The sequence below is a fragment of the Cucurbita pepo genome, chromosome LG04 (assembly GCF_002806865.2).
Source record: "Cucurbita pepo subsp. pepo cultivar mu-cu-16 chromosome LG04, ASM280686v2, whole genome shotgun sequence".
NCBI lineage: Eukaryota > Viridiplantae > Streptophyta > Magnoliopsida > Cucurbitales > Cucurbitaceae > Cucurbita > Cucurbita pepo.
The window spans coordinates 4,170,416-4,310,049 of NC_036641.1; the positions used below are offsets into that span (position 1 = coordinate 4,170,416).

General features: G+C 36.2%; 15 protein-coding genes, 1 long non-coding RNA gene and 5 other non-coding genes across 31 annotated transcripts in view; 12 read left to right on the forward strand and 9 right to left on the reverse strand.

Annotated features, from left to right (window-relative positions):
• Positions 1 to 11,497, reverse strand: part of LOC111793134 (probable sphingolipid transporter spinster homolog 2) — a 15,003-nt gene extending 3,506 nt beyond the window's left edge. For 2 of the 3 annotated variants that reach the window (XM_023674875.1, XM_023674874.1), the window contains exons 1-14: positions 11,104 to 11,497; positions 9,022 to 9,153; positions 8,344 to 8,445; positions 6,816 to 6,920; positions 6,612 to 6,687; positions 6,297 to 6,371; positions 5,996 to 6,098; positions 5,859 to 5,924; positions 5,087 to 5,156; positions 4,109 to 4,191; positions 3,903 to 3,979; positions 3,449 to 3,562; positions 2,094 to 2,213; positions 1,261 to 1,389 (exon numbers count right to left, since the gene is read on the reverse strand). In XM_023674875.1, the coding sequence (XP_023530643.1) occupies positions 1,261 to 1,389; positions 2,094 to 2,213; positions 3,449 to 3,562; positions 3,903 to 3,979; positions 4,109 to 4,191; positions 5,087 to 5,156; positions 5,859 to 5,924; positions 5,996 to 6,098; positions 6,297 to 6,371; positions 6,612 to 6,687; positions 6,816 to 6,920; positions 8,344 to 8,445; positions 9,022 to 9,153; positions 11,104 to 11,219 (1,368 nt within the window). In that variant the 5' untranslated portion in view covers positions 11,220 to 11,497. Of the gene's footprint in view, positions 1 to 1,260; positions 1,390 to 2,093; positions 2,214 to 3,448; positions 3,563 to 3,902; positions 3,980 to 4,108; positions 4,192 to 5,086; positions 5,157 to 5,858; positions 5,925 to 5,995; positions 6,099 to 6,296; positions 6,372 to 6,611; positions 6,688 to 6,815; positions 6,921 to 8,343; positions 8,446 to 9,021; positions 9,154 to 11,103 lie in introns of those variants that run through there. The other variant, XM_023674876.1, reaches the window with a different exon arrangement.
• Positions 11,498 to 37,360: 25,863 nt separating this feature from the next.
• LOC111794077 (K(+) efflux antiporter 3, chloroplastic-like) lies at positions 37,361 to 46,811 on the reverse strand. Its single transcript, XM_023676206.1, has 20 exons — positions 46,659 to 46,811; positions 46,448 to 46,545; positions 44,802 to 45,191; positions 44,611 to 44,712; positions 44,407 to 44,487; positions 43,169 to 43,270; positions 42,732 to 42,809; positions 42,325 to 42,393; positions 42,151 to 42,201; positions 41,149 to 41,262; positions 40,969 to 41,070; positions 40,747 to 40,881; positions 40,294 to 40,475; positions 40,081 to 40,216; positions 39,914 to 39,985; positions 39,741 to 39,842; positions 39,473 to 39,634; positions 39,213 to 39,302; positions 38,958 to 39,119; positions 37,361 to 37,681 (listed from the first exon to the last, which is right to left on the reverse strand). Exons 1-20 carry the CDS (start codon positions 46,663 to 46,665, stop codon positions 37,475 to 37,477), a joined length of 2,442 nt encoding a protein of 813 aa, XP_023531974.1. The 5' UTR covers positions 46,666 to 46,811; the 3' UTR covers positions 37,361 to 37,474.
• Positions 46,812 to 47,905: 1,094 nt separating this feature from the next.
• On the reverse strand, positions 47,906 to 51,591 carry LOC111793336 (peptide methionine sulfoxide reductase B5-like). Its single transcript, XM_023675174.1, has 3 exons — positions 51,224 to 51,591; positions 49,762 to 49,918; positions 47,906 to 48,250 (listed from the first exon to the last, which is right to left on the reverse strand). The coding sequence occupies exons 1-3, from the start codon at positions 51,535 to 51,537 to the stop codon at positions 48,101 to 48,103; spliced, it is 621 nt and encodes a 206-aa protein (XP_023530942.1). The 5' UTR covers positions 51,538 to 51,591; the 3' UTR covers positions 47,906 to 48,100.
• Positions 51,592 to 52,671: 1,080 nt separating this feature from the next.
• On the forward strand, positions 52,672 to 54,166 carry LOC111793335. Its single transcript, XM_023675173.1, has one exon. The coding sequence runs from the start codon at positions 52,809 to 52,811 to the stop codon at positions 54,162 to 54,164; it is 1,356 nt and encodes a 451-aa protein (XP_023530941.1). The 5' UTR covers positions 52,672 to 52,808; the 3' UTR covers positions 54,165 to 54,166.
• Positions 54,167 to 57,621: 3,455 nt separating this feature from the next.
• Positions 57,622 to 60,884, forward strand: LOC111793334 (transcription factor GTE7-like). Of its 4 annotated transcripts, none has more exons than XR_002814925.1 (4): positions 57,622 to 59,131; positions 59,229 to 59,448; positions 59,531 to 59,659; positions 60,250 to 60,884. XR_002814925.1 is itself a non-coding variant. In XM_023675171.1 (3 exons), the coding sequence occupies exons 1-3, from the start codon at positions 57,908 to 57,910 to the stop codon at positions 59,593 to 59,595; spliced, it is 1,509 nt and encodes a 502-aa protein (XP_023530939.1). In that variant the 5' UTR covers positions 57,622 to 57,907; the 3' UTR covers positions 59,596 to 60,111. The 4 variants fall into 4 exon arrangements, 1 of the variants encoding a protein (XP_023530939.1); XR_002814926.1 differs by having other exon boundaries at positions 60,259 to 60,884; XR_002814927.1 differs by lacking the exon at positions 60,250 to 60,884 and adding an exon at positions 59,760 to 60,111.
• A 406-nt stretch (positions 60,885 to 61,290) lies between these two features.
• Positions 61,291 to 63,525, forward strand: LOC111792210 (L-type lectin-domain containing receptor kinase IX.1-like). Its single transcript, XM_023673554.1, has one exon. The coding sequence runs from the start codon at positions 61,362 to 61,364 to the stop codon at positions 63,402 to 63,404; it is 2,043 nt and encodes a 680-aa protein (XP_023529322.1). The 5' UTR covers positions 61,291 to 61,361; the 3' UTR covers positions 63,405 to 63,525.
• Positions 63,526 to 64,475: 950 nt separating this feature from the next.
• Positions 64,476 to 75,801, forward strand: LOC111793240 (methylmalonate-semialdehyde dehydrogenase [acylating], mitochondrial). The gene is made up of 19 exons (XM_023675027.1): positions 64,476 to 64,608; positions 64,700 to 64,794; positions 66,065 to 66,136; positions 66,238 to 66,399; positions 66,489 to 66,567; positions 66,694 to 66,848; positions 67,088 to 67,151; positions 67,788 to 67,867; positions 68,180 to 68,245; positions 68,922 to 68,972; positions 69,075 to 69,226; positions 69,622 to 69,712; positions 69,844 to 69,924; positions 72,322 to 72,399; positions 72,492 to 72,527; positions 72,614 to 72,657; positions 72,751 to 72,829; positions 75,314 to 75,404; positions 75,588 to 75,801. Exons 1-19 carry the CDS (start codon positions 64,584 to 64,586, stop codon positions 75,698 to 75,700), a joined length of 1,614 nt encoding a protein of 537 aa, XP_023530795.1. The 5' UTR covers positions 64,476 to 64,583; the 3' UTR covers positions 75,701 to 75,801.
• Positions 72,928 to 74,378, forward strand: LOC111793241. The gene is made up of 3 exons (XR_002814904.1): positions 72,928 to 73,291; positions 73,423 to 73,503; positions 74,300 to 74,378. It is a non-coding gene; the product is annotated as an uncharacterized LOC111793241 (long non-coding RNA).
• Positions 75,802 to 76,881: 1,080 nt separating the features above from the next.
• On the forward strand, positions 76,882 to 88,063 carry LOC111793803 (dynamin-related protein 3A-like). The gene is made up of 19 exons (XM_023675852.1): positions 76,882 to 77,483; positions 79,733 to 80,015; positions 80,093 to 80,121; positions 80,198 to 80,299; positions 80,587 to 80,655; positions 80,738 to 80,797; positions 81,085 to 81,198; positions 81,540 to 81,588; positions 81,712 to 81,821; positions 82,266 to 82,358; positions 82,799 to 82,891; positions 82,974 to 83,111; positions 83,811 to 83,924; positions 84,746 to 84,785; positions 85,180 to 85,334; positions 85,425 to 85,571; positions 86,433 to 86,485; positions 86,584 to 86,683; positions 87,289 to 88,063. Exons 1-19 carry the CDS (start codon positions 77,124 to 77,126, stop codon positions 87,529 to 87,531), a joined length of 2,352 nt encoding a protein of 783 aa, XP_023531620.1. The 5' UTR covers positions 76,882 to 77,123; the 3' UTR covers positions 87,532 to 88,063.
• A 1,827-nt stretch (positions 88,064 to 89,890) lies between these two features.
• TRNAG-GCC lies at positions 89,891 to 89,961 on the forward strand. The gene has a single exon. It is a non-coding gene; the product is annotated as a tRNA-Gly (tRNA).
• Positions 89,962 to 90,869: 908 nt separating this feature from the next.
• Positions 90,870 to 90,940, forward strand: TRNAG-GCC. The gene has a single exon. It is a non-coding gene; the product is annotated as a tRNA-Gly (tRNA).
• A 1,386-nt stretch (positions 90,941 to 92,326) lies between these two features.
• On the reverse strand, positions 92,327 to 93,306 carry LOC111794049 (dehydrodolichyl diphosphate synthase 6-like). The gene has a single exon (XM_023676164.1). The coding sequence runs from the start codon at positions 93,276 to 93,278 to the stop codon at positions 92,406 to 92,408; it is 873 nt and encodes a 290-aa protein (XP_023531932.1). The 5' UTR covers positions 93,279 to 93,306; the 3' UTR covers positions 92,327 to 92,405.
• An 8,146-nt stretch (positions 93,307 to 101,452) lies between these two features.
• On the reverse strand, positions 101,453 to 107,075 carry LOC111794051 (GATA transcription factor 24-like). The gene is made up of 7 exons (XM_023676166.1): positions 106,274 to 107,075; positions 105,728 to 105,811; positions 105,492 to 105,625; positions 103,800 to 103,919; positions 103,496 to 103,601; positions 102,869 to 102,940; positions 101,453 to 101,951 (listed from the first exon to the last, which is right to left on the reverse strand). The coding sequence occupies exons 1-7, from the start codon at positions 106,604 to 106,606 to the stop codon at positions 101,880 to 101,882; spliced, it is 921 nt and encodes a 306-aa protein (XP_023531934.1). The 5' UTR covers positions 106,607 to 107,075; the 3' UTR covers positions 101,453 to 101,879.
• Positions 107,076 to 108,075: 1,000 nt separating this feature from the next.
• Positions 108,076 to 114,090, reverse strand: LOC111793968 (KH domain-containing protein HEN4-like). Its single transcript, XM_023676061.1, has 7 exons — positions 113,243 to 114,090; positions 110,768 to 111,211; positions 110,374 to 110,649; positions 109,578 to 109,874; positions 109,394 to 109,482; positions 108,694 to 108,805; positions 108,076 to 108,359 (listed from the first exon to the last, which is right to left on the reverse strand). Exons 1-7 carry the CDS (start codon positions 113,885 to 113,887, stop codon positions 108,222 to 108,224), a joined length of 2,001 nt encoding a protein of 666 aa, XP_023531829.1. The 5' UTR covers positions 113,888 to 114,090; the 3' UTR covers positions 108,076 to 108,221.
• Positions 114,091 to 115,294: 1,204 nt separating this feature from the next.
• On the forward strand, positions 115,295 to 115,365 carry TRNAG-GCC. Its single transcript has one exon. It is a non-coding gene; the product is annotated as a tRNA-Gly (tRNA).
• Positions 115,366 to 115,759: 394 nt separating this feature from the next.
• On the forward strand, positions 115,760 to 115,830 carry TRNAG-GCC. Its single transcript has one exon. It is a non-coding gene; the product is annotated as a tRNA-Gly (tRNA).
• Positions 115,831 to 116,173: 343 nt separating this feature from the next.
• Positions 116,174 to 121,017, forward strand: LOC111792330 (nicotinamidase 1-like). Of its 3 annotated transcripts, XR_002814778.1 has the most exons (6): positions 116,174 to 116,257; positions 116,462 to 116,572; positions 118,294 to 118,477; positions 119,392 to 119,561; positions 120,114 to 120,441; positions 120,728 to 121,017. XR_002814778.1 is itself a non-coding variant. In XM_023673720.1 (5 exons), the coding sequence occupies exons 1-5, from the start codon at positions 116,183 to 116,185 to the stop codon at positions 119,932 to 119,934; spliced, it is 618 nt and encodes a 205-aa protein (XP_023529488.1). In that variant the 5' UTR covers positions 116,174 to 116,182; the 3' UTR covers positions 119,935 to 120,043. The 3 variants fall into 3 exon arrangements, 2 of the variants coding, with proteins under 2 accessions (XP_023529488.1, XP_023529487.1); XM_023673720.1 differs by lacking the exons at positions 120,114 to 120,441; positions 120,728 to 121,017 and adding an exon at positions 119,821 to 120,043 and having other exon boundaries at positions 119,392 to 119,525; XM_023673719.1 differs by lacking the exons at positions 120,114 to 120,441; positions 120,728 to 121,017 and adding an exon at positions 119,704 to 119,997 and having other exon boundaries at positions 119,392 to 119,525.
• On the forward strand, positions 119,206 to 119,276 carry TRNAG-GCC. The gene has a single exon. It is a non-coding gene; the product is annotated as a tRNA-Gly (tRNA).
• Positions 121,018 to 121,624: 607 nt separating the features above from the next.
• On the reverse strand, positions 121,625 to 131,004 carry LOC111793003 (protein EXECUTER 1, chloroplastic-like). 3 transcript variants are annotated; one of them, XM_023674664.1, is made up of 13 exons: positions 130,523 to 131,004; positions 130,143 to 130,259; positions 129,714 to 129,779; positions 129,151 to 129,257; positions 128,757 to 128,838; positions 127,407 to 128,174; positions 127,203 to 127,326; positions 126,950 to 127,122; positions 126,787 to 126,861; positions 126,580 to 126,672; positions 126,303 to 126,462; positions 122,567 to 122,677; positions 121,625 to 122,052 (listed from the first exon to the last, which is right to left on the reverse strand). In XM_023674664.1, the coding sequence occupies exons 1-11, from the start codon at positions 130,937 to 130,939 to the stop codon at positions 126,370 to 126,372; spliced, it is 2,115 nt and encodes a 704-aa protein (XP_023530432.1). In that variant the 5' UTR covers positions 130,940 to 131,004; the 3' UTR covers positions 121,625 to 122,052; positions 122,567 to 122,677; positions 126,303 to 126,369. The 3 variants fall into 3 exon arrangements, with proteins under 3 accessions (XP_023530432.1, XP_023530431.1, XP_023530430.1); XM_023674663.1 differs by having other exon boundaries at positions 122,567 to 125,114; XM_023674662.1 differs by lacking the exon at positions 122,567 to 122,677.
• A 1,149-nt stretch (positions 131,005 to 132,153) lies between these two features.
• Positions 132,154 to 136,853, reverse strand: LOC111793004 (beta-ureidopropionase-like). 2 transcript variants are annotated; one of them, XM_023674666.1, is made up of 6 exons: positions 136,277 to 136,853; positions 135,085 to 135,192; positions 133,655 to 133,843; positions 133,445 to 133,570; positions 133,038 to 133,262; positions 132,154 to 132,698 (listed from the first exon to the last, which is right to left on the reverse strand). In XM_023674666.1, the coding sequence occupies exons 1-6, from the start codon at positions 136,412 to 136,414 to the stop codon at positions 132,333 to 132,335; spliced, it is 1,152 nt and encodes a 383-aa protein (XP_023530434.1). In that variant the 5' UTR covers positions 136,415 to 136,853; the 3' UTR covers positions 132,154 to 132,332. The 2 variants fall into 2 exon arrangements, with proteins under 2 accessions (XP_023530434.1, XP_023530433.1); XM_023674665.1 differs by having other exon boundaries at positions 133,343 to 133,570; positions 136,277 to 136,852.
• A 1,002-nt stretch (positions 136,854 to 137,855) lies between these two features.
• Positions 137,856 to 139,634, reverse strand: part of LOC111793005 (magnesium-dependent phosphatase 1) — a 2,924-nt gene continuing 1,145 nt past the window's right edge. The window contains exons 2-4 of the mRNA XM_023674667.1: positions 138,872 to 139,043; positions 138,470 to 138,586; positions 137,856 to 138,321 (exon numbers count right to left, since the gene is read on the reverse strand). Of these exons, the coding sequence (XP_023530435.1) occupies positions 138,154 to 138,321; positions 138,470 to 138,586; positions 138,872 to 139,043 (457 nt within the window). The 3' untranslated portion in view covers positions 137,856 to 138,153. The remainder of the gene's footprint in view (positions 138,322 to 138,469; positions 138,587 to 138,871; positions 139,044 to 139,634) is intronic.

The following is a 139,634-nucleotide window of genomic DNA, read 5'->3' on the forward strand; positions in this document are numbered from 1 at the left end:
CTCATGTGTCGAACAAAGGGTGTGCTTTGTTCGAGGGCTCCAGAGAAAGGAGTCGAGCCTTGATTAAGGGGAGGCTGTTCGAGGGCTAAATAGACTTCAGGGGAGGCTCTATGGTGTACTTTTTTTCGATGGGAGGATTGTTGAGAATTGTTGGGAGAGAGTTCAACGTTGGCTAATTTAGGGAATGATTATGGGTTTATAAGTAAGGAATACATCTCCATTGGTACGAGGCCTTCTGGGGAAACCCAAAGTAAAGTCATGAGCACTTATGCTCAAGGTGGATAATATCATACCATTGTGGAGAGTCGTGATTCCTAACCTAACCCAACGATGATTGTAATAGGGACAAACGTAGAGGATGAAGAAGATGCTTTAAATGAGTTTTGACACTATTGAAATTTACCACATTGCACTACAAAATTAACAAATGGCTTTTCAGATGAACCATGGATGGATTGAGTTCAGGTTGAACCACATTAGATGAACAAATAGGTTGGGAGTAGCATGAAACAACAAGCCACAAAATCATAGAGGCTTCCAACCAATCACGCGTCGGTGCGTGGGGCTAAATCTTTGACAGTGCACGTGGCCCTCACATGCTAGTCGTTTTCAAGTCGAATTTCAGAATCTTGCTGATCGAAAAATAGCCTATCTTTTGGGCTAGGTGGGATAAAGACTAGTCAAGTAACTGACCTATGAAGCAACGACAGCGGATTCAGAGAGTGACCACAAGAGCGAGAGATTCTGACAGCATTGTTGATACATATACCTAAGACAAGGTGCTCCAAACCTCAAACCCTAAGGGTTTATAAATCCCTAATGACTTAAAATCATAATTCCCAACGGAAAGACCTAGTGGCTCTGATACCATGTTATTGTAAGACCAAATATAGGAGAATTCAATATTATTCTACACAGTAGAGCCAAATATTTACGCATTCATGGAAGCCCTAAACTAATAATAGTAAAATAAAATAAAAGACAACGGTCTAATAAGCTCTAAATATGCATATGTACAATAATAGAGAAATGAGCTACAAATTTGTGTAGAAAAGTCAAGTAGACCAACATCTAAGGTACCCATTTACACTATATTTACGTGCTAATGCGTATTGTTAACCTAAAACTAGTTCGAAGTGGTTTAGACATTTACACTAGACCAACAGATCAGATCAGGTTAAAGGTTTCAATATTCACCTCCACATATTGTTGGACTAAGAAAAAGTGTCAATGTTATAAACAGTAAAACCAAGTACAAACCTGGAGAACTCCAACAAGAGGTGCGGATGGCACATCTCCAAAAATATGGATTGAGACGGTGGAAATAGCCATAGAAAGCGGTCTTAGACTAGGCTTCACACAATGAAGGCATATGAAGTTTACCGGTCCCTGCAATAAAGAAAACATTATATATGAGGATTATTTGGATCCTTGCTACCTTTTCAAGACAAAGTTGTACAACTTAGAGAACAGATGCTATTCAAGCAAGGTTGTCTTTATCTTTACTACCCTTCAAAGGTGGAATTTCGCTTTTACCCTTACATCATTGCTACACATTTACAATTTCATGAGTCTGACCATTTCATTGGGCCTTTCGCAGTAAGAGTTAGACCCGAACCAGTCCCATGAGTGGCCACTTTTACGAGTTCAATATTATTGTATTTAAGTTTTGAAACTTGAGAATTGTCAGTCATATTCCAAGTTCGTCTTGGTGTGGAGTTCAAAGTTTTTCTTGTCACTCACTTACTTTTATAGCTTGTGATTGACTATCAACGTCATTTTAAATTTCTAAATGAATTTTGAACAATTTACTAGTTTTTTAGGGTATGCCTTGAACTTCCTTTTGTTTAAAAAATACCCATATTCTTTCAAACGTTGTAATACTACCATTTACCTTTCATAAATGTTTCACAATTACTATAGAAATTTGATAGAAGGTTTTGTGGCACGCTAGTTTATTTGCAACATTGCGGAGGGTTTGGCTCAAGAGAAATAATAGATTCTTTAGGAATGGTGAGAGATCTTGTGACGAGGTTGTGGAGTTGGTTACTTTAAAAATAGGCTGAAAAACTTAATGGAAAAGAAGAATATACCTGTATGGCAAATACTAGTAGTTCACCAATAGCGAAAAGAACCACGAAGCCATATAAGCTTTTGAAGCAAAAGGCACCGAAGCAAAAGGCCGCTCCAATAAATGTTGTCATAGAAAGAAGCTACAATTGAAATGTACGCAATAATGAGCATTACAGTACAAGCCTTTCATTCATGATATCAGCACATGAACTATACATATAATATGACAGATAAATGGGGAAAGAAAAAAAAGTAACATTTTTATTATTGTATTGGCTAAAAAACATAATTTAGCCTCCAATGCTTGTGCTCATTTTGAATTTTATCTCTAAATCTTCTATATATTTCAATTTTATCCTTCCTATGTATCAAATTTTTATTAATGTTGGAACTTCTAATATTTATAAATATTTGTGTAAATATTAGTTGTTGTCCTTATTTTTTCCTTATGCTGCAGTAGGTCTTTCTCCAATATATGTAGACATGGGTTGCCATAAATCTAGTGTATCAAAATATTATCATAATTTCAAATTTAATATGTAATATAGTGTCAAAGTAGCAAAAGTGAGCACAGGATCGATAATTGGCAAGTACTCCATCCCTCGAGGTTGGAGGTTTAAATCTCCATACCCCACATTTGTTATACTAAAAAAACATATAGAACCGAAGTAGGAAGTCCTATGTCTGACCCCTATAAAGTCATTTTCTACCCAAATAACATCGATAATCACTTGTTGAGCCTCTCGTAAAATCTGTGAAACCCACGAGTGAATGGATACATGATTATGTTTATGTAACTCGTTAGTTTTTGGGCTTTAGAGCCAGCTTATGAGTCTTTCTCTAGTGAATCGATCTCAATTGACTAGTTTTGAAATTCCTAATAGAATCTCGAGATATTTAAAAGAAATTCTTGGAAAGGGTATCTTATTCATAAAGAGAAATTACTTCCAAGTAGAAGTTTATTATGATGTAGACAGGACAAGAAGAAATATGGATGGAAGATCTACCCCAGATTACTATTCCTTTGTTGGAAGGAATCTAGTTACATGGTGAAGCAGAAAACAAAAATGTGGCACGGAGTAATGCTAAGCAGAGTTTAGAACCATAACCCATGGAATTTGTAGGGAATATGAATCAAAAAGATACTAAAGAATTGAAATTTCCTCATACTACACCTACCTGGATCTATTGTGACAGCAAGCTATTTTAGGTCAGGTAAATTAATGAGTGAAAGTTATATTAATATCGTGGACGAACACGTTTATTTCATCAAATTAAAACATATGGTATTTATAATTCAATTAATAAAATGTAGTCGGACGTCACAAGGATAATTCAAGAAATAAAATCCCTTTGAAGTATAAAGAAAATCTACCTTAAAAGCATTGGAGATGGTGTTGTTCATTCGATCCAAAATATAACCTCCTGCTAGTGTTCCAACGATTCCAGACACGACGGTAATCCCTCCAAAAATTATATCTGCACTTTTCTATCAAAATATTCCAAAATATAAAAATTCCAAAAATATCTCCAACTTTATATCAACTTGATCAACTTAGTTTTTCTTTTTATTTTTCAAGGGAGTTTTGAATTCTGAGCATTTGTTTCTCTTCATTAATTCAATAAAAGCATTGTTTCTTGTTAAAAAAATAATGATTAATGGTTAATTCCAAATGACTTTTGCCGATGTAATTGAACGCCTACAAAAAAGATTTTAATTCAATAAAAACAATTTTTACTATTTTAAAAATCATTTTAAACTCACCCCAAGTGGAAGAGAGTAAATGGTTGAAATGCAAGATTATAGCTATAAGATAAAGTGACCTCACCATTTGATAAATACTGTAACCAGCCTTGGGTCCCCAATACGAGTATGCGCCTATGACAAAATTATATGCCACATAACCTACAAACAAATTGCAGAGTTTAAAGTAAATTCAAAGAGTGTCCTAATTGAAAGTACTTGGATCCAAAATTTTAACATATTATGATCAATACTTGAGAAAAGGTATGGTAGTTCAAGTGAAGGAAATACCTAGAACATTGACGACAAAAACCTTATCGACTAGAAGCGCTTTCATATCTTTCAAAAATCGCAATACTTCTTTAAGGACAGAACTGCCATAGATTAAGGACAAAACAAGATCAGATGGCATACTGGCATTTAATTTCTAATTCTAGATCTCTTACACATTATACCTACAATGTAAAGAGAATAGGCCTTCTATTAGTTTTATTTAGACTAAAATTCTTTACTTCAAGTTTGTCTGTACGAGGCAGCACATGTCGTCTATCTAGGAGTGCTCAGTGGGGCCTATGATGTTTAGAGACAACCTCGAAGTTCTGAGTTCAAGCTCTTAAGTTGAAACTTATGACTTTAAAACCCTTGCTATCTCTCGAATCTAGCCTTGACATTCCAGTTATTTAAAAAAATGCAATGCAAGTGATATCACATTCAGAGCTTCAAAAGAAAGCATCAACATAGATACATAGTTGAAAATAGAGAGATACACGCAACGTTCATGCAATCTAATTTGAAATGACGTTGATAATTCCAACATATAAAAGGAAATCTTAAACATTTACAGCTTGCTTTTTTCACGTTTTTATTATAAGTGTCCATGCTATGTCTTATAATTTCTCTCCAACATTCTTTAAACATTAAAAATGAATGAAGCCTTCAAAACTTTCAGAACTACATGATTAAATCATTTAAAATATGCTTTCTCATATTCAACAAGCCTCGATGTCCTGTACCGTTTACCATTGAAATCTTGGTTAATATCAGAATGCTATAAAATGTGGTAAAAGTGTCACGAGAAAATGAACCTACGGTTATATTAGACCAGAGAAAGACGAGGATTTTAACAGGTTTTGTGTGCCAGTTGCACATACATTTATGAGTTAAACCGTTCTTTTTCCTATCAATGATAGTGTGAAATTTTTTAATAATTAAACTATCAAATCCAACTAAAAAGTTGTGCTCGATTCTAGCTTACAACGAGTCACTTACTTGGAAGAACTTCCTGCCCTTTCCTCTTGGATATCTTGAGGAGATACTCCATCTTTCGTTTTTACATCATCTAATTCCATATACAAAGTCAAAATAGATTATTATGGCTCATAAAAAGGGCACACATACAAAAGAAAAATAAAGAGAATGGAGCAGATGACTATAATGAACCCAAATATGAAGCAAATTATGCGGGAAAGATTAATATTACTGGAATACAATTTTTCGGAGAACAGTATTAAACCAAAACATAGATGAATGTAGTAGGAAGGGCTAGGCATCAGTCTGCCAGGCCACAAGAGGTTGCAAAAAAGCATCTCAAGTAGACAAGTACTTGATCAGAATCTCTTTTTTTTTTCTGTTTTTACTAAGAAACTTAATACGTTTAGGAATTAAAAGAACTGATTTCGTTTAATCAGCCAAAGAGATTCGTGTCCATTGACTATTTGAATAGTCACAAACTAAAGAATCTAATCAAAAGTCGAGTTGATACATATGACGACCAGATATATCTTGATAAACCATTCATTAACTGATCCTACATAATACTTTTTTTTTAAGAAATAAATTATCATAATACTTTAGCACTGAAAAATATTGATTTAACCGAGATATGAGAAAAAATAACTGAACTGTAGTTGAATTATGCATGTCTATGGGTGATTTTTATATGCGATCCCATCTAAGGAAGAAAAATGAATTATAAAAAGCATCTTCTTCAGAATTTCATCAAGGAAAGTCTTGTTTCTAATAAAAAAATTACGAAAGGCACCTTTAACTGATGAGGCAGCTGTATCTACAGGTATCGGTGCATTAATTATCTCTCGAGGAGCAAAACCTGCATCCACATATCGTTTAGTTAGAGCACAACAAAAACTGGTTATTGTATGATCTAAACTTGATCCTTACCCTTCAATTGCAAGGGCTTTAAAACAAAGCCAAGAACTACAAAAGGAACCATCAATATTGCCTCTCCCCAAAATGCATATCGCCAACCTAAATGTTGACCAACCTATGAATTAAAAAGAGTTATTTGGCTACACAAATACTTAATTGGGAGTATGCTATAAACAAAACATAAAATGAGAAATAAGAAATAAGAAAATCAATCATAAAATGGAAGAAACATTAATGAAATTTTAGATTATGAATTATTCTTTGTTTGTAGATTAAGAGACTATACTGACGCATTCAAATAGTAAAAACTTACCGATCCACCGTAAAGATAGCCAATAGCATAACCAGTTGGTATACACATGTAAAATACTCCAAGCCAGCTTGTTTTCTGTGGCATATGAGCAAATGTTTTCAATTAGATAGATAATATAATAAGAAGATGCCCAATTGCAAACTTTTGAGGTGACAATGAGAAAGAAAGAAACTAGATTTAGAAACTTCATGTTTATATTTATCTAAATTAGGCAGTATTTTGCAATGAAAATATCACGCTTGAAAACTTTGAAGGAACACATTGGTAAATATATTGTAGCGACTTCAAGCAAATTCTAGAAGGAAAAAAATGAACCTTATCAGCTGGTGCATTGTCATCAATGAATGGCGCAGCAAGACTTATAAATGAAGCCTCACCGACACCAACAACCCTACAGATCAGAGAAAAATCGTTACATTCATGAGGATAATCCCCACATAATTAAAACAGAACAAGGAAAATGAGAAGGATAGAAAATAACAAAGAAAAGGAGGAAAAAGATAAGATGTTTTTGCTTACATCCGACATACAGCAATAGACCAAAAATTAAATGAAAGACCACACCCAACTACTGCCAAAGTCCAAACAGAGAGTCCAACACCAATAAGTCTAAACGGATTTACCCTGCAAAAATTAGAAGAGATAGCTTAATAAGACTTAAATTTAATGAAATCACTACTGCTGGTTAATAAATATTATTTTAGGTAAAAAGGAAGGGCTTTCTTATTTTGCTTTGTTCTTCTAGATAAGTTCTTTGTGCGGTTATGATGCTAAGATAAAGAAAGTTGCATCACATAATCTTCTTTTCATTCTTGGAAACTAGTAGTTCCTAGCCAAGCATCCTCCCAGAACAGTGTCGTGTTTCTCCGGCCCACCATGGATCTCAATGATGAAGTGGGCAACACATTTATCCTACGTTATTGATTTGGTAAGCAACAAGTGGGAATGACAATTTTCCGTTCCCATTCTCTTGTTTCCACATTGTTAAGTAAACAGGTATTGTTCGGGCATTCGAGAAGGCAAAAGAGTAAAATCTTATGCAAAATGGCTTCTCTTTAGAAGGTCTGGCTAAACAGAAACTCAATGATATCTAAGGCCAGTCGAATCCTTAGATATCATTAAGTTCTTATTTGTTCTAATCCTACTTTCTGAGAGTTTTTACAGCTAAAAACCTCTCAATGCTAAATGGAGTATATCTTTTTGAAATCATCATGGGATTTAAGTTTGAAGATTAGCTTAAGGCCCATTTGGTATGCAATTCAATTTCTATTTTTTGTTTTAAGATTCATTATCCATTTGGCATTGCTTTTCAAACTGTTATTTGGATCGATCGTTTTTGTATTTTTAGTATATCTAGATTATAAATTGGAAAGTTTAAAGCGAAAAATTACACTAATAAACATACTACACTCATATTTTTGTTAAAATTAAAACATATATAGTACAATATACTAAAAATTACATAATATTGTAAAATAAAAATTATGTAAAGTTTAGTTGAGATTCAAATAAATATATATAGGTGGTAACTGCACTGTAAATATATTATAAACACAATTTGAACTACTTTTTAAATTGAGACCTGGAGAATTACAAGCCTCATGGTGGCCTAGTAGGCATGGGACTAACAAAATTAAAAGGGTTTTTAGAGAATAGTTCAAGCCTCATGGTGCACCAACAAAGAATATTAACATATTACGCGTTTCTTAACAATCAAATGTTGTAGGGCTAGGTGGTTGCTTCGTGGGATTAGTCGGGATGTCAAAAAACAGAATTGTATCATATTTCATTTATTTAGTTTCAAATGCTACCATGGAATGCAACATATTCACAGCTAGAGGTACAGCATCAAATCAAAAGGTTTCACATCATCACATAGCAAATGTTACGAAAAGATTCAGTTCTAGAAAGTTATTGTTATAAACAAGAAAGAAACGTCCTAAATGTTCAATAAGGATGATTATTCATATTATATAATTGTTCATTTCAATTTTCAGTGTCAAAAGCCTTACAACAAGTTATAGCTCGAGTCAGTTATTTTGATTACCTCTTTGCCAAGGATGCAAATATTGGACAAGCTAAAAGAAGTCCAACCATAAAAGCAGAGGATAGAACTCCATCTTCAAAATTGTTCAAGTTAAACTGGCCCCTAAACAGAATAATCCAAAAAGCCAGCTTTAGAAGACGGGAGATGAAACAGTATTAGACTGTTACTAATACATGTTAAATGATTTACAGTTCAAAGCCAAAGAGGATATTGAAACAAATATTAAATAGCCAACCATGGTGAATTCTCTTTTACATTGTAGCCTATCAATTGTGTTTCAAATATCAAAATGGTAAATCTATGACCACTGTACTAGTTATGACATCGATCGAAAGACAGATGTTGCCGTTCACAAAAAAGTGCAATATTTTGTAACTCAGTATAATAAATGAGGGTAGATTATTAGCATATAGCACTAGAATGACATATCTAACAATGAATAATTACCAAAAAAACTTAGCCAATTTCAGGCATCACAACTTAAAAGACAAAACGAGATGCTTTTATCCATCCCAAAATGTCTTCTATCAAAAAGGAGAATAAATATTAATAGCGACGAATATCGACCCTAGTGACCCCTCACTTCACTTGCATACCTAAGAAAAGAAAGATGAACTAACAATATGGCTCAACAAATGACAAAAAAGTTTCTCATGATGTCCTTTAGATAAATCTTACTGTATTCCGGAACCAGATGTACATGTACCATCAGTTGTGCAAGTAGTCTGATGCCCATTCACACCATTGCTTGCCATGGCTCCTCTATCCACATAATTTATCATGTTGATGACACAAAATATAACAAGCAGTCTGCAGATTCAGAAATTTTAAAAAATAGGTATTAGAGACTGAGCTTTTTTCTAAAAAAAATTATACAAAACAAACTTCAATTAAAAATGAGAAATTGTTCGATACATTAGGAAGATAACCCAAGGGAGGTTACATAAACACTCTCCAATTGGCACTAATCATATAATGAGAATACAACACACACACACACACACACAAAAAAAAAAATTAAAAAAATTAAAAAAAATAAAAGATTGATCCAATTAGAGATACATGTTGAGGATTATTGAGTCTCACATTGGCTAATTAAGCAAATGATCATGGGTTTATAAGTAAGGAATACATCTTCTTTGGTATGAGCCTTTTTAGGGAAACCAAAAGCAAAACCATGAGAGCTTATGCTCAAAGTAGACAATATCATACCATTGTGGTGGTTTGTGATTCCTAACATGGTATCAGAGTCATGCCCTTAACTTAGTCATGCCAATAGAATCCTCAAGTGTCGTTAAACAAAGAATTTGCGAGTCTCGAAGGTGTAATCAAAGGTGACTCAAGTGTCCGGTGTACTTTGTTCGAGAGCTCCAGAAAAGGAGTCAACCTCGATTAAGGGGAGGCTGTTCAAGAGCTCCAGAGAAGAAGGCCTCAGGGGAGGCTCTATGGTGTACTTTGTTCGAGGAGAGGATTGTTGAGAATTATTGAATCCCACATTAGCTAATTAAGAGGATGATCATGGGTTTATAAGTAAGGAATACATCTCCCTTGATACGAGGCCTTTTGGGGAAACCAAAAGCAAAACCATGAGAGCTTATGCTCAAAGTGGACAATATCATACCATTGTGGAGGTTCGTGATTCCTAACAATACATAGCCCCAAAATATCCTAAGGTTCTAACTAAGTCCTATATGTTGAAGTCAAACCTCTCCAAATTAGAAAAAAAACAAAAAACAGCATTGTCAAAAATCACTTAGCATTCAAATTCCTCTAGCATCTTAAGGAAAACAGACATCCTTGACACTTCATGTTCAACAGCCTTCTTTTAAATCCTCCTTGCTTGGTTTGAAGTGAGGTGACACAGGTGGGAGGTGAGAGGGCTATAGATTAATGAAGTGACTAAAGTCTACCAAGCTAAGAATTAGAATTTCATGGTTTTTGGTGAATTAAGAGATTATCAATAAGATCGACCTTAGATGAGTTCAAGTCTACAGTCCTGAGCAAACCTTAGATGAGTTCAAGTCTATGGTCCTGAGCAAACCTTAGCTGAGTTCAAGTCCATGGTCCTGAGCAAACCTTAGATGAGTTCAAGTCTATGGTCCTGAGCAAACCTTAGATGAGTTCAAGTCTATGGTCCTGAGCAAACCTTAGATGAGTTCATGTCTATGGTCCTGAGCAAACCTTAGATTTACAGTAAGGTGGTTTAAAGGAGATTTGGACGAAAATTCACAAGATTCTTCCAAGTTCCATATTCGAGAAACATGACCAAGACAAATCCAGTTCACCTTAAAAAGCACAGTTCACTCATAGAGTTGTCGATCCTTTAAAGTTCATTTTAAAGTCTGGATGTCTGTCCATTCGAACCCCGCAAAGCCTCCTTGGATGGCTCTGCTCAAGAGCAAACAGTAACCCCTAATTTCTTCCCCACCAGAATTCCGAAAAGAAAAGCAAAAACAGAACTCATCCGAAAACTAATTTCCTTGTAAAGAACATCACAGTAATCTCACTAAAACAAAGCCATATGGCTAAAATATAATCACTAAGACATGGTAATCAAAAAGGTTCCCTTCAGTTACTGTAAAGCATCATATAATCACTAAGACAGCGAAATTATGCACTATTTTCCCTCATCTTCACCAAACAAAGAGGGGAAAACCACCACGAACCTATACAATTGCTACCCAAATGATAAAACGATCAGTACCTTTATTCCCAAGAACTAAACTGCAGTGAAAACCAAAATCACACTAAAAACAGTACCTCAACGGCGTGAACCAAGAAGGGTTAGAAGCATCAACAACAGAGCTCTCCATCTCAGCCACTACTGGCGGACCACGCTCCTCTGCTCGTCCCACTAGCTCTTCCTTTCCAGGCATCACGTCGAAAGAAACCCAAAACCAAAACGAAGAAGACAATAAGAAAAAACTATGATATGGTGAGAAGATGATGTAGTCACGGACATTCAGAAGAACAGTTAGAAGCAACAGAGAGCAGCGAAGAAGACGGTGAGACAGCTCGAGTTTCGCAGTGTAATGGAGATTTGAAAACGGAAAAAATGGGATAAAATTTGGAAGTGAAATAAAGATTCTAAGAATAGGAGACTACAAATCTGGAGAGCCGATGAGGAAGATAACCCACAATCATCTGTATTCAATTAATTATTATACCTTCACTGTTTCTGTTAAGATTCTCATCTCAACTGATATATACATATTTTTTTCTTGCAAAACTATTTTTATAATTTTAATTTTTTTCTTCTCTATCCTAAAAATGATGGGTCGAAAGACCGATTATAAACTCATGATCGTCCCTCTAAATTAGGAGAAGTGTTCATTTTATAAACTCATGATCATTCCCTAAATTAGGGGACTGGGACTTTCATCATCCAACACATCCAACACCTCCCCTGTAACAAAAAACTCGTGGGACTTTTATTATCCAACACCTCCCCGTTGAACAAAATGATCATTCCCTAAATTAGCTGACGTGGGACTTTCATCATCCAACATCTTCCCCTCGAACAAAATACGCCTCCCCTTAATCGAGGCTCGACTCCTTTTCTTTTGAAACCATTTGTTCAACATTCGAAGATTTACCAATCTATTGTCATAACTAAGTTTAGGGCATGGCTCTGACACCATAATAGATGAACACGACTCTCACAATGACATAATATTATACACTTCTGAATAGAATGAGTAATAATTGATCCAAATGTTTTTTTTTTCAATATTATAACCTATATTCCTATTTTTTAATTTTTTTTCATTTTCTTTTTAAAAAAAAATCTTATATATTTTTTTAAATATATGTGTATGATTAAATAAATACCGTTATTTAGAATAAATTTATAATTTTAGGCGACTAATTAATTTAAATTAGGTAGAAATTACTCTAAAATAAATAAATAAAATTTATTTATAATTTTTTTTAGAAAAGTAAGTCTAAATCAATTATTTAAAAGGAAGAATAATAAAAGTGATATTATTTTAATAAGAAAAGTAAAAATAAAGAATATCCAATTTTGACTGACATGATTCTAATTTCAAAATAAATAATAAATAAATAAAAGTAAATAGACAATTAATACCCTTTTGCAAAAGGTCTGGAGAAAACAAGGGAAAGGACAAAAGAGTCACAATCATTACAGTGGGCAATGATAGTGACATTTGTACTTTTTTTTAATTTTTTTTTTTTTTTTTCTTTAATTTTTATTTTTCTTTTCTTTTTTTTACCCGACAATTAACATCTATTTTAATTTTGTAAAAAAACTAAAAATAAAATACGAATATATTTCCAAAAATTAACAATGAACTAACAATAAAAATTAAAAAATAGCTTTAAGATTAGATTTATTAAAATTGACTAAATTTTAAACATTTAAAAATAAAAAAATAAAAAATGTTCGTTTAAGCAAAAATAATTTAGATGAGTGAAGTAAATCTTTCTTAAACCAATTTTTAAAAACTTATAAATTAATTTCATTGCATATTCATTTATTTATTATTATTATTATTTGAACTATTCAAATCAACGATGACTTAACTAAGTCATCGTGCAAGAAGAGTAAATTAATTCGTCTTTATCAAAACTTTGAAAAGGTAAAATTTTATGCACGTATTTTTTTTTTCATCTTTCACGATTTTATTTTTGTAAAATATAGAGCGTCGTCGTTTTCCAATTTCTTAGGTGTATGTATGCATGCTCTCATAATCATGTACAAAAATTAGACATGTTTTTAGTAAATTTGTGAGGTGGAAGAAATTTTAATACCTAAAAATTAAGTCAAGACTTTGTAATAGTCTAAAAATAAAAATAAAAATAAATAAATAAACAAAAATTATTATTACGTTTAAAATAATAATAATAAATAAATAAAATAAAAACAATTCTTTCCCATATTTCTCTTTACTAACGTAGTCCCTTTCCAAGTAATAATAATAAATTAATAAAAAATATTAAAAATAAAACAGAAATGAAAAAATGTTAGATTTGAGAAAATAAAAATGCCTCGCATCAGATTTATAGGAGATGACGAAGATTTACATGGGAGAGAGATTTGAGATTTCTCGGTAAGTTATATTTGATGTTGACACGTGCCCCGTGGTTCTGCACATGTCATGTATATTGATATGTGTGAATTGTCTGTGGATCGATATGCTTCTTATATGTTATGTATATGTTATAATATGTGAATTGTATGATAATAATTACGGTACGATGTGTTAAATGATATGTTTGAGATAGGATACGAGAATGATGCACAAAACAAAATGTAACGATAGGAGTAAGATACGTTCATGAAACATTAGGGTTAGGTTACATACCTGAGTGCTATGGATATGAGATATTGATGAAAGAATATGGTTAGGTTATGGTTAGAAAAGGATAGGTTTGTGATAGATTGATAGAACGATAGCGTTAGAATACGTTCCTGTGATGATATGACTAAGGTACGTTCACGTAACGATATGACTGTGATAGGTATAAGAACGTTAAGACTATAATAAGTTAAGGAACGATATGACCACGAAGTGTTTACGATATGACATTTTATGATACGATATATTGGGATGTGATATGTTATGTTTAGATTGTTTTGTGTGACTATTGAGGTAATTGTTGTATGAATTGCATGTTATGAAATGACATGTTAAAAGCATTGAGCGTTATGTTATGTTTTCTAAATTGTATGGACACATCATGTTATGAATGACATGATATCACGATAAATGAAATGAAATACAACCCTGTTAGAATTATGCATGATATGAAAAATGAAAAATGAGAAAAGATATGATATGAATGTAAAATGATAGCGTGGTTATATTTAATAATGTCGAAAATGGAAAAATATTGGGATCTCATGCATTGGGGATACCCCTATTTCATCACAATGGACAGGGGTACGATTATTATGTTTTACATAATGCTGTAGGCAGGGGTATAATCATTTTGTTTTACATAATGTTGTCGTGGCTATTACTAGTTCTAACGGGTGTCTGGCCTAAGAAGCTCCCAGAGTATGCTCGCCCGATAAGGAAAGTGGCCCAACGGTGTGCGAACTGACTGGTGAGTCCATACTCGCACGTATGGGTTGTGTGTAGAGTATATGGTACACATCCAAGTTACCCGTTAGGACAGTACCGTAGGTAAATAGATTGAAATGATAGGTCCCGTTATTGCATTTGTATGTTCTTGCATTTAACCTCCAATAGTGGGGTCACTTGATATTTCTTTAAATACTCAAGTCATGTGCTACTACATTTTTCAAGGCAAAGCATTCATGTACTGCTGACGACGGCATAGCAATTTGAGACCATGACACATGCATAGGGCAGTGGTATTTAGTTTCTTAGACTTAGGAATAAGATGATTTTAATTTAAATGTTTATTTATTTTATTTAGCCTTTTGTTGTGTCGTCTTAAAGGTGTTTTCGAATCACGTAAGTCCATGGCTGTGTTTTAAGACAAAGGTTACGTTTTATGGAATTTAAATGAAGTTTTTTCGCATTCAATGTTCATGATATGTATACAGTAATGACCTTAAATTAAGTAGAAAATTTTGGGTCTACCGTTGATATTAGAGCTCTAGGTTACAAATCTTATAGACTAGCCTACAATGTAGGCTTGGCATGTTCCATGGTCCCACCGTCGATGCCCCGTCTCCATCAGGTATGTCTTGCATAAGATAGTAAAATGAAATGACATTGATTGCGTATGTTGTTATTGTTTGGTCATTATAAAATATAACTCATAATTGAATTTTTTTTTTTTTTTACATCATTGACTGTATCATAATTGACTGCGTTATTGTTAGTTTAATTTTATTTTTATTATAATGTAGAATGTTACGTTTTACCTTGTATGAGATGTGAATGTAAATTGTTGTATTGATGATANGACACATGCATAGGGCAGTGGTATTTAGTTTCTTAGACTTAGGAATAAGATGATTTTAATTTAAATGTTTATTTATTTTATTTAGCCTTTTGTTGTGTCGTCTTAAAGGTGTTTTCGAATCACGTAAGTCCATGGCTGTGTTTTAAGACAAAGGTTACGTTTTATGGAATTTAAATGAAGTTTTTTCGCATTCAATGTTCATGATATGTATACAGTAATGACCTTAAATTAAGTAGAAAATTTTGGGTCTACCGTTGATATTAGAGCTCTAGGTTACAAATCTTATAGACTAGCCTACAATGTAGGCTTGGCATGTTCCATGGTCCCACCGTCGATGCCCCGTCTCCATCAGGTATGTCTTGCATAAGATAGTAAAATGAAATGACATTGATTGCGTATGTTGTTATTGTTTGGTCATTATAAAATATAACTCATAATTGAATTTTTTTTTTTTTTTACATCATTGACTGTATCATAATTGACTGCGTTATTGTTAGTTTAATTTTATTTTTATTATAATGTAGAATGTTACGTTTTACCTTGTATGAGATGTGAATGTAAATTGTTGTATTGATGATATTTAGACTTACTGATGTTGGTACTGTGAATGGGTAGCTAGAGTTTTAGTAAGCTACTAAATGTTAGTGTACGCGTGAAAATGNTCTTAAAGGTGTTTTCGAATCACGTAAGTCCATGGCTGTGTTTTAAGACAAAGGTTACGTTTTATGGAATTTAAATGAAGTTTTTTCGCATTCAATGTTCATGATATGTATACAGTAATGACCTTAAATTAAGTAGAAAATTTTGGGTCTACCGTTGATATTAGAGCTCTAGGTTACAAATCTTATAGACTAGCCTACAATGTAGGCTTGGCATGTTCCATGGTCCCACCGTCGATGCCCCGTCTCCATCAGGTATGTCTTGCATAAGATAGTAAAATGAAATGACATTGATTGCGTATGTTGTTATTGTTTGGTCATTATAAAATATAACTCATAATTGAATTTTTTTTTTTTTTTACATCATTGACTGTATCATAATTGACTGCGTTATTGTTAGTTTAATTTTATTTTTATTATAATGTAGAATGTTACGTTTTACCTTGTATGAGATGTGAATGTAAATTGTTGTATTGATGATATTTAGACTTACTGATGTTGGTACTGTGAATGGGTAGCTAGAGTTTTAGTAAGCTACTAAATGTTAGTGTACGCGTGAAAATGATTTTGCTAAGGAATGTCATATGCTTCAGTTAGACGTCTCGAACATAGATAAATTACTTAGTGTTATGATCGTAGAGATGAAAAGGAATGTACCAACGTATATTGACGTCTAAGTAATTTCAAATGAAATGAAAATGACCTAAGAAGCTTGATAAATGATAATATCTTATAGTATGCTATAGATACTAAACAGGTAGTATCTTGAAATAAAATTTTGTAAGGTAAATATTATTAAAGTACGAAGAGAAAAAAAGAAGGTGATGCTTTACCACTCGAAAAAAAGAAAGAAAAAAATTAATACCATACAAATTTAAAATGTGTATGGGTGAATGACATAGGTGCCTTTGAAGCTGAGCTTTGGAAGGAGTGAGATGTAGAAAGCTTTCCCACCTTAATACGAGTTGAAATTAAAAAAAAAATAATAATACAACGGCAATTAGGAAGTTATAGGAAGTTATGGGGCGATTTAAAATTATCGAGGCAAACCTTGGATAAAGCATTACGATCATGGTCAAAATTTTAAAAGTATATGGAGAGGGACTAACTTATGATAAGATTGTCAATATATCTTAAGAAAATATAGATTTAAGATAGACTTGGGTTGGGATACACTCGAATGACAGAGGGGAGACATTGTCTCTAAATCAACTAAAAATGTGGTGTAATTTTTCTTATGCTCATTACAAAATGCTCAACGTAAACCAATGGTTATATAAAGAAGTATCAATTGTTATATAAAAACCTCAACCATATTATCATAGTTATTTTTTAACTTGATTTTTGTTAAGTATCCAAGTTTTATGGCATCTATAATCTCTGGCTTGTAATATCAATTTTTAGATTAGAATTTTGTTATCCATATTAGTGATGTTTTATAGGACAATGGTTACAAATGAGATGGTGAGCAAGGAGGTCAATTATTAAACCTTTACCAAAATTGAGAGAATTTGACTGTAGAACAATGTAACGTCCGAATGTAACCTATACACACAAGAGCCTTCTCTAATATGCAACAATGTGGAGGTATCGATGACAAAGAAANTGTCTTGCATAAGATAGTAAAATGAAATGACATTGATTGCGTATGTTGTTATTGTTTGGTCATTATAAAATATAACTCATAATTGAATTTTTTTTTTTTTTTTCTCTAATATGCAACAATGTGGAGGTATCGATGACAAAGAAATCTACTTCTTCACTAACTTCAATAAGAAGAAATCTTGTGTTATTAGAAAAGTTGGCTATAATGGTGCCACTTGGAGGGGTGAAAACAAAGGTCAACAAGTATTCTCTTCTATTAGTAATGTCCTAATTGGTAGCATCAAACGGTTTCATTACGAGACTCCTAAAGACAATGATTGTTCTTGGATCGTCTCTAATATGCAACAATGTGGAGGTATCGATGACAAAGAAATCTACTTCTTCACTAACTTCAATAAGAAGAAATCTTGTGTTATTAGAAAAGTTGGCTATAATGGTGCCACTTGGAGGGGTGAAAACAAAGGTCAACAAGTATTCTCTTCTATTAATGTCCTAATTGGTAGCATCAAACGGTTTCATTACGAGACTCCTAAAGACAATGATTGTTCTTGGATCGTGCGGGAGTACACAATTGATCATACTTCCATATCCAAAGAATTCATGCATAATTACTACGTATTCTGTATTCTGCGTATTTCGAGAAAGAATATTAAAAAATTTAAAAAAATGTAGTCTCAACAACAATACAAAAATGATTTGCCTCAAACTGACCAATCACAACCACCACTACAACAATGCATACATATGTGATCAAAATTCCAAACTACAGCAAATCACTCCCAACATGAATGTTAAGTAGTATTTTTGTCCGTATATTTTTATTTTATAATTGACTATAAAAATTAATTTAATTTAGTTTGTATGAATTTATTTATTTTTTTAACCATGTCAATAAATATTGTTATTTGTTTTTTTTTTAATTTTGCACCGTATAGTCCAGTCCACCTACATAAATATTGGAATCACATCATCAACTTTCAAATGATGATATAATGTTTGCAAGTTGGTTTGAAAAAGAATTAAATTCAAGCCACTCCACAAGATTGTTGGAGAAACCGTTCCACCAATTGTGCTTCCTGTATCGATCTTTACACACAAGAACCTTCCCTAATATGGTAACAATGTGGAGGGATCGATATAAAGAAATCTACTTCTACACAACTTCAATGAGAAGAAAACTAGTGTCATTACAAAAGTTGGCTCTAATTGTGCCACTTGGAGCCGTGAAAACAAAGGTCAACGAGTATTTTCTTCGGTTAATAATGTTCTAATTGATACTATCAAACGGTTTCATTACGAGACTCCTAAAGACAAAGCTAATAACAATAATTGTTCTTGGATCAGGAGTACACAATTGATCCTACTTTCATACCAAAAGTGTTCGTGTATGATTTCTATGTACTCTGCTCAATTCGAAGAAGGATGTTAAAAAACGAAAAAAATGCAATCTCCACATGAATACAAAAATTATTTGCCTCAAACTGCCCAACAACAACCACCGCTACAATGCACACATATATGATCAAAATTCCGAACTACAAGAAATCACTCAATGTTACCTATCATTTCTTATCGACAAAAGTCGTATATTTTTATTTTATAATTAACTTTAAAAAATAATTTAATTTTGCTGGTATGAATTTATTGTTGGTAAGATGTTCATAAATAAATAAATATATATATATATATATATATATATATATATATATATATATATATTTTTTTTTTTTTTTTTTTTTTTTTTTTTAATTTTGCACAGTCAGGTCCACGTGCCCAAATATTGGAATCACATGATCATTTTTCAAATGATGATATGATGTTTTGAGGTTAGTTTGAAAAAGAAGGAAATTCAAGCCACTCTCTTTCGGCTACGTCTTCGCTCCTACCGACGAAGAATTATTGACCTATTATCTTTTTCATAAGATTGTTGGAGAAACCGTTCCACCAATTGTGCTCCCTGTGATCGATCTTTACACACAAGAGCCTTCTCTAATATGTCAACAATGTGGAGGGATCGATGATAAAGAAATCTACTTCTTCACAACTTCAATGAGAAGAAATCTCGTGTTATTAGAAAAGTTGGCTCTAATGGTGCCACTTGTAGCTGTGAAAACAAAGGTCAACGAGTATTTTCTTCGGTTAATAATGTTCTAATTGGTACTATCAAACCGTTTCATTACGAGACTCCTAAAGACAAAGCTAATGACAATCATTGTTCTTGGATCATGCGGGAGTACACAATTGATCATACTTTCATATCAAAAGTGTTCGTGTATGATTTCTATGTACTCCGCGCGATTCGAAGAAGGATGTTAAAAAACAAAAAAATGCAGTCTCGACAAGAATACAAAAATCATTTGCCTCAAACTCCCCAACAACCACCACTACAATGCACACATATATGATCAAAATTTCAAACTACAAGAAATCACTCAATGTTACGTATTATTTCTTATCGACAAAAGTCGTATATTTTTATTTTATAATTGACTTTAAAAAATAATTTAATTTTGTTGGTATGAATTTATTGTTTGTAAGGATGTTCATAAAATTAAAAAAAAAAAAAATATNTTAAACAGTCCCGTCCATATGCACAAATATTGGAATCACATCATCAATTTTCAAATGATGATATGATGTTTTCAGGTTAGTTTGAAAAAGAATTAAATTCAAGCCACTCCCGTTCGGCTACGTCTTCGCTCCTACCGACGAAGAATTATTGACCTATTATCTATTCCACAAGATTGCTGGAGAAACTGTTCCACCAATTGCGCTTCCTGTGATCATCTTTACACACAAGAGCTTCTCTAATATGGCAACAATGTGGAGGGATCGATGATAAAGAAATCTACTTCTTCACAACTTCAATGAGAAGAAATCTTGTGCCATTAGAAAAGTTGGCTCTAATGGTGCCACTTGGAGTGGTGAAAACAAACGTATTTTCTTCGGTTAATAATGTTCTAATTGGTCCTATCAAACGGTTTCATTAAGAGACTCCTAAACACAAAGCTAATGACAATGATTATTCTTGGATCATGCGGGAGTACACAATTGATCCTACTTTCATACCAAAAGTGTTCGTGTATGATTTCTATGTACTCTGCGCGATTCGAAGAAGGATGTTAAAAAACGAAAGAAATGCAGTCTCGACAAGAATACAAAAATCATTTGCCTCAAANTGAACCGTCCAGTACACATGCATAAATATTGGAATCACATGATCAATTTTGAAACGATGATATGATGTTTTCAGGTTAGTTTGAAAAAGAATTAAATTCAAGCCGCTCTCAATCGGCTACGTCTTTGCTCCTACCGACGAAGAATTATTGACCTATTATCTATTCCACAAGATTGCTGGAGAAACTGTTCCACCAATTGCGCTTCCTGTGATCATCTTTACACACAAGAGCTTCTCTAATATGGCAACAATGTGGAGGGATCGATGATAAAGAAATCTACTTCTTCACAACTTCAATGAGAAGAAATCTTGTGCCATTAGAAAAGTTGGCTCTAATGGTGCCACTTGGAGTGGTGAAAACAAACGTATTTTCTTCGGTTAATAATGTTCTAATTGGTCCTATCAAACGGTTTCATTAAGAGACTCCTAAACACAAAGCTAATGACAATGATTGTTCTTGGATCATGCGGGAGTACACAATTGATCCTACTTTCATACCAAAAGTGTTCGTGTATGATTTCTATGTACTCTGCGCGATTCGAAGAAGGATGTTAAAAAACGAAAGAAATGCAGTCTCGACAAGAATACAAAAATCATTTGCCTCAAACTGCCCAACAACAACCACCACTACAATGCACATATATGATCAAAATTCAGAACTATAATAAATCACTCAATGTTACGTATTATTTCTTATCGACAAAAGTCGTATATTTTTATTTTATAATTGACTTTAAAAAAATAATTTAATTTTGTTGGTATGAATTTATTGTTCGATGTTCATAAATAAATTAAATATATATATATATATATATATATATATATATATATATATATATATANAGGGATCAATGATAAAGAAATCTACTTCTTCACAACTTCAATGAGAAGAAATCTCGTGTCATTAGAAAAGTTGGCTTTAATGGTGCCACTTGGAGCGGTGAAAACAAAGGTCCACGAGTATTTTCTTCGGTTAATAATGTTCCAATTGGTACTATCAAACGGTTTCCTTACGAGACTACTAAAGACAAAGCTAATAACAATTATTGTTCTTGGATCATGCGGGAGTACACAATTGTTCCTACTTTCATACCAAAAGTGTTCGTGTATGATTTCTATGTACTCCGCGCGATTCGAAGAAGGATGTTAAAAAACGAAAAAAATGCAATCTCGACAAAATACAAAAATCATTTACCTCAAACTGTCAAACAACAACCACCACTACAATGCACACATATATGATAAAAATTCCGAACTACAAGAAATTACTCAATGTTACCTATCATTTCTTATCCACAAAAGTCGTATATTTTTATTTTATAAATAACTTTAAAAAATAATTTAATTTTGATGGTATGAATGTATTGTTTGTAAGGATGTTCTTAAATAAATATATATATATATATATATATATATATATATATTTTTTTTTTTAATTTTGCACAGTCCAGTCCACATGCCCAAATATTGGAATCACATGATCATTTTTCAAATGATGATATGATGTTTTGAGGTTAGTTTGAAAAAGAAGGAAATTCAAGCCACTCTCTTTCGGCTACGTCTTCGCTCCTACCGACGAAGAATTATTGACCTATTATCTTTTTCATAAGATTGTTGGAGAAACCGTTCCACCAATTGTGCTCCCTTTGATCGATCTTTTACACACAAGAGCCTTCTCTGATATGTCAACAATGTGGAGGGATCAATATAAAGAAATCTACTTCTTCACAACTTCAATGAGAAGAAATCTCGTGTCATTACAAAAGTTGGCTTTAATCGTGCCACTTGAAGCGGTGAAAACAAAGGTCAACGAGTATTTTCTTCGGTTAATAATGTTCTAATTGGTACTATCAAACCGTTTCATTACGAGACTCCTAAAGACAAAGCTAATGACAATCATTGTTCTTGGATCATGCGGGAGTACACAATTGATCCTACTTTCATACCAAAAGTGTTCGTGTATGATTTCTATATACTCTGCGCGATTCGAAGAAGGATGTTAAAAAACGAAAAAAATGCAGTCTCGACAAGAATACAAAAATCATTTGCCTCAAACTGCCCAACAACCACCACCACTACAATGCACATATATCATCAAAATTTCGACCTACAACAAATCACTCAATGTTACGTATCATTTCTTATCGACAAAAGTCGTATATTTTTATTTTATAATTGACTTTAAAAAACCATTTAATTTTGTTGGTATGAATTTATGGTTGGGAAGGATGTTCATAAAAAAAAAATAATAATATATATATATATTTTTTTCAAAATTTTGCACAGTCCAGTCCACATGCACAAATATTGAAATCACATGATCAATTTTCAAATGATGATATGATGTTTTCAGGTTAGTTTGAAAAAGAATTAAATTCAAGCCACTCCCGTTCGGCTCCGTCTTAGCTCCTACGGACGAAAAATTATTGACCTATTATCTTTTCCATAAGATTGTTGGAGAAACCGTTCCACCAATTGCGCTCCCTGTGATTGATCTTTACACACAAGAGCCTTCTCTAATATGGCAACAATGTGGAGGGATCGATGATAAAGAAATCTACTTTTTCACATCTTCAATGAGAAGAAATCTCGTGTCATTAGAAAAGTTGACTCTAATGGTGCCACTTGGAGCGGTGAAAACAAAGGTCAACGAGTATTTTCTTCGGTTAATAATGTTCTAATTGGTACTATCAAACCGTTTCATTACGAGACTCCTAAAGACAAAGCTAATGACAATCATTGTTCTTGGATCATGCGGGAGTACACAATTGATCCTACCTTCATACCAAAAGTGTTCGTGTATGATTTCTATGTACTCTCCGCGATTCGAAGAAGGATGTTAAAAAATGGAGTCTCCACAGAATACAAAAATCATTTTCCTCAAACTCCCCAACAACAACCACCACTACAATGCACACATATAATCAAAATTTCAAACTACAACAAATCACTCAATGTTACGTATTGTTTCTTATCGACAAAAGTTGTATATTTTTATTTTATAATTGACTTTAAAAAATAATTTAATTTTGCTCGTATGAATTTATTGTTGGTAAGGATGTTCATCATTAAAATATATATATATATATATATATATTTATATATTTTAAAATTTTGCACAGTCCAGTCCACATGCCCAAATATTGGAATCACATCATCAATTTTCAAATGATGATACTATGTTTTGAGGTTAGTTTGAAAGAGAATCAAATTTAAGCCAATCTCTTTTGGCTACGTCTTCGCTCCTACCGACGAAGAATTATTGACCTATTATCTTTTTCATAAGATTGTTGGAGAAACCGTTCCACCAATTACGCTCCCTGTGATCGATCTTTACACACAAGAGCCTTCTCTAATATGGCAACAATGTGGAGGGATCGATGATAAAGAAATCTAGTTCTTCACAACTTCGATGAGAAGAAATCTCGTGTCATTAGAAAAGTTGGCTCTAATGGTGCCACTTGGAGCGGTGAGAACAAAGGTCAACGAGTATTTTCTTCGGTTAATAATGTTCTAATTGGTACTATCAAACGGTTTTATTACGAGACTCTTAAAGACAAAGCTAATGACAATGATTGTTCTTGGATCATGCGGGAGTACACAATTGATCCTACTCTCATACCAAAAGTGTTCGTGTATGATTTCTATGTACTTTGCGCGATTCGAAGAAGGATGTTAAAAAACGAAAAAATGCAGTCTCGACAAGAATACAAAAATCATTTGCCTCAAACTGCCCAACAACAACCACCACTACAATGCACACATGATCAAAATTCCGAACTACAAGAAATCACTCAATGTTACCTATCATTTCTTATCGACAAAAGCCATATATTTTTATTTTATAATTGACTTTAAAAAATAATTTAATTTTGTTGGTATGAATTTATTTCTTTTTTAACCATGTTTATAGACACATACATATATATATATATATTGCACAGTCCAGTCTAGTCCGCATGCACAACTATTGGAATCACATCATCAATTTTTAAATAATGATATGATGTTTGTAAGTCAGTTTGAAAAACAATTAAATTCAGGCCGCTCTCGATCGGCTACGTCTTTGCTCCTACCGACGAAGAATTATTGACCTATTATCTTTTCCACAAAATTGTTGGAGAAACCGTTCCACCAACTGCGCTTCCTGTGATTAATCTTTACACACAACAGCCATCTCTAATATGGCAACAATGTGGAGGGATCGATAATAAAGAAATCTACCTCTTCACAACTTCAATGGGAAGAAATCTCGTGTCATTACAAAAGTTGGCTCGAATGGTGCCACTGGGAGCGGTGAAAACAAAGGTCAACGAGTATTTTCTTCGGTTAATAATGTTCTAATTTGGTACTATCAAACGGTTTCATTACGAGACTCCTAAAGACAAAGCTAATGTCAATGATTGTTCTTGGATCATGCGGGAGTACACAATTGATCCTACTTTCATACCAAAAGTGTTCGTGTATGATTTCTATGTACTTTGTGCGATTCGAAGAAGGATGTTAAGAAACGAAAAAAATGCAGTCTCGACAAGAATACAAAAATCATTTGCCTCAAACTGCCCAACAACCACCACCACTACATTGCACACATATATGATCAAAATTCGGAACTACAAAAAATCACTCAATGTTACGTACATTTCTTATGACAGAAGCCATCTATTTTTATTTTATAATTGACTTTAAAAAATAATTTAATTTTGTTGGTATGAATTTATTTCTTTTTTAAAATGTTTATAAACATTATATATATACGTTGATAAATATATATATATATAAAATTTTGCACAGTCCAGTCGGTATGCACAAATATTGGAATCACATCATCAATTTTTAAATAATGATATGATGTTTGCAGGTTAGTTTGAAAAAGAATTAAATTCAAGCCGCTTTCGGCTACGTCTTTGCTCCTACCGACGAAGAATTATTGATGTATAATCTTTTCCACAAAATTGTTGGAGAAACCGTTCCACCAACTGCTCTTCCTGTGATTGATCTTTACACACAAGAGCCATCTCTAATATGACAACAATGTGGAGGAATCGATAATAAAGAAATCTACCTCTTCACAACGTCAATGGGAAGAAATCTCGTGTCGTTAGAAAAGTTGGCTCTAATGGTGCCACTTGGAGCTTTGGAGCGGTGAAAACAAAGGTCAACGAGTATTTTTATTGGTTAATAATGTCTAATTGGTACTATCAAACGGTTTCATTACGAGACTCCTAAAGACAAAGCTAATGACAATGATTGTTCTTGGATCATGCGAGAGTACACAATTGATCATACTTTCATACCTAAAGAATTCATGGATGATTCCTACGTACTCTCTACTCTGCGTAATTCAAAGAAAGACCTTAAAAAAGGTAAAAAATGCTCGACAAGAATACAAAAATCATTTGTCTCAAACTGCCCAACAACAACAACTACAACAATGCATACATATATTGATCAAAATTTTAATGCATACATATATTGATCAAAATTCTAAACTACAACAAATTACTCCCAACATAAATGTTAGGTATCATTTCTTAACGGGCTAGTATATTTTTATTTTATAATTGGCTTTACAAAATAATTTAATTTTGTTTGTATGAATTTATTTATTTTTTAACCATGTTCAGTTTTTTTTTATTTTTTTATTTTTTTATTATTTTATTATTTTTGGGTAGTCCAGTCCACATGCACAAATATTGGAATCTAATCATCAATTTTCAAATGATGATAAGATGTTTGCAGTTTGAAAAAGAATTAAATTCAAGCCACTCCCGTTCGGCTGCGTCCTCGCTCTTACTGACGAAGAATTATTGACCTATTATCTTGTCCACAAGATTGTTGGAGAAACCGTTCCACCAATTGCGCTCCCTGTGATCGATCTTTACACACAATAGCATTCTCTAATATGACAATAATGTGGAGGGTTCGATGATAAGGAAATCTACTTCTTCACAACTTCAATGAAAAGAAATCTCATGTCATTTAGAAAAATTGGCTCTAATGGTGCCACTTGGAGCGGTGAAAACAAAGGTCAACGAATATTTTCTTCGGTTTGTAATGTTCTAAATTGTACTATCAAACGGTTTCATTACGAGACTCCTAAAACAAAGCTATTGACAATGGTTGTTCTTGGATTACGCGGGAGTACCTAATTGATCCTACTTTCATATCAAAAGTGTTTGTGTATTTCCTATGCACTCTACGCGATTCGAAGAAGGATGTTAAAAAACGTAAAAAAAAATGCAGTAGAATACAAAAATCATTTGCCTCAAACTTTCCCTAATAGCCCAAAATAATAATAATAATAATAACCATAATAATAATAATAATAAATAAACAAATAAAAATAATTATAAAAAAATATATACGTCACAATAATAAAAATAATAATAATTCATAATTAAATAACTAAAAATGATTACTTAAAAATAAAAATAAAAATAAAATTTATCCACATCTCTCCACTAATCTCTTGTCCAAAGGCATCCTCTTTCCTCAACCCCACCATATCCTCACAGTTCATCCAAAAATAAACACAAAAAAATGTCTGTGGAAAAAAAAGTAAAATGGCATTTCAAGGATGCTAATCCATAAAATATTTTTTTTTTCTTTATAGTTATGGTTATAACAAATGATCCCATCTTTTTTCATATTCAGATCACATTTTTTTTCTTTATAGTTATGGTTATAACAAATGATCCCATCTTTTTTCATATTCAGATCACATATTCAATTAATTAGATTTTTGCTGAAGTTATTTCATTAATTAAATTTTTTTTTATTAGTTGGAAGTTATAGAAATAAAGTTAGTTGTCAGATTCATATAAGATAGTAGCCAAACAATCCATTAAAATTGGCCAAATAGAAGGAAAATAAATATAAAATTAGAGGAATATCTTATTTACTGAAAAATATTTACGAAAATCTATTTATAAAAGAAAATAATTACAAACAGGGATAAGGGAAGATATGTTGAACAGAATTTAAAAATAAAACAGCAAATATCTGAGGGCATGAAACTCCATTAAATTTTGTGTAAGCAGAAATATCACAATTTTAACATGTAAATTAGAGAAATAATTTTATAGACTTCAAACTTGAAACTGATGTCATGGGCTCACATAAGTTGACTTGGATTTCAAAGGACGGAATCAAACTTTCATTAAGGATATATACGTGACAACGACTTAAGCTAACCAGGTAAGTGGCTCACCCGTCGTAGGTTACGCGTTAATTGTTGTATGTTGGCACGTGCCCGTGGATTTACACGTGTCATTGAATTGTATGTCAATTTAATGTGCTTAAGTATGAACTCATGTGAATGTGAATGTATGTTATGTATGCTGCTTTGTTTGATGTGATATGATATGCATGTGACAATATGTAGTCCCTGAATGATTATGGCATGATTGTACGGAATATTTGAATGTAAACAGAATGAATTGTATGACATGAAATACGGTAAACTGCATGGAAACATAACTTCGATAGGAATATGTATGATACGTAAAGAAATGAAAATGAGAATGACATGTAAGCATGAAACATGACAAGGGGTTATGTTCATTAATGTTAAATGTAGGACTAGTGGGGACCTCATGCATATTGTGTGTTCATGCATATGGGGGATACCCTTATCCCATCACGAGGGTACGGGCGCGTACATCCAATGGCAGGACAAAGATCGTTATGCTTTGCATAGCGCTGCCGTGACGGTTACTAGTTTTAACCGATCCCGGCATAAAGGGCTCCTAGAGTATGCCCACCAGATAAGGAAAGTGGCCAAGCGGTGTGCGAACTAGCTAATGAGCTCATATTCGCACGTATGGGCTGTGTGTAGAGTATATGGTACACGTCCACGATTACCCGTTAGGACAGTACCGTAGGAAAAACGAAACGAAACGAAACGATAGGCTCCATCATTTCATTGCGTGTGATTGTTGCATAACTTCGATAGGGGTCACTTACTGAGTATTCTAGAAATACTCAAGCTTCGTGGTACTTTACTTTTTCAGATAAGGGCAAGGCACCCATGTGACATCGACGGCGACATCGTACACCCCGGGACCGTGGCACATGCATAGGGTAGTTGTTTTTCNATAAATTGAATTGTATTTGCATAATAAACCATAGGGTAGTATAAGACATTCATTTCGGTTTTGTTCCTTTTCGTGTATTTAAATAATGTTCTTTTCCTTTCTTTCCCTTGTAATCATTTTCTCTCTCACGAGGTAATAAAAGGCGAGTGTAAGTCGCATCTATGAACATGACCCATCACACATATATGATCAAAATTTCGAACTACAAGAAATCACTCAATGTTACATATCATTTCTTATCGACAAAAGTCGTATATTTTTATTTTATAATTGATTTTAAAAAATAATTTAATTTTATTCGTATGATTTTTTTTTTTTTTTAACGATGTTCATAAATATATATATATTTTTTTTAATTTTGCACAGTCCTGTGTAGTCCACATGCACAAATATTGGAATCACATCATCAATTTTCAAATCATGATATGATGTTTGCAAGTTAGTTTAAAAAAGAATTAAATTCAAGTCACTCCCGTTTGGCTACGTTTTCGCTCCTACCGACGAAGAATTACTGAGCTATTATCTTTTCTACAAGATTGTTGGAGAAACCGTTCCACCAATTGCGTTTACTGTGATCGATCTTTACACACAAGAGCCTTCTCTAATATGGCAACAATGCGGAGGGATCGATGACAAAGAAATCTACTTCTTAACCAACTTCCATAACAAGAAATATGTTGTTATTAGTAAAAGTTGTCTCTAATGGTGCCACTTGGAGAGGTGAAAACAAAGGTCAACAAGTATTTTCTTGTATGAGTAACGTTCTAATTGGTAGCATCAAACGGTTTCATTACGAGACTCCTAAAAACAAAGTTAATGGCAATGATTGTTCTTGAATCATGCGGGAGTACACAATTGATCATCGTTTCATACCTAAAGAATTCATGCATGATTCCTACGTGATTCGAAGAAGAATGTTAAAAAACGTAAAAAAATGCAGTCTCGACAAGAATACAAAAATTATTTGTCTCAAACTGTCCAACAACAACAACCATTACAACAATGCATACATACATATATGATCAAAATTCTAAACTACAACAAATCACTCCCAACATGTTAAGTATCATTTCTTATATATTTTTATTTTATAATTGGCTTTAAAAAATAATTTAATTGTGTTGGTATGAATTTATTTATTTTTTAACATGTTCATAAATATTGTTTTTTTTTTTTAAATTTTGGACAGTCCAGTCCACATGCATAAATATTGGAATCACATAATCAATTTTGAAAGGATGATATGATGTTTGCAAGTTAGTTTGAAAAAGAATTAAATTCAAGCCACTTCTGTTCGGTTGCGTCCTCGCTCCTGCTGACGAAGAATATTGAGCTATTATCTTTTCGACAAGATTGTTGGAGAAACCGTTCCACCAATTTCGCTTCCTGTGATCGATATTTACACACAAGAGCCTTCTTTGATATGGCAACAATGTGGAGGGGTCAATGACAAAGAAATCTACTTCTTCACCAACTCCAATAAGAAGAAATCTGGTGTTATAGAAAAACAATGTGGAAGGATTGATGACAAAGAAATCTACCCCTTCACCAACTTCAATAAGAAGAAATATGGTATTATTAGAAAAGTTGTCTCTGGTGACACTTGAACCGGTGAAAATAAAGGTCAACAAGTATTTAATGTCCTAATTGCTAGCATCAAACGGTTTCATTACGAGACTACTAAATACAAAGCTAATGACAATGATTGTTCTTGGATCATGTGGGAGAACACAAGTGATCATACTTTCAGACCTAAAGAATTCATGCATGATTCCTACGTACTCTACATGATTCGAAGGAGGATGTTAAAAAACGTAAAAAATGCAGTCTCGATAAGAATACAAAAATCATTTGCCTCAAATTGCCTAACCAACAACAACCACTACAACAATGCATGTATGATCAAAATTCTGAACTACAACAAATCACTCCGAACATGAATGTTAAGTATCATTTCTTATCTAATGGTATATTTTTATTTTATAATTGGCTTTAAAAACTAATTTAATTGTGTTGAAATGAATTTATTTATTTTTTAACCATGTTCATAAATATTGTTTTTTTTTTTTTTTTTTTTTTTTTTTTTTTTTTTTTTTTNTGCACAGTAGTCCAGTCCACATGCCTAAATATTGGAATCACATCATCAATTTTCAAAGGATGATATGATGTTTGAAAGTTAGTTTGAAAAAGAATTAAATTCAAGCCACTCCAGTTCGGCTGCGTCCTCGCTCCTATAACGAAGAATTATTGAGCTATTATCTTTTCGACAAGATTGTTGGAGAAACCGTTCCACCAATTGTGCTTCTTATGATCGATCTTTACACACAAGAGCCTTCTCTAATATGACAACAATGTGGAGGAATCGATGACTGTAACTACCCTAAATTTCCAACGTATCTAGAGTCGACACTGTAACGACCCAAAATTTTCTACTTAATTTAAGGTCGCTACATACGTACCATAAACATTGAATACAGAAGACTTAATTTAAAATTCCATAAAAGATAACCTTTATCTTAAACCACAGCCATGGACTTACGTGTTTCGAAAACATCTTTAAAACGACACAACAAAAGACTAAATAAAATGAATAAAAGTTTAAGTTAAAAACATCCTAGTCTAGCCTAAGTCTAAGAAAACAAATACCATTACCCTATGCATGTGCCATGATCTCGAGTTGCGATGTCGTCGTCAGTCGTACAAGAATGCCTTGCCTTAACTTGAAAAATGTAGTAGCACATGGCTTGAGTATTTAAAGAAATACTCAGTAAGTGACCCCTATCGGGTTTATGCAACAATCACATGCAATGAATGATGGGACCTATCTTTCGTTTCGTTTTCCCTACGGTGCAATCCTAACAGGTAATCGTAGACGTGTATCATATACTTTACACGCAGCTCATACGTGCGAGTATGGGCTCACCAGCTAGTTCGCACACTGCTGGGCCACTGTCCCTAGCCGGTGGGCATGCTCTGGGAGCCCTTATACCGGGACCCGTTAAAACTAGAACCGTCACGGCAGCGCTATGCAGGGCATAACGATCGTTGTCCTGCCATTGGATGTACGCGTTCGTACCCTCGTGATGGGATAGGGGTATCCCCTAAATTCATGAACACACAATATGCATGAGGTCCCACTAGTCCTATAGTTATCATTAATGAACATAACCCCGTGTCACGTTTTCATGCTTACATGTCATTCTCATTCTCATTTCGTTATTGTTAGTGGGGTTATGTTTCATGCAATTTATAGTATTTCATGCATTTTAATGAACTTTTGGTATATTTTTATTTTATAGTTGGCTTTAAAAAATAATTTAATTGTGTTGGTATGAATTTATTTATTTTTTAACTATGTGTATAAATATTGTTTTTTTATTTTTTTATTTTGCACAGTCCAGTCCAGTCCACATGCACAAATATTGGAATCACATCATCAATTTTCAAATGATGATATGATGTTTGCAAGTTAGTTTGAAAAAGAATTAAATTCAAGCCACTCCCGTTCGGTTGCGTCCTCGCTCCTACTGACGAAGAATTATTGAGCTATTATCTTTTCCACAAGATTGTTGGAGAAATCGTTTCACCAATTGCGCTTTTATCGATCTTTACACACAAGAGCCTTCTCCAATATGGCAACAATGTGGAGGGATCGATGACAAAGAAATCTACTTATTCACAACTTCAATATTAAAAAATCTCGTGTTATTGGAAAAGTTGGCTCTAATGGTACCACTCGTACCGTGAAAACAAATGTCAATGAGTATTTTCTTCGGTTAATAATATTCTAATTGGTAGCATCAAACGGTTTCATTACGAGACTTCTAAAGACAAAGTTAATGACAATGATGGTTCTTGGACCATGCGGGAATACACAATTGATCCTACTCTCATACTAAAAGTGTTCGTGTATGATTTTTACCTACTCTCGTCATTGAATACAAAAATCCCTCAAATTGCCCAACAACTACAACAACCCAAACAAACATGTATGATAAAATCTGTACAGTAATTTGATCACTACAGCATGTTAGTATATTTTATTTTATAATTCCCTCCAAAAAATAATTTAATTTTGTTTGTATGAATTTTTTATTTTTTTTTATTTTTCACCGTACAAATATTTGAACACATCATCAATTGACAAATCATGATATGATGTTTACAAGTGAGTTCGACAAGGAATTGAATTTAAGTCATGACCATCAATAGTTTTTATTTTCATCGATAATAAATAAATATATATATATATATATATATATATACTATTTTCTATTTTCTATCCTAAACAATAATATTATTTGTTTTTAATTTTGGACAGCCCACAAATAATGGAATCATGCCCTCCAATGATGATATAAGGTTCTGAGATGCATAACTTGAAAAAGATTAGTGAGATGACCCTTTTTATTTTGATTGAAAAATAAAAAAAAAATATTTTTTTCTGTTTTAAATATTAATATAGTTTTTTAAGATTCAATGATGAAGAGGGACATTTTTATTTTAATTGATAACAAAAAAAAAAAAAAAATCTTTAATTCCGTTTATTTTTTCTTTTAACAAATATATTTTTCTTTAATTTTAATTTTAGTTTACCACCTCAAATAATTGGATGACATGTGCAGTATTGAAACGATGATATATTCTTTGCGAAAGAGATCAAGAGTAAATTTCAAAATTTGAACGTTTCATTCAACATATAACAAAATTTAGAGTTATAATCCTGAATTACTAGATACGTGTTTATAGACATTTTAATTTATCATCATATTCATTTATTTATTATTTTAATAAATTCATTATTTTGCAGATGTGATCGTATTTTTTGGTAGATTTTTTTTAGATAGTGTAAAGAATTTTTAGCATATTATATATTATTATTTGATAATTTCTGTTCTCTCTGTACAGATATCACAATCCACCCTTCTCAAGGCCCAACGTCTTTATCATGTTTCATCAACGTGGGACCTCACCAAATTCACCCCTTTTGAGTCTAGCGTCCTTATTCAACGTCTTTATCATGTTTCATCAATGTGGGACCTCACCAAATTCACCCCTTTTGAGTCTAGCGTCCTTATTGACACATTGCCTCGTGTCTACCTCCTTCAGGGAACAACCTTCTTGCTGACACATCACCTGATGTCGGGCTCTGATACCATTTGTAACGGCCCGAAGCCCACCGCTAGCAGATATTATCCTCTTTAGGCTTTCCGTTTCAGGCTTCCCCTCAAGGCTTTGAAACGCGTCTACCAAATAAAAATTTTCATACCCTTATAAAGGATGTTTCGTTTGTAGACAGACTTTTACGTTTATTTTGTGAACTAAAATTTTTTATCATGAATAGGCAAACTACCCTTTTTTTTTTTCTTTCTAAAAGGCACATTATCACTATGAAAACTAAAAAGAACTTTATCATTCTTAATCACTCACTTATTATTCACTCTATTAAGAGAGAAGAGAATTTGGATGAGAAAGTTTTGTGATTCTTAGGAAGATTGTTCTTGATTGTAGCAATCAATCTTTACGTTAAGGTTGATTTCTCACTTTTTCTTTTGTTTAGAGATAATAAAGAGAAAAAAGGAAAAGGAAATAAAGCAACGTTCAACTTTATTAATATTATCCTTAAATGTAAATTTAAATTGTGTGATACCTAAGCAAACGAGAAGTGTAACGACTCGAAATTTTCTACTTAATTTAAGGTCGCTACTGTATACATACCATAAAAATTGAATGCGAAAGACTTCATTTAAATAACATAAAACATAATCTTTATCTTAAAACACAGTCATGGACTTACGTGTTTCGAAAACATCTTTAAAACGACACAACAAAAGACTCGAAATAAAATAAATAAGCGTTTAAGTTTAAAACATCATATTCTATCCTAAGTCTAAGAATATAAATGCCACTATCCTATGCATGTGCCACGATCTTGAGTTGCGATGCCGTCGTCAGCCGTACAGGAATGTTTTGCCTTAACCTGAAAAATGTAGTAGCACATGGCTTGAGTATTTAAAGAAATACTCAGTAAGTGACCCCACTATTGGGGTTAAATGCAACAATCACATGCAATAAAATGATGGGACCTATCTTTCGTTTCGTTTCATTTCGTTTCGTTTCTGTTTCGTTTCGTTTCGTTTCGTTTTCCCTACGGTGTAATCCTAACAGGTAATCGTGGACGTGTACCATATACTCTACACGCAGCCCATACGTGCGAGTATGGGCTCACCAGCTAGTTCGCACACCGCTGGGCCACTGTCCCTAGCCGGTGGGCATGCTCTGGGGGCCCACCGGGACCCGTTAAAACTAAAACCGTCACGGCAGCGCTATGCAGGGCATAACGATCGTTGTCCTGCCATTTGGATGTACGCGTCCGTACCCTCGTGATGGGATAGGGGTATCCCCCCAAATGCATGATCACACAATATGCATGAGGTCCCACTAGTCCTACAGTCATCATTTAATGAACATAACCCCGTGTCACGTTTTCATGCTTACATGTCATTCTCATTCTCATTTCGTTACATATCATACATATTCCTAGCGGGGTTATGTATCATGCAATTTACCGTATTTCATGTCATACAATTCATTCAGTTACATTCCAATACTCATACAACAAGCCATAATCGTACAAGGGCCACACATCGTCACATGCATTCATATCACATCAACTAAGCAGCATAAATAACATACATTCACGTTCACATGATTTCGTACTTAAGCACAATAATCTAGCATACAATGTATCATATCATAACCAAGTCATAACGTAAACACTTCATAGTCATATCGTTCTCTAACTTACCATAGCCTTAACATTCTTATACCTATCACAGACATATCATTACGTGACGTACCTTAGTCATATCGTCACAAGAACGTACCCTAACGCTATCGTTCTATCAATCTATCACAAACCTATCACTTTCTACCCATAACCTAACCGTATTCTTTCATCAATCTCTCCTATCCATAGCACTCCGGTATGTAACCTAACTCTAACGTTTCATGAACGTATCTTACTCCTATCGTTACATTTCGTTTTGGGCATCCTTCTCGTACCCTATCTCAAACATATCCTTGAGCACATCGTACCATAATTATTATCATACAAACCACATATTATAACATAACATATAGGAAACATATCGACTCATAGACAATTCACACATCAACATATATGACACGTACAGAACCACAGGGCACGTGTCAACATCAAATATAATCATGCCGATAGTAAGGTCACTTACCTGATTAGCTTAAGTCGTTGTCACGAATATATCCTTAATGAAAGTTCGATTCCGTCGTTATCCTTAATGAAAGTTCATTGAACTCCAAGTCAACAGAGAAATCTCAAATCTCTCCCCCATGTAAATTTTGATCATCTCTGCAAACTCATCTCCTATAAATTTGACGCACGGTTGAGGAGAGATTGTTGGGGAAAGTGACTAGAGATGAGGGAATAATTATTTTTATTTACTTATTTATTAATTTATTATTATTTTTTTTTTTTTTTTACGAATTACATGAATGAACTGAGACCATATCCAAATTAGAGTTATTGGATTGTTACAATGGTATCATAGTCGTACATCTCCCAGTAAGATGTGGTTTTTGGACAAACGAAGACATAAACTAATAGGCATGTAACACCCGAATAAAAAAAAATGGTACATGAATGATCGATACTATATCTAAATTATAACAATTATGTCGTGACAAATTGCATACTTGATATTGTAATTAGACAGGAAGTCTTCCCTACCACGATCCCTACTACTCCCGGAGCAAACCATATCTGAATTGGGTCAGATTCTCTACCTCTATATTTATTATTATATCTAAAAAAAAATAAACTTTTTTATATTGTTCACATAAATAACATTGTATTTATTTTAATTATCAAAATTAGTCAGTAATAAATAAATGTTTTATAATTAATTTTTGTGGACTATTTGACAATAATATTTACTATAAAAAATATTAAAAATATTTTTTAATATTATTGATATTGTTTACTTTGAGTATAAGCTCTTGGCTTCCCAAAAAGCCCCATACCAACCATGATCTTCCACTAAATTAACCAATGTGGAACTCACTCCCAATAATCCTCAACAATCCTTCCCTCGAACAAAGTACACTATAAACCTCCCCTGAGGCTTATGGAGCTCTCAAATAGCCTCCCTTTAATCGAGGCTCAATTCCTTTCTCTGGAGCCCTCGAACAAAGTACACCATTTGTTCGACACTTTAGTCACTCTTGACTACATCTTCGAGGCTCACAATTATTTGTTCGATATTTGAGGATTCTATTGACATGGTTAAGTTTAGGGCATGGCTCTGATACCATGTTAGAAATCACGACTCTCCACAATGATATGATATTGTCCACTTTGAGCAGAAGCTCTCAAAGCAAACTTTGGGCTTCCCCAAAAGACCTCATACCAATAGAGATAGTATTCCTTACTTATAATTAAATTAACCAAGGTGGAACTCGCTTCCAATAATCCTCAACAAGTTTACATCCGTTGCCTTGAAGAAGAATAATCGAAAAATGCGAGGAATATATTAGATTTTGATATACCCTAACATATATTAATAGCATTGAAGATTGAATCAACTTTATTTAAATTATGAACACTAAAAAAATGTATGATAAAATCATGTGAAAATTACACTTTAGTTTCAGTTTTCTAAGGCATCAGTGGCTGTGATGTAAGGGGTTGGAGGCTGTACCATATTATCAGGATCTGAACTGTTTTCCTCTGTATCAAGTTCACAGTACAGGACTCCTTTTCCATCTAAATCTTCTTGCTTCCTTTCATCCATTTCTTTGCTGTTCAGCCTCGACAGTTCGCTCTCCGGGGTCATGATCGAGTCCTTCACACGTATCTAAACGATCAAACCAGTAACAATGGTGTCATTTTTTTGGGGTGATTACAGACAATGTTAGTCAAAGTATAAAACATATCTCTCAAACGTGACTCAAGGCTCGAGTATACGTTGATATTGTTTGTGAAGTGCGAATTTCATACGGCTAACTTATTTGCTGGGTTGGAACAAGTGTTGCACAATCGTTACTGCAAGAATGCGACTGTGACACCTAGCACTAGGAACATTCGAAGAAGGAATGAAAAGTGGGAGAGAATGGACGAGTGTTAAGACTCTGTGGCTTCATGCTACGATGAAGGTTAATACTCTGTGGCTTCCTTTAGACTCTGTGTGTCAGCAAAGACCCTGGGCTCAAAGGGAGATAGATTGTGAGATCTCACATCGTTTGGAGAGGGGAACGAACATTACTTAAAAGGGTGTGGAAACCTCTCCCTAGTAGACGCGTTTTAAAACCGTGAGGTTGACGGAAATACGTACATTCTTTATAACAGTGTGGAAACCTCTCCCTAGTAGACGTGTTTTAAAATCGTGAGGCTAATGGCGATATGTAACGGGCCAAAACGGAGAATATTTGTTAGTGGTGGGCTTGGGCTGCTACAAATGGTATTAAAGCCAGACACCAGGCGGTGTGCCAGTGAGGACGTTGGGCCCCGAAGGGAGGCGGATTATGAGATCCCACATCGGTTTGAGAGGGAAATGAAACATTTCTTATAAGGGTGTGGAAACCTCTCCCTAGTAGACGCGTTTTAAAACCGTGAGGTTGACGGCGATACATACATTCCTTATAAGGGTGTGGAAACCTCTCCCTAGTAGACGTGTTTTAAAACTGTGAGGCTGATGGCAATACGTAAGGGGCCAAAACGGACAATATTTGTTAGCGATGGGTTTGGGATGCTACAAATAGTATCAAAGCCAGACACCAGGCGGTGTGCCAGCAAGAACATTGGGCCCTGAAGGGAGGTGGATTGTGAGATCTTATATCGATTGGAGAGGGGAACGAAACATTCCTTATAAGGATATGGAAACCTCTCTCTAGTAGACGGATTTTAAAACCGTGAGGCTAACAGCGATACATAACGAGCCAAAGCAGACAATATCTACTAGCGGTGGGCTTAGGCTACTACATAGGTGCAACATCGCATCTATATGTATGATCTATGTAACTTGTATAAGAATCCATTGGCACCTACAACATGTCTTATTTTCCTTTCCTTTCTCTCCATCCTACATCTAATCAACAAAAATTCATACGTTCATTTCGTTTAAATATACGAACCTGCAGTGGTTTCATAATCTCTAACTCTTGCTCGTTGGATTTGTCGAGTGCATCTTGTGCTCGTACTTCCATAGAGTTTCGAACCATCTGACTAAGGAACGACACTTGGTCGGACATGACACCGAGCCCTTTCAAAAGCTTTGACCCAAGTTGTAAACTAGTCTGCACAAACAAATTGAAGAATTAGGATTGTCTACAAGAATGCATCATATATCAATAACTATGCATCATTTCCTGATCACTCAAAACTGATACCTCAGCATCTTCGAGAATAGCATCCGTCGCACCGGCATTCTTTAAATCTAACAGATGCATCACGTCTTTAGCTCGGGCGTAAATCGGGATCTGTATCATGAACGTTTTGTTGTATTCAAATCGGACTGAATAGCTCGGAAACACACTTAAAAAGATAAATATAACCTTGAAGGACTGCAGTTTCCTTTTGGTTTTCTCTATTCAAAACAGGACATGTGATGCTTTCAGCATAGTTTTTATTCAATGGAGAGAAAATTTACCGCAGGGAAGGCGAGACGGAGCTTTTGAACAGCCTCGATTGTTGCCTTCTTCTCCGTGATCATAACCATGACAGCTTTTGGAGAAGAGATTCCAGCAGATTGCAGAACTGCTGGTCGTGATCCGTCTCCGTAGAGAACGGGAAAACCAAGTTTTCTTGACCTCTGATCGTCGGAAAAAAATCATAGAATCGTAAGAATTCAGATAACCATGCAAAAACTATGCCATTCCAGATAAGGGGAGAACAAAAAACACGCTCACTGAACCGACCTTCACTACGGAAAGATCGATATCAAACGCTACATAAGGCCATCCAGGAGAGCTGCCATCAGCTCCAGATACCAAAGGTGTAGATAAGAAATTTGCCAGGACCTACTTAGAAAAGACAAGATTCAAAAGGTTGAACTCCTGCTAAATATCTATAGATATCTATGGATACAAACCTGACCCATTTGACCGAATCCAACGATGATAACAGGTTCGGTAGCGTCGAAATTCACCGTGTCTGCAGCTTTCTATCAAAATTGCACATTTCAAAACAGATAAACTTAATTCAGGTCCAGATCAATGTAATTCAAACACCGAGTATCGAAACGAAGCCTTAACATACATCGTCTGTCTTGTACTTTTCACTGATGTATTCAGATGCCTTTCGTCCAGCTTCGTTAAGCAACGGGGTTAGAGCCATTGACAAGACAACAATAATGATGAGTAGCTTGTTTAACTCAAGTGGTAACACTCCAAGCCTGCTCCCATGAAAGAGTAAATGATAAGCAAACATGGAGCAAGGATTTATGAATGGAGAATAGAGACTAAGACTTGCCTGTTTGCCAGAGAAAACACTACAAACCCGAACTCGCCTCCTTGCGATAGAAGAAATCCTATTCGTACACTTTCTTGAGTTGTGAGACCGACACGGGGACCTATTGCTGTTATTATAAGCGTCTTGATGGCTATTAAACCAGCCAAAAGGGCAAGGACATTCGGCCATTCTCGAAACAGGAGCTGCATAGAAATGAAATCGATTATTAAACGAGACGCCGTTTAAGCCAAAAGGAGAGCACTCTTCCAGCAGTCATTAACTAAAAAAACTCGAAAAAGCTTGATGTGTAACAGTCTTTTGACGTCTGATAAAGAATTAACGTATTTCGACTTCCATATGTTACATTGTACCTGACTAGATTGCTTGTGGTTAAACCTATATTCTTCTAGTGGAAATACATACAATTCAAACTTTTAGATAAAACCAGCACACGAAAAACGGAAGATATTGCACCTGCGTATCAATGGAGGTCCCGGTCGTAACAAAGAATAACCCGAGGAGCAAGCCCCTAAATGGCCTAATATCAGCTTCAATCTGTGTCCGGAAATTAGTTTCTGCTAATATTGCTCCAGCCAAAAATGCTCCCAGCTGTATTATACGTTAATTCTAGTTAAAATATTATACATATGAAAAATTTACACGTTAATTGTTCCCGAGCATGAAAAAGAAACGAACCGTGTCACTAAAGCCCAGTTTCTGAGTGATTAGTGATGTGCCAGCAACGGTCAGCAGGCAAAGAGCCACAAAAGCCTCTGAGCTTCTTGCTTCCGCAACGACCTGAATTTCGAACACGCTTTATTAAGATCGTAAACTAACTTGCGCAATCCATACTAAAACTATAAGCAAGATGCGAACCTCGAAAACTCGCCTAAGAATCAACTTTCCTCCAAGGGACAGCAGACCGAGTCCACCTAAAGCCTTGAGACTTTCTTGTGCAAGCATTGGCCAGATACTTTCCGTGCCCAAATTCTACGAGTGAAGCAATACACAAGGTTAAACTATTTCACAAACTTGGTGCTAAGTTATAGATGTCAAGATGATATGCATTGGTGTAACGGTCCAAGCCCACCGCTAGCAGATATTATCCTCTTTGGGCTTTCCCTTTCGGGCTTCCCCTCAAAGCTTTAAAACACGTATGCTAAAGAAAGGTTTTCACACCCTTATAAAAAGTGTTTTGTTCTCCTCCCCAACTGACGTGGGATATCACAATCCACCCTCCTTCAAGGACCAACGTCCTCGCTAGCACTTGTTCCTTTCTCCAATCGATGTGGGACCCCCACCAAATCCACCCCCCTTCGGAGCCCAACGTCTTTACTGGTACACCGCCTTGTGTCTACCCCCCTTCAGGGAACAGCCTCCTTGCTAGCACATCGCCCGATGTCTGTCTCTGATACCATTTGTAATGGCCCAAGCCCACCGCTAGCAGATATTGCCCTCTTTGGGCTTTCCCTTTCGGGTTTCCCCTCAAGACTTTAAAACACATCTGCTAGGGAAAGGTTTCCACACCCATATAAAAGGTGTTTCGTTCTCCTCCCTAACCGATGTGGGATATCATAGTCGAGGTGCTAGGGAAAGGTTTCCACACCCTTATAAAGGGTGTTTCGTTCTCCTCCCCAACCGATGTGGGATATCATAGTCGGGGTGCTAGGGAAAGGTTTCCACACCCTTATAAAGGGTGTTTCATTCTCCTCCCCAACCGATGTGGAATATCATAGTCGGGGTCGAGAGTTAACCGTACAAAAGCGATCACAAGTAACATTCTAGATGAGCAGCAGAAAGAATATATATTTCGCAGCATATCCCTCTAATTTGATATCGATTTCTATCTCAAAAGAGTGTTAGAATCCTTTCAAATACCTGGCTCTCAAGAACAGGAAGTATGACCAAGAGAGGGACAACAGCAATATCCTGCATCAAACAGTATGCAATGCAGAAAAGTTACAAAGGACCAAAATACTTCGAAAGAAAGCATATAATATACTAAAATCGAAGCGGTACGAAACGAGTCCCGAGTATTGGTTGAGAGAAAACCTGAAGAAGAAGTATCCCTAGAGTTGCTGACCCAAATCTTGTTGCAAGCTCTCCTTTCTCTGCAAGAAGCTATTCATTATGATAGGTAAGGTTAACTATCCTAAATGCCTTACCATTAGTAATATTCTCACATTGTAAAATGCAATAAACTTCGACATTGTTCTCCAAATTACATTCTTTTCGCCGTATTTCTCGTGTCCTTAAGTCTTAATAATGCGACAACGTTACTGTTCGTCTCTTAAAATTATTCACAGGACTATCCTTCATGCGAAGATCGAGTACAGAAGGATTTAGGCTTGCAATCTTCAAGAGTTTTTCAGGGCGTCAATGGATTGATATGCATTTTCATAGAATTGATATCAAGTTGTAAAAAAAAGCTCTATCATGAGAGTACTTGACTAGACTACCTGTAAGACGAACGCTGAAGAAGATAGAGAGAGGGCAGCACCGATCACAATCGCTTCATCGACGCTTCTGATGTTAACCTACAATTCAGCAAATCATATCTCAAGTAAGTGGAACATAGTCATCGTAGCATAAAAGGCGAGGTTTTCTTGTCTGAAGTTCTTACAAACTCGATTAGCAAAACTACGGATGTTTAAACACATGGATATTTGATCTAATCGATTAACGAAACTATATACATGTGTGGGTCGTGTGTAGGGAAGTACTACACATCCATAGTAGTCCGAGACTGGAGGTCACCCCTAGAGAATAGAGATAGGTCCTAAGAGCATGATTGCATGTGTTTGCATTTGCATGCCCCTACAGTGGGGCCACTTTTTGCTCTGATGTAAATCTATGAAATGCAGATTAAGGAAATCAGTTGAAACAGAGTGCTTACCAAGTCAGATCTGGCGTGAAAAAGGAACTCCAAAATCCTTGTTCCAATAGCTCCATTAGGGGGAAGTTCAAACGCTGTGAAAGCGATAGTCGATAACATGACCTTCAAAAGCAAAGGAGGGAGTGTGTGAGTGAACAAGTTAAAAGAAATAATACTACAAAGAGAAGATATGAACTAGATTATAGAAATAGGGACTCCTCATTGAGTCTCACTGTGCTAGATACGGCATAGTACGTGGCTTACGACCACTTCGGTACTCTTCAATTACGAGCTAGTTTTTTAAGGCTGCGTTCTACTCCATGTTGCCAACTGGTTAAGGGCATACTATCCCATTTAGAGGTGAGAGACCTAGTACAACCAGTACCCATGTGGGTTTGTCTTACATCTCCATATATGCTTTACAAGATCCCAAAATCGAGGGAAAGCCCAAAGAGTACAATATCTGCTAGTGGTGGGCTTGGGCTGTTATAAATGGTATCAGAGCCAGTTACAAGACGGTGTGCCAGCGAGGACGCTGGGCTCTCAAGGAAGGTGGATTGTGAGATCCCCACTGGTTAGAGAGAGGAATGGAGCATTCCTTATAAGGGTGTGGAAACTTCTCCCTAACAGACGCGTTTTAAAACCTTGAGGGAAAGCCCAAAGAGTACAACATCTGCTAACGGTGGACTTGGGCTGTTACAAATGGTATCAGAGCCAGTCACTGATCGGTGTGTCAGCGAGGACATTGGGACCCTAAGGAGGGTGGATTGTGAGATCCCACATTGGGAAAGCCCAAAGAGTACAACATCTACTAATGGTGGACTTGGGCTGTTACAAATGGTATCAGAGCCAGTCACTGAACGGTGTGTCAGCGAGGACACTGGGACCTAAGGAGGATGGATTGTGAGATCCCACATTGGTTGGAGAGGGGAACAGAGCATTTCTTATAAGGGTGTGAAAACTTCTCCCTAATAGATGCGTTTTAAAACCTTGAAGGGAAGCCTGAAAGGAAAAACTCAAAAAGTACAATATCTACTAGCGGTAGACTTGGACTATTACATGCGTCTTGTCGGAGTTTAACTTGACTTTGACTATATAACGTGACAACAAGTTTCAACATGCTTTTGTTAATCTATCTACACAAAAATATAAGTAGTAGAACGACACTTCGTAGTAGGTCGAATCAAGGAAAACTTAACCGATTCAATTCACGATATATTCCAATCAAGCATCATACTATGTTCTTTCTAGAACTATACCTGTGTCAAACCCATGCCGAACGCAAACCTTGCAAGAGCTTTTAGACGCGCAAATGAAAGCTCCAAACCCATCTCAAATAGCTAAAAAGGAATAATGTTAGTACAATGTATACTTATACACACTCACGTGCTCACGAACACGCCCAAATACGACACCTAATGACAACAACATTTCTTCCACATTCAACAGTTGATGTGGCTTACCAGGAAAAGTATTCCCCATTCGGACAAAACTTTAACATCTGTAAGATTTCTAATCACACCAAATTGATTAAGTACAATCCCAGCAAAGAAGAAACCAAGAATCTGAAAACAATGCACATATGGTCAGATTTTGAATCAAACTAAAGATAAGAACAATAAGTGGAGAAGAAGAAAGGGGATATCATTCTTACAGGGCTAGCTTTAATTCTCCTAAATAGAGGAACAACTATGACAGTCACAGCTAGGAATGTCAGTGTGTCCAATCCTAAATCGTTGATGACATCCACAGCAGCTGCAACATCAATAGCTGCATGCATTCTTGATCTTTGCCTTGGTTTATGCCTATGATTATACCAATTGTATCCATTTCGTCCAACTAATTTGATGTTTAACGCAGTAGCATTGTTGTGGGATTGTATAGTGAGAAAAGAATAGTCATTCCTCCAGCAACTTATGATGCTTGATGAAATGGCCACTTTCTTCGAGCGTGAATAATGTAAGTTGAAGGAAGATCCACAATGTTGATGAACAGTATGAGAGTAGGCTCTTAAAGGATTCTTCTGTTTAACTACACTGTAAATCTGCATGGTAAGAAACAAGTGAAACAATTGAGAAACTTGGGTGATGGATATTGTCTTTTTTAGACTTTCCTTTCAAGCTTGAAATTGGACGGTTACAAATGGTATTAGAGCCAGACACTGGACAGTGTGCCAGCGAGTTCGCTGGCTCCAAAGGGGGTGGATTGTGAGATCCCACATTGGTTGGAGATGGGAAGGAAGCATTGATTATAAGGGTGTGGAAACCTCTCTCTAACAAACGTGTTTTAAAAACCTTGAGGGGAAGCTCGAAAGGGAAAACCTAAAGAGGATAATATCTGCTAGTGGTGGGCTTGGGTTGTTACAAATGGTATCAGAGCCAAATATTGAGTGGTGTGCCAGCGAGGACACTGGGCCCCCAAGGGGATGGATTGTGAGATCCCATGTCGGTTGGATAGGAGAACGAAACATTCCTTATAAAGGCGTGGAAACCTCTCCCTAGCAAACGCGTTTTAAAAACCTTGAGGGGAAGTCTGAAAGGAAAAGCCCAAAGAGGATAATATCTACTAGTGGGAGGTTCAGGCATCACATTTACCCAACCCATCACCATTCAATGCAAGTTTCAAGCTAATGAGTTTGTGATCACTTTGGAGAACAAAGGTATTTCATAGTGACGAATCAAATGTAAAGAAAATATACAAAATCATATNTCAGATAACAAGGATTAAGAACACTCATCGAGTGTAACAACTTAAGTCCACCGCTAACAGATATTGTCCTCTTTGAGCTTTCCGTTTTGGGCTTCCCCTCAAGGTTTTAAAAAGCGTCTGCTAAGGAGAGGTTTCCACATTGTAACAACTCAGCTCAAGCTCACTACTAGCAGATATTGTCCTCTTTGGACTTTCCTTTTTGGGTTTCCCCTCAAAGTTTTAAAACGCATCTGCTAGGGAGAGGTTTCCACATTGTAACAGCTCAGCTCAAGCTCACCACGGGCAGATATTGTCCTCTTTGGACTTTACCTTTCAGACTTCCCCTTAAGGTTTTAGCAAATATTATCCTCTTTGGACTTGGCTTTCCCTTTCAAACTTCCCCTCAAAGTTTTAAAACACGTCTACTATAGAGAGGTTTCCACACTAACTACTAGCATATATTATCCTCTTCGGACTTTCCGTTTCGAGCTTCCCCTCAAGGTTTTAAAGCACACCTCTACCTTCGTTCTCCTCTCCAACGATCACACAAAGAGTTTGAAACTTCATAGCTAGAAAACATGAAATTACAAAAGCAAACAATCAAGAAGCTACCTGAGACTGCGAGGTCTGGCAGCAACTCACCGGTTCCAACATAGTGTCCAAGCTCATGAATCCAATACACCCAAGTTGAATACAGTGAGAACCATTGGCTAGTTTAAAAACAAACCCAGAACTTCAAAACCCAAATAAATTAAAGAATTGGAACACAAACATCAAGTCAATGGAACCCAAATAATAAATTAGGAAATTGGAAGAAGCGTACACCCCATCCCAGAAAGGCTGGCAATGCTTTACGTGTCCATTCTTGCGGCCATGGCAATTGGTGCAATCGGACATGGAAGAGGACAATGGCAATAGAGCGACGGAAAATCTGAGCCACCAAACCAATCGCTGTGTCAACAGTTTGTGGCGCAGAATCAAGGTCTGGAAATTAAATAATTTTGTGTGGATGAACTTTATATATACACGTCATTTTACACGTGCAATTACACGTATTATTTTATTTTATTTATATTACTTGTAGTTGTAGATAAACTGAAGTGATTATTTTAAGATTATTGAAATTTAAAAAAGAAAAATAATAATGTTAATTATAAATTTAGTGAAAGTAATGGAAATATTGATGATGTTATAATCAATAAATAAAAAATTAGTCGCTCTCGTGATTGTGTGAATTCTAGTGAGTCGTTGAGGATTGCATGAATTCTAGTGAGTCATTGGAATCTACGCGTATCTTAGCTTCTCATGCTCAATTTGGGTGTCGTTTACCTCCGCTCTCCTGAGATATCCTTCATTCAGTCTACGATAATTCAACTAGTTAAGATGTATATCTTTGATCGCAAATTTAAAAAGTTCAAATCTCTAAGGAGTGTGTAGTAACTCACTTTCTGAATCAACTAGTCCCGAGAGTAGATGACGCTAAAGCACGCGACTTGTACTCGATCATCAAGGCCCACGTGTTCTTAAGTTTAAAACATTAAGTTTCAACTAAAGTATGGTAAAAACAAATGTTTACGTGTATTGAATGAATTATAAAAGAAGATTTCTATCACTTCGTGTGTTTCTTTCTTTTTTTTTTTTTTTTTNTTTTTTGGTATAGTCTACGATTCAATTTTACTTCTATTAATCAAATTATGAATAAATTTTACTTTATAAACGTGTTAAAAGTGTTAAATGAACACGATTCTCCATAATGGTATGATATTGTCCACAGCATAAGCTCTTATGTCTTTGCTTTGGACTAGGCTCCACACTAATAGAGATAGTATTCCTTGTTATAAACCCTTGATCATTTCTTAAATTAGGGGAGGTGGGATTTTCATCCAACAAAAAACACTTTTTCTAACTTGATTTCAATTGTTTCACTCAAAATAGCTGGTTACTAAACCTACAAATTTTATTGAAATCATTTTAAAAAGTCAATTCAAACCGGCTCTATAAAACGTGCCATCGCAAAACATGAAGCGTGTTAGCTTTACAAACCCGAGAGGGGGAAACAAAGCTGAAAAATTCAACAAGAGTATAACACTCTTAATATGTATGTTGCTCAACAGAGAATAGAAGAGAGAAGAAATTTACATATACATGATTTGTTCGATATAGGATGTACATCTGAGTTCTTGAGTTCTAAAGTAGTAATATTTGACAACTTATTAAGGTTATAAATATAATCACAAGATTCAGAGAAACAGAAACAGAGAGGAATCATGGAGAGGGTGAAAATTTGAGTGAAATGCTATTGACACAATGGCGCTCATTTGTGGGTGTTCGAAAGCCTTCTCCTCTAAAGACATGACCCAGATGACCACCACAAGCGGCACATGTGATTTCAGTCCTCATCCCATCAGGGTCAGGCTGTTTATTACACAACAAGCTCACTATTTCAACTCTACAATGTTTGCTTAAGAGAGCAAAAATGCAACACTAGTGATGTCTTCGTCTCAAGTACAACTATTTTGGAGTTTGTTTTGTTTACATTTGATTGGTTGTGTTGCTTGGGGGAGAGATTCTTTTAACGGTCCAGCACATTTTCTGGGCCGTTAAGGCGCTAATCAGCATGTTCCGATGCGTCTTAGTGCACTTTGGTCTCGAATTAGGTACTTTGGAATGGTTTCTAACCTTTGGAAGTGTCTTGTTTGTAGTTCAAACTGTGAAAAAACCAAAAAAAGTTTTGCCCTCCCTCTCCTTATCCAAGAGATGGAAGTGGAGAGGCGTTTGATGTCCCCTCCAGTCAAGAATTGAGGCCTCACAATTACTTGCCAATATGCTTTTCTTTCATGTCTTTCTTTGTTCATGGTTCGATATTCTGGTGTCCTATGCGTAGAGGAACCACACCCATCCATCTCGAACTTGGTGGTTAAACTCTACTGCGGTGACGATACTACCAACCGCAAGCATTCCTTCTCGTTTCGTGCAGTTCGGTAAGTTTCAGTGCATTTAGATCTGTTTCAAATTCCTTTTAGGTGTTGTAAATTGTGTTTCTAACCATTGGGGCCCTTAATGTAGCTTGAGCCAATTCAAACACATTACAGCAAGTTCTAGTGGGTACTGGTTCGGTTAAACTCCTTACAGAATTGATGAGCTGTTCAAAGTGTGTTTATAAACATTGAGACTCCTGTTTGGATGCATGAGATGTTCAAAGTGTGTTTGTTTTTTTACTTGATGTTGGGCGTTATTAACTTTTGATAACCATGTTTGGATGCATGTGAACAACATGACGTTTCTTTTGTTTGATGTTTGGTGACTCACCAAGTACGAGCTACTTACGACCAACCACCAGTTTTGCAAGTAACTAAAGTTCTTAGGAATTTGGTGGGGGAAGAGGCATGACGAAGCAAGACCAAGCTAGTCGTTATTTCCTTTAGTTAATGTACTTTAGCTTGATGGTCTATGTTTTAGTAGTAGAGTCTAGTGTTGAGAACTTGCTGAGAATGATCCATTCCTTTTGTTATGCATTTGTGGTGTTAGAAGTTGTTAAAGTTTAGTTTGTTCTCTTTTCTGGATTAAGGAGTAAAGTCCTAGTTTGAATTATAGGACTTTGTGTTGCACTTAGAGTGATTTATCAAGTAGTACTTGATGTGAGGCCTGACTAGTTCATGTATTTGGGAGTATGGGTATGTTGAACTGATTCGAAGTGGTGCGAAAGGTTGTTGCTTGGTCGTTCTGGTTATAGAAGTGTGTTAATCTTGTCTATCAGGTGGTACCAAAACTGGGTAGTTATTGTAGTTATGGCATTATGTTGCCGAAATATTTGGGGCATTAGAACACAAATGACATATCACACAACACAATCTGTTACAGGATCAGAATATGATGAGCTACTAAAACATCCTACATGCAAAGAATGATGGAGGTGGAAGACTCACGGTGCGTTTAATGGCTCCAGGAATACCGTCGAAGAAAGCTGGCCAGCCACAACCAGAAAAGAATTTTGTGTTCGACATATAAAGAGGCGCCTCACATCCTGCACAGTGATAAACTCCCTCGCCATAGAATTTGTCATATTTGCCAGTTCCAGGATACCTGTAATGCCCCAATGTTAGATATGTGAAAGGAACCTGATCGTGCAATAGAGATTCACAGAAGATAACACTGAAATTATATTACAATTGCCAAACATTGTGATTGGCCTAGACTCTCACAAAATAACTCTTCTAAATTTCTCCTCAACTTTGCCCCTCATCCACTCAATTTATATTCAACCCTTTATCAACTCCTTTAACTAATCCTTTAACTAATACTATTGATAAACATGTCCTCTTAATATGCTAATAACACCACTAATATTGTTAGAGTTAATACTATTGATAAACATGTCCTCTTAATATGCTAATAACACCACTAATATTGTTAGAGTTAATACTATTGATAAACATGTCCTCTTAATATGCTAATAACACCACTAATATTGTTAGAGTTTGAGGTTCTCATTGTAACAACTCTAACCCACCACCGGCAGATATTGTCATTTTCTGGTTTTTCCTTTCGGGCTTCCCCTCAAAGTCTTAAAAAGTGTCCGCTAGGGAGAGGTTTCCACAGCCTTATAAGGAATGTTTCGTTCCCTTCTCCAACTGATGTTGGATCTCACAATCCATCCCTCTTCAGGGCCCAACGTCCTCGCTAGCATACTGCCCAATGTCTGGCTCTGATACCATTTGTAACAGCCCAAACTCACCGCTAGTAGATATTGTCCTCTTTGTACTTTTCCTTTCGGACTTCCCTCAAGGTTTTAAAACACGTCTATTAGAGAGAGGATTCCACACCCTCATATAAGGAATGTTTTATTCCTCACCTTGATCAATGCTTGTATACAGGCTAAGAAGGCCTCAAACACATGAGATTACAGAAAGCAGCTTCAATGGGTAAGGAGTTGTGAAGTAATTCAGTTACAAGAGGGTTTAGTGAGGGAATTGCAATGAGAGGTTAAAATGATAATCATATCAGAGAGAATTTTTGAAGACTTCTTCCATTTCTTTCTTTCCAGATATCCTATCAACATGCTATGATAAAGAAACTTCGACTCGAAACGCACTTCCGTAAAAGATAATCCCAAACTCACTCTCAGTTTCCAGAGCATTTGTTGTTAATTTGAAGGAGAATGACATAGAAAGTAAGAAAAATTAAGACTATGATTCGAAATGGATTGGATAAATAGAAGACAAATAATGCAAGAAAAGATCATATAAATGTAATCAAAACAGAGGAAGTGAATGTCTTCAAAAATTCATACAAGCTCAACTTCCAATCAACAACCAAACTCAGATTTGAAGAATCAACTTAACCTAGAAACAAAAAGCCACTCTAGAAATAGCGAGAACAGGTACTTACTCCGTCCCTTTCTGCCGGAGAATTCGAAACTGCTCCGGCGAGAGAATGGCTCGCCACTCCTCCTCCGATTTCTGGACGGAATTAGGCGAAGACATAGCTAAAACACGGCCCGCACGAAAACTGCGAGGTCTCGGACCAAAAGCTCCACCGAAACAAGTTGCATAAATGGCGAAAGAACTAGGATTCGCCGAAGAAGACGATGATTCAAAATGAACTTTGAAGAACGATGAATGGTGTGAAGAGTGGAGAGAGGCGAAGGGTGTGGGTTTGCAGAGTAAAGCTCGGGAGGAAATTGGGAGAATGGAAAAGCCCATGAGAGAGACAGAGATGAAGATTATTTGCAGATAGAGAAGACGATTATATGTGGATCATGGAATGTGAAGAAGGATGCTTTTTTTCTTTTTTTCTAAATTAATAAAAATAAATCTAAATTGTATTTTGTTAAAAAATATATATATATATTCAAAAATACATTTTAAATTTTTTTTTAAATATTCATAATACCATTTTTTTTTTTTACTTTTTCAAAAAAAAATTATTTTTTTAAATTTTATTTACAAAATTGAAAGAAATGTTTTTAAAAATTATGAATTTTATTATCTCAAAATATATTTAATTAATTAAAATTTTATTCAAATTTCAAATATATTTTTTATTTAATTATGTTAATTATTTTAATGTTTTAGGTATAATTACAATAAATATATATAGTTTTATAGTAAATATTAAATATTTTCTTTGATAGGTATAATATATTAAATATGAATTGGAATACTATAGATTAAATATATTTTTTTCATTTATAATTAATATATTTAAGATACTAAATATTAATGTGAAGAATTCAAAAAAAAATCAACTAAATAATGAAAATTGAATTAATTTTTGATTTAGAGTTGCTATTATGTATCATTCATATAATCATTACAAACAAATCGATCACAGTTTATATTCAGAGTTCCAATTCTACTCGAACTAAAAGTTAGGCTAAGAGCATAAAATGATAGGTCCAAAAAATGATTGCATTTCATGACCTCAATAGCACGGGATTACTTACTAAGTATTTCTTAAAATACTCAAATCACATCTACAAATGACGATATCGAGGTGATGATCATGAGACTGAAGTTAAGATAGATGTATTTATATTGTTTTTCTTCTGTAGCCCGTAGGTTAGATTATCGCAATGCTTTACTTTCTTATTTTATTTTAATTCACGATTATTTATTTTCCGCTACAAAATATATAACTCGACCTAGTCACCATTTTAAAGATTATTTTAGAAGTAAAATATTAACCAAATTTGAAAATTTTAAGTGAATTATTGTTTCTAGAAATAATATATTACCTTATGAATGCGTATACGTGTGTGTATATATATATATATATATATATATATATATATATATATATATAAGCCGCTAAAGGAGGCCAACCCCAACCCACCACCTGTCGGAAACGAAAGCGAAAGCAAAACAGAGATAGAGCGTTCCGTCGCTCTCTCTGCTTCCATTCCGATCAACAAATCGCCGTAGAAATGAGAAAAACCTCTCCACACTGACTGAAAATTTCTCCCTCCTCCGCCATGGATACCTACGCTTACAACACTTTCCTCGAGTCCGGCGACTCCTCCTCACGCTCCGCCGAGATCGACTCCGAAACCGCCCCTCCCTGGGACGACTCTGCCCAGCTCCAGAACCAGAACTACAAGGTTAAGTTCCTGTCCAGCTACGGCGGAAAGATCCACCCCCGTCCTCACGACAACCTCCTTTCTTATGTCGGCGGCGAGACTAAGATCTTCGCCGTTGACCGCTCTATTAAGTTTGCCTCCATGATCGCGAAGCTTTCGTCTCTCTGTGACTCTGACGTTACCTTCAAGTATCAGCTCCCCGGCGAGGATCTGGACGCGTTGATTTCGGTTTCGAATGATGATGATCTCGAGCACATGATGCACGAGTACGATCGTCTCTGTCGGGCGCCAGGGAAGCCTGCTCGGATGCGGCTATTTCTGTTTCCGGTTAATCAGAGCCCTAGCTTTGGGTCCGATGGAGGTAGGTCCGATCGGGAGCGATTTGTGGAGGTTTTTAGTTCTGGTTCGAACCATGGAGGCGAGGCGCCTAAGCAATCTGTTCCAAATAGGGTGGAATTTCTGTTTGGTTTGGATAAGAGTGGAATCGCGCCTCCTCCGCCGCCGCCTGTGGCGTTGAAATTGCACAATCCGGTGCCGGAGATGGTTTCTCCGCCGATTGAATCTGTTGCTAGACCTGTTCCGGGAGATCGAATCACAGTATCAGATCCTGCCGTTCATCCGGCCGAGATTCAGAGGCAATTGCAGGAATTACAGAGGTTGCATATCAGCGAACAGGAGGAAGCCGCGGCGTATCGGAGGAGAGGCTACGGCGGTAATTTCCACGCGCCGCCGGGATTCCAGAACCCAGCCGGATACTGGCCGGAAAAGCAGGTTTCCGGCGGACCGGACCAACCGCCGGTGTACATGATTCACGCTCCCGGTGCAGTTTATCACTCGCCTCAACATCCGATGGCTCGACCGGTAACCTCTCCGCCGGCAAATCAAGGCTACTACGCCGTACAGCGTATGTCCTCGGATGTTTACCGCGAGCAACCGGTTTACAATGTCGTACAGCCTCCACAGCCGCCGTATCCAGCCACTTCATCACCGTCTATGCCACAACAACCTTCAAAGGTCGCTGCCTATCCCAGTGGGGGTGCGACTCTGGCGCCAGACACAGGACGACCGTACACCCAGGTGGCCTACGACAGCGCCACCGGAAGACAAATATACTACACGGCCAGTGGAGCCGCCGTGGTTGCGCCACTGCCGCCGCCTTACCTGGGGGTGTCAGCGCCGGTGAATGGCGATATTAGAACAGGAGCAGTGGGGCAGGATGGGAAGCCAAAGATTTCGCAAGGTTCTGTTTGAGCTTTTTTTTTTTTTTTTTTTTTTCTTTCGCTTTCATTTTTTTTCCCTGAATGAGGACAGTGANATACTAAAATTTTAATTTCATGCTCTTTTAATTAGTTTGTATAATATCTTTTATATAATTATTTTCACTTTCATTTTCAATTTTTTGGGTCTATTTCATCGATGTGGGACCCGCATCCACGCTTTCGTGGCCTAGCATCCTCGCTGACACACAATTTGGTGTCCACCCTTGTGAAGTGGAAATTTCACAATCCTCCTCTTTTGAGGTCCAAGGGCCGAGGCCCAGTGTCGTTTTCCTCAACAATCGATGTGGGACTCCCCTTCGTGGCCCAGTGTCACAATCGCACTTTTGATGGCAGCGGACTTGCGATTATGCGACACTCACTTTCCAACGACAAGTGAGCTAAGCCAATTCGTTCTTGTGTCGCCTACAGCCAAGTGACGTATGCTCGAGTCTCTGGCCTCGGTTTTAAGAGAAGGTTTTAGAAAACGAGGGCAATGAGAGATTTTCGAAAGAGACGTTATATCAACAAGCAAGAGAGAAATAACAACGGCTCACAATATATAACCTTGGATAGGGAGAAGTTGACAACTAGTCGTATCCCCCTATAGTACATTCTAAGACATTTCATGTCCGACAGGCCTAGACATGATATTTCTGAAACGCCATACTTCCTAGAAATACAAAAGTAAAACACTGGAATATGAAAAGACATAAAGGGTTGGGCTTGTGATAGGCATGCGGCCATGGGCAGCACGCCTTGGACGAACATGACCGTGACACCCAGCATCCTCGTTGGCACACCACTTAGTGTCCGTTTCTCTCCAAGGTTCAGCCTCCTCGCTGGCACATCGCTCGGTGTCTAGCTCTAATATCAACTATAATAGCACAGGCTCATAGCCGGCATATATAGCCCTGCATAAGAACTAGCCAAAGTTAATTTTCTTCCCAACCATTCTAATTAATTAAAAAATAAAATATTTAATATTTGTTGTCCCTTCTCCTATTGACAAGTGTCCTAAAATGTTCCTTCACTACCTCACTTTCCTTTGAATTAAAGGCCAAGTTTATGTCACTTTCTTATCTTTCTTCTTCCACATCTTGAATTGGATAAAATAAATTAAAATAAAACATAAAATTTATGGGTTTAATTTTTGACTTTGGTGACACATTATATATTTTCATTAAATTATAAGAACAAGTTGTATAGTATATAGTTTAAATCTCATCATGAATCATCATTATATTTTCTTCTCCATCTTATATCCACTAATCAATTATATCGTACGAGAGAACCTAATCCAACTCATAATTTAATGTTTTTTTTAATATGTTAATCATTACGATATTTCGATGTCAAAGATTTGATTCAAATTCAGTTCGAAGTCAGAGTTTATATAACAGTTCAAGTCCGCAGCTGGCACGTATTTATTGGCTGTTTGGCCTTTAATATCATGTTAATTAATTTTAATTAATTGATGGATGTTTTAATGATAACAAACCTACCTTTAATTATTAACAATTTTTAATATTTTGAACGGTACACAATATAAGGTTAGAAATAACGATTTCAACGACTTTTCAATCTCTTAAATCAGAGCTAAAACAAAGAAATTACAATCTATACAACATACTCGACGTGATGATGTGACAACTACATTAAAATAATGGACAAATCAAAGTATGACACTTATAATTTTGGAAGAGTAATAAATGGTGGAGTCGACCTTTAATTATTTTTACATAGTATAGATTTGAATGTAACGGTTACTCACGTCGATTTTTATTATTACTATATTATATTATTGTATTATTATATTTTAAAATTTTAGTATTACTTCCATAGTTTTATTATTATTATATTATTATATTTATAATAAATTTTAAATTTATCATGGAATAGTTGATTTTTATTATTTTTATATTATATTATTATTATATTTAAAAAAATTAAATAAATGAATTAAAATTTTTTTCTTATTTATTTACTTTTAATCTCCACCACCATTACCTCCATTACTCTTAACACAATCGATATTAATTTTACTTTTTGCCACTTTTCTTTTCTATATAAACTCATGAAACACAACTTCCATAAATTCTCAAATCCTCATTCTGTTCAAAGTCTCCATTGTGGTTCTTTCCAAGCTTCCAATTTTATTTTTATTATCTTATTTTTAGAAGATTTTTTATTTATTTATTTATTTATTCTAGAGTGAGAGAGTGTTACTACCAAATTCAAATATTTGTACCGGTTTGATCCCGCGTCGTAGAAATGATTGAGTTTGCTCTTGAACTCATAAAAAGATTGGTGGAAAGATTTGGCTCTGATCCATGGAAAGAGTTGAGAAAATTCTTTATTCAAATTCCCAAGAGGCGCTCGGGGAGTGGAGTAGGTCGAGTTTGACCAAACTACTATAAAACTAAGGTGTCATATTTTTTAACTCTTTCCTATTTAATTTCAAAATTATTATTGGGATTTATGACATGTTTTAGTTGATTATTGTTTTGACTAATTATTTTGCTATAATAATTATCATCTTCTACTCATTTGTAAAAGGTTTCATAATTAAAAAAATTAATCACGCTTTTATGGTTAAAACCCTATTAACTCCTCTAGGGTTGCCATACCTATCCAATAATATTGTCTTATTTGAACTTTTCCTTTCGGATTTCTCTTCAAGATCTCATAATCGATATAACCCATTAGTAGAATTGGGTGTGATGTAAGTTTGTTTAATCTTGAAGGGATAGCTTAATGGCGCAATTCCTTGTAAATTCTCGAACAAATGCATCAATTCCATCCCTCAGCGTATCGATATTGATTTTTTTTTTCTAAAAATTTAAGAACACTTCATTAACGTTTAAATTAATGATAATGATTTTTTAAATAATTAAAAAATAAATAAATTCAATTTGAGTTAGGTTTATCTAATTTTTTCGAATCATCCTAAATAAATTCTTATTTTTCATTATAAACAACATCTAAGTCAAAATTCAAAATTGGAAAAAATAAAATAAAAAAACATCATTTTTAAATATTTGAAATTTAAAAGAGTTTTTTCGAATAAGACCTAAATTAAATATTTAAAATATTAGAGATCAATATAAAATAAATTCGAAAGTCTAAATATAAATGAAATTAAAAAAAAATTATTTTAAATTCGGTGAAATCATAAAAGAGAATTAAATTAAATATTTTCCCGGTCTTTTCCGATTCCCATCATCCAACGTTCCAAATTCACCACGCGGTAAACAACTCCGGACATCCACCGTCCATTCCAGCTCATTTGGTCAGCACACCGGGCAGCAAGCCACAGCGTATTCACCGCAAGATTAGTTGGTCGATCTTCATCGACGGCCATCACACTGCCCAAATATTACGGGCAGACCTCGAGTCCTTTAAATACCTCCCATGCCTCTCATCTTTCTTCATCCCTCACAGTAGTTAGGGTGAAGTGGTTTATCCTTAAACCCTAATTTCCCTTTAGGAAATTTATTTTTTTCCTTTCGATTTTTGAATAATTTTTTCGGGGTTGAATTTGGCGCCGAGGAGAGAAGAATCAAGTGCCAGTGGAGTTTCGTTTTCGCGCCTTCTGTTCTTGTTGATCCGTCGTTCTTGTTTATTCGGAACAAATTTCCTCATCGGAGCTTTGTTTTAGTGAATCGAAACAACTAAACCAGTTAGCCGACGATCAAACGCAACGGCGGCGGCAGTGTAAGAGGAGGAGGAGTGTTTATGGCGAGAGTTCCGTTCTCGAACCTTAAATCTAAACCTAATACGAAAAAGAGGAAAACTAATGGTGAAATTAACAACCTCCAACAGATGGATGGAGGATTGGGCAACGTATCAACTCAATCACACTCGGATGATGAGTCTTACATCGATCGTCACCATGGATCTTCGAATTCCGAGTACACTCAATATGTGAGTTTAAATATATCTTCGTGTTCAGGGAGGGATTTGGTTGTTCTTAAGAAACGTTTACTCGCGGAGCTTGAACAAGTTAGGAGATTCAAGAATCGCCTTGAATCTGTCGGCATTGCTTTCGGAACTAATTGTTTCAAGAAATCGTCCAAGACTAAGGAGATTAACAAGCAGCCGAAGCCGCTGCCTAGATTCGGTAGAGATTTGCAGGTTTCCAATTTGTTTGAAGTTAAGAATCTGATGAAGGCTTGCTCTCAAATCTTGAACAAGTTGATGAAGCAGAAGTATGGTTCGATCTTCAACAAACCTGTGGATGTGGTTGGGCTGCGTCTCCATGATTATTATGATATTGTTAAGCGTCCTATGGATTTAGGGACTGTGAAATCTAAACTAGCTAGGAATTTATATAACTCACCGTTGGATTTTGCTGAAGATATTAGGCTAACCTTTAACAATGCCATGTTGTACAATCCAAAAGGTCATGATGTCCATGTCCTGGCTGAGCAGTGGTTGGTGAAATTTGAGGAATTGTTTCGCACTGTTAGTGAGAAGATGGACGACCTGGTGCAGCCAGACCTGTATGAGGAGGAATTGCAAGCCAGTTCTTGGAATCATGTAGAAGAGGCGAAGGTGGAAGCGCCATTGAGCTCATCGAAACCGCCTTCAATACAGTCGCCAGTGAAAACCCCATCACCAGTGCGGGCTCCTCAAGTGAAGCCTGTTGTAAGGCAGCCAAAGCCAAAGGATCCGAACAAAAGGGAGATGAGTTTGGAGGAGAAACACAAATTGGGAGTTGGGTTGCAGGGCTTGCCTCCTGAGAAAATGGACCAAGTGATACAGATTGTGAAGAAGAGGAGTGGAAATTTGACACAGGATGGGGACGAGATTGAGCTTGACATCGAGGCAGTTGATACCGAGACCCTTTGGGAACTCGACCGGCTGGTGACAGATTGGAAGAAAATGATGAGCAAAGTCAAGCAGCAATCCCTCATCAGTGACAATGCAAACGCTGATTCTATTAAAGCGAATAATGAGGTAAATACCTGGAGGGCATGTTTATTTTCTTTAATTTTTCCATATTTTGCTGGTTTGTCTGATGGGGTTATTGTACTTTTTCCATTTTGTGTTATAGATATCATGTGCAAATGAATTGAATGAGGCTAAAACAGAGGCAAAGACGCTTAGAAAAGGGGATATGGGTGAGGAAGATGTGGACATTGGGGACGAGGAGATGATGCCAGTGGGTGGTTTCCCTCCTGTTGAAATTGAAAACGATGCAGCTGCTCATGCTAGTAGTAGTAGGTCAGATAGCTCAAGTAGTTCAGACAGTGATGATTCTTCCTCCTCAAGTGGTATGACAATTGTTGTGAGGATTGTGAGTCTGAATCATGGAAAAGCTTCTTGTGGCTAAATTATTTTCAATCTCTCTTGCAGGTTCTGATACAGAAGGTAGTTCCTCCGATAGCGAATCAGACGGTGACGGTGACGGTCATTCATAGGATATATTACTAACAGCTTTCGGAACTAGCTATCCACTGAACACATCAGAAACGAGATACTGAGGTATAAAGATAGATTATAAATCAGCTTCTTCATCATGTCTGAAAAAAAAGGGGGGATGAACATTCATGGTCTTTATGTTGTTTATTTTAATGGTTTTCAGATGTGAAATGTGATTAAATGTTGGGGGCTGATGAAAAGGGGGAGGCTTTTTGAAACACTTTTTGAGCTTGATTTGAAGATAATTGCTGCTGATTTCCCGTTTTTTCTTTGAATTGAAATTTGTTTGTGTACAAAAGAGGAACAAGAACACAAGAACTTGAGTACAAATGAGTTGAAAAGGAGAGTAATAGATGTACTATTATATGGAAAATGGCTCTACATACATGGTAGTGGCTCTATAATCCAAGTTCTCAAGAAGTCTTGAGTTTTCCATTGTTCCCATAGAGTCTCTGATGTTTGAAGGATCCTCTAATGTTTCAGAGTTGTAAATAGAATTCATTTGAATGATTCTCCAAATTCCTGTTAAGTTTTCATGTTAATTCTATTTTACATGTTGAAAAATGTGACATAAATTTTATGTAGCTTGTTTGATAAGGTATTGAACTGAGTTCTTGTAATGGAAAGATTTCCTTCAATGACCTTATGCATAGTTTACGCAGAAAATACCATCAAAGCAAAATACCATCAAGACAGATGAAGAGAAAGGTCGGTCGAAAGAAGACTAGGGGAAGACTATAGGATCCTCTTGCTCCCATGGAATGAGGATTAGTCTCTGTGGTCTACCTGAGTAACATGAAATGTTACTATCCCAACCAAGAAGACATCAAGCATAAGGAGGTGGTACGACCTCCCTCTGATAGAGAAGACGTGCATAGTCAACAAATCGAGAAGTAGTTTTCAACCGTTCTTAACAAATTGGAAGAGACTCCTCAATATAGTTGGAAATGCGTCGAGAAACCTGAAGTCAGCATCATCTTACATCGAGATGTCAACCAGTTGAGTGAGGGAGGATGTCATAGTTATGCTTGTCCAAAGTATGTTGTCTATGGCTGCATGTTAGATGTCCCAATTATACCTGTCCAAGGCGTGTTGCATGTGGCTAGATGTCCCAGTTATGCCAGTCTAAGGTATGCTGCATGAGGCTGCATGTCAGATGTCCCCGTTGTCCCTAACTTTAACTTAACTCTTCAACAAATTTGTAGAGTTGTAATCCAACTTTCCAAAAAAATTAGTTTATCCTATTTCATTATTTACACGGAAATAAATGCATCCAAAGTTGACAAAATTTATTTCTTATGTTTTTGTGAGTTTCGTCAAAATTCTAACTTTATTCAACTTTAGCTCTGTTCGTAGTTGGTATGAAATTTCATATTAAAAGAGAAATTCAAGAAATATTAAAAAAATTTAGGATCTTTTTAAAGTGGAGTAAATCAAAGTTTTGAGGTTAATTTAATAAATTTTATATTTAAGACTTGGATTCAAAAAACGCGCCAAGTTCTTACGAAGAATGGGCGACGAAACGGAGGAAGCCATGACGGAAGAAGATTAAAAGGTGTTCCAATATTGACGACTCAATGTTGTTGACTAGGTCGCTTCTGGTGTTCTCAGTAGGTTATGCTATGGATCAATCTGGTAGGTGGCTGACGAGAAGATCAATAAATCTTCAAATTAAAGAACCATATCTGGTATATTTCTTTGATTCTTCAGATTAGCCCTAGTTCATGAACTCTTTTTCCGTTTTTTCAATCGTTCGGAGTTCGAAATGTGTTCTGAAACTACAAATTTCACTGCTAATTCGTGTTTTTTGTTGTTAATTTTCGCCTTCTTCCATTGTTGCAGCTCCTTCGATTTCTCCTTCTCGTCTTTCCCCGATTCCACCAATATCACTTTCGTCAACAGTGCCGCAAGAGGTACAGTCCTCGATCATCCTTCCATCCGGCTCACCGATAACCAGATCGGTGGTAGGATAAACAACGACACTGGAAGAGCTTACTTCTCGCTGCCGATTCAACTATGGGATCCAGTCACTAACAAATCCGCTGATTTCACCACTTATTTCGAGTTTGTGATCTTGTTTTCCAACGGGAGGTCGAACGCCTCCGCCGGTGGAATCGCTTTCTTCCTAGCGGCGGAGAATTCAACATCGCCTCCTTTGAATTCCGGCGGCGGATGGCTAGGATTGTTCAATCAATCGAACAATGGCGATCCGTCGAATCAGATCGTCGCAGTTGAGTTCGATATTTTTAAAGATCCGTGGGATCCTAGCGATAATCATGTTGGTGTTGATGTGAATTCCATTGTGTCCGTGGCTAATCGTACTTGGAGTAATACGATGGTCTCAGGAGACATTTTGGGTGCAAGAATCACTTACAATGGAACATTGAGGAGATTGGATGTTACGCTGAAAGATCCTCAGGTTCCAAACGAGTCGATTACATTGAATCTTACTGATATTCCAATTGATTTGAAGGAAAATCTTCCGCCTAGAGTGATCGTTGGCTTCTCTGCATCAACAGGTGAGTCGATCCCAATTCAAGCAATTAGAAGTTGGAATTTCACTTCGAGTTTGGATTTGATTGTTGAAACTGAAACTGTTGGGGGGAAATCCAATTTGTGGCTTGTGGGGCTGGTGTGTGGGTTGGTGGGTTTGATATCTGTGTCTGGTTTGGTATTTGCTGTTTGGTGGCGAAGAACAAGAAAGAAACAGAAAGAAAGAACAGAGGGAGATAGTGATGATGAATTTGATGAAGATGAAGAAACTGGCATGGTGGAGAATGTTGTTGATGATGAAGAGTTCATAAAGGGTACTGGGCCAAAGAGATTTTCATATAAGGAACTGGTTAAAGCAACCAACAATTTCTCCGAACATGGAAAGCTTGGACAAGGGGGCTTTGGTGGTGTTTACAAGGGCTTTATCACAGAACTAAACATGGAAATAGCAGCAAAGAAGATATCAAGCAATTCCAAACAGGGCAAAAAGGAATACATCTCTGAGGTGAACATCATAAGCCGTTTGCGCCATCGAAATCTCGTGCAACTCGTCGGATACAGCCACGAACGCGGCCATTTCTTACTAGTCTACGAGTACATGCCGAACGGGAGCTTGGATTCCCATTTGTTCGGAAAGAAACCACGTCTCTCATGGCCTGTAAGATTCAAAATAGCTCATGGCATAGCCTCTGCCTTGCTCTACCTCCATGAGGATTGGGAGCAATGCGTAGTCCACAGAGATATCAAGTCAAGCAACATCATGTTGGACTCGAACTTCAACGCTAAAGTCGGCGATTTCGGTCTAGCTAGACTAGTCGACCACGGTCTCCGCTCGCCCACAACCGTCGTGGCAGGCACAATGGGCTACCTAGCTCCAGAGTCCCTCCTAACAAGCAAGGCGAGCAAGGAATCAGATGTGTACAGTTTTGGAGTCGTGGCATTGGAAATAGCCTGTGGGAGGAAAGCAGTGGAGCACCATGAAGAAGATGAAGAAAAGATTAGCTTGGTGAATTGGGTATGGGGGCTGTATGGACAAGGAAGGCTGCTAGAGGCAGCTGATAAGGCATTGAATGGAGAGTTCAACCAAGAGGAAATGGTATGTTTGATGACTGTGGGACTGTGGTGTGCACACCCAAATCATAGTCTAAGGGCTTCCATAAGGCAAGCTATTAAGGTTCTGGACTTTGAGGCCCCTTTGCCTAAGCTCCCAACACAAATGCCTGTGCCTATGTTCTATGCTCCCGCAGCTGCCAATGAGAACCCTTCTTCCTATACTTACTCTATAACCAACACAAACTCCCAATTATCTTTGTAAATTCTTTGATGAATTCCTTTTGGTTTGTCAAATCCTATGAAGCGTTTTCTTTCATTGATTCGTTTTTTCATATTGTTTTAGGATTGAAATTTGTTTGTAGAACGTGGAAGTCTTTCCGTTACCTCTTTTTTTGGACTCTATTTTGTAAAGGAATACATCTCCATTGGAATGAGGCCCTGGACAATTTCATACCATTGTGGAGATGTGATTCCTAATCTGATATCAGAGTCATGCCTTAAACTTAACTATAACAATAGAATCCTCAAATATTAAATAAAGAATTGTGAGGCTCGAAGGTGTAGTCAAAAGTGACTAAAGTGTTATTTGAATAAAGAATTGTGAGGCTCGAAGGTGTAGTCAAAAGTGACTAAAGTGTCGAAGGTGTAGTCAAAAGTGACTAAAGTGTCGAAGGTGTACTTTGTTCGAGGGCTCTAGAGAAAGGAGTCGAGCCTCGATTAAAGGGAGGCTGTTCGAGAGCTCCATAAGTCTCAGGAGAGGCTTATAATGTACTTTGTTCAAGGGGAGGATTGTTGAGGATTGTTGGGAGTGAGTCCCACATTGGCTAATTTAGGGAATGATCCTTCTAAATTGACTTTCGTCCAAAAAAAATATATTGGACCAATCTAAAATTTTTCTAGTCGTACCTACTCGACGTAAATTATTTGAGATTGGGTTAACCCATCTCAACTAATTGGGCTAGAGTCGAGCTTGAACCTAAAAGAAAAAAGACAAGACTACCCCTATATGGTCCATGTGATAAAGCACTCCTAATGTTATCCTTATGTAAATGCTGAGTCATGTCCTCACAAGCACTCACCAAAGTTTGTATTAATAATAATAATAATAATAATAATAATAATAATAATTTTTATTATTGTTATTATAATTATTTCGTAAATCGAATCCAAATCCATCTAAGACCTCCCTGCTGCAACGCACGCAACTTCTTATTTATCCCATAAAATACCAAAACGAAATCTCCACCGTTTGATCCTCTCTCCAAATCTTAATCAACCTGATCATCGTCTATCTAACGGTCTAAAACCAAAGCGACCACCGCTCATCTCGCACAGAATAATAACCCAGTTAACTAGAACATTGTCCAGCTTTTGTTTGTAAACAGCCGAATCTCTCGTTGGCGCTTGTGGGAAAGTGTGATCATCTTCAATCGGGGAGAAAATGTTGCAGTTTTCGATTCGGCGAGGTAAAGTTCTTGGATTGGGATGAAATTTGTTTCTGAATTTTGGTTTGTTAATGGATGTTGCGTCTTGATTGTGTTTGGGATCATGTTGCAGTGAGGAAATTGAATGTTCTGAGGCCTCAGATCTTTGCTCTTGGCAATTCTCGATTCTCCACTTCTCCTGAACCGTCTTCCAAGCCTAATCCTCCGGTAAGGCAGCGTTTGTTTTCTTGGAGACTTCGTCTTTTTAATAGAAAATCTGTCCTATTAAGTTCGAATGCTCGAGAGGCGAGCAATTTTGGATGCTGAGCACGTTGCACTGGTTTCTTCTTTTTCTTTTTTTTATTATAGCTTGGTGATTATCTGCGCTTGTGGTTTGAATGAGGAACTCTGTTTGCGTGGTTTTGGTTCTGAGGAAGTAGCTGGACAGGACGTGTGATGTCCCACATTAGTTGGGGAGGAGAACAAACCACCCTTTATAAGGGTGTGGAAACCTTCCCCTAGTAGACGCGTTTTAAAGCCTTGAGGGGAAGCCCAAAGAGGACAATATCTGCTAGCGGTAGATCTGGGCTGTTACAAATGGTATCAGGGCCAGACATGGGACGATGTGCCAGCCTTCTTGCTGTTCTCCGAAGGGGGGTAGACACGAGGCGGTGTGCCAGCCTTCTTGCTGTTCTCCGAAGGGGGGTAGACACGAGGCGGTGTGCCAGTAAGGACACTAGGCCCCAAAGGGGGTGGATTTGGGGGTGGTCGCACATTGATTGAAGGAAGAAAAGAGTACCAGCTAGGACGCCGGGCCCCGAAGGGGGGTGGATTGTGATGTCCCATATTGGTTGGGGAGGAGAACAAACCACCATTTATAAGGGTGTGGAAACCTTCCCCTAGTAGGCGCGTTTTAAAGCCTTGAGGGGAAGCTCGAAAGGGAAAGCCCAAAGAGGACAATATCTGCTAGCGGTGAATCTTGGGCGTTACAGGACGGGGAAAGTCCAAGCTATGCTTTGCCTTTTACTGTCCCCAATTTTGCTTCGTTTTTGTGTTTGTAGTTGTTTTTTTGGAGAGACTGGCCTTTGCTGCTTGAACTGCTTATATTGAGAGGGAATTGTCTGAAATAGTCTTCTGTAGCTCTTTATGTTCAGCAATTATATTGCAGCTAATGAAAAAGAAGATGATCTATACGTTCTCTTAGTTCAATCATCAATGTAGTTGGCCTTTTGTTTCGTAACCGAAATATCGTGCTTATTATCGGGGCCAAAAATTGTTTCAGCTTACTTTAATACGGAAGGTTGACATATACTTCATTTTCGCAAATCTTTCTTGATTTATTTATGTAACTGTCCATTGATAGAATTCCAGTTTAAATCTTTTTTTTCAACTTATAACTGCTTCAGGAGTGTGACATTTTGTTAATAACATTTATCTATCCCGTATCTTTCATTCCTCATTTAAATTCTTATCTTGTGTCCTTTTTTTCTTGTGCCAGAGAGTTCCTAATCTTATAGGAGGGAACTTTGTTGATTCCCGATCCTCAGCGTTCATAGATGTCATAAATCCAGTGAGTTACCAGCTCATTTATACGTTGTCTTTTCTATTTCAGGTTTGAGAATGATAAATATTTTGAGATATGGCTAAGAAAAATGTGTGTTTTGTTTATAGGCGACCCAAGAAGTTGTTTCTCAAGTTCCATTAACCACAAATGAAGAATTTAAAGCTGCAGTATCTGCAGCAAAGCAGGCTTTTCCTGCATGGCGTAATACCCCAGTCACAACTCGCCAAAGAGTTATGCTCAAGCTTCAAGAACTTATCAGGCGAGATATTGTAAGTTTGTAGGTATCTTTGTTTTTCCAGAAAAGAAATATTCTAAATCACTTAAAAAAAATTTGCAATTTTCGTTTTCTTGATTTCAGGACAAACTTGCTCTAAATATTACCACAGAACAAGGAAAAACATTAAAGGATGCGCATGGAGATGTATTCCGGGGGCTAGGTTATAATCCTTCACCTCTTAGCTTCTCCCTGTCTACTCTTGTGATTATGAGATGGGAAAGTTCATTTTGTTATATGACTTATGCTGAATGTTTAATATCAAACTGAAATGGCTTATCTTATGTAGAGGTTGTGGAACATGCATGTGGAATGGCTTCTCTGCAAATGGGGGAATATGTCTCTAATGTTTCACATGGAATTGATACGTACAGCATCAGAGAGCCTCTAGGCGTTTGTGCTGGGATTTGTCCATTCAATTTTCCAGCCATGATTCCCCTATGGGTTAGCCTGTTATTCTTCATAGTTCATTGTTATTCCAATGCTTATAATGTCAGCTGTCGTTATATACTTAATTTTTTATGTGAAAAACTTGCTGCTATGAAATATGTTTATCCCCCAAAAATAACTTTAGAGCTATTTTCTTCATTCCGTACTGATATTATAACTTTAATAAGCTTTGCCTTTTCTCATGATAATAGACTGACACATAAGTATTTGTACCATGGGATGATTCTTTGCAGATGTTTCCAATTGCTGTTACATGTGGGAATACCTTTGTCTTGAAGCCTTCAGAAAAAGATCCAGGTGATCTTTGTTTTTGAATTATTCCCCAAATAACTTTAATACGAACTGGGTCCTTTTTTTTTTTTAATACTTTTTATTGTTTCTTTATTTAATGAATACTAGCTTGGCTTTGACCTAGTAGGGATCTCTATGGGGTTTTATTTTTGGCTTGGGGACAACCTTTATAAGGGTTGTTTTTTGTTGAATTTCAACGAAATCAGTGAGAAGACTTTCATCTTCCCCCCCTCTCGACCACCACACAAACACACACACACACACATAAATAGAGCTTAATTAGTCATGAAGCAGAATGTATTTTCATTGACGAAGACCTTGAATGGATGCTTGAGTGCTCGTGTAGATGTTAGCGGATCTTTTTTCTGTAGAAGAAAACTTTTTTAAATAAGGAGAAATTACAAGAGAAAATTTAGATGTTGATGAAAGTGGTTTTACACTTGGATACTTGCTCGCTCATAAATTCTGAGTTATTAGTTTGACCCAATGACTGAATAGCTGCCTTAAGCTGAAAATACATGTTCGCAAAGTTATTGAGTATATCATGGTGGAAGTCATCTCCATTTCCACGTTTTTTCTATATTTGAACAGCTGTAAATTGTTCCTGTCATTTCAATGATCAGAACTTTCTTGCGTTTTCAGGGGCTTCTATAATCCTTGCAGAGTTAGCAATGGAGGCTGGATTGCCTAATGGTGTCCTAAATGTGGTTCATGGTACTAATGTGAGTTCTTTATCAATCTTCTTTTTGGATTTTTGGATGGCAAAGATAATATTGACCCCGTTGATTGATCTATCTATAATCCTAGATGTACAATCAAGGACAAATGTTGGTCTATAATGCTGGTAATTTTATTATTATTATTTTCTCACATGGCATTCGACAGTGTTGCAATATTGCAAGCTTCAAACTATATGATTAGATGCTGAAACCATGCCCATTAGATTGAACTCCTATCTTAAATTTGATGGCTGTCACTTGATTAGATTGCAGCATCAACAAAATGTTATTTTAATTTTTGTGATTTTTATGCAGGATGTTGTTAATGCCATTTGTGATGATGAAGATATAAAAGCAATATCATTTGTTGGTTCAAACATTGTAAGCTATCTTACCTGAAAGAACTTATACTGGAGTTTGAAATTTCGATACATTCTACATTCATTTCTACAAATGGTTTTCTGTGAAACATACTAAGATTTTAGGTTAAATTACAAATTTGGTCCCATTGATGTGGTTTTAAAAGTTACAATTTCATCCTTGTGGATTGATAAAACCTAAAAAATAGTCTACCTGTAAAACTATAGGGACTAAATTATAAAGTTCTCAAAACTAAAGGATCAAATTTATAATTTAACCTAGATTCTATTATAGGAAAGGGCCTTTTCCACTTTCTGCTTAAAGAACCCAGGATTATTAGTTTGGATGTTTCTTCAAGGGGCAATTGAGTTTTAAAAGTTATTTATAGGATGAGACAGACCGAGTCGAGCTTTGGGTTATTATTAGTTTTTTTACTTGGTGTAGTACTGTAGTGTATACTTTTTACTTCTCTTTGTAACGACTTCTTTTCAATTAATGCCAATTGGAGCAGTTTCATGATCCTTTTTGGCATGGGATTTTTCCTTATCTTATGCAATTTTCACTTAAGAAACGTTTGTTTCTTTTAAAAATTATCACAACCTGTTTTGTTTATCAAGTTAATACAACCTAATATATTGAATATTGATTCATTGATTGGATTTTAATTTGAAATTCTTTTTCTTTTTTTATGTGAAAGGCGGGCATGCATATATTTTCAAGGGGATCAGCTAAAGGAAAACGTGTTCAGGCAAGTAAACTAATCACAAATTTTAGAATACTTTTAGAAATATGTACTTGTTTTTAATGAAACTCTGCTAATTATCCGAGTGACTGTTTATGGCTGTTTCAGTCCAATATGGGGGCAAAAAATCATGCAATTGTCTTGCCTGATGCCAACATAGATGCTACTTTGAATGCTTTGGTTGCTGCTGGTTTTGGTGCTGCTGGACAAAGGTGCATGGCACTCAGTACAGTTGTCTTTGTTGGAGACTCCAAATTGTGGTACTATTCCTATTTTTGGCTTTTTCAGATTCTTCGGCGTCCATCACCTCTGTTTTGTATTGATTTTATGTTCATGCTTTTATTGGTAAAGTTGAGTAGTTTTTCATTTTGAATCTTACTGTTTTGAATTCGTCTAATGCAATTTGTGAATTGGAAGTTGGCAACTTCTATGCAGTTGTGAGCTCTAGCTTAGACTTTTAGTGGTTAGGAACAGTTTGAGAAAACCATTGATCTTTGTACGTCTTGAAGTTAACAGATACCATGATAATTGTATTGTTTTTGTACTTTGGGACATGCAAAATTTGAATTCTTTGTACTGCATCTGTTCTAAAAAATATTTGTAAATTGCAGCCATAATACTTTATTTATCACAAAAGAATATAAACTTTTTCTAGGGAGGATAAACTTGTAGAACGTGCCAAAACTCTGAAGGTAAGTTCTGGAACAGAACCTGATGCAGATCTTGGTCCAGTAATTAGCAAGCAGGTACTTGATCATTTTTTAACTACAATTTAAACTTGAAAAAACTATTGTATCTGTTTTTCATATTTCATTATTACGTGGGAAGTCCCTCAATGGTAGCAGTGTTATACTAAAAACAATTCCTTGTTTCACAGGCAAAGGAGAGGATTCACAGATTAGTTCAATCTGGCATCGATAGTGGAGCCAGGCTACTGCTAGATGGGAGAGATATAGTGGTATTGTGTTACTGTTCTTGTCCCAGAACCATCCTTTTCTCTGTCGGCATTTAATAGATCTAGCGGACATGGGATGCATAAATTATCTATGGTCCATATTGCATCATGAATACAAAAGTAGTCGAGTGAATACAGAGATTTAGTAGGCAGAGATGGTAATTTCAAATTTGGAGATCCTAAAATGATAAACCTCTAATCTATTATTTATCAATAAGAGTACAACCAAGGGAAGAATTATTGAGCTTCCTGCCTCTCTCAACTCACCCTCTCAAGAACAAACTCAATATCTACCTCAAAGCCTTCACACACTCCATATATACCTAGACATTTCCACCATTACATTACTTAACTACCCAGTTACATGGGACCACCTTTAACTACTTATCATCATCATGTGATTGCCTCACACACTTTCTCGTACACGTGCATTATCGGGTCTGTCATAAAAGACCAAAANTTTTCACTTAAGAAACGTTTGTTTCTTTTAAAAATTATCACAACCTGTTTTGTTTATCAAGTTAATACAACCTAATATATTGAATATTGATTCATTGATTGGATTTTAATTTGAAATTCTTTTTCTTTTTTTATGTGAAAGGCGGGCATGCATATATTTTCAAGGGGATCAGCTAAAGGAAAACGTGTTCAGGCAAGTAAACTAATCACAAATTTTAGAATACTTTTAGAAATATGTACTTGTTTTTAATGAAACTCTGCTAATTATCCGAGTGACTGTTTATGGCTGTTTCAGTCCAATATGGGGGCAAAAAATCATGCAATTGTCTTGCCTGATGCCAACATAGATGCTACTTTGAATGCTTTGGTTGCTGCTGGTTTTGGTGCTGCTGGACAAAGGTGCATGGCACTCAGTACAGTTGTCTTTGTTGGAGACTCCAAATTGTGGTACTATTCCTATTTTTGGCTTTTTCAGATTCTTCGGCGTCCATCACCTCTGTTTTGTATTGATTTTATGTTCATGCTTTTATTGGTAAAGTTGAGTAGTTTTTCATTTTGAATCTTACTGTTTTGAATTCGTCTAATGCAATTTGTGAATTGGAAGTTGGCAACTTCTATGCAGTTGTGAGCTCTAGCTTAGACTTTTAGTGGTTAGGAACAGTTTGAGAAAACCATTGATCTTTGTACGTCTTGAAGTTAACAGATACCATGATAATTGTATTGTTTTTGTACTTTGGGACATGCAAAATTTGAATTCTTTGTACTGCATCTGTTCTAAAAAATATTTGTAAATTGCAGCCATAATACTTTATTTATCACAAAAGAATATAAACTTTTTCTAGGGAGGATAAACTTGTAGAACGTGCCAAAACTCTGAAGGTAAGTTCTGGAACAGAACCTGATGCAGATCTTGGTCCAGTAATTAGCAAGCAGGTACTTGATCATTTTTTAACTACAATTTAAACTTGAAAAAACTATTGTATCTGTTTTTCATATTTCATTATTACGTGGGAAGTCCCTCAATGGTAGCAGTGTTATACTAAAAACAATTCCTTGTTTCACAGGCAAAGGAGAGGATTCACAGATTAGTTCAATCTGGCATCGATAGTGGAGCCAGGCTACTGCTAGATGGGAGAGATATAGTGGTATTGTGTTACTGTTCTTGTCCCAGAACCATCCTTTTCTCTGTCGGCATTTAATAGATCTAGCGGACATGGGATGCATAAATTATCTATGGTCCATATTGCATCATGAATACAAAAGTAGTCGAGTGAATACAGAGATTTAGTAGGCAGAGATGGTAATTTCAAATTTGGAGATCCTAAAATGATAAACCTCTAATCTATTATTTATCAATAAGAGTACAACCAAGGGAAGAATTATTGAGCTTCCTGCCTCTCTCAACTCACCCTCTCAAGAACAAACTCAATATCTACCTCAAAGCCTTCACACACTCCATATATACCTAGACATTTCCACCATTACATTACTTAACTACCCAGTTACATGGGACCACCTTTAACTACTTATCATCATCATGTGATTGCCTCACACACTTTCTCGTACACGTGCATTATCGGGTCTGTCATAAAAGACCAAAAAGTGTTACCCATGGACAATACCTTTAGTGACTTCTTCACAAAAGTACACTTTTCTCTCACTGTTCTCTCTCTACAGTTTGATTGTGTTGATAAGGAAATTTAATGGCTATGTGTACGTAATTAAACACAGCGAAACGAAGAAGATTCTCTCGAATAATTCTTCTAGGGAGGTAACTTCGCAAGGAATAAAACTTGCAAGGATGTAAATGAATGTTTCCAAGCATTTTGTCTTGATTTTCTGATGAGTTCTAATCCCCAAATGATTCCAAAGTAGCTTCATAACAGACAAAGTTATAACGATATCTGCATCTCCGCTGATAGTTTTTCATGATTGTAACAGGTTCCTGGATATGAGCATGGAAATTTTATTGGCCCTACTGTCTTAACAGACGTGACGCCTGACATGGAGTGCTACAAGGTTTCTTTTTTCTTTTTTTTTATGAGTGAAATTGCTATAATAATTCTGAACGTTGAACTAAACTTGGGAAATTACTATCTTGCCCTTTCCAGGAAGAAATATTTGGCCCAGTTCTGCTTTGCATGCAGGTTTGCTTGTCATACCTTTATCTTTCTAATCATTCTATCCGTTAGTGAAAGATATTGTTATATTTCATTCTTTCTTGTCCCATCAGGCTGAAAGTTTTGAGGAGGCCATTAGCATCGTTAACAGAAATAGGTACTGGATTGTTTGTCATTTCCTTTATTCTCATAGCAGCTGCTTCTTTCTCTATTGCTTACATTCTTGGGAAAAATCATATGCTTCGAATAGGTATGGCAATGGAGCTTCCATATTCACCGAATCTGGCATAGCAGCGAGGAAGTTTCAAACTGAAATTGAAGCTGGACAGGTAACACTGAAAAGAAAATACTTAATTTTTTCTATATATATATATATNCATGCTTTTATTGGTAAAGTTGAGTAGTTTTTCATTTTGAATCTTACTGTTTTGAATTCGTCTAATGCAATTTGTGAATTGGAAGTTGGCAACTTCTATGCAGTTGTGAGCTCTAGCTTAGACTTTTAGTGGTTAGGAACAGTTTGAGAAAACCATTGATCTTTGTACGTCTTGAAGTTAACAGATACCATGATAATTGTATTGTTTTTGTACTTTGGGACATGCAAAATTTGAATTCTTTGTACTGCATCTGTTCTAAAAAATATTTGTAAATTGCAGCCATAATACTTTATTTATCACAAAAGAATATAAACTTTTTCTAGGGAGGATAAACTTGTAGAACGTGCCAAAACTCTGAAGGTAAGTTCTGGAACAGAACCTGATGCAGATCTTGGTCCAGTAATTAGCAAGCAGGTACTTGATCATTTTTTAACTACAATTTAAACTTGAAAAAACTATTGTATCTGTTTTTCATATTTCATTATTACGTGGGAAGTCCCTCAATGGTAGCAGTGTTATACTAAAAACAATTCCTTGTTTCACAGGCAAAGGAGAGGATTCACAGATTAGTTCAATCTGGCATCGATAGTGGAGCCAGGCTACTGCTAGATGGGAGAGATATAGTGGTATTGTGTTACTGTTCTTGTCCCAGAACCATCCTTTTCTCTGTCGGCATTTAATAGATCTAGCGGACATGGGATGCATAAATTATCTATGGTCCATATTGCATCATGAATACAAAAGTAGTCGAGTGAATACAGAGATTTAGTAGGCAGAGATGGTAATTTCAAATTTGGAGATCCTAAAATGATAAACCTCTAATCTATTATTTATCAATAAGAGTACAACCAAGGGAAGAATTATTGAGCTTCCTGCCTCTCTCAACTCACCCTCTCAAGAACAAACTCAATATCTACCTCAAAGCCTTCACACACTCCATATATACCTAGACATTTCCACCATTACATTACTTAACTACCCAGTTACATGGGACCACCTTTAACTACTTATCATCATCATGTGATTGCCTCACACACTTTCTCGTACACGTGCATTATCGGGTCTGTCATAAAAGACCAAAAAGTGTTACCCATGGACAATACCTTTAGTGACTTCTTCACAAAAGTACACTTTTCTCTCACTGTTCTCTCTCTACAGTTTGATTGTGTTGATAAGGAAATTTAATGGCTATGTGTACGTAATTAAACACAGCGAAACGAAGAAGATTCTCTCGAATAATTCTTCTAGGGAGGTAACTTCGCAAGGAATAAAACTTGCAAGGATGTAAATGAATGTTTCCAAGCATTTTGTCTTGATTTTCTGATGAGTTCTAATCCCCAAATGATTCCAAAGTAGCTTCATAACAGACAAAGTTATAACGATATCTGCATCTCCGCTGATAGTTTTTCATGATTGTAACAGGTTCCTGGATATGAGCATGGAAATTTTATTGGCCCTACTGTCTTAACAGACGTGACGCCTGACATGGAGTGCTACAAGGTTTCTTTTTTCTTTTTTTTTATGAGTGAAATTGCTATAATAATTCTGAACGTTGAACTAAACTTGGGAAATTACTATCTTGCCCTTTCCAGGAAGAAATATTTGGCCCAGTTCTGCTTTGCATGCAGGTTTGCTTGTCATACCTTTATCTTTCTAATCATTCTATCCGTTAGTGAAAGATATTGTTATATTTCATTCTTTCTTGTCCCATCAGGCTGAAAGTTTTGAGGAGGCCATTAGCATCGTTAACAGAAATAGGTACTGGATTGTTTGTCATTTCCTTTATTCTCATAGCAGCTGCTTCTTTCTCTATTGCTTACATTCTTGGGAAAAATCATATGCTTCGAATAGGTATGGCAATGGAGCTTCCATATTCACCGAATCTGGCATAGCAGCGAGGAAGTTTCAAACTGAAATTGAAGCTGGACAGGTAACACTGAAAAGAAAATACTTAATTTTTTCTATATATATATATATACATACATGAACACGTATATACATATGTGTATATATTCGGGGCACCGAGGCCCAACTCCTTACATTATGATCCTAGCCAACCCCTCAGGTGATCTTGGAAGAGGCTTTTGCCTTCCCTCAAAGAAATTAAAGTCCTGTTTAATAGCGTTTTCACCTTTCTCGAGAAATATTTGAATTCTTAGTCAAATTCTTAAAAATAAACACTGTGTTTATTATCCATGTTTTAAATTTTTAAAAATTTAGTTTAGATTTTGAAAGCAGATGAGAAAATAAAGAAACTCAAGGTGGAGGCAATGTTTATGTTAACACTATTCCTTCGTGTTTATCATGTAAACTATGATATGATCTCGTAAACTTCCATTTTAAGGAATCGAAACCATACTTATTGCAAGTGCTTGGTTATCTCTGTTTTATTTGTACAATGGAGTATATCTCAAAATCACTTTCGATTTGAACTAGGTCGGAATCAACGTTCCAATCCCCGTTCCCTTACCCTTCTTCTCGTTCACTGGCTCCAAGGCATCTTTCGCCGGGGATCTCAACTTTTACGGTAAGCTTTTAGTTTAAACTTATCCCAGTTCATGAACTTTCGCCTTTATTGTTCTTTTGGTCCTTATATCTTGAAATATTTTGAGTCGTTTGCTTCCGTGCTCAATACGAGAGTCGATTCATAGGACGGAATTTATTTAAGATTTTTGGGTTTGGGAATAAGAGTTTTGTGTTGTGGAAACAGGGAAGGCAGGGGTTAATTTCTTCACTCAGATCAAAACAGTTACACAACAATGGAAAGAATCAGGTGGGGGAAGTGCCGTCAACCTTGCAATGCCAACCTCTTTGAAGTCATAGGTTATCCCCTCAGCTTCTTCTTGTAATGTAATTACTCTTCATCAACTTTCTTCAGCTTTTTTTTTTAGTGCAAATAAATAATAACTTCTCTTTCCCTTTTTCTTCTTCCTTTTTTTTTCTTTTTGGCAGTCTTTTCTCTTGTTCTTTGTTTGATTTGGATCATTCAACATCGCAGGTTGTTTTAGTAAGTTTAAAATGAATTGAGTTTTTTAAGTTTATGAAATTTCACATGTCGAGCCCTTGCTGACACAATTCTCAAGCCACTTCTACCACATATGGTCCATTTTGGCTCCTTACATATCGCCATCAGTCTCACAATTTTAAAATGTGTGCTAGGGAGTAGTTTCCACGTTTATAAAAATGTTTTCGTTTTTTTTTTGTCTTCAACCATGGGATCTCAAATACAACCATGTACACATTTTGAGCATTTTACAATAAGTTTAAATTAAATAATTAAAAAAATTACAAATTCATTAAATTAAAATACCCAATTTAGTTTTTGTAGCTAAAAACCAAATATAATTTAATTAAGTAACCTTAAACTAATAATTTTACAATTTAAATTAAATTTATTGAAAGTTTCACTAGACATGAAGTCAAAACGAGATTTTATCTAGAGAGAAAAAGTAGAATTGAATGACTGCATAGGCTAATCTAGAGAGGAGATGAATAGTAGAATTGAATCGAGATTATATCTAGAGAGAAAATGTAGAATTGAATGACTGAATTGAGATTATATCTAGAGAGAAAAGGTAGAATTGAATGACGGTAGAGGTTAATCTAGAGAGGAAAGGTAGAATTGAATGACTAGACAAGTCGATTGTGTTACAGAACATGCATATAGATAGCAAGTGTGTCAATTGTATCACAGAACTAGGTCAAAGTTGATTATGTTACAGAACATGCATATAGATAGTAAGTGCGTCAATTGTATCACAGAACTAGGTCAAAGTTGATTGTGTTACAGAACATGCATGATAGTAAGTGTGTCAGCTGTATCACAGAACTAGGTCAAACAAGCTTAGATTTTTGTATCACAGAATTAGGTCGAACAAGCTTAGAATCTTGTATCAGAGAAGTATTGTTCGAATCTTGTATCACAGAAGTAGGTTGAACAAGTAAAGTTAAAATATTATTGAGTTGGGAAGAAAAATTGTGAAATAGATTAAAAAATTAATTATTATTAGAGGCGTGGAATTGCTATTGACCGAAATTTGCCAACACAGAGGGTGGCGTGATTGTATGTCCACCACCGCCGTCCTCCACCGCGGTTGATTCTCTCCGCCGTTCTCCCGCGGAGACCCACAAGACTCTTCTTCCTCTGAACTTTTCGACCAATTTCAATCTCCTCAAACCGTATCTCTCATCAATTCAACGATTCCAAGAAACCCCGACTCCATCCTTGCCCAATCCACAGTCGTCCATGGCGAACGAACAAGTGCCTCCCTCTCCCACGTCTTCCTCCTCCTCTGCTGCTGCTCCCTTGGGCAACTCCGTCATCCCTATAGTGAACAAGCTCCAGGACATTTTTGCTCAGTTGGGCAGCGAATCCACCATTGAGCTCCCTCAGGTTGCTGTCGTCGGTAGTCAGAGCAGTGGCAAGTCGAGCGTACTGGAAGCCCTCGTCGGTCGTGACTTTCTGCCTAGGGGTTCTGATATCTGTACGCGGCGGCCATTGGTGCTTCAGCTCTTGCAGACCAAGACTGGTGAGGAGTATGGGGAGTTCTTGCACCTACCTGGGAAGAAATTTTACGACTTCTCTGAAATTCGGAGGGAAATTCGTGTAAGGCTTGTGTTTCTGACTCTTTGTCTTCTTTCATTGTTTGAACTCTTTGCGCATTTAAAGCTTAAACATGGTGGCTTCTGAAATATCATTTCCTGTTTTGATCGAGTATAATCAACCCGAATTGAGATAACTTTCAAAGCTGAAAGCTGTATAAGTGCTCCCGAACTATTTGATATGTCAGGTAGTTTGTTTCATTAGATTTGAAATTCGGGTACTTGTGAGGTTGAAACCAAAACATCTAAAACGTGAATAGGAAGAGGAAGTTGGGGAGTATACCGTTCCTTCAAACGAACTTTAGGAGACTGTTTTCAACATTTTCCAGATTAATTTTTCCTCCCCCAATTCAACCTACTGGCTTGTGATGATCTTCTGCTTATGAGGATCGAACAGCGCAAGGGATATCTCTTGCAAAAATAAGTATAGTGTTCATTTTTGGCAAGTTTGGATGGAAAGGAACAAAGTTCTTTCACTTTGAAGAAGAATGTCTAGTTGCCATATGGGATTTAATTTCTTTTACCACCTCTACATGGTATTTGAAGTCTTTTATATTTTTCTTTCTTTTGCACATATTTTCTTTTTGTGTTGGTGCAGTTACTCTTTTCCTTCTTTACGAGCTGTTTGTGATCTCATTCATACTAATGAGATTGCTTCTTATCTTAAAAAAGCATGGGACGTGTATGGCCAAGTTCCTCCCACTTCTAAGTCTACAAGGAAATTTCCCCTTGGGACACTTACAAATGAATGAGTACCTTCTTTAAACATGAACGAGTTGAAGGATCTAGAGACCAATCATGGCGTTTCTTTACCCTAGTGTCATACAACCCCTCTGAATGTCGAATAAAATGGAGTAAAGCTCAAGACTTTTTGTGAGATCTCATATCGGTTGGGGAGGAGAACGAAACACCCTTTTATAAGGGTGTGAAAACCTCTCCCTAGCAGACACGTTTTGCAAACCTTGAGGGGAAGACTGAAAGGAAAAGCCCAAAGAGGACAATATCTGATAGTGGTGGGCTTGAGCCGTTACAAATAGTATCAGAGTCAGACATCGGGCGATGTGCCTGTGAGGAGGCTGAGCTCCGAAGGGAGGTGGACATGAGGCGATGTGCCAGCAAGGACGCTGGGCCTTGAAGGGGGTGGATTTGGTGGGGGTCTCACATCGATCGGAGAAAGGAACGAGTGCCAGCGAGGATGCTGGGACCTGAAGGGGGGTGGATTATGAGATCCCACATTGATTAGGGAGGAGAACGAAACATCCTTTATAAGGGTGTGGAAACCTCTCCCTAGCAGATGCGTTTTAAAAACCTTGAGGGAAGGCCGAAAGGGAAAGCCCAAAGAGGACAATATCTGCTAGCGGTGGGCTTGGGCCGTTACACTTTTAGAGCCAGATAACCAACTGGCATGCAAGAATGGTTATGTGTATGATTCATTAAAGCTGGTTGAAGGAAGGCATTTCAATCTTTGATGGGATGCAGGCGGATGATCACTTAGATTTTATGTGAATAAGCAAATAGTACTATGCCGAAGAGCTTTGTTCCGGCATTGTAGAAAGTTTAAGATCCCTGAAAATGTAATATTCTGGTCTAGTCAGCTTTTATGGAAGGCTTAAATTTAACTGAAAGACTCCAAAGAATATGGCCCTACCTGGTTACTAATTCATATTGTTGCAGACTTTCAGTTATATTATATGTTATTTTTCATTGTTTTTAGTAGGAAAGCTTGAAATTCAATACTTCAAGGCTTCAGTAGTGCCTGAGTTTTCAATTTGGCAGCAAAAAAGGGGGAAAAAAAAAGGAGGAAAAAGAAGTTATGTGTTGCTTTGTGGCAGTGGGTTGAAATAGAAATCTGCAATATTATGGGTCAACGTAGTTAAAGCCATTTGATGACACCCTTGAATATTAAGGAACCATTGAATTTTTGATGGAAAGCAAGTCTCCTGGGAAAAAACGATCCGAGATGATTAAATTTTATGCAGCTTTCTGTTCTGTTTTTCTAAAGAGCCTAGGAAATTATTCTTCCCCGGTTATCAACTTGATGGTAATTACTGCTTCATTTTTTTTAAAAGGAAAGAACAAAAATAAAAAAGGGCGCATACTTATTAATCTTTTCTTCTGTAGATTTCATACATGTCAATACAATATTTTTCCTTCTAGCTATCTGCTGAAGTGAGTCACGTCATCTTGCATTTAGAGTACGTGGAAGCATAATAATAATCTCCAACTTGCAATGTGCTCTTTTTTATGCTGTAGGCTGAGACTGATCGGGAGGCTGGAGGAAATAAAGGTGTCTCAGATAAGCAAATTCGTTTGAAGATCTTTTCACCTAATGTTCTCGATATAACTCTGGTTGATCTTCCTGGTATAACAAAAGTCCCAGTTGGGGATCAACCTTCTGATATTGAAGCTCGCATTAGGACAATGATTATGTCCTACATTAAAGTTCCAAGCTGTTTGATTCTTGCCGTCACACCAGCAAATTCTGATTTAGCTAACTCAGATGCTCTTCAGATTGCTGGAAATGCTGATCCTGATGGTAAGTTATTCCACAGCATTTAATCTACAAGTTAGCACTTTATTCCCGTCTAACTCATGCATTTCATGTGTTTACAGGTATTAGAACGATTGGGATAATCACAAAGGTTATAAGTTTACTAAGTAAATGTTTATTTTGCTGATGAAATCAGTTTCTGATTGTTCTCTTCTTTGTTATCACAGCTAGACATAATGGATAGAGGCACTGATGCCCGTAACCTTTTGTATGGAAAAGTGATTCCCTTGCGACTTGGCTACTTTGGCGTTGTGAATCGAAGTCAGGAGGTATTTACAAACTTGACGAGGATGCAAACTCTTGCAAACTCTTGTAATTGATGTTTATTCTTTTAAATCTTTTTATTTTTATTTTTCCCTAGTTACAAGTTAGTAGTCAGCTTTGTCTAGGGATTTGTTTTTCATTTTTTATCATGTATCTTTATAACAAGGCTTACATAACCAAGAGGGAACAATGATGATCACTAAGGCTATTTCACAATATGCTCATTTATGACGTACCTCTATTTCTGGTGCAATGGTTCTGATTAGTTCTGTTGATTTCATTTCTAAACCAGGATATTTTACTGAACCGGAGTATCAAAGATGCACTTATAGCTGAGGAGAAATTTTTTCGCAGCCATCCAGTATGATTATGCTATACCCTTGTTATACAATGAGGAAGGATTCTTGAACATATTTTTATTCATGGATTTAGCTGTTACTTAGGTATATGATGGTCTGGCTGATCGTTGTGGTGTTCCTCAATTGGCCAAGAAGCTGAACCAGGTATTAAAATTGGGCATTTGGATGTGGGATTATATTTTCTCTAGATGTGAGCTAACCTTTTATCTCGGAGTGTCTCTCTCTCTCCAACACTCTCCTTTAATTTGAATGATTTTCAAATTTACTGTCTGATTGTGATTTTTTGTCAGTCATTTAATTCAAGCTCTTAAAGTTCGGATCCAATTCTATGAATTTATTGTTGATTTGAATTTTTAATCACTTTTCTCTCTCTCTCTCTTTTTTTATTTTTATTTTTATTTATTTATTTATTTTTGTTGTTGTTGTTGCAGATTTTAGTGCAACATATCAAGGCAATTCTACCTGGGTTAAAGTCACGCATAAGCTCTGCCCTAGTTTCAGCTGCCAAAGAGCATGCCAGTTATGGAGATATAACGGAGTCAAAGGTGTATTTGATTGCTAAAGATTATTTTTATGGTTCAGAGGTTTTACGTAGTTAGAAAGTTTCCCTTGTTGTTTGAGGTTCTTTTATTTATTTTCCACAATGAATTATTGATGGTCTCACATTGCATTTTGAGTCTTATAAAGTATTCTCTGGTGTCATTGAGTTAATCGTGCCATGCTTGAGCAAATCTACTTTGTCTGTTGCCTTTTTCTTTGTTGTCAACTAAAGAGTCTCCTCAGCTTCTGTTCTATTTTTGCGATCGCAACTTCAATTTAGTTAAAAATTCCTCGGCTTGATGTTGGGTAATGGTTTCACCCTGTGATGTTATTGTTGCTTGATTAGGCTGGTCAAGGTGCTCTACTTCTGAATATTTTATCCAAATATTGTGAAGGTTAGTGTGATTTCACTTTCTTTTTTTCCTTTCCATGTGCAACATGCAAGCTGAGCTTGTCATTTTACAATTCTAGCCACGTTCTGCTTAAGCACTGAATTATTTATTTGTTGTTGGAAACAGCATTTGCATCAATGGTTGACGGGAAGAATGGAGAAATGTCAACATCTGAGCTCTCAGGTGGTGCTCGTATTCACTATATTTTCCAGTCAATATTCGTGAAGAGTTTAGAGGTACATCCGGCTTCATTTTCTTGGTAGTGAATTTCCATGGTTTGGGTCCTCATTAGTGTTTTCTTCATGGAATAATTAAAACAAAATCTTCAGACTCGTACTTATCTTTCATTTGATTGGATGAGCTGCTTGCTTCTGCGGTCATTTTTGTGAAACATGTGACAAAACTTTCCATCTTTCTTTACTTCCTAAACATAAGAATAAAAATAACTGAGTGAAAAAACTAGAAACATTTGTTCATTTGGCTGATCTTCTGCTAGGCTGTCTGATCTTGTATTGGATGGACTATTGATCTGGGCAGATTTTTAAATGCTTACATTTTTACCATCTCAGTAACTTGTATCCTGATTTATGTGTAGTCCTTTGCTATTTCTTCATGCAATTAATGCCGTCAGAGTAATGGGGGAGTGTTAACTCTCACTGATACTGAAATATTACTTGCAGGAAGTGGATCCATGTGAGAACTTAACTGATGATGACATCCGAACTGCTATCCAGAATGCAACTGGCCCTAAATCTGCTTTATTTGTACCCGAAGTAGGTTATGCCCTTTTGTCTTCCCAATCTATATTGCTCATTATAGTCGTTGTACTTTCTGTTTTTATGAGATAAATTCAGAACTCGTCATTTTATGCATGTTTTCAAGTTTTGACATTAGGTTCACCCGCTTAGCAGGGTTTAGTTCCTTACCACTGAATATATGAGGAATACAAAAGAGGGGATAACAACCCCTCAGAGTCAAATGAGCTATCAAAAAGGAGTGCTAATTCAACTTTGATACAATAAATTGCAATTATAAAAGAATTTTGAGACAGTGCACTTTGAGGTTAAGATTTCATTATGTCCCATTATACTTATTTCTAGTATGTGAAGGTATTGTGAAATCTTAGTGGTTACACCGTGCTTGATAGAATTTAGCCATGACATGTCCGGGTTCGCCTTATTTTGATGCTGATCTGACTTTTCAATGTGTGTAGGTTCCTTTTGAAGTTCTTATTCGCAAGCAAATAGCTCGCTTACTAGATCCAAGCCTTCAGTGTGCAAGGTTGATATATGAGGAACTAGTTAAGGTGGTTGTTGTTTTGGCTGCGTTTTGTGCATGATTTTATTATTACTTGCTTATAGTTTTCTAATATTGGTTGTTCTCTTCAGATTAGCCATCATTGCGTGGTAAATGAACTACAGAGATTTCCTGTTTTAAGAAAGCGTATGGATGAAGTTATGGGCAATTTTTTGCGAGAAGGTCTTGAACCCTCGGAGACTATGATTGGGCATATCATCGATGTGGAGGTATGTCATCTATGCTTGATTTTGTGGTGATTCATCCACAAACACACAAAATCATCTTGATGTTATGTTGGTTAACCACACAAGTCAATAGCTGAAATATTTTTCTTATTTTGGAAAATATGGATTGGTATAATTATTGGTCTATTTGAACTATGGATTTTGTGACACGTAATTTGTTAGATAAAACGTACCGATCGTTATAGTTTTATGAAATACACGCCAGAGGTCAGAAATATTATTTGTTTCGGAGTTTATGCTGGTCTTCATTGTAGTGGTAATTTGATTCCCATACGCAAGGGAGTCGGTCAAGTAGTTTCACGAATACTTGGGTCACTTCAGGATTCTGTTTACTGCATAAGGGCAAACTCCTTCTTGGTTTTCTATCCATAAATTAATATCCAAGAAAGTACTGTGTAATCTTCTCCAATCAATTTATATTGATAATATTTTACTATTTTTATGTGATGGAGCAGACGAATTAATCATAAAAGTTATGATGTCCCTGAATTGGATGCCATTTTCTCAATGGACATTGATTTTAAATTTCTTGAACGGAAGTTTTAGTATGAACTTAATTTTTGTTTTCTTTGGCCTTTCCATTCCAATAACTTGTGTTAATGATTTTTTTATTTACCAGCTTTTGCCTTTTATTTTTATTAAATGTTTGACCATGAATGCATATTGTACTTGTATTTGCAGATGGACTACATAAACACTTCACACCCAAATTTTGTTGGTGGGAGCAAGGCTGTTGAGATTGCATTGCAACAAGTCAAATCTTCTAGGGTTTCCCTGCCTATCTCTAGACAGAAGGTAAAGGCGACAACTGGTTATCGTTTTTTTTTTTTTTACTTTATTTTTTAAAATAAAGAAATGTATATATATTTTTTAGTACAATAGATGTGGTGAATAGATATTTGAACGTCTGACCCCAAAGAAAGGAGGAGATATCAATTATTGTCGAGCTATAATAAGTCAATCCTATTAGTGATGTTAAAGATATCCTTCTAGAATTTTTGTTTAGGTGGCAACTGACCGACGTGATTTTTTTAATATACTTCTATATAAGTATTATGTTTAGCAACACTTGATCACCAAAATTTAAGATTTGTATAATGTTTTAATCAAAACTGAGGCTTATGCTTCACCTCTTCAAGATGGCTGCTTTGGAAGGAGCAAAATTACATGATTTTTGATATCGAAGAAGAGACGTCTTTCACCCAGGAGCCAATGATTCTTTTTGCGATAGTGTGTGTAGCATACACTCTCCTGGTGGTGTGTTACCCATAAGAAATTTTTGTATCCATGGTCTTCTAGTGAATACTAAAGATTGAAAGACTCTTCTTTTGTAGTTCTTTGGGCTGGGGTTTCCTTTACCCACTTTGTGGTTGGCTTTCTCTTTTGAATATAGCATCTTGTTCCTTAGAACAAAAAAAAAAAAAAAAAAAAAAAAAAAAAAAAAAAAAAAANTGTCTAGTTTGTGGTTCTTGTTTAATACTAAATTTTGTGTTGATTAGGATGGTATAGATCTTGATAAGGCCGCACACGGGATAATCAGTTAAAATGATAACTTATTGCCCAGTGTTCGCCTTCACATTTTTATACTATTTTTATTTATTTGTTATGGTTAACAGGCTCGTCCATTGGCAGAAGGTGAAAAAGTTCCTTTGTCTGGTAATTATACTATTCTTCTCCTTTGTCTATGAACACCAACTTTTAATGCGAAGGCTAAACACGTAATAAAATGTTTAATAATATTACTGTAGTGTTTTATTTTGTTTCTAATTTCCAAAAATTATTTAAAGAAGTATCTGAAAACAAAAGATTTATATATTTGTACCAAAAAGAAAATATCAAATATTATACATATAGTGGAAATGTCTCCCTTACAGCCATCAGTTTAATAAAAGATGACTGGTTCTATTATTGGAGTACTCTCATTGATGTGCGCATTTAGTTGCATAAGGGCCTATATGAATTAATCTATTAACTATTTTCTGCATTTTTATCAATACTTCTTATGGTTTTTCCTCATCAATATGAATTCTTGCGTCCTTTAACTTGTCAGGAGGCACAGGGAGTTCTAATTGGGGGATTTCATCTATTTTTGGTAGTAATAGTAGTGATAACCGTACTTCTGTTAAAGAAAATTCATCAAAAAAACCATTTGGAGAGCCTCTTCATAATGTGGAGCAATCTTTCTCAATGATCCAGTTGAGAGAGGTTAGTCATAATACCGCAATCGTATGAATCGATTTTCATCTTTCCACACTGTTTGATTTAACCTGGCTAACAGGTTTTATGTTGTTATAGCCACCAACTGTTTTGAGGCCCTCAGAAACCCATACGGAGCAGGAGGCTATTGAAATTGCTATAACTAAACTGCTTTTGAGATCCTATTATGACATTGTTAGAAAGAATATAGAGGACTTGGTACCTAAAACCATCATGCACTTCCTGGTAAGTTTAATGCTTTTATAATACTGCCAGTTCCTATCATATTTTTCTTCAATTAAATACTGGAAGGGAAGCTTTGAGATTCTTAAATAATTGAATCAATGAGATTCTCAAAAACCAATTGCTTGCTTTCTTGTTATGAATTCATTAAAATGCATCCGTTCTTTTTATCATCAGTTTTGTTCTTTTGTGTGTATCTCTTGAATTTTAGTCTTTTTTTGTTTGTTTCTTGTTCAAACGATTCATTAGATTTATCTCTTTGATCTTGTTTCTTGAACAAAGAATTATTTTCCTTGAATGAAGTTGATAATCGAACAAAGAACACTTGAACAAAGAATTATTGTTAGATTTGGAAGTACCATCAAAATTGGAAATGTTATACTAGAGAACACTTGGTGAATAAGAAACAATATGTTAATGAGAAACAACTAACAAATTGAGGGGGTAATTATTTATCATCATACTTTGTTGCTATTGACCCTAAGGTGTAGCTAAGGAACTTGTCCTTCCCCTCGTTCATCTTCTTTTGCCTGATAATTTGAAGTATTGGATTTTCAAGTGAATTCAACGAATCATAACACAAGTTTATGTGACAACTGACCAGCTAACTTAACAGCCCTACAATCTAACCAATCACTTTTGAGCTAGGCAGAAAGGGTAAACTCATAGGAGCATGGTTGATTAGACAAGTTAGGGACATGTTTTGTGATATCTTGTGATATCTGACCTACCTAGTGATGGATACTTCCTTCTGTCTATTTTTGTTCTTGTTCTTTGTTTCGAGTGGGAGTAGAACATGCTGTTTTGCCAAAGCAACTAAATAGGATCATATTTAGTGCTTATGTTTTGGTTGGTTTGATTCAGGTAAACCATTCAAAACGCGTTCTGCACAATGTATTCATTAAAAAACTTTACAGGTATTCTGCTTTTGGATGCTTTTGACCTTGTGTCTTATGGATTATGTTTTTTTTGTTTTGTTAAGTGTTCTATGTTTTGGTGTAATATCGTAAAACAGAGAGAACCTGTTTGAAGAGATGTTGCAGGAGCCCGATGAAGTGGCAATGAAGAGAAAGCGTACGAGGGAAACTCTCCGTGTACTTCAACAGGCTTTTCGGGTATGATTTTCCTGGTCACATGACAAGTGGTGATGCTTGTGTCGTTTTATATTTTTAACAAGAAAAAAATGACAATAGACTAAGATCGAAAGATACAAACTAAGCAAAAATATGAATAATATACAATGAAAAGCCTTAATCTTTTATTGGTTTTCTGCTTTTTGTGATATCCATGGATTGGGGAGGAGAACGAAACATCCTTTATAAGGGTGTGGAAACCTTTCCCTAGTAGACGCGTTTTAAAAACCTTGAGGGAAAGCCCGAAAGGGAAAGCTCAACGAGGACAATATCTGCTAGCGGTGGGCTTGGGCTGTTACAATTTTTGTTCTTTAGCTATCTGAAACTTCTATTACTTTGTATTCTTCCTGTATTATTATTTTCAATAAAGCTCAAGAGAGATGGATTCATAATTAGACGAACTATTCACGAAACAAAAAAACCAAGGGGCACCAGACAGTAAATATTAAGAAGATTGACGACTAAAGAACAAATTTTATTGAGGATTCTATCATGGTTCCTATTGAAATAATTGTTCAGTTCAGTATGCTGTTTGATCATGACATTAGCACGAATGAAGATATATATGAACATAATCATGATTGCAGACATTGGATGAATTGCCTTTGGAGGCTGAAACAGTCGAAAAGGGATACAACGTCGGTGCCGATCCAACCGGATTACCGAGGATCCATGGACTCCCAACATCATCAATGTATTCTACATTCAGTTCCAGTGATTCATATTCTGCTTCTCCAGGGCACCTGAAATCCCGTAAGTCATCTCATTCAGGGGAGCATTTGTCTCCATTCCATGCTAATGCTGAGTTAAACGGAAGCGGATTCTCGTAAACGCCTGGAAATATTATGCGTCGACCAATCTGTAAGACTTCTGATTGTGCATAAGAGTCCAGTCATTACTGAATGAACGCAGTATATTTGATTTTGGAGTTGGGAAGCTAGCTCTTTTTACTAACTGCAAGAACATACAAGAAAATTCAAGAACATACAAGATAAAACAACTTTTTGTGTTAGATTGCATTGTTTATGAGGGTGGTATTAGAATAAATAGGGAGCAGATGAAGTAGTAACTCCATTTGGGAAGGCAGCTGGTTGTAAAAATATATTGACAGTGAAATTGTTCAGATCTTGTTTGGAATCAATGGGCAATTCTGCAGCTGCGTAGTGTTCATCAATTGTAATTTCCCCCCTTCTTCCGTTTCACATCATATCTCATTGAGGGGTTTCTGTATGTTTGGACATCACTTGTGGCTTTTCAGCCCAAACTTCTGTAATTGCAATTTTGAGGTAATCTTGTGTAACTAAATAATGAGCTGTTTTCAAGATCTGCTATGCACTCAAGGATTGTTTCCAATCTTGCCAATGATCAAAGGTAACCTCTCTCCCTCCCGTACTTGTACTTGTTAGTTAGGCACACACTCGATCTAGATGAATACAAAGAGAAATGTTGTTTAAAGGTTTATATCGATGATATAATACATTTTCAAAGCACTGCCTAATGGAGTATATATATATATGGTGCAGTTTACCATATATAGATTTACGATTTTCAGAGTACCACTGATAAAGTGTTTAGTCATCTACTGTATCTAACTAGCTTTTTACTGTACATGACGGTACAATTTACTTTATATGTCATTTACCCTACATAGTTTTACTAAGAATTAACTACTCCATAACTGAAATATATTTTGTGAAAAGATGAAAGGTATTATATTTCAAATAATGAACTTGAGTTAGGTTCAAGTTGACATGAAAAATACTCGTGCAGGTGCGTATGAATGCATGCATTGATCAATAAAAGTCCAGCGGTTTATATGAAAGTGATATCTATATTGAGATTAATGGCACGTTTGAGAAAATTCTACACTTAAGTTTTAATAACTAAAAGTATGTTGTATTTTTAGAGTGATTTCGAATACGGTAAAAAAATAATTTTTAACAATTTTAGAAGTACTCTCAAACTATTAAAATTTATTAAAAAAAATAATGGGTAGAATAGTTGTTAAATTAATTTTAGAAGTACTCTCAAACTATTAAAATTTATTAAAAAAAATAATGGGTAGAATAGTTGTTAACATGGGTCATCAACATTTATTCGATTTCTAACAATATCATCGGAGCAAATAAGAACTTTTTGAACTTAATATAAAAGTCGGGTGATTACTGTGACACCTATATTGGATTGGAGAAGCACCAGTGGTCTAGTGGTAGAATAGTACCCTGCCACGGTAAAGACCTGGGTTTGATTCCCGACTGGTGCATCATGTGATGATGATCTCTATGTTTTTCTGATATCATTGAAGCAAATAAGAACTTTTGGGACTTAATATAAAAGGTCGGGTGATTGCATTGCTGCGACACCTATATTGGCTTGGAAGAGCACTAGTGATCTAATGGTAGAATAGTACCCTGCCACGGTACAAACCTGGGTTCGATTCTCGGCTGGGCTGGTGCATCATGCGATAATGATCTCTATGTCGAATAGTTAATTAATATTTATTTTATTTTATGATAATATCATCATATAAAAGGTCGGATGATTGCTGCGACACCTGTATTGCTTGGAAAAGCACAAATGGTCTAGTGGTAGAATAGTACCCTACTATAATACAGATCCAGGTTCGATTCTCGGCTGGTGCATTATGCGATGATGATCTCTGTGTTGAATAATTAATCAACATTTATTTTATTTTTTGATAATATCATCGAAGCAAATAAGAACTTTTGGGACTAAATATAAAAGATCGGGTGATTGCTGCAACACCTATATTGCTTGGAGAAGTACTAGTGGTCTAGTACTAGATTAGTACCCTGCCACGGTATAGCCCCGAGTTTGATTCCGGCTGGTGCATCAATGCGATGATGATCTATGTGTCGAATAGTTAATCAACATTTATTCTATTTTATGATAATATCACCGAAGCAAATAATAATTTTTGGGACTTAATATAAAAGGTCGGGTGATTGCTGCGACACCTGTATTGGATTGGAGAAGAATAGTACTCTGCCACGGTACAGACTCGGGTTCGATTCCCAGCTGGTGCATCATGTGATGATGATCTCTGTGTCGAATAGTTAATCAACATTTATTATATTTTATGATAATATCATCGAAGCAAATAAGAACTTTTGGGACTTAATATAAAAGGTCGGGTGATTGCAGCAACACCTATATTGGCTTGGAAAAGCACCAATGGTCTAGTGGTAGAATAGTACCCTGCCACGGTATAGACTCGGGTTCGATTCCCGGCTGGTGCATCATGCATGATGATCTTTGTGTCGATATCGAAGCAAATAATAATTTTTGGGACTTAATCTTAATATAAAAGGTCGGGTGATTGCTGCGACACCTATATTGGATCGGAGAAGCACCAGTGGTCTAGTGGACCGTGGTTCCATTCCCGATTGGTGCATCAATGCGATGATGATCTTTGTGTCGAATAGTTAATCAACATTTATTCTATTTTATGATAATATCATCGAAGCAAATAAGAATTTTTGGGACTTAATATAAAAGGTTGGGTGATTGCAGCGACACCTATATTGGCTTGGAGAAGCACCAGTGGTTTAGTGGTAGAATAGTACCCTGCCACGGTACAGACCCAGTTTCGATTCTCGGCTAGTGCATCATGCGATGATGATCTCTGTGTTGAATAGTTAATCAATATTTATTCTATTTTCTGATAATATCATCATATAAAAGGTCGGGTGATTGCTGCGACATCTATATTGCTTGGAAAAACACTAGTGGTCTAGTGGTAGAATAGTACCCTACCACAGTACAGACCCGGGTTCAATACCCCGCTAGTGCATCATGTGATGATGACCTCTATGTTGAATAATTAATCAATATTTATTCTATTTTCTGATAATATCATCGAAGCAAATAAGAACTTTTGGGACTAAATATAAAAGGTCGGGTGATTGCTGCGACACCTATATTGCTTGGAGAAGTACTAGTGGTCTAATGTAGAATAGTACCCTGCCACTGTATAGACCCGGGTTTGATTCCCGGCTGGTGCATCAATGCGATGATGATCTCTGTGTTGATCATTTAATCAACATTTATTATATTTTATGATAATATCATCAAAGCAAATAAGAACTTTTGAGACTTAATATAAAAGGTCGGGTAATTGCAGCAACACCTATATTGACTTAGAGAAGCATCAGTGGTTTAGTCGTAGAATAGTACCCTGCCACGGTACAGACCTGGGTTCGATTCCCTGCTGGTGCATCAATGCGATTATGATCTTTGTGTCGAATAGTTAATCAACATATCGAAGGACATAAGAACTTTTGGGACTTTGGGACTTAATATAAAAGGTCGTGATTGCTTGAAGCACCAAAACAAATAAGTACTTTTGGGACTTAAGATAAAATGTCGGCCTAGTGGTAGAATAGTACCCTACCGCGATATATAGACTCGGGTTCGATTCTTGGCTTGTGCGTCATGCGATGATCATCTTTTGTGTCAAATAGTTGATCAACATTTATTCTATTTTCTGATAATATCATCGAAGCAATTAATAATTTTTGGGACTTAATATAAAAGGTCGGGTGATTACTGCGACACCTATATTGGTTTGGAGAAGTACCAGTGGTCTAGTGGTAGAATAGTTGTATAGACCAAGAAGTACCAGTGGTCTAGTGGTAGAATAGTTGCATAGACTCAAGTTTGATTCCCATGGGATTGCTTGGACAACTATATTGGAATAGTTGATAACACAATCCACCATCTGAAGAGGTCTCTACACCCTTGTATATGAGCTAGCAGATATTGTCCTCTACACCCTCTGAAGTGGTCTAGTATTAGAATAGTATCCTACCTTGGTACAAACCATGCGATGATGACTTCTGTGTTATACGGGATCTCAAAATGCACCCCCTTTAGGGACCCAGCGCCTTCGTTGGCACTGGTTCCCCTCTCCAATCAATGTGGGACTCCCCAATCCACCCCATTCTGCACCCACTGTCTTTGTTGGCGTACCGCCCGGTATCCACACCTTCGGAGCTCAGCGTTCTCGTTGACATATCACATAGTGTCCACCCTTTCAGGGTCCAGCGTCCTCGCTGGACCACCTAGTGTCCCCTCAAGGTTTTTAAAACGCGTCTACTAGGGAGAGGTTTCCACACCCTTATAATTAGTGTTTCGTTCTCCTCTCCAACCGATACGAAATCTTACAATCCACCCCCCTTAGCATCCTCGTTAGTACTCGTTCCCCTCTCTAATCGATGTGGGACCTCCTAATGCACCCCCTTTGGCGCCCAACGTCCTCGCTGGCATACCGCCTTGTGTCCATTCCCTTCGGGTCCCAACATCATCGTTGACACACCAACTGGTGTCCACCCCTCCCAATCCACCTCCTTTGTGGCCCAACGTCTTCGCTTCACAGCCTAGTATCCACCTTTCCCAATCCACCCCTTTGGATCCTAACACCCTCGTTGGCAGACCGCCTGGTGTCCACTCCCTGCGAGGCCCAACGTCTTTGCTGGCACACCGCCTTGTGTCTACCCCTTTCGGAGCTCAGTCTCCTCGCTGGCACATCTCCCATGTCTAGCTACGATACCATTTACAACAACTCAAGCCCAGTTTAAGAGTAATTTGTGAAAAGACCAAAAAGGCAAAAAAGTAAACCATTTCATCTCAATTATTACAATCCAATCCAACATATATAAGAAGTGTTCCAAAAGAACATGAATCACTCTCTTACAACCTTTAACTCTTTCCTTTTCCTAACCAAATAAAAATGGTTTCTTTGAAAATTCAAAATTGCCCACATAAAATTACAAACATTAACTTCTGGCCAAAGCATAGAAGTAGAATACAAATAACAACAAGAGGTCTGCCACAAGAGAAAATTGCTCAAACGAGCCTCTCCCGACGTGCGAATCAAGAGCTCGGGATCGGGCGTAACCGCAGCATACATATGCTTCTCGACATCGCCTAATGTTATCAACTTGAGCTCCCCATGTTCATCCACAGCTACTCTTTTTGAGTTCATAATCTCATCCCATTTTTCTTCACAAGCCCTTTCAACAGCATGAACAATCTCATCCGTGGAAGTGTAAGCAACACAGATAGCAAGAACAGCTCCATTGTTGTTCTTGGTGGCTGCCATAGCTCTATCAACAGCTTCCCTCACAGGTTCACTCAACAAATTCAAGTCTCCCAAGAAGTGAAGCCTTATTCCATATTCATACCCAAACCCTTCTCCTCTAATCCACAATTCAACCTTTTCCAATATCAAATCCATCACGGCATCAACTTCTTGTGGGCTTCTTTTGAAGTTGTCAATGCTGAAGACGTAGATCGTGACATACGACACGCCCAGTTCGTAGCAGTACTTGAGCATGAACATTAAAGCTATATACCCAAACTTATAGCCAAACCCTTTCACCACCTTTTGTTTCTTGGCAAATCTTCTGTTCCCATCAAGGATGAATGCCACATGATTAGGAATTGGACCCATTGAGAGAATTTTAAGGGTACTTCTCTTAATGAAATTAATGGCATCTTCTAAGATCCGAGTAAGTGTAACCCAAAAGCTCATCCACACGTTTCCAATTCTCATTTTGCTTCATTGTTTGATGTGTGGTGCAAAGGGCCTGTCAATGAAACCAAGATTTATTAAGTAAGTTGGTATATTTATCTCCACATTTGGACAAACGTGTCTATGCCCACTGCTAGTCGATATTGTCTTTTACGAGATTTTTAAAATGCGTCCGTTAGAGAGAGATTTTCATACTCTTATAAAGAATCCGGATATGAAATCTCACATCCCACTCCCCTTTTAGGCCCAACGTTGTCCTTGCTGGCTTTTCATACTCTTATAAAGAATCCCGATATGAAATCTCACATTCCACTCCCCTTTTGAGCCCAACTTTGTCCTTGTTGGCACACCGCCTCGTGTCTACCCCCTTCGTAGTTTAGTCTCCTCACAATCTACTCCCTTTGGGGTCTAGCGTCCTTGCTGGCACACCGCCCTTTGGGACTCAGCCTTCTCAGTGGCACATCACCCGGTGTTTGGCTCTGATACCATTTGTAATGATCCAAGGCTACCACTAGCCGATATTGTCCTCTTTGAGTTTTCCCTTTCACGCTTTTAAAAATGCTTATACTTGGAGGAGGTTTCCACACCCTTATAAAGAATGTTTCGTTCTCTTCTTCCATCAATGTGGGATCTCACATTTGTGGTATCATGAGACGGGTAGAGATGGAAAAGTCTTTCTTCTCCTCGTTCTCGTCTCTTATTTCAATTCACATCCCTACACAATTCTCCATTTATTTTCACAAGGTATAAGGGAGGATTCGTGTAGAGAATTTGGGAGGATCAAATTCTAAGCCGACAATTTTTCTTCATTTTTAATATATATGGGTATATTATGTTTAAAATAATTTTTTAATTAAGAAAAGTAAAACATACTAATAAACTCAATCATTTTCATTTTGTTTCCTAGTTTTGATTAGAGATGTCTTGGGGCAGAGCGGGATCTAGATGGGAAACTGGGAAGTGGATTCCCGTCCAGAGTGAATTTGGACGGAACGAGAGGCCGGGACAAACATGGGGAATATAACCCCTTCCCTAACTTAGTTTAACTAAGTAGAAATCTAGATAGGTTGACCCGTGACTCCAATCTCACATGTTAAATGGACATCTCTAACGAGTTATACGAAAACGGTGACATGGGTTGTGATTAGGGGTGTACATGGTCCGAGTTGAGTTGGGTTGGGTTGATAGATTTTTTTGACCCAACATAAAAGTCGGGTGGGTTGGATTGGTAACCCAACCCAACCCAAAACTTTTCACAACCCAACCCTCTATCTTCGGGTTGGGTTCGGGTTGGGTTGTCAATTTTTTTTTTAAGTTTTATTGATCCACATTATTCGGATACAATCTTATATAAAATATACTAAAAATTCACAGACAAACACAAATCAATCTGTAATTATTCACAAACAAAACAAATAAATTCAGTAAAAAAAGCGAAAATTCTAACCTATTAACATAGTTCAACATTGTCATAAAACTAAAGACAACTAAATACCGATATTTTTTAGAATTAGTTAAAGTAACCAAAATATTAGATAGATAAAAAAAAAAATATTAGATAGATAAAAAAAAAAACAAATTCAGTAAAAGACAAGGAGCAAAAATTCTAACATATTAACATAGTTCACATCAAACTAACACAACTATATAGTTTAAAGGTATTGTATATACCAAAAATAAAAAATATATAAAAATATTTTAATTGAAATATGCATTTATACGGAGAGTCCTAAATTATTAAGAAAATAAAAATATATGTAAATTGAGATATAATAATGTTGCATGAAAATAAAAATATATATAAATTGAGATATAATAATGTTACAATAAATAGATAATAAATACACTTACCTAAAAATAATTTAAAGGTATTGTCAATAAATTGGGATATAATAATGTTAGCCTAAATAATAAATACATTAAAATTTAGAATATATTTAAATAATAAAAAATTTAAAATATATTTATAATAATGTTAGCAGAGATAATAAATACATTAAAATTTAGAATATATTTAAATAATAAAAAATTTAAAATATAATTATAATAATGTTAGCATATATAATAAATACATTAAAATTTAGAATATATTTAAATAATAAANTGATCCACATTATTCGGATACAATCTTATATAAAATATACTAAAAATTCACAGACAAACACAAATCAATCTGTAATTATTCACAAACAAAACAAATAAATTCAGTAAAAAAAGCGAAAATTCTAACCTATTAACATAGTTCAACATTGTCATAAAACTAAAGACAACTAAATACCGATATTTTTTAGAATTAGTTAAAGTAACCAAAATATTAGATAGATAAAAAAAAAAATATTAGATAGATAAAAAAAAAAACAAATTCAGTAAAAGACAAGGAGCAAAAATTCTAACATATTAACATAGTTCACATCAAACTAACACAACTATATAGTTTAAAGGTATTGTATATACCAAAAATAAAAAATATATAAAAATATTTTAATTGAAATATGCATTTATACGGAGAGTCCTAAATTATTAAGAAAATAAAAATATATGTAAATTGAGATATAATAATGTTGCATGAAAATAAAAATATATATAAATTGAGATATAATAATGTTACAATAAATAGATAATAAATACACTTACCTAAAAATAATTTAAAGGTATTGTCAATAAATTGGGATATAATAATGTTAGCCTAAATAATAAATACATTAAAATTTAGAATATATTTAAATAATAAAAAATTTAAAATATATTTATAATAATGTTAGCAGAGATAATAAATACATTAAAATTTAGAATATATTTAAATAATAAAAAATTTAAAATATAATTATAATAATGTTAGCATATATAATAAATACATTAAAATTTAGAATATATTTAAATAATAAAAAATTTAGAATATATTTAACTAAAAATAATAAAATAACAAAACAATAAAAAAGAAATTAAACAAAATAATAAAAAAGAAATTAAACGAAAATATAATAAAAAGAATTTAAACGAAAATATAATTCAAAGAAATTAAACTATTATTAAAATTTAAAATATATTTAAATAATAAAAAATTTAGAATATAATACATTAAAATGTAGAATATATTTAAATAATAAAAAATTTAGAATATATTTATAATAATGTTCGCATAAATCATTAATACATTAAAATTTAGAATATATTTAAATAATAAAAAATTTAAAATATATTTAACTAAAAATAATAAAATAACAAAATAATAAAAAAGAGATTAAACAAAATAATAAAAAAGAAATTAAACGAAAATATAATAAAAAGAATTTAAACGAAAATATAATCAAAAGAAATTAAACTATTATTAAAATTTAAAATATATTTAAATAATAAAAAATTTAGAATATAATACATTAAAATTTAGAATATATTTATAATAATGTTCGCATACATAATAAATACATTAAAATGTAGAATATATTTAAATAATAAAAAATTTATAATATATTTATAATAATTTTCGCATAAATCATAAATACATTAAAAATTAGAATATATTTAAATAATAAAAAATTTAGAATATATTTAACTAAAAATAATAAAATAACAAAATAATAAAAAAAAAATTAAAGAAATTAAACGAAAATATAATAAAAATAAATTAAACCGTAAAAATTTGAAGTTTAAAGATATGGTATATAACCAACAATAAAAAAAAAAAAAAATATCTTAATCTGAAGTGGGATTCGCTAGACCAGCCAAGTATCACTGTGGCCAACCCATTAATAACGAGGGATTCTTAATATACTTTATCTATTTTTATTTTAATTGGGTCGCCCCAGGTTTTGTTCCACGAACTCGAAATCGAATTGATCCATTTCGGGTTCAGAAAAATGAATCCAACCCTATCTGAAATGCTAATCCAACCCAACCCAACCTTGTAGTTCGGGTTGGGTTGGTCCAAATTGTCGGGTTGAATGTACACGCTAGTTGTGATAAGAAAAACAAACAAAAAAACACTCAATCTTTTAAGTAGGAATGAGGAAGTAGCAAAAATGATAATAAGAACAACACCTCATTTATTAATTTAATACCCTTTTCAACACCAAATGAACCGAATCAATCGCCACCGGGAGAGATCTGGCGGCGGCGGGAATGGCGACCAAGAAAGGCGGCCGGAGGTGGAGAAGGACGGCAAAGAATGCGGAGGAAGAGAATGGGGAATTTGTCTCCTAATTGAATCCCTATATATACATAATTTAATAGACATAAACAAAATGGTTATGTTTTTCTTTTAATAAATAAAAAAATAAACCGACCCATTTTGTTACGACCCATGTCCGAGACTTGAAATTCAAATTCGGCACCTGATAGTTATGATATTCCTTTGTGTCTCTTGTGACATAGACACATTACTTACTTCTTGCTTCTAAGAGTGAAGACTATCCCCACAAACCAACACGAGTCCGTTACTTACTCATCGCGTTCTAAGATTAAAGACTATCTCCACATATCAATACAAGTCCGTTACTTACTCCTCGCTTTTAAGGGTGCAGGTTATCCCCACAGACCAACACGAGTCCGTTACTTTCTCCTTGCTTCTAAGAGTGAAGGCTATCCCCACAAACCAATACGAGTTTGTTACTTACTCATTGCTTTTAAGAGTGAAAACTATCCCCACAAACCAACACTAGTTCTTTCAGCATGTTCTTGTCTACATGCATCTTAGGAAAATTTCTCCGAGGTCACCTAGCATAGAACTGTTTCAATCAAACCATGTTTAACCATGAAATTACTATAATTGAGTTACCGAAAAGAAAGGTGCACCTTGTTGTTGACATAGGCAATGACTTTCAATTCCGAGTGTTTCTTAGTCATTCTATTCGTAGAATTACTCTTATTTGGATGTAGTCTCGTTTCGTTCGTGTACCCTTCGTTTACTCGGGTATCATAGTTTTAAAATTATATTTTAGTCTTACACTTTGAAAATGTAACTTTTAGTCCTCAAGCAAAAAAAAAAAAAATATATATATATATATATATATATATATACCATTTATTATTATTTCGAATTTCAATATCCTTTCTACTAATATCTTATCTTCAAATAAAACGAATTATTAATTTATTTATATAAAAATCTAAAAAAAAAGACAATTATATTAAAATAAGTTAACTATTAATAAATAATAGTTATTATATTAATTGTACTATCTAATATAGCAATAATTTATTTAGGGTTTTGAGATAATACCAAACCTAACTTAAAAATAATAGCTTAAATTTATGCATGTGTTAAATACTTTTGTAAAAATATAATTAAAAAAAACTCAAAATATATTCAATTATATTGTACTATCTAATATAGCAATAAAATAATGAGAAATTAGCGGTGTACACAGATTGGGTTGAAAAAAATCTTTTAGACCGACACAAAATTTCGAGTTGGTTGGATTTATGACCCGAACAACCCAAGTAGAGTTCACAACCTGACTCGACTCAATTCAACCCTCTATTTTTTTGGTTGGATTGGAAGTTTTTTTTTTTATTATTATTAAAAAAAAACATTTACAAGTCACAGTTCATCACTAATATCGATTACAAACGTCGAATATTTTTAATATTCATACTAAGGTTGGCTGGGTTATAACCCTTTTTCTTGTTGGTCAAACTGGTCGGGTTGGATACGACTAAAATGTAACACAACCCAACCAATATAGTTTGAGTTAGTAGTCTGGATTAACTAGATTATTGGGTCATATGAGCACCGATACAATATAGATATATTTGATAAAAATTAAGAAAAAATTATAAATATGACGTTTTGTGAAGAGTTGAAATTTAATTGATTAAAGAATTTAATTAATAGTCGGTTGGTAAATAATTCATTAAAGAATTTAAATAAACAAATAAATAATTAATTAATTAGGTTTTTGTATACGGCATTGTAGTACGGAAATGTAGGGACAGCTTAACATTTAGAGTTGAAGTTAGAGAAAGTGAGTTAATTTCTACTTAATTTTTAATTTTTTCAAATCCAACATAAAAAAAAAAAAAAAAAAAAAAAANAAAGGATTGAATTTTTAAACTTTGCTGAATCCAGTTGATTGGAGTTAAGTAGAAAAAGATACAAAAATTTTAAAAAATAGAAAGAATTAAAAATCGTGATAAATTATGGACTTCTGCACAAACACGAGGATGAATGGCGTCGTGCAACTAGCCGAGTTGATGCCAATGAGAGAGATGCACGTTGTGGAAAAGAGAAGTCACGTGTCGCCATGCAGTTAGTCAGGGGAATCGGACCCGCACCTGAGAACTGGCTTGTGGTCCAACCCTCTTCGCTTAACCTAAGAACAAAGGCGCGACCTGGTTCAATACCCTCGACTCAAGTTGCCCGCCTAACTCGACTCAACCAAGAATCGTCTATCTGCGTGTGTCACGTGTTGTGCAAGGAGCACGTGTCTCCTTCCTAGGCACGCATATGTACTCGCACGTGGGAAGCCCTCCAAGCATATGGAAGCGTGTGAACATGCATGGTGGGTCTAATTGTATCTTGTCCGACCTCTATTTGATTGTTTTCTACTCTTATTTAGGTACTGGCCTTAATTTCACATGTATAAGGACCTGCCAATGAATTTTTCAGAAATTGGAGTTCCTAACATGTAGAAAAGCTAGCTCAGAAGGAAAGTCTCATCCATATAAATAGTTGTTCTAACTTTTCTCAAGCAATACTTGTAGGGATGGTTAGGACGTGCAATCATGCGAGCATTTTTTACCTAAGTGGTTAGAATATGCATGTTTAGAATTTGAGAATGGAAATTTTGGATGAGTATGCATTCTATGTATGCTAAGGAAAATTACAGAAATACCCTAAGATGAGATCTCGAGATGCATGCTGCTTTTTAAGTTTACTACTAAATTAGGAAGGGAATTTGCATGTTTAGAACAAAAGTTGGGCAATTTGGACGAGTACGCTATTTATAATGTAAGAAATTATCGAAATATCCTTAGTACGAGATTTGCATTTTATGGTGTTTTAAATGCTTTCCGCTGTGATAGAATGAAGGATGAGCTTTTGTGATTTGTACTCTTGATATTGATTGATGTTATCTCCCTATATAGCTTGCATGAATGTTTAGTTTATGACTTCAGTGCTAGAGTGTTATTGATTCATTTTATAGAACTAAAGTGGTATCGAGTTGACCTAGGTTAGTATGTTTCCAGTAGACTGTGCAGTGTAGGATCGTGAGCAACGATCAGAGATCTAGACCTATATGCATCCAGAGAATGGATTAGCTCCAAGGGGTTGATCCTAAACGTCTTAGAAACGAGAGAAGAGATTTATACTGCCTAAACACTCCTAAGAACCTAGTAGATTGCCATAACACCTAAGAATGTCAAAGGTAGCTTTCCATGCCATTAGCAGTATGTACGGTGTCATCATAACCTCCGCTAGTAGCTCTCAAGGCTGTTAGCTGTTTAACGATGTCATCAGAATCTCCACCACCTTTCCACTTTAGTATTAGTACTGTTGAAATAGGTCTAGGCCAGTTAGGGTAGTGCATCAAGGCAACGAATAGATGGCTGAAAAATGTGAGTCACACTCCAAACTAGGGTAATTTTATGGTCCTGATAAAAGGTTTCACCAACTAACCTTCCATGGATGACATGCAGGCTAGCAATCACCATACTATCCCACCAAAACTTTATGAGATAGTGTCTCAACCTAGGACACCTATGTTTCACTACATAGGCTGCGCAAGCTACCAAAGTCAAAGAACATAAAGGTTCGGAAACCTATATCGACCCCTGGGGATAAGATTCAAAACAGAATCTTTTGGAACTTCAAGATCTTTCTAGAAGCTCAAATAACCGTAGAATTAGGCCTAAACTTCCTAGAAGGTAGAATTAATTAGGCCTAAACTTTCTAGAACCTATGGTAAAGCCTCTGATACCTTCTAAAATAAGGATACGAGGAGAGTTTATAGGTAAGTTGCTTACTAAGTACACTTTTAATAGGTAAGTTGCTTACTAAATACACTTTTATACTCACTCTTTTACCCTTCTTTTTCAGGTGCTCCCAAGTTGTCGATTAAGGTGGGGAGCATTTAAGAGTTGCATTGTCACAAGGAGGTCGTTCCAAAGTGTCAGCTTTCTCCATCTGTAATTAACTCAACAACAACAACAACAAAAAAAAAAAAAAAAAAAAATGTTATACTTGGACGAGAAGCAAGAAGAAGAAATTACGGATTTACCCTTAAATACAAAAGTACGTAAAATACCCCTGGTTGGAGGCCAGAAATTACACTATTATTTAATTTATTTGTAAGCTAATAAGAAGAAAAACAAAAAAAAGGAAGGAGTGTGATGAATGTGAAGCATTTAATCGCCCATTTACAGAGAGGGATGGAAGATTGTAGAGAATAAATAAGATAGCTTAGTAATCAACTTATCAGAGCCTTTGATCCCACCATTGAAAAGTGCAAGAATTTTGAGCACCAACCTTCTACATCTCATCTATATTTACACCTATTGGTTGCAAATGGGGAAGCAATTCTTCTTATAACTCTCTCTAAACTGCACACACAACTGGTTGGAATACTCACATGGTGGCTCCTTCTTCAACTTTTGTACATCTACCTTCTCTGCTTTATCGCCCTATTTACCACCATTAGAAGCGAGGGCATCCACGTTTATAGCAGCATCGGACTCGTTGGCTTCACCGTCGCTCTAATACAAGAAAAAATGGAAAGTTTAAGATCAGAGGCTAACGTTTTTATGTCAAACAAACACGACGTTCTTCTCTCATACAAGAAAAAATGGAAAGTTTACGACTAGAGGCTAATATTTTCACGTCAAACAAACATGATGTTCTGCTCTGGTACAAGAAAAAATGGAAAGTTTACGATCAGAGGCTAATATTTTTATGTCAAACAAAGAGGACGTTCCGCTCTGATACAAGAAAAAATGGAATGCTTAAGATCAGAGGCTAACATTTTCACGTCAAACAAATATGACACTTCACTCTAATACAGAAAAAATGGAAAGTTTATGATAAGAGGCTAACATTTTCACGTCAAACAAATATGACAATCCGTTCTGATACAAGAAAAATGGAAAGTTTACGATCAGAGGCTAACATTTTCACGTCGAACAAATATGATATGACACTCCACTCTGATACAAGAAAAATGGAAAGTTTACGATCAGAGGCTAACATTTTCACGTCAAACAAATATGACACTCCGTTCTGAAACAAGAAAAATGGAAAGTTTACGATTAGAGGCTAACATTTTCACGTCAAACAAACACGACATTCCTCTCTGATAAAAGAAGAAATGGTACGATCAGAGGCTAACATTTTCACGTCAAACAAACACGATGATCCACTTTGATACAAGAAAAAACGGAAATTTACGATTAGAGGCTAACGTTTTCAAGTCAAACAAAAACAACGTTCCTAACCCCTAGACTGTTCGTATAGAAGTTTGGTGTTCAATGGGGATCGAGATGATTTCTTCTAAAGCAGTTCACAGGATAAGAAAAAGAGAAGGAAATAAAAACAGTTATTTGATCGTTGATGATTCTTTAGAGTAGCTGTTCGTATCTAATTATTGATTCTTTCTCAACTTGATTTGAATGTGTACCTGTTCAGTCTCCTTCACAGAGGGCTCCTGAATGCCAGCGGTTGAAACCTTGGAAAGATCCCTCAAAATTCCCTATTGCATTCAGAGTTCACTAATGAGAATTCGAGCAGTAAAGCTCATCCATTGACATGCCATGGAACATTTAGTTTGCTACAAAGAACAGAACCAATATGACTCTAAGAAAGCTCATGCGAAAAAATCGGGGAAAAAACAGACATTTCGTGGCGAAAGGTGGTTTGGTGGAACTCTATAGACAAGAACAAACTGAGTGTATGAAAATCTTACAACTAAAACACGCAAGGATATGCGAACCGCCCAGAAAACTTTAATGCTACAACAAAACGCAATCCAGCGTACCCGAATGCTCTGGTTCAAACAAGTTTTCCGTCCTAACCAATGAAAAACTATTAACAAAGACTGATCTGCTAAACGAACTTGGAAGTCAAAACCTTTATCAACTTAATGAAAGCATCTTCTGGATGAAAACCACAAATCTAGCACATTTGACAATGAAATGTTGAACACAGATGCATATCATGCAGATTTCACTCCAAGATACTGCAAATCACTTCGTGGATGATGTTATATCACCTAAAGAACTCTTAAATTTGGATTAATAAAACAAACCTTATTGGCCCACTTCAGCCCACATGCGTTGCACAGAGTCCTCGGGCCTGCTGGTCCTCGACGCATCATTGGGGTAGATTTTGAACTCACTCCACAATGTGTGCATCTGCATAAGAATCATTGAAGACAATATCGTAAAAAAATTAGCGGATTTACAATTTCCATTCTGAATGAGAATTGAGCATCTTGACATTCCAGTTGGATGCAAAACAAACCGGCAAGGTGACACAGAGATGATCCTCAGACTACCAGCAGGGTTATCGAAAGTTAGAAAATGGGACTCGTGATAATCGACAATACTTACGAAGTTTCCAACAAGCCATCATCTTGACCAGAATCCAAAGTTAGAGCCAAGACTGAAGATGAGCCCACTTCATCTGCACTAGCTTTAGATGATATAAACTGGCCCTTCTTCCGCTGCATTCTGTTGAGTCCAGACGAGTTGTTAGAATAAGTCTCAAGAACAAAATCATCTTTTCTCTCCTTCCATGGTTAGATCTTAAACTCTTAACTGTCATACGCTGAGCCCAACAGACGATGAGATGGGAATTGCAACAAAGTAATTTAGTATATATGCTCTGGATAAAGGAGATGAAGGAATATCACATTGAATTGCATACAACAGAAACAGCATTGATTTAATGATGAAAATGTATCTTTAAAAGTACACTAAGATATGCTTTCTCCAATACATCATAACAGCTATTGTCAGATCTCACATCAATTGGAGAGGAGAACAAAGCATTCTTTATAAGAGTGTGAAAACCTCTCCCTAGCAGACTCGTTTTAAAAACCTTGAGGGAAAACCTGAAAGGGAAAGCCCAAAGAGGACAATTTCTGCTACCGGTAGGTTTTGGCTATTACAAATGGTATTAGAGCCAGATACTGGGTGATGAGCCAACGAGGAGGCTGAGCCCCGAGAGGGGGTGGACACGAGGCGGTGTGCCAGCAAGGACGTTGGGCCCCAAAGGGAGGTGAATTTGGAGGTCCCACATCAATTTGAGAAGGAAACGAGTGTCAGCGAGGACGCTAGGCCCTAAAAGGAGGTGGATTGTGAGATCCCACATTGGTTGGAGAAGAGAACGAAGCATTCTTTATAAGGGTGTGGAAACCTCTCCCTAGAAGACGCGTTTTAAAAACATTAAGCGAGGACGCTAGGCCCTAAAAGGAGGTGGATTGTGAGATCCCACATTGGTTGGAGAAGAGAACGAAGCATTATTTATAAGGGTGTGGAAACCTCTCCCTAGAAGACGCGTTTTAAAAACATTAAGCGAGGACGCTAGGCCCTAAAAGGAGGTGGATTGTGAGATCCCACATTGGTTGGAGAAGAGAACGAAGCATTATTTATAAGGGTGTGGAAACCTCTCCCTAGAAGACGCGTTTTAAAAACATTAAGCGAGGACGCTAGGCCCTAAAAGGAGGTGGATTGTGAGATCCCACATTGGTTGGAGAAGAGAACGAAGCATTATTTATAAGGGTGTGGAAACCTCTCCCTAAAAGACGCATTTTAAAAACATCAAGGAGAAGTCCGAAAGGGAAAGTCCAAAGAGGACAATATCTGCTAGCAGTGGGCTTGGACTGTTACCGTTATAAATTTCTCTTCTTTCCTTTTCGGAAAGTTATTAGAAATATAAATTTGTTTTCACAAGATCAAAGAAATCATAAGTTATTCCGATGAACTTCTATCTTACTCAAATATTGTAATTTCCTTTCGAAGTAACCATGAAATAGCTGTGTTATACTAATCCCTACTATTTTTCAATACTCAATTCTACTTGATATACCGACAGACCCCCAACGACTAAGGTGCGTGCTCGTAAACAGGAAGGGAGAGTGCGGTGTGGGATGATGTATTTGTGTCGAACCCAAGCATATTAGTTAGTAACACAGTTGAAAGAGAGGGAATATAGAGAGGAGATAGAGAGGGAGCTCTCTATGGTCTCTTGACTTGAACCATACCTTCTAACACATATATAAAATGGTATCTATCATATACCTGAGTGCAACTTCTTTTCGCACATTGTAACGGATTTTCTTCCCGAAACACCTTTCTTTCCTCTTCTCTCGAAACCTACTCAATGAAGCAGCTCTTTGCGGTTGCGCCGACCTGACAGGAAAGCCATCAGCACCCTGCAGGATTACAGCAGAAGTGAGTTAGAAAACCAACAGCACCAGATGATTTAAACCAATATCTGTAAGGTAAACCATTCAAATGATAGTTTGTATGGATACCTGTTGATTGACAGGAACACTTCCAACAGCAGGAATACCAGAAGGAACTTCATATCCACCTAAAAGCAAAAGTACGGCTTGCACCTGTCAAATTTAACCACAAAAAACTTAAACCCCTCGAGTTCGTATTCATGTATTTGAACATCGAACCAAATGCTTCCTAAATCTAATTCGGCAACCAGTCTCGCCTTCGATTCAACTCACACAATCTTGTTCATTCGTCATCATATTTCTTCTTTTTCGATAATCTTTTACAAGAAACAACAATCCATTCATCATCAAAAAGTCCCACTAGGAAACTAATATAGTCTAAAACTTGTAACCCAACAATGGTTTATTTTACATAAACGCTCCCTAATTTGAGTAAGTTACAAAAAGAATCTCAATCTCAAAACGAGCTTGGAATTGAATACCATAAAGAAGCACTAGGCTTGGCTAGATCAAGTAGTTCAACTTCAAATAGTATAAATCTTCAGCAAGTAGCAGAATAATTGCATAAGTAATGGACAAATTACAAAGGTCATGAACACCCAATTCAAAACAAACCTTGTCCGGCGATACAGAGTCAAAAGCGTAAACCTCCCCTCTGAATGACAGCGTGAGCTGATCGGCACCACCGTTTCCAATCAAAGGGTTGTAATCAGAGCTGGAAATATACGCCGAAGGAACAATATCCTGGACTCGGTTCATCGCTGAGACCGAGCCGCTCATCTCCCCGGAGTCTTCAAAGCGCATCTGCGGGTTGTCGATGGATTCTTCCCGGCCGGTAACGTTGTCGTCTTCATCGCCAACTTGAGTCTGAACGTTATCCAAATCCTGGGCAACGTTGTTCATGACTCCGGAACCGTACATCACGTCTTGGAAATTGGAGTCCGGCATTTCTTGTAGAATTACATAGATAGGCCAAGAACACGCTAATTTAACAAGAATCGAAAAAATCCCAAGCAAAAAAAAAAAAAAAAGCCCAAAAATCTTATAAACCAAACACGACGAATGATCAAAAAGATCAGCAGAAAAATCTCGACGAGAAACAGACAATTTAGAACTCACAAAGCCTTAAATTTCAAATTCCAAACAGGACAGCTCTACACAAGGGGGTAACAATTCAACCCTGCCTAAAAGAAAAAGAAAATTGGGTAAAGCTCAAAATTCAATCCCAAAAAATTCAACAGCGAATGTTAAACCCTAGAAAATCCAAAGCAATATCGGAAGGCGGAAGAAGAAGATGCAGTGAAGGTAAAAATTAATAATAATGGCGGAAGTACGAGCAGGAAGAGGGAAATGAAAGATTGAATTGGCAAATGGGAATCAGAATTTTCATAAGCAAATTGGAGGAAGAATGTGGATGGAGAATCAGATGACATGAACTGAAAAAGGACCTTCAAGTTGAGGGTTTTTACGGTTGATGCCACTCCATTTCATATTAACTTCCGACGGGATAAAAGCAATCGGCCGGCGGCGAACCAGCGCCGGCGAGAAGACAAAAGCCATCTTCAATAATATTAAAATATTTCTATTTTAAGATAAAAATCAATTTATATTCTTAAACTAATAATTATATAATTTTTAATGCGTTATCAATTTAAATGTATAAACTAAATATTTCAATTCAAATTATTTACTATTTTCAAATGAATAAACTAAATATTTTTTAATGCATATTTTAACTTAAAATCAAAATCAAAGGAATTTTGTATGTTCTTTTATTCTTTTTCTATTTTATCATAAATAATTAAACTATATTTAAATACAAATTAGCTATATAAATTAGATAAATTATCCCCCTCATAGAACAGCTTTCTTTTTTCTTTTTTTTCTTTTTTTTTTTTTTTTTGAGAAAATAAATAATATAATTAAAGATTGATGAGTACAAAAACATTCAATTGTCTTCAATTCATATAAATATTCCCACACAAAACAAATATTTCCCCGCAGAAAAAAAAAAGGAAAAAGAAAAAGAAAAACGAAACCTTCTAACTCTACCAGTGAAGAACTCGGCCGGGAACTGCCCATCTTCACGGCNATCATATAATTTTTGTCTTATTGTCTTGAAATCTCTTCACAATAATCCTTACTATAACGGTCGAGTCTAGAATGACAAAAAAAAATGCTTATCACAAAACATTATACTTTCTAGGATTTTCAAAATCCAACAATACTGTTAAAAGGGTTATTTTCAAGTGGGTTTTTTTTTTTTTTTTTTTCCTTTTTTGAGTGGTGGTGGTGGTGGGCGGCGGTGGTGGCTGTGATGGTGGTGGGCGGTGGTGGGTGGTGGGGAAGTGTCTCAGCTGGGTCATCCCTTTGTGATTTGGAGGGGCTGAGCTCAGCTTACAAAGATTTATAAGAGATGCAAGAAATGGCATTAGAGCCAAATAGCCTTTCCTAAGAACTAATGAGATTGGAATGAACTTATCGGCCTGAGTTGGATTTTAGTGTACAATATTTCCAGGGAGGGATTCAAAAAGGATATTTATAAATTTTGGAGTCGAGCTTGTCATGAGGATCCGGTGAGGATGAAGGCGTGGAGGAGGCTTTGTGCAGCCTGGGTTTCGTCCGGTGTCCCAGATATGACAATAAGTCGATTGCTTGTTAGGGGATCGGGTTCGTGCACCGTCACCATCGCACCAGAAATCTGATAAAACCAGAAGAAAACCAGAGATTCAACCATACTAGCTCTACATAATGACAGCAGGGAAGTGAATGTGATCAAGGCTCAAGCCCACCGCTGGCAGATATTGTTTTTTTTGGGTTTTCCCTCAAGGTTTTTAAAACGCATCTGCTAGGGAGAGGTTTCCACACCTTTATAAAGAGTGTTTCATTCTCCTCCACAACCGATGTGGGATCTCACAATCCACCCCATTCGGGGTCCAGCGTCCTCGCTGGCACTCGTTCCATTCTCTAATCGATGTGGGACTTCAAAGTTCGCCATTATGGTATGAAACCAATATTATAAGCATATATTTTACCTGTCTTAGACGAGCCAAATTTGTGCCATTCTCTCCGTACACTAAGCTGATAACATCTTCGGGAACTATAAGTTCTACAGTAGTGTTCGTAACTAAAGCAGTCTTGCTCCCGCTGCCAACATCATGAAGGCAAAAGTTAGAAGACTCCCTAAAATGATGAGCCGATTCAAAATCTTAAACTCAATTTTCCTAATAAAGCAGGTAGGAACCAATAGATTTTCAGCTACAAAACTTCTACTACAATTGCACGTACTTATATTCAAATGGTGCTAGAAATTTTGGCATAAAGGTCGGGGGATGATTGGGGCGTGGGCATAAAGGTCTCAATTAGAGTTTAGGGTTTAGGGTTTAGGTTATTACTTCCTTGGTAGCTTAACACATGTACTCTTTACCTACTTATACGTTCATGGCACAAGACAGTATGACAGGAGCTCACTATCTCTATTCTTGAACGAGGTAAATAAATAGATGCTAATCCTATGCCAATTACATCACAAATTTGACTGAAGCCGAGGAAGTACGGCCAGCATTAAGATAGGATTTGATTGTTCTAGTCTGTCAGCTCCTATGTTCGCGGAAAGTCGAAGGCAACAAGATAACTCGTATCAACAAGATCAGCCAAGTTAACAAATTTTCAATCCAGTGCCCATATTTTCAAATTTCAAGCTGTCTTATAGACAAGAATGTATGTGTTACCAACCTGCCAAGATGTACTCCGCCCCTATGGGATGGTGGTGGCAAACCCCTGCCAGCATCTGATATGGTCCTAGAACTTATCCCAGATAAAGACTGCAATCACGTACAAAGAAAACTAGATAATTGGAATTGGCAAAGGTAAAACCTTTGTTTTTTCGTTGGAGGGGGATGTGGTAAAGAAAATCTACCTGTGATGCCCATAACCCAGGTGATGATGAACTGTCTAAACTGTGAGAAAGACCCAAGTCATCTGTACTTTGAGTTGTATGTTGTATAAAACTACTATGAGAAGCGCCGACTGGAGTCGTTCGTGCTAGAGGTGCAGGATCCCTTAGTCTTCCATAAGGGCTGGTCTCAGGATATATATATGAACCAGCACCATTCCTTGCTCCAGAATTACTTAGGACATTAGAAAAAAGGTTATCCCGTAGTCGACCTGTAACGTTGTACAAGGCGTCTTGAACATTTGAAAACTCGCCTGAAATCTGTCAAAAGAAAAATATGAAATAACTAGAAGTTAAAGGAGCACAAAATCATTCTTCACAGCAAAACTTAGCATCACTTCTTTTGATCCATTGTTTATGCATGTAAATGAATAGTTGAAAAGAAAATATATCAGAACAGATTAACAAAATTTTGTGCTTTAGAAGAAGGAATAACATGCACGTATCTCCAATGCACACACTGGATTCATGCCCATCTGCTAACTACATTTGTGCACGCCATGCACGAAGAAAATGGAAAGAGCACAAATCAGTTCATGCTCAGTGCTCAAAGCACCTCAAATTACCCATTTATATCATGAGTGGGAAGGTTACAAGCACCTCAAATTGCCCATTTATATTCTTCTTCATTATCAATATATTTCTCTACTTTCTATCACAATAACATACTCGACAATATTCCACTCAGTCAAACATAATGCTATAAGGATGGTAAAGGAATAAATCATTCACCAGCAAACAAAATGAATTTCATTCCCACCTGAACTATTTCATCACTTTCTGCAGCACACTTTGGGACATGATCACTCGATATTATTCTTATGTTTGTACCTGTAACCTTCCTGATTTCGGAGATTATAACACCTCCTTTTCCCAACACACAACCAACTTGATTTGATGGAACAACAAGCCGTGCCACGATAGACGCTCCCTTATTTGAGCTCATGTCTTGTCCCTTCTCAATTGCCACATCTACATATCTCGAGAAAACAAGAACAACAGCCTTTTGTGCCGGCGAGTATCGCGATTCAATGTTCTTCCCAAGATGAAACAAAAATAAATGAAAGATTGATGTTAGAATATACTAGTACACAATGGATTGCAGGTACAGAAAGAAAATCAGATGGGTAAAAGACTTCAAATAGATGTCACACCTCAGATGCAGTAATACTTATCAGTCTCTCATCACAACCAGCCACCGATGGTCCAACACTTACAGTAGCACCAGATTCATTCTGAAGTGCTCTAATAATTGTACCACCCTTGCCAATGACACCCCCAATCCTATCATTAGCACAAAGAATCTTAAAAACAACATCCTGCTGTGTAACTTCCGTGTCTACTGGAGATAACACATCAGAATCTGTAGAAAATGAATGGATTCCTGACGCAAAAATGCTTGAATTGCTTGGCAAGATGGGCAGTATTGAATTCCTTTGCAAAATATGATCCAAATGTAGATCGGGTAAAGTCTCGTGGATGACTGCTTCAGCAGGTCTGCTTGCAACCATCCTCATCTTCTCACTTGGAGGACAGTCTTGAAGACATCGAGATACAGCAAGGAGTGCTTTCTTGATAGCCAAAACATCCCCTTCTATCTGTCAGAAACGATAGTATATTCATAACGGCAGAAACATGTCTGGCTAACATTAACCAAAGAGTTTGGCAGATATCAACCTCTCCTACATGTTCTAGGTAATTTCCCAACTAAAAATATATATTCAACAATAACAAAGAGATTAAGAAAGTCGACATATAAGTTGACACTTTTAAGACTTGTGGGAAGTCTCTCACGCATTTCAGAATTGCAATAACACAAGAAACTCACTTCCTGAAATAAAATTTCACAAATAAAAAACCTATAGACAAAGAAACAAATTTGATGAAAGTCAAAGAAATACTAGACCTTCATAAGTCACCATTTGTATACCCCATGAGTCCATTTGAACACACTTAGACTAATTTCATGTTCAAGAAAACTCTTACAATTTTAAATTTGAGGTACATAATCACTATAGTTTGAAATCATTTTCTTAAACCCAATTATTCTTTTCAACAATTTCAATGCCCACTCGTTCAATTCATGGTAGGAAACAATTTTATTTTTTTGCAAAAGAACATATTTGATGAAACATAATCGTGCTCAAAAAGAATTTTTTCTTCAAAGAAGATTATGATCAAGCTGCATGTCAATCTAACTTATTTAGTTCTCCTCACGATCCAGGTCCCACAAACACACACACACACACAACAAAACAAATAAAACAAACTGGAATATCCCACTGTAAAGGGCAGGCAACTAGCATACAATATAAAAATTATGTCAACCAACAAAAAAGATAAGGAAACTAAAAATCTTCTGTTGGTCTTAAAGGAATCAGGACCCAACCTGCATCCTAGCCTATCTACTTTAGTTCTTCTCACTAATCAGGTTCCAAGGCTACAGGAAAAATTATTAATAAAAAATAATTCTTTAGGAAAATAAAAAGAAAAAGAAACACTTTCCACCATAGAAGACAATTAGCAAATACCACTATAATCGCATTGATTGACTAAAAGAAATAATGACAAACTCCAGAAGCTCGGTCAATAATTTTCCCCTTGATAGGCGGCACACATACAGCTTATTTTTCATTGTGTATTAAAATGTAAAATGCATTTGCATCCAATAAGCATTTAACACAAGCTAAAGAAATGGATCAGCCACAATCTAAATTCCGATCAAGTATATTCAAGAACTAACAATATAAGGGAACGAGATTGGGAGAAAAAAAAAATTATCAGTCCTCCTTTATCTTGTTACTTTTTTTCATTCGCCAAGATCAACATCCATCATCCATCATCCACATCCACATCCACATCGGCTATTCTTTAATAAAATACCAAGCTTTCATTTGAAAAGGAAAAATGAAGGAATAGGCAATATAGAGAGAGACGGAGAAAAAGCTCAATTGAGCCTATACAGCTAACTAATTACGAACAAACAAAAAAGAAAGACAGAAAAAAAAAGGAGGCTACAAAATATGGCTCCAATTACTGAGAGATTAAAAAAAAAAAAAAGAATATCCTACAAAATGTGACTAAGGAGAAGCAATGAACTTTTCCGTAGTCCGCTTCAACTCCTCTAAAAACTCCATATTTCACTAAAAGTACTAGGTACATTGCCTTGATATGAAAATCATTTAACCCCTATCTTCGAAGAAGAGCAGAACAACATAGGTACTAGGTACCATTGCCTTGGTGTCTCACAATCAACAGAAAAACTACATATGTAATCTATAAGCAGAGTCAAAAATTTCGCAGAGAGGGGCAAAATTTTACTTCCTAGCTTTTTTACATCTATCATGATTCAGTTTTGAAATTTAGAGAGCAAATTGGAGAGAAGACTTCAACTCTTTTTACTTTGTTTAACATAATTTCTTAGCCTAAGATGTACTGAAAGGAGGGCAATTGCTCACCTCCCTCCATTCTTCACTACGCTTCCATCAAATCAAAGAACAAATCGAACGAATCTAAGCATAATGCACCAGTAAGCTGAAGTGTTATTCCAAATCCCATGCTAAAACTATAAGTTTGAATTCAACAATATAAAAACTCAAACTAAAAGAAAAGGGAGTCTTTTTCTTTACCTCAATCATCTCGTCTGAAGGTCCTGCACATGCCGGCAACTTATCTGTCAAGACCCGAATCTTACAGCCACTCTCCTTCCTTATCTTCTCCACAACCTTCCCCCCCTTGCCTATAACTGACCCAACCTGAGCCACCTCCGCCAACAATCTACAAGAAACAACTCCAACTTCAGCCCCAATTCCAACGCCCTCGCTCTCGGCCGCAACCTCCAAAATCCTCTCGAACACCTTCAGAAGCGCGTCTTGGGCCTTCGACGCCTCGACTTCAATCACACTGACCCCATTCTCGCTAGGGTTTTGATCCAGCAACACCCTGGAGGTAAGCGCTGGTGGCCCAATCACAGTAACAATCCGGTCCGGCGATTCTTTCGGAGCTTCCTCAACGCGAATCTTCGCTCCAGTAGACTGCTGAAGTTGCTTTATCACAAGCCCAGACTTCCCAATAACCCCACCGATTCTCGAAGCGTGACAGAGCATTCGAAACGCAACATGACCCGGAGGAATGATAAGCGGCGGAGGTTGCTTGAACCTCTTGGACTTAGATGAACCATTCGCCAAACCTATGTATGAGTCGCCCATTCCAGTGACCGGCGCCGTGTATGCTACAGTTCGCTTCACTGGAAGAGAGGGAAAATTACTTCCCATCTCTATATCCAATCCTTATTCCAAACCAACGGAATCTCTGGCTAGAAACTGACCACAATTATTAGAAATAAATGTGGAGCAATGGAAGATTCTTAACTGAAAATTGAACAGACTTTTGGGCGTTTGCTGCGACTGTTACAGAGAGTGAAGGAAAATTAGGGTTTTTGGATGGATTGAAGCAGAAGACTCGAAGGCGCAGGGCAGCTAAGCTGCGCGCGTTACACTGGATTCTGCTTCCTTTGGATGTTCTATTTTTTTCCCCAACAAAGTGGATAAAGTTTTGACCTAATCATGGAAATTTCCAATATTTAATCAAAATAATAATAAAATATTACTTCAATAATAATAGTAATAATAAATAAATAATACTTAAATTGTAAATGTTTAATTTTCCTTCAATTTTTTAATATTTAAATTTAGTTCAAATTTTATTCACTTTTAACTTTCTTCTTTTAAATTAAAAAACATTAAAAAAAATTTAACTTCCTCTATAAAATATAAAAAAAATTTAAAATATAACTTCCTCCGCCCAAGTTTGATCCTTTAGATTCAACGTCAACTATGCTACAACCTCGGATCGTTGGTGAAGAACATTATGAAACTGCGCAAAGAGTTAAACAAACCTTACAACGTTACAAAGAACTGCAGGACATTATAGCTATCCTTGGGTTGGACGAATTATCCGAAGAGGATCGCTTAACCGTAGCACGAGCACGAAAAATTGAGCGTTTCTTATCACAACCTTTTTTCGTAGCAGAAGTATTTACGGGTTCCCCGGGGAAATACGTTGGGCTAGCAGAAACAATTAGAGGGTTTAAATTAATCCTTTCCGGAGAATTAGATGGTCTTCCCGAACAAGCCTTTTATTTGGTAGGTAACATCGATGAAGCTACTGCGAAGGCTACGAACTTAGAAATGGAGAGCAAAGTGAAGAAATGACCTTAAATCTTAGTGTCCTGACTCCGAATCGAATTATTTGGGCTTCAGAAGTGAAAGAAATGATTTTAGTTACGAATAGTGGACAAATTGGTGTATTACCAAATCACGCACCTATTGCCACAGGTGTAGATATAGGTATTTTGAAAATATGCCTTACGGATAATGCCGGATGGTTAACGATGGCTCTGATGGGTGGTTTTGCTAGAATAGGCAATAATGAGGTCACTATTTTAGTAAATGATGCGGAGANTCTTTCGCAGTTGGTGCATTATGCGATTTTTTATGATATGATCGTCCCATCCGAGCAAATCATAATTTTTTTTTAAGAAACGTTTCCCATTTTGGTCCTCCCGACAATCCGGCGAAAACATTGCTTCGATGGCTTAATTGGCTTGAAGAAGCACCTATGATCTAGTAGTAGAATAGAAAAGTCGTGGATTGCTTCGACAGCTTCATTAGTTTTTAAAAGCACCAGTGATCTAGTGGTAGAATAGTACCCTGCCACGGTATAGACCCGGGTTTGATTCCCGGCTGGTGCATCATGCGATCAAAACTTCTTTTTCTTATACTAGAATGGTACCCTGCCACGGTACAAACCTGGGTTCGATTCCCGACTGGTGCATCAACTTATAGTTGAGAGCTTCGGTCTTCTCGACATCTCATTTGGGTCCTTTTTATCATTAATGTTTTTGGAGTAAGGACTTAATATAAAAGTCGTGGATTGCTTAGACAACTATATTAGCTTTTAGAAGCACCAGTGGTAGAATAGTACCCTGCCACGGTACAGACTTGGGTTTAATTCCCGACTGGTGCATCATGTGATCATAACTTCTTCTTCTTATAGTTGAGAGCTTCGGTCTTCTCGACATCCCATTTTTAAGGACTTAATATAAAAGTCATGGACTGCTTCGGCAGCTATATTGGCTTTTAGAAGCACCAGTGGTCTAGTGGTAGAATAGTACCCTGCCACGGTACAGACCCGGGTTCGATTCCCGGCTGGTGCATCATGCGATCATATAACTTCATCTTCTTATAGTTGTTGAGAGCTTCGGTCGGCTCGACATCTTGACTTAATATCGACTGGTGCATCATAACTAACCAACCATAAGAGTTTATTTGAACTTTTCTAAAGTTTAAAAATATTAATGAAAATTTAAAATTCAACAATATTTTTTGAAATTTATTTGTATTTTTTAAACGTTTTTTAAAGTAAAAAATATTAATAGTTTTATCTCAAACTAATTATTAGATTATCTTAAACTCTAAATTAAATTGAATATATATATATTTTTTGAAACTAATGATTAGATGTTATTATTTATTTATTATTTAAAATCATAATTTTATTTTGGGCAGATGAATGCAAAATTGAAGATGTTCTTGTCTGATTGTAGCCTCGTCGCTGTCGGTGAAGAAATTTCCTCTATTACGGTACGTTGAAATCCACTGATTAAGACAACAAAAGATTTCAAAGATCATCACGTTTTTCTTTTGACTAACTTGAACTGATCCAATCTCCTTAATATCAACTCCTTTTGGGAGTAATTGAACTCTGATCTCTCTTATCTTCGGCTGCCGCTTCATCTTTTCTCTGATTTCCCAAAAATGGTTTCCACCGTCATTGATCTTCTCAAGAACGAGATTCCGCTGGAGCAGGAATCTGTGGTTTTGGCTGAAGATACTGTTAATGGCCTTGTTCTTGTTGATATCATCAATGGCTTCTGCACTGTTGGCGCTGGAAATTTGGTAAGAGTTTTGCACTTGGGTTTGTTATATTGCACACTATCTGTTTGATGAAATGCCTCTGCGGTTTTTCCTGAAAATTTGGCTGTTTTCTTTCTTGTTGTTATTGCACACAATCTGTTCGATGTTATGCTTCTGTAGATTTACCGAAGAATTTGGCAAGTTTTCGTTAATTTGTTGCTTCTTTGGAATAAAATCTGTTTGATGTTATCATTCTCCTGCGTCTTAACTGGCTAGTTTATGGGTTTTTTCTACCCGTACATTTACTGGTAGAAGATTCGACCATTTGATCTATTAGTTGATGAACAAACTTAATCATTGAACTTTATTAAACTTCCCACCTTTACATATTTTGATGCTATACTTTTGCCTGGTCGACACTTGGGGGTCAACCAAGACCCCCTAATAAAACTTCGATAAACAACTTCAACTAGATTCACCTCTTGGAATTAGCCGATCTTACAAAATCGATCGGGCTGGCTAGTTGGGAAGGGATTCTTAGTGGAGAAAAGAATCGCTAAGAGATAGATTTGACTATTTGGTTAGGATGAATGAGTGACTATATAGCATGCTCTGGAAGAGATTGACCCTGAGAGTCAGTCCAGTCAAAAAGGGGAGGGCCCGTTGTCTAGACTGCATTTTGGGAGTTTGAACACCATCCCAGGTCTAATAACGGGTCTCACTCTCCATATTCTTATTCACTTTAGTTGGACTAAAATTTACATAGTCTTACTTCTCAAGTTCTAACCAAAAGATTCTATTCAATTTGGACTAAAGCAAATATAGTTCTACTTTTAGATTCTACTGAGAATCCTCGTTCTAATAAAAGTAATATTAGCAACTTGAGTGAGGTTCTACTTGTTAGGGCATAGACCTACCTTCGAGGGAAATGTTAATGGTTTGAATCTCACCTTCACCTTCACCTTCACCTCTCTTGTTAAACTAAGTAGAAATAAAATTGATGTTTTTCTCTTCTAATTAACGTTCCGTGTTTCTTTTTCTGTAAAAGGCTAGAAAATTGGTGGGATAAGAGTATTAGGTTATGGAGTTTGCTGCTTCTTTATAGCTTCACTCAATGGTTATACATATGGTTATACATACTAAAACTACATCTATGGTAAATGACATATAAAGTAAATGGTAGATAGTTATATACGTTATATTGTGGCTATATCTTGTAAAATTATATATAGTAAACCGAACCATATATGTAACTCATTAGGCAGTGCTGTAAAGATGTACTTTCTATATTCTTTGTATGACATATAAAGTAAATGGTAGATAGTTATTTACCGTAGATGATGACAATATCTGGTAAAATTATATATATAGTAAACTCAACCATATACATACCCGATTAGACCAATGCTTTGAAAATGTATTTTCTCTTCTTGTACATACTTGAAGTCATCAATATAAATCTCTAGCTAATATTTCTCATTGCATTTTCTCTCTACTGTTCTTGTGTTCATTTAGATCGAGTGTGTATTGGTGTGCGATCCTGTGAGATCCCACATCGGTTGGGGAGGAGAACGAAACATCTTTTATAAGGGCGTGGAAACCTCTCCTTAGCAGACACGTTTTAAAGCCTTAAGGGAAAGCCCGAAAAGGAAAACCCAAAGAAGACAATATCTGCTAACGGTGGACTTGGGCAGTTTCAGATCCTAACAAAGAAAATAATGTAAATTAGAACGTTGGAGTTTATGGGATGTTTTTGTTGGCAGGCACCAAGAGAACCAAACAGGCAGATCTCTGAAATGGTAGAGGAATCAGCAAGGATTGCAAGGATTTTCTGTGAGAAGAAATGGCCTGTAATGGCATTTCTTGATTCTCACCAACCAAACAAGCCTGAGGAACCATATCCTCCTCACTGTATTGCTGGTTCTGATGAATCCAACTTGGTTCCAGGCATGTCTCTCTCTCTCTCTCTCTTTCATTGTTTTTCTCTCATATCAAATCAAACAGATTGCATCAAAAACAAGTAAATGATCAGAAAATTTTAGATGAATATCATAATGATTTGAAGAAACCCATGGTTTTAGCAAATCTAGTGTATGTTTATAGGTCGAAAATATGGGAACTGGACAATAGAACCTATGACGACTTTTTAAGTAATAATTGTTAGATGAAAGTGTCCCACATCGGTTAATTTAGGGAATGGTCATGAGTTTATAATCAAATAATACACTTTCCATTGGTATGAGGCCTTTTGGGAAGCCCAAAGTAAAGCCACGAGAGCTTATGCTCAAAGTGGACAATATCATACCATTGTGGATACCATTGTGGAGAGTCGTGTTCGTCTAATATGGCATCAGAGTCATGCCCTAAATTTAGTCGTGCCAATAGATTGGTAAATCCTCAAATATAGAACAAAGGACTTCAAAAAAAAAAGACTAAGACTCTAAAGGAGTCGAGCCTCGATTAAGTGGAGAGTCGTATTCCTCTAACACAATGTCACCATTTAACTGAATCATTAGTTAGACTAAGCTGAGAGTTTGAAAATTAAGAAAGTATGTACCATTTTCAATCCAATCGATCTTTTAGGTGGAAGAATCTTAGAAACAAATTTTGCATTTTTTCGTTATATATTGTTAACTTAGGAAAATTACAATAATTGTAATTGGCTAAAACAAGAAGCACCAGTGGTCTAGTGGTAGAGTAGTACCCTGCCACGGTACAGACCCGGGTTCGATTCCCGGCTGGTGCATCTGATGTTTTTTTTTTTTGTTTTTTTTTTGAAAAGTTTCCCTCCTTTTATCATTAATGTTTTGGGGGTAAGGACTTGATAGAAAAACCGTGGACTGAGTGGATGAAAATTGCAGCACTGCGATGGGTGGAGAAGGAACCGAACGTGACGATCAGGCGAAAGGACTGCTTCGACGGCTACATTGGCTCCTTCCAGCCTGACGGCTCCAACGTCTTTGTGGATTGGATCAAACACAATCAAATCAAATCGGTATGAATCTTCTTCCACTTTTCATTTCTTTTCAATGTCTTTGTGGATTGGATCAAACACAACCAAATCGAATCTGTATGAATCTTCTTCCACTTTTCATTTCTTTTCAATAAACACGATATGATCCAGCAAGAGCTGTTGATTTGGAACTCAAACCTTTTCTTTTCTGTGGATTAAGCTTTTCGTGGTCGGAATTTGTACGGACATTTGCGTATTGGATTTCGTGTGCTCCACTATGTCCGCGAAGAATCTAGGGCTTCTCAGTCCGTTAAACGACGTCGTTTTGTACTCTCAGGCCTGTGCTACCTTTGATGTTCCTCTCCATGTTGCTACAAACACCAAAGGAGCTCTTCCTCATCCTCAGGTAATACATTTTTCGTTCTTTTTCTCTCTTTTTCTTCCTAATTGACTAATTAAAGAAAATAATCGAAATTATATAATAATAAGAAAAAAGAGTTTCGAGAAAAAAAAAATGAGAGAATATATATTTTACGTGGAGTAAGATATTTGAAAAGATTATGTTTTATATCAGATGATNATCAAATCAAATCCGTATGAATCTTCTTCCACTTTTCATTTCTTTTCAATGTCTTTGTGGATTGGATCAAACACAACCAAATCGAATCTGTATGAATCTTCTTCCACTTTTCATTTCTTTTCAATAAACACGATATGATCCAGCAAGAGCTGTTGATTTGGAACTCAAACCTTTTCTTTTCTGTGGATTAAGCTTTTCGTGGTCGGAATTTGTACGGACATTTGCGTATTGGATTTCGTGTGCTCCACTATGTCCGCGAAGAATCTAGGGCTTCTCAGTCCGTTAAACGACGTCGTTTTGTACTCTCAGGCCTGTGCTACCTTTGATGTTCCTCTCCATGTTGCTACAAACACCAAAGGAGCTCTTCCTCATCCTCAGGTAATACATTTTTCGTTCTTTTTCTCTCTTTTTCTTCCTAATTGACTAATTAAAGAAAATAATCGAAATTATATAATAATAAGAAAAAAGAGTTTCGAGAAAAAAAAAATGAGAGAATATATATTTTACGTGGAGTAAGATATTTGAAAAGATTATGTTTTATATCAGATGATTTATGTGTAGAACGCTCGCATTTGAGTCATGAAATACTTCTAATTATTTAAGTGCTCTGTTTGATTATAGTTTAATATACTTTTAACACTTTAAGTTATGAACGGGATGGCAGGAGTTCATGCACCATGTCGGCTTGTACATGGCGAAGGAAAGAGGTGCTGTTATAGCCAACAAAATATCACTAATATAAACCACCAAATAAGCCAACGTACCCACCTTACTTAAAGTAGTTAATCTTCAAATCGAATAAATAAATGGGAAGATGATCTTACCAAATAGAGAGTTTTTAAACTCGTGATGAATACTTTAAATTAATCGAACTAAAGGAAGAGATAGTAATGTTCTTGGTAACTGTCGTGTAAATTCTACAATAAATTGTGGTGTTACCTCATGTTCTTTTTTTTTCTCTCTCTCGGAATTTAACCATATTATTTATGAATAAAATGAGTCAAACCAGAATTTCTTTCGTGTCGTGTCGGAGAACAAGGCAAAGACAAGAACGGGAAGAGCTCCATCCGACCTTGAACCCGCCCCAAATAATTTTTTTTATCATTAAAATTTTAAAACATATAATATGTATTATATTATTAAAAACATATTTATATTCTTAACAATCCTTTACTTCAGAATGTATCTGTTTTTAAGTTTTTATATATCATTTTGTTTGTTTGTATGTTCTATTATGTATAATTTCAAAATACAATAACTTGTATATAAATTTATAATAAAAATATTATATATTTTGTTAAAACAAATTATTTAATAAATAAAATAAATAATAAAAAAGAATTCTCCTCAAAGACCCGATTCCCAAACGGGGATTTCCCGACCTGGATTCTTCGCAATGAGGAATATGAAACGGAGACAAGGATGGAGAGTGCATCTCTGATCCTGCCCCGTTGTCATCCCCAGTCTTGTAGAACCAACCAGCGTGCCTAGTAATGAACGTAAACAAGCATGGCGAAAGATGAATTAAACAATGAGAGAAGGTTAGAGAAGGGACAACAGATTCATAAAAATACTAAACTTCTCATGATATTAACAGATGAGTCTAATGGTGTTCTTGTTCGAGACTCCAAACCGACTAACAAACGATACCTCAACCTACTACAATCGGAAATAAGACACAACTAAAGCAACAAGATATTAACAGCATCAAAGCTACATCACTGTTTATATAATCACCACAAAACTTGATGTTTAAGAGTTGATTGAGCAAAAGAACAGATTAATATATGCAAGGATGGAAAGAATTTCCCAGAAAAGGGGAAGTAATTTGAGACCCAAGAGTGAGCGTTGACAAAGCTTTGGTGATCAAGTTAGTGAGGCCAGTGTGCTTGTGAGTGATGAGTCAGTTGATAACAAATGGCTCGCTTTGCTTGCTCATATACTGATGATCCTTAATCGAGGGCTTTAAATCTTCTGGCACTGTTGCAACTGCATTAGAAAAAATGGGAGGAAAATGATCATTAGCAGATTGCACCAAATATTCCACAGAATCCATTGAAATTATCTGGTAAATTAAGATCAAAATTTCAGTCAGAAAAGGTGCGAGATCCCATATCGATTGGAGAGGGGAACGAGTCCCAGCGAGGACGTTGGGCCTCGAAATGGAGTGGATTGTGAGATCCCATGTCGGTTAGAGAAGGGAACAAACCATTCTTTTATAAGGGTGTGGAAACATCCCCCTAACCAATGCGTTTTAAAAACCTTGAGGGGAAGCTTGAAAGGAAAAGCCTAAAGAGGACAATATCGACTAGCGGTGGACTTGGGCTGTTACAAAATGTAAGACTAGATATGATAAACGATGAACAAACGGGTCCGGTGTGCTGCGAAATTCGGGCTGTAAATCAGCATGACATCGAAGAAAAAAGAGAATTTAATCCCAAAAGAAGAAAAAGGGAAGTAGTTTTTTGACAATTATTTAAGGGTAGCTATTTGGAGTACTTACTTTTTTCAAAGGAGATTTCTCTTAAAGCTATCTGAGTGTGTTTGGCAAATGATGCCCCTTGTTGCATGTCGTGTAAGGGTCAAAGTATGTTGTCCCAGCTTGTCCTGACACCTTTCCAAGAGACCTTGAATCAGCCTTGGTCAGGATGCTTGTGGGCACACATGCACCCTTGCAATGTGCGATGACTAAAACTCGTTGCGAGTGTGCTGCCCATTTGCGTGCATATTGTCATGGTCATGCTCGTTCGGTGCGTGTTCCCCATGACCGCATGTCCATGTCATGCCAAACTTTTTATTTAATTTCATGTTGTATTGTCTTACTATTCGGTAAAATCATATCTAAGTCCGCCAGACTTAAAGAGTCTAAAAATGTACTATAAGGAGATGCAACTAGTTGTCAATTCTCCCTCCCCAGATTTTGTATGACTGTTCGATGGAATCATGTCTAGACTTGCCAGACCTGAATCGTCTCAAAATGTACTGTAGGTGGATGCGACTAATCGTCAATTCTTCCTACCCAGTGTTATATCTAAGTCATTGTGTTGCCTTTCTCGCTTATATATAGTCTATAACATTGCTTTCAATCTTATTTTCAAAAATATCTTTCCCCTGTTTTCTAAAATCTTTTTCTTAAAACGGGGCCAAAGGCTTGAGCATATGTTGCCCGGCCGTAGGCTATGCAAATTCAAATTGACTTGATTCACTTGGTGTTGGGAGAGTGAGTGTCCCACAATCTGCTGCCAAGAAAAGTGTGATTGTGACGAGTAGTATCAGAGCATTTTTAGCTCGTTGACGCATTGAGACCGAAACAATGTTGACAACAAAATCGACACCTAAATCACAAGTCGACCAACTTAACTTTATAGAAGAGTAAATGTTGTTCCTAAAAGAAGTCCACGACATTGACCGTTTCTTGGAAGGATGAATTACAAAATTGAATAAAAAAGTTATGGGAATCGAAGCCCGCCTGGATGGGTTGCCAACCAAAGAATTGATGTTTAGAGTTGACTCATTAGAGGAAAGACTTAGCTCGAAGGGAATTGCCGATCAAAGACTTAGCTACAGGAACTTGTTCCGAAAACCTGAAAATTACGTTAGCCATAATGCATCTCGTGGACGATGTAAAACTCTGATGGTGCTCGAAGGTGAACGATATCCAAAATGGGTCATGCACTATCGTCGACTCATGAGAAGACCTCAAGAAAGAGTTGAGAACTCAATTCTTCCTCGAAAATGTTGAACTAGAAACTACCAGAATTGAGACACACTATAGGCATAAGAGACTATGTCAAATAGTTCTCAGTTTTTATGTTAGACATCAGGGATATGTTGGAGAAGGAAAAAACATTCGGGTGATTGCAACCCTGGGTCAGAGCAATAAACGTGCAATCCTTGGAAAAGCAGAATACTTTGTCCTTCTCCAACATATCCCTGATGTCTATCATCAAAGCTGAGAACTAATTAAATAGTCTCTTATGTCTCTAGTGTGTGCCAGAGCAATAAACTTGCGATCCTTCGACAAAGCGGAATACTTTGTCCTTCTCCAACATATCCCTGATGAATAACATCAAAGCTGAGAACTATTTAAATTGTCTCTTATGTCTTTAGTGTGTCTCAGTTCTTGCAGTTTCCGTCTTGCTATAAATTCAACATTTTCGAGGAAGAATTGAGTCCTCAACTCTTTCTTGAGATCTTACCATGAGTCGACAGTGCATCACCCACTTTGGATATCATTCACCTTCAAGTGTCACCAGAATTTTGCATTGTTCACGAATTGCATGGTGGCTAACATAACTTTCAAGTCTTTGGGACAAGTTCCTGTAGCTTTAAAATATTGTTCTACGTCAAAGATAAAGTTCTCCAATTCCTTGGCATCCAGGTTCCAGGCTTTGGAGTTAGGGTTCTTCAGTTTGTAAAGCCCGACATAAGCTTGGCTTGGGGTGTGATTCTCTATGTCCCTCATTGTCAAACTCACTTGGGTGTTCGTTTCGGCCATCTCTCCCCTGATGCCATCAATCATTGTTCTAAATTCATCAACTAATTCATTGAACAACTTCAGCATGGTCTTTTGTAAACCGCCTAGCTCTTTGACACGTCCTTCCATGTGTGCGACAAAGTTGTCAAGACCATTAACATGTTCTGAGTTGCTCATTCAGGCAACTCTTTCCTCTAATGAGTCAACTCTATACATCAATTCTTTAATCGACAACCCATCCAGGCAAGCACCAATTGTATCGATCCCCTCAACTTTTTTATTCAATTTTGTCACTTGTCCTTCCAAGAAACTGACAGTGTCATGGATTTCTTTTAGAAACATGTCTTCTTCTATCAAGGTAAGTCGGTCCACTTGTGATTTAGGTGCTGATTTTCTCGTCAACATTGTTTCGGTCTCAATGCGTCAAAGAGCTAACAAGGCACTGATACCACTTGCCACAATCACACTTTTCTTGATAGCGGATTTTGCGATTGCACGACACTCAATCCCAACACCGAAGTCAAGCCAATTCAAATTTGCATCGCCTACTACTGGACAACGTATGCTCAAGCCTCTGTATCGTTTTGAGAAGAAGGTTTTAGAAAACGGGACAGAGAAATTTTTGAAAGCAAGATTGAAAAAAAAGTCTTGAAAGCAATGTTATAGGCCATAAGCGAGAAAGGTAACATAACGGCTTAGATAGCATATAATTTCGGGCAGGAAGAATTGACGATTAACCGCATCCCTCTATAGTACATTTTGAGACGATTCAGGTCTGGCAAGCCTAAACATGATTTTGCCGAATAGTCATACAAAACCCGGGTGGAGAGAATTGACAACTAATTACATCCCCTTCTATTACATTTCGAGGGGATTCAGGTCTAGCGTCCCTAAACATGATTTCGCCGAATAGTCATACAAATAGAAAATACAATAGTAAGACAATACAACATGAAATGAAATAAAGAATTTGGCATGGCATGGACATGCGACCATAGGCAATACGCCCTGGACGAGCATGAATATGATATCTATCATACACATTTTTTGCCTCACAAATTGCTTGCCACATGTTACTAAATTTGTAGAGGTCTTCTTGAATTGCCAAGTAACTATGCTAAAAATGAGTTCAACAACCCATGTGCATGTGTGAAACAGTGTTTCTAGTCGTTACCCACCAAATGGCACACAGGCGTACACGTTCCTATTTTTTGAGATGAAGGTTAAGCTGTGACAAGGTTTAAGGTTGCACAAGGGGAAAACATTTTGGGTCGCAATTAGGTATCTGACAAGTTGTATCAGAGCTAGGTTCATTCCAACAAAATGAGATACGACAAAATTGTTAAGTCCCGAATGGGACCCTTGCCCCATGCCCCAACATGGCCCAATCTCTACTATCCATTGCAGAACACCACCATGAGAGAGTGGCAGCAATGGAGGGCTCGATAAGCATGTTAAGTGAACACATTGAGGGTTAGAATCTTCTTGTGGCATGGGCAGGCTTCGCCATTCTTTTACTGGGGCTCTTTTTTTTTTTTTTTTTTTTTTTTTTTTTTTTTTTTTTTTTTTTTTTTTTTTTTTTTTTTTTTTTTNTTTTTTTTTTTGGTATATTTATTTCCTAAATGAACTCTGGTTTTCTTATTTTCAGCAAAAACCCAACAAGACAAAAGTTGAAACTAACACAAACAAGGAATCTCATCATTGTCCTAGACCCGAACTTTGAAAAAAATTAGATGTTAAAAAATAAGAGGGATGATCTTACCGTTGAAGAACGACCGAAGCACTAATGAAAGAACAAGCTTGAGATTTCAGTTTAGAAAACATGAAATCTACTCTTGCAGCCTCAGTCGATTAAAAAACACCAGGAACTGAAATTCAGGAGCCCAATAAATAAATCCGACCGCAGGTCCTCCTTTGATGTGCTGTAGAAGAACATAGATTAGACTCGAGCTAAGGTAAAAAATGGAACAATAGCACCCAAATATATAACACGGGTCGACTGAGAAATCACGACGATAAGAGAACAGAGAACTCCGAACCTTTCCATCAAGAATAACAAGTTCACCATCAACCCATCGAGGGTTGCGAAAACCTGGCTCAGCTAGCCTCCCTTGTCCTTTATATCTAGCAATCTATAAACAATATGCCACATGACAATTCAGTATAGAGAGGAGAAAGAAGAAGATCAAAGTGTAGAAGATAAGGATAATGGTTTCAGATCATCTTCAAATAAGAATAAAAATTACCACTCCAAATTCTTCAGGAATGATCCCTTTATGAGGAAGCTGGTATTTTTTTCCAACCTTCGCACGAAATGCCACCTGGAAAACCATGACCATCAAGGTTACTCGAGGGGATTTCGTAGGGAAACTCGAAGCAAACCGTTTTTTAAACAGGTACAAATATTACCTTGCCAGCTGGTACATATGGATCCCCAATAACTTTCCAGGCCTCTACATATTCATAGAATTCAAGCTTTGAAGTCTCCTTATCCCCTCCTCCATCCTCTTGCCATCGACCAAATCTGCGTCTTAGATGAATAATATCCGATGTATACATTCCATGTGCACCAATGTACAGTCCTGGAAAAAGAATGAATTCTCCATGACGCCTCTACGCTAGCTTGTCTACTTGAATGGAACAAAAACCATAGAAATAATACCATTCAGAGGATCTGAAGAAGTCGGTATATCAATGCGATTGAAACTTGTGGATCCGGAAAGAGGTTGATAGTTCTGTGCCTGGCTGATGGATAGCTTTATTAACTCACTCAAATTTTTAAGTACCTGAAAGTTTTCATAATACACAAAGAATTAGTTAATCGACCAACAACTATGATCTTAACATGCTAAAATTTCAAAGCAACCTTAAGCGGTATCTTCTCCTTGCCAATAAGTTTGGCCAAATCTAGCATAACATAGTCATTACTACTTCGACCTCGAGACTTGGACATCCTATCCATGGAATTTAGTTCTTTTCCGATAGAGTCCTGTTCATTCGAATCTTTCACAATCGAGAAAGAAAATGAAGAACGTCCCTTCTTTTCTAACTTTGCAGGTACTCTGAGTGTATTTTTAGCAGAAAAGCCACCGGAAAGCTTCTGCTCTAAGCCACCTACAATGATTTTGACAGCAACTTCATTTTGCCCCTGATTAAGGAAACCATCATCAGCAATCAATTCAGCATCATTCTCTTGATGTTCATCCTTAATTTTGTCTTCTACTTCCAAATCTTCAAAGCCGCTCTCTTTCTCACTTTCTCCATCGTCTTCCTCTTCCTCTTCCTCTTCTTCATCGTCTTCCCCTTCTTCATCTTCTTCCTCCTCAATTATTTGCTCAATCACCTTGGATATCACGTCCTTGTCAACCTTTCCAGAGGTTGTTAGCTTCAAAACCTTGACCTTCCCTCCAGGAATCATATCTCTCAAGATATCCTGAAAGACTGGAAGTCCAACAGCTATATCAGAATCTTCATTCCTGATGTCACCATCTTCAGCTTCTTCACCATCTATAATGAAAATATCATCCTTTTCTTCAACAGGGTCAAAAGGATTCAATAGACTAGGTGAATCTAATTCTTTTGATGAACCATTTGAACTATCTGAGAAATCTCCTTTCCGCTTCAAGTACACAGCCTGAACACACCAAAAAAAAAAACCTTGAGCACCCAATTGTTATCATTATTATAACATTCGGGAAAAAAAAAATCTGAATTATTCAACCCAAAGCTAACCTATTCATATAGTTATAAAGAATATACATGGGCACAGGCAACTAGCTCTCATTTGCAAAGAAGCAATTAAGAAAAACACTTTTTTTCAATGCAAAATCCAAGCTTTCATTGAGGTAAAAAATGGAAGGATATGAGGAACATACAAAAAAAAAATAATAATAATAAAGCCCCAGAGAAAAGAGTGAAAGAAAACTAATACATTCAAGCAAATAAAAACCTAAGATAATTACAAAAAATTTTAACCACCAACTTGCAAAGAGAGACATAGGAATGGGGAGGAGTGGGGAACATTTTTTTCCTAGTTAGATAAATGGGACCGAGGACAGGACTATATTTCCCGTCCCAGCCTGATCAATATAAATATATTTTCAACACATATATATACCAGTCACAGTTTTAAATAAACACGATGTATTAGAAATTTTACAAAAAGGAAAATTTTAATTCGTACAGCACATAACATTAGATGCTTTAAGATATGTACCTGCTGTTTGTATTCACCCTTCTTATTCACTCCAAGAAAAATCTCAAACAAGGGAACACCATCTGCAGCCGTAGCAAGCTGCCTGAGGAAGTTGAGAAACAAAAATCAATATTTTCTTTGATGCAACAGTCAACTAATAAAATATCATTAAAAACAATGGTCATAGAGACTGAGCAGAAAGCATCAGGTGTTATGTTCTTACTGCAAAATATCACTCAGGAGCTAAGATTTGATGCCAATAACAGGAATAAATGGTTCCATCAATCAAAGGACAGTAGAACGGAAGAACTCAGACACACTGCCAAAAAGTTTAAAGCATGGGTGGGGGGGTAGAGGGAGAACAAAAAAAAAAGTTGAACGTACTGTAATACAATTCAAAGGACAGAGATCATACCGAGGACTATAACTTCTTGCTATGTATCTTCCATGTTCTGCCGTTATTCGAATAATTAGACCACGAGGATTATGATTGTCTTTTGAAGTGCCAGACCACCAGCCAACCTGAGAGGAAGAAATCCAAAGTAGAAAATCATACATGTACCAGCTGAGTATAAAACCTGTTTCAGTTTGTTTAGAAGAGAATCTAGATGTAATTCCTCGATCCATGAAAGACTAACGTCACACGTTAACCAAATTGTTTTTCCAACGGAAAAATCAAATTCTCACCCCATTTGAACTTAATTACAAAACTCTCAATAGGTTAGCAGTTAATTGGCTGACTGTGGAACTGGATTCATTAGTTACTTGACAATAATGTAAAGAAACAGCGACAAGTTCCAGAGCTCGGGAAAAAATGAACAAATAAAAAGTACAACACAGCTTAGCTACATGAACAACCAAAAAGTCTTGTGCACATTGCAAAGACCAATCAATCAAAGATAGGGCGTACATATGAACATGACAGCAAAAAGGGGTAAAGTACAAGCACTTTATTTTGGAAACCATTGAATATCTCACCAGCCCGGCACCAGCATTGTCTCGAATGAAGGCTGCATCCCGGTAACGCTCCTCCTCGATAGCTCTCTATAGCAGAAGCAAGAGGAAGTGTAAGAAAAAGACAACTATATCATTGAAGCAACAAATAGAATTGTAACGGCCCAAGCCCACCGCTAGCAGATATAATCCTCTTTGGTTTTCCCCTTTCGAGTTTCCCCTCAAGGTTCTTAAAATGCGTCTGCTAGGGAGAGGTTTCCACACCCTTATAAAGGGTGTTTCATGCTCCTCCCCAACCGACGTGGGATCTCACAAGAATATTTCTAGGGGAACCAACAAAGTTCCAAAAGAAATCAAATTTCAGCAGATGAATCCTATCGGGCATGGTAAAGCTAATGAAAAATAGGAAAATGATGACTTAAAGTTCCACAGCAGTGAATGAAATTTTCTCACATGAAGATGAGACATTGCTCTGCCAACAGTATCCTTTGTAGCCAAAGCCGCAAGCGCCACCTTGAACCTTGCAGCATCCTCATAATCCTCTGCATATACCGCATGACTTAAGCGCGACTGCGCAGAACCAAAGCAAAAAAGAGAAAGAAAAACAAACGCAACAAAATCAGTTTTTCTTAGATAACCCTACGAAGGGAATTCTTCATTGCCCTATCACATTTCTTCCTCGACATTCCACTCATTGCTCCATCCTTTTCTTCAATCAAATTGCACTCAACTCTTTCTTCTTTCTCTAATCCCAAGCATCTCAGAAGCTAAATTAGAACGATCCGAGAAAAACCTAAACTCGAACATACTACAGGGAAATCGAAAAGAAATACCTTAAGAAAAGAAACGAGACGCTCCTGTTCATCCACTTCGTCAAAATGCTTGCGCCACCGATCCCAATCCCAGCTCCCATAATCATCATCCCCATCTTTACGCCGCCCCTGCAGAACGCGACCGTCGGAACGAGGATCGTTAGAACCATCGCTACGGTGGTTCACGAGAGAATCGAGGCGTTCGAGGGCGGTTTGAAAAAGGCCCTGAAGCGCAGAGCTCCATCCCCAGGGAAGGGAAGGTTCAGACGGAGGAGAATCAGGGTTGTGAGAGTGGCAGATGGAGTGGGAATGGGATGATGGAAGAGGAGGAGGAGGAGAAGCAGCAGAGGAATGAGGTTTGAGAAATGGAGTTGGGGAATGGAAGTTGGTGGTGGAGAAGGAGAGGTGACGAGAAGGGAGTGGAGAAATGGACGCCATGGAGGGATGAGAACTCAGAGGGACGACAGAGAAAAGGCTTAGAATGATGGGTAACTGAAAACTGAAAGCTCATCCATATGTAACACGTAGATACAGATTTCTCCTCTTATTTATATAAATGAGATTATCTCTTCTGTTTAACCGTCTGCGAAACCGCTTAGGAAAATAGGGGTCCAACGTTTGAAAGAGCATCGCACGTCGTATGGTGTCTGGTGCGCCCCCGACCGTCCTTGAAAATCTGAAAGACTGAGTATCTCCGTCACAACCGTTTAGCCAACGACACTGTCTTTCTAAGTTCTAAGTTCAGATTTTCTAAATTTTTATATATTTTTAGAGAGGAGAGACTATCTAAATTCCTTCGATGTCTCCAAATTCAAACATTCCTAGAGGTTAATGTTTAGATTAAATTTTTATATTTTGTTTATAAGTATTTGCACCTAAAAATAATTTATAAACGATGGAGTTTAATTGAAAAAAAAATATAAAGTTGTTAACGTATATTTTTTTTTTCTTTTTCGAATCATTTGAATCTTTGCTCAAATTATACTACTAGAATTCAAAATCCAATCATTTGAATCTTTACATATATTATCCAAGTTTTGTTGGATATCACAATTACGATAAATAAGAACGTCTACATAAATCCTTCAAACATATTTGGCTCATAAGTTAGATGAGCGTGTTTAAGTTAAGAAATTTAACTTACCGTACATAAAACACATGACTAGTTTGTGGGATACTAATTGTCACCTACCTCAATTTTCCACCCTATAATTATTGTACTGACTTATGTCTATCAATAATGTATCTATACGCAAGTCTATCAATAATGTGTCTATAAGTAGTTATTTGTATGGTCGTTTTCTATTGTATTTACTATTGATATACTATATACTATATAAACAATTTTAATGTCGCAAGTCTTTTAATGATAGATGTCTATCCGTGTAAGAACTACCCAATCATATAGAATATAAAAAGGTATATTAATGATATTTTATACTTTTATTGCTGTTGAGTGATTTTTTGCACAATTATTTGGATCCATCGACAAATTAAAAATAGTTAATACGAGATACAATAACAAAAAGAAAAAAAAACTATAGTTCTGTATCGCTAATAGACATTTATCATTAATAAACGTAAAATTCATAATATTATGTTAGTCATTTAGGAACACGACCACTTTGATTAGTACAAACTTCCTTTAAATTCTAAGCCCTTCAACCAATTCAAACTCATATTTAATTTCTATCCATCAGCATAATGCGTTTATTATTTCATTTCTTTCATGTAAAATATGAGCAAAGCTTACAAACAGAAGCGAAAGTGAGCATACTTTTCCAATTGGATTAGAAAATGTTTGATAGGTAACTTACCAGTTGCCTATTCTTCAAGAAGCCTTCTTGTTTAACAAAGGATCAGAAATGACTTGAGGCTCAAACTCGGGCTTTAGATACCGAGCAAGCATTTCGGCATACAACTCGTACCAAGCAGTCATTCGGAACCCCCATTTATCTTTCAGCTGCCTACAGAAGTTAAGATCCATGTCAGAGATTAATAAACCATCTCGAAAACGAGAGAGTGAGGGAGTGCAAGATGCATCTGGTGCAGAGAAATGGCTGGATCCATAAAAGTGACCGAAATCTGTATGCTGCGGTCTCCCGTCGCCTGAAGTGAATGGATTCGGGAAAATCTCGGTCCCAACACGATTGATCGATCCGACAAAATAACTGTTTGCTATTGCAGCATTTCGGGCCTGTGAACACAAAATATGTCAATCAAAATTTTAAACATTAATAGATTGCAGATTATGTATATGAGCTCTCTGTGGAAGTTGGTAGAACTATTATAGTAACAAGATGCTCAAACAACAATCACAGTGGAACTAGTCTCGTAATTTGCAACTCGAGTCGAACAGTGTAAACAGAAAAGGTTGAAGCATCTTATCCAAAGGCGAAAAAAGGGCAACATTGTGATTTAAAGTTATAGATCAAAGGAAAAAGAACAAGTGCCCTGTTTGACTTTTGTGGTATAAGTGAAGTGATTACATGAAACAAACAAGAAATGGAATGGATGAAACAAGTAAAAGACTAACCTCAATAGGCCACATTGGTTCGCTGAGTTCGCCAACAGTCGCCGAAGGATTGAAAACAATCTCAGCACCGTTTAACCCGAAAGCTAACCAGTTCAAAGGGTGGTGCCTCCCATAACATATATTTATTGCAATTTTCCCGTAGGCTGTCTCGAACACAGGATGCCCGGTGTTTCCTTCCATATAGTATGTGCTTTCATTAAAGTCGCCAACTCTTGGTATATGGTTCTGCAAAATGCCATTGACCAAAACAGTTTCGGCAGCCGAGAGAGACTGATAGGGAAACTAACTTCATGTATAACACTTACCTTGCGATGCTTGCCAATTATGTTTCCATTATTTCCAATAACAACGGCAGTATTCCACAAAGTTTCTCCGTGATTAACATCTCTCTCAAGAATGGAACTTACAATAACCATGTTGAATCTTAATGCAAGATCCTGAAGAAACCGCGTCGATTCCCCATCAACTGGCTCTGCAAATTCACACCACCCCTTCTCCCGGGTACAGAAAGCAAATGGCATCATCCATGCTTCCTACATATATGTATGTATAAATATAAAAAGCCCCAAAGCCCCAAAAAAATATAAGTAGAAACACAGATGGCCACAGCAACTTACTTGCAAGCACAATATGTTGACTCCAGAAGCACCTGCTGCCTCAATAATTGGCTTTACTTTTTCAAAAATAGCCCTCTTTTGGTTTGAAAAGGGGGCGGTTGTCGGAAGAGCAATAGAATTTTGAATGAGACCAACCCTTACTATTCGAGGTTCTCTCACTGATTCCTTGTCAGCGTGAAAGCAGAAAGCCTGAAATGATGTAAATGAATAATAGATATAAACATCAACAGAATGTCATAGAAATGAAATAGAAAAATAAAAAGCTGTGACTGCGAGTGCTATTTGCCACAATCGCACTCTTGCGGCAGTGAAACAACGATGGTGTGACACTTGTTCTAACCTAGCAAACAAGTTAACCATGTGAAATTCGCACTTTGCGGACAATATCAGCGTATGCTCAAGCCTCGAGTCACGTTTGAGAGAAATGTTTTAGCAAACGTAAGTCAGGAAATAAATTGAAAACAATTTTAAAGAAAATAATGTTATAAGCTAAAAGCGAATAGTACGGCTTTGATAGTATATAACCTGGGTAGGAAGAATTGACAACTAGTCACATCGCCCTATAGTACATTTTGGAGCATTTAGCCTTAGCAAGTGTAGACATTATTTTGGTGACCAGTCATACACCCCATCTTGACACAACAATAATAATAAAGGCCTATCTAACATGAGAGCAAGTAAAAGGGGGTTTAGAACGGGCATGCAGCCATGGACAACACGTCCTGGACAAGCATGACCGGAACATCCAACATGTGGTCATAGGCAATACGCCTTGGACAACATGACCATGACACTATTCATCATATAAATGTTGCGCAGTTAATAAAAAATGTTATGATATTGACATAGATCAGTATAGAAGTCTGTAGGTCCCAAAATTATTTTGCAGAGTGCATTTTCTTATAAGATTTGCCGATGGAGGCTTTCAAATGCCACAAAAATCTTACTGTATCCTAATAGTACAGGCATTATCTGGATAATTAATGTGTTAAAATGACCAAAAGGTCTAACTTGCTATCATACATTTGAATTATTTTAATCTTTTCTCTTTTTGTTTTTGTGAAAGAGAGAGATAGAGAACGATGGATGGCAAATATAAGAGACTGCACAGATGACATAGGTTCTCTAGGAAACATAAGAAAAAGGATTACAGAAGTTCCTTTATTGATCTCCATTACTTCTTTCATTGGTCCATTAAAAACAAACCTTCAATTCATTGCTTTGCGTGTACTTCAACATGAAAAATGATGGATTACCAACGAAAGCATCACAAATAAACAACAAAAACAAAAGATAGAATCATAGAGATTGCTAAATGCTTCAGGAGAAACAAATCTCAGGAACCAAATCAAATTCTTACTAAAGGTGGCACAAATATTAATATGGTTTCTGCAATGCTATCAAAGAAACTTAAGCATACAAGTGACTACCTGGAGGTCAAAATCATGCTTTAGAGAAAGACTCTTCACAGGCTCTGCAAGAGAAATAGTTTGAAGCGGCTTCCCACAGTTAAGTCCTAGAAGCAACCGGCTAACTTCCTGGCATTGGCAACGCAATGTTGAAGTTAGTTCAATTGAGAAGGTCAAAGCAAACAAAGAAATGCTAGAATCATGCAAAAACAGAACAAAAATCTATATAACTTAGTGATACATTGGCTTGAGGAGAAAAGAAAATTGAACTGATCTTGTCCAATGTTTCAGAAAGATGCCAGAAACGTTAAAAGATAAGTGAAGACCATATGAACGATTGATAAGCAATCGTGTAGGACCAGACACATTAACCAAACACAAATCAATAAGCACACAACATGGTTTTGATTTGTTTTTCTAGTTACTTCGAAAAGTGGGTCAAACAATCCTAGCACTTTACTACATTGTTGACAAATAATTCTTCATTGCCCAATTTAACAATGATTTTGTTAATGGTTTTCTATTTTCAAAATATTAAGCTTATGAAAACTATTTAAACCCATGTTCAACTTTTCTTTTCTTTTCTTTTCTTTTTTCAATTTCTAAAACAACTTTTGAGATCTTAGTCAAATTCTTAAAACAAAATATGTTTCTAAAAAGTATCTGTTCTTTTTGTAGTTTTCAAAAATTGGCTTGGAAGTGGGAAGTATGATTCTTAGAAATAAAAGCACACAGAAAGTGTTTGTTTAGAGAATCTTTTGACATAGAATTCAATAGCTCTTGCATAAACATCTACAGATTCTAGATAGCTTGTTCAGTAGATTCAAAAGCAAAGCAGTCAGACACTGCTAGTCATTTACGAATACAATTAGTTATTTCCCACAAAACAAAGACTCCTCAGAGAAAAAAGAATCATACAAATCTGAATTGGACAGAATCCACATGGTAATTTTCGAACGACGACAGAGTAACAACTAACAATAATTAACAACTCAATTACGAAACCAAAACGTTTAAGCAGCCGATTAATCCTGCTACATCCATAAACTTTCATGTTTCTCTCAGATATAGAATGAAAAGATTCCCGATACGCAGAATCCACCGCTCAACAGTACAGAATCAAACAGAACACCAAGAAATGAGCAAAAAAACAACAACAACCACAAACTCTAACCAAACAGAGAAAATCGATTAGAAGAACAGAAAAAACGACCTGGAAAATCTGAGGTTTGAGATTTTGAGCGAGGAGTTGATGGAGCGAGTCATAACCACAGACCGAGACATTGTTAATGGCATCTTTTCCATCGTTAAGCTCGTCGTTTGCAGCGCCAGCCTGCGAGATCTTCTCCATTTTTCTCTGCTCTTGGTTCTTGTTGAATTCTTGCGAGATGGAGAAGAAGCGTGATTAAATAAAACTCAGTGATGATTTGATTCAAGGCTAGCATGCATTAAGCTTTCTCAATTTCCATTCCGGAGATGAGAAACATTCGGCTGCAGGGATGGGGCCCGAGAATTTTTCCCTCTCTCATTTCCCTATTTAAATTGGGATTCTTCCTCCCGTCTCCAGTTCAGGTGTGGGATATCTATTCAGAAGTTTTTGCAACTCAACCGTGCATGATGGAATCATAAAAAACTTGACATTTTCGAACTCTGTCTGTAACTCACTATAGGCTCGAGAAACAAAGAGAAGATGTGTATGAACGAGATACACAGCAACAAGAAGAAGGAAAAGGATTGAATAGCGGAACTCCCGAACATTTAGCGATCTCAGATGTGTTGATATTGATTGTGACTCATCATTTCTTCAGACAGAAGAAGATTATGTAAATACTTACTCGAAATCTCACATATCAGATTCCATGAAGAATTCGCCATGATATAGTTGATCCATGCATAATATCACGAAAAATAGGAACCTCGACCACCATGATTAAATGCACAAATTTTAATAATTTTTTTAAAAAAGTCATATTTTGGCTGAGGACTATTTTTTAAATAATTGAATTATATTCAAGTTGATTACGAATATCAACTTAATAAGTGATGTAATAAACACACATTTTATCTAGTATTCTATCTACAATAAGAATTTAAAATCTTAATATTGACGAAAATGTCGAGCACTCAATTTTCATGTAATTATTGATAAAATGTCGACATGAATGAATATTTTTAGAAAAATATTTTTTTTAAAAAAAAGTATTTAATTGAATAAATAAAGTTTTGATTTTTTTTTTTTTTTTTTTATAGCTAAAATAGTTATTATCTTCCTTTATTCACATAAGCATTTTATGGATTTTTTTAATGTCCTTATGAAAATATTAATTATTAATTTACCTATGACCATTAAAAAATGCCCATAGAAATTTAATAACTTTGTATAGAACTAAATATATTAAGGGATAACATGAAGTATTGATGGAGGTCCTTAAAACAACGAGCAAACCGAATTTTGATACCCTCCGGAAGTGACAAAGAAACCTTTCGGACAAGTTCAAACCTCGGAGAACTTTATCAAGACTCAACTTCAAGAACAAGAGTTTATATTCTAATATAAACGTAGGAGTGTTCATATGACCCGAACAACTTACTTAGATCAATCAACCCAAATTGAGTTGAGTTAGCTTTTATTTTGATTTGGGTTTCATTGAATTTTTTACAAATCAAAAAATCGATTTGGTTCGTGAGCTGAAACTTTTTTGATCAAGTCAACCCAATCAGACCTCTTCACGGTCATTCGGGCCACAACCCAACCCAACCTAACCCATGCAAGAGGGAGCAGACAACAGTCCTACTTCAACAATTTGTTTTTAGACATAACCAACAAACACAATTACTGGCTATTCTCCTATCATAGCTTCTAAATAGATGGTTGACCTTATACAAGACGAGTCCAAGCCAACGAGGTTACGAACCATATGAACGAGCTGAAGAACGAAAATGCTATTTTAACTATGTTCTTCTAAAAGCACCCAACTCAAGGATTATGTTTTCAGTAGTCTTAAGGCAGTTTATATTACCCCTCCAAATACATGGGAAAATGACAACAGATTCACAGTTTATATAATCACTCACCTTCCTGTCATTCTTTTACTCCGTCTTCTCTGATGAAGTTGAGTTCTTAGTGTACTTCGTCCATTTCTGCTTGTTCTTCTCAATTTTGTTCACATTCTGGGAGTACTTTGTGAGTCCCTGCCTCAGCGCGCCGAGGTTAACTCCATTGCCAACCAGAATACTAGTTACTCCCATTTTCGAAACCTGTTGTCACGACCACGAAAACTTCGTTAAGATGGCAATACGTCGAGATAAGACATCCTTAAAATGTTTTCATCTTAACCTTGAAGCACTCTCCTAGAATACAAGGAACAAACATAGAAAGCAAATTAGGATAAGAATTGAGTTTTACAGTTTCAATATTCCTGTCCTCGTCGTCAAAGAATAGCATGGAGTTGAATGGTACACCAGTTCTTGAATGAATTCTCTGGAAATGATCTGTTTTGTGTGTCCAACTGGAAAAGATCTCCTGCAAACGATTAAAAGCATTGGAAACAGGATAAAGTTAATAAAAAAGGATTTATGGCTATAAGCAGATTATTTAAAATAACAATGGCAAGAAACGCTCGTAGGCCCTCTCGTTAGAAGACGTCTGTTCGTGCCAGGATCAGAATACTATTGTAAATGCTCATTCCACAAAACACCAGGAGAGGGTAAGAGGGCCTCCCAGCAAGCGTACTTTGGCGTTTTTCGACAAGACAATAGAAGAAATAGACTAAAATGAGTCTTCATTCGCATTCATTCACATTCTCACCTGAGCTACAAACATAGAATTGATGCCCAATTTGTCAACAAATGTCTTGGCAATATCAGATGTTGGTGATCTAGAAGCAATGGCGAGGTCAATTCCCTTGTCTTTAAGTGCATATAATATGCCTTTGGCATGAGGATAAAGAGATGGCATTTCACGTTTGGAGCGACATTCACTGTTAAGAAAAGAAAGAAAGAATGATGATGATCAACTTGGATACATGACTTAACAATTACAGGAACAATCATGTTAGGGATGACTTAACAATTGTCCTCAACTAACCCCAAGAGGTAACTTGATGGCATGAACTTAGGATGCTTAAGAGACATTAGAGTTTGGAATTTAACCAGGTTCGAGCCAGTGTCTTCTCTTGAAGGGGCTGTTGGGGTGGGTGAAACCTCCATGAGGATTAGGGGCTTAGGGGCTGTGCATGAATTGGATGAGATAAGATGTAACAGCCCAAGCCCAAGCCCAAGCCCACCGATAGTAGATATTGTCCTCTTTGGGCTTTCGCTTCTGAGTTTCCCTCCAGATTTTAAAACACATCCACTAGGGAGAGGTTTCCACACCTTTATAAGGAATGTTTCGTTCCCTTCTCTAACCGATGTGGGATCTCACAATCCACCCCCTTAAGAAACGTTTCGTTCCCTTCTCAACCGATGTGGGATCTCACAATCCACCCCCTTGAGGGTCCAGTGTCCTCGCTGGCACACCGCCTAGTGTTTGGCTCTTGTATCATTTGTAACAGTCCAAGCCTACCGCTAGC

What these genes read in the sequence shown, in the direction of transcription:
- LOC111793336 (XM_023675174.1), bottom strand. Translation starts at nt 51,537, where the DNA reads ATGGGCTTTTCCATTCTCCCAATTTCCTCCCGAGCTTTACTCTGCAAA. An exon ending in CTCCGGCAGAAAGGGACGGA is followed by an intron (nt 49,919 to 51,223) that starts GTAAGTACCTGT and finishes GGGGCATTACAG; the next exon opens with GTATCCTGGAACTGGCAAAT. An exon ending in CTGGAGCCATTAAACGCACC is followed by an intron (nt 48,251 to 49,761) that starts GTGAGTCTTCCA and finishes TGTAATAAACAG; the next exon opens with CCTGACCCTGATGGGATGAG.
- LOC111793004 (XM_023674665.1), bottom strand. Translation starts at nt 136,414, where the DNA reads ATGGAGAAGATCTCGCAGGCTGGCGCTGCAAACGACGAGCTTAACGAT. An exon ending in TCAAACCTCAGATTTTCCAG is followed by an intron (nt 135,193 to 136,276) that starts GTCGTTTTTTCT and finishes TGCCAATGCCAG; the next exon opens with GAAGTTAGCCGGTTGCTTCT. An exon ending in AACCAATGTGGCCTATTGAG is followed by an intron (nt 132,699 to 133,037) that starts GTTAGTCTTTTA and finishes TTGTGTTCACAG; the next exon opens with GCCCGAAATGCTGCAATAGC.
- LOC111793335 (XM_023675173.1), top strand. Translation starts at nt 52,809, where the DNA reads ATGGATACCTACGCTTACAACACTTTCCTCGAGTCCGGCGACTCCTCC.
- LOC111793334 (XM_023675171.1), top strand. Translation starts at nt 57,908, where the DNA reads ATGGCGAGAGTTCCGTTCTCGAACCTTAAATCTAAACCTAATACGAAA. An exon ending in CTATTAAAGCGAATAATGAG is followed by an intron (nt 59,132 to 59,228) that starts GTAAATACCTGG and finishes TTTGTGTTATAG; the next exon opens with ATATCATGTGCAAATGAATT. An exon ending in TGATTCTTCCTCCTCAAGTG is followed by an intron (nt 59,449 to 59,530) that starts GTATGACAATTG and finishes TCTCTCTTGCAG; the next exon opens with GTTCTGATACAGAAGGTAGT.
- LOC111794051 (XM_023676166.1), bottom strand. Translation starts at nt 106,606, where the DNA reads ATGCCGGACTCCAATTTCCAAGACGTGATGTACGGTTCCGGAGTCATG. An exon ending in ACTCTGTATCGCCGGACAAG is followed by an intron (nt 105,812 to 106,273) that starts GTTTGTTTTGAA and finishes TAAATTTGACAG; the next exon opens with GTGCAAGCCGTACTTTTGCT. An exon ending in GATGGCTTGTTGGAAACTTC is followed by an intron (nt 103,602 to 103,799) that starts GTAAGTATTGTC and finishes ATTCTTATGCAG; the next exon opens with ATGCACACATTGTGGAGTGA.
- LOC111793803 (XM_023675852.1), top strand. Translation starts at nt 77,124, where the DNA reads ATGGCGAACGAACAAGTGCCTCCCTCTCCCACGTCTTCCTCCTCCTCT. An exon ending in CGATTGGGATAATCACAAAG is followed by an intron (nt 80,122 to 80,197) that starts GTTATAAGTTTA and finishes TTGTTATCACAG; the next exon opens with CTAGACATAATGGATAGAGG. An exon ending in AAACCATCATGCACTTCCTG is followed by an intron (nt 85,572 to 86,432) that starts GTAAGTTTAATG and finishes GGTTTGATTCAG; the next exon opens with GTAAACCATTCAAAACGCGT.
- LOC111793003 (XM_023674662.1), bottom strand. Translation starts at nt 130,939, where the DNA reads ATGGCGTCCATTTCTCCACTCCCTTCTCGTCACCTCTCCTTCTCCACC. An exon ending in AGGAGAAGATACCGCTTAAG is followed by an intron (nt 127,327 to 127,406) that starts GTTGCTTTGAAA and finishes GAAAACTTTCAG; the next exon opens with GTACTTAAAAATTTGAGTGA. An exon ending in TTCTTCAGATCCTCTGAATG is followed by an intron (nt 127,123 to 127,202) that starts GTATTATTTCTA and finishes TTCTTTTTCCAG; the next exon opens with GACTGTACATTGGTGCACAT.
- LOC111793240 (XM_023675027.1), top strand. Translation starts at nt 64,584, where the DNA reads ATGTTGCAGTTTTCGATTCGGCGAG. An exon ending in TCATAGATGTCATAAATCCA is followed by an intron (nt 66,137 to 66,237) that starts GTGAGTTACCAG and finishes TTTTGTTTATAG; the next exon opens with GCGACCCAAGAAGTTGTTTC. An exon ending in GTTGGAGACTCCAAATTGTG is followed by an intron (nt 69,227 to 69,621) that starts GTACTATTCCTA and finishes AACTTTTTCTAG; the next exon opens with GGAGGATAAACTTGTAGAAC.
- LOC111792330 (XM_023673719.1), top strand. Translation starts at nt 116,183, where the DNA reads ATGAATGCAAAATTGAAGATGTTCTTGTCTGATTGTAGCCTCGTCGCT. An exon ending in TGAATCCAACTTGGTTCCAG is followed by an intron (nt 118,478 to 119,391) that starts GCATGTCTCTCT and finishes TGAAAATTGCAG; the next exon opens with CACTGCGATGGGTGGAGAAG. An exon ending in AACACAATCAAATCAAATCG is followed by an intron (nt 119,526 to 119,703) that starts GTATGAATCTTC and finishes CTGTGGATTAAG; the next exon opens with CTTTTCGTGGTCGGAATTTG.
- LOC111793968 (XM_023676061.1), bottom strand. Translation starts at nt 113,887, where the DNA reads ATGGGAAGTAATTTTCCCTCTCTTCCAGTGAAGCGAACTGTAGCATAC. An exon ending in CTGGGTTATGGGCATCACAG is followed by an intron (nt 109,483 to 109,577) that starts GTAGATTTTCTT and finishes ACGTGATTGCAG; the next exon opens with TCTTTATCTGGGATAAGTTC. An exon ending in GGCGGAGTACATCTTGGCAG is followed by an intron (nt 108,806 to 109,393) that starts GTTGGTAACACA and finishes TGATGTTGGCAG; the next exon opens with CGGGAGCAAGACTGCTTTAG.
- LOC111792210 (XM_023673554.1), top strand. Translation starts at nt 61,362, where the DNA reads ATGTGTTCTGAAACTACAAATTTCACTGCTAATTCGTGTTTTTTGTTG.
- LOC111794049 (XM_023676164.1), bottom strand. Translation starts at nt 93,278, where the DNA reads ATGAGAATTGGAAACGTGTGGATGAGCTTTTGGGTTACACTTACTCGG.
- LOC111794077 (XM_023676206.1), bottom strand. An exon ending in TTCCTGTTCTTGAGAGCCAG is followed by an intron (nt 41,263 to 42,150) that starts GTATTTGAAAGG and finishes CTTCACTCGTAG; the next exon opens with AATTTGGGCACGGAAAGTAT. An exon ending in AAAAGTACAAGACAGACGAT is followed by an intron (nt 39,986 to 40,080) that starts GTATGTTAAGGC and finishes CAATTTTGATAG; the next exon opens with AAAGCTGCAGACACGGTGAA.